The sequence below is a fragment of the Eleutherodactylus coqui genome, chromosome 7, assembly GCF_035609145.1.
Source record: "Eleutherodactylus coqui strain aEleCoq1 chromosome 7, aEleCoq1.hap1, whole genome shotgun sequence".
Lineage (NCBI taxonomy): Eukaryota > Metazoa > Chordata > Amphibia > Anura > Eleutherodactylidae > Eleutherodactylus > Eleutherodactylus coqui.
Window position 1 is genome coordinate 214,350,616 of NC_089843.1, and position 144,179 is coordinate 214,494,794.

The 144,179-nt window shown below is 44.3% G+C and overlaps 1 protein-coding gene across 1 annotated transcript; it reads right to left on the reverse strand.

Annotated features, from left to right (window-relative positions):
• Positions 1-18,403: 18,403 nt before the first annotated feature.
• On the reverse strand, positions 18,404-108,032 carry SHROOM3 (shroom family member 3). Its single transcript, XM_066574343.1, has 10 exons — positions 107,759-108,032; positions 82,126-82,245; positions 75,005-75,136; positions 59,364-62,463; positions 38,663-38,730; positions 35,709-36,545; positions 33,970-34,455; positions 27,302-27,455; positions 23,756-24,028; positions 18,404-20,462 (listed from the first exon to the last, which is right to left on the reverse strand). Exons 3-10 carry the CDS (start codon positions 75,061-75,063, stop codon positions 20,130-20,132), a joined length of 5,310 nt encoding a protein of 1,769 aa, XP_066430440.1. The 5' UTR covers positions 75,064-75,136; positions 82,126-82,245; positions 107,759-108,032; the 3' UTR covers positions 18,404-20,129.
• Positions 108,033-144,179: the final 36,147 nt, after the last annotated feature.

A 144,179-nucleotide genomic window follows, 5' to 3' on the forward strand; every position in this document is an offset into this window, starting at 1 on the left:
CGTTATGCGGTCCAGCGTGGAACGCGGATATGAATGTGTGATTAAAGTCAATTAATGATCGGGAAGCATTTACAACAATCGGCTGTAGAGGTGTGAATATCTAAACCTCCATCTACAGCCCCTGAGGACAATCTAACCACCAGCAAGTATATTTACTGAAGAAATAAACAGATGAGCCGGAATGGACCGCCCATAGTGCATCACACCGCCTGCCAGTGCCCCTAATAGGCCAGACTATGTAACACCTCCCCCAAAGGAGGAGTCATACCCCTTATAACCGCTGTCAGTAGCTCTAGCACTTCATAGCTGGCCGCTCACCCCCAGAGCCGCAGGCACCACTTCTCTCTCCCTGTCTCTGCTACATTCCCCCGTCTAATCCAACTTTGGACAGACACTAAGGGGACTCTGTCTTTCTCTGCCCTTAGGCATCTTTCACCAATAGGGGTTCCATCCCCGGATCTAACCCGGACAGGTGTACCTCTCTCTCCTGTCTTCCTTTGCCTTCAGGCATCTATCATCAACAGGGTTTTATCCACGGATCTAACCCGGACAGGTGTACCTCTCTCCCCTGTCTGTGACAGCCGCTACCTAATTGGGGCACCTATTGCCTAAGACCTCAGTCACATGCTATACGGGGCATTATCCCCTGATATACACAGTCTGACACTATTTCAATGTGTGTACCAGCAGACTGTGTATGACTGCAGGGAATTATTTGACATAGCAGCCACTAGGGGGTCGCATTTGATAGACCTGTATTCAGCCTAAACAAACGGGCGTACCAGATAGACCTATCTTCAGCTTAAAACAAACAGGTGCTATACTACTCGCGACTGGCTCTGAAATCTTCTAGACTTTGGGGAATAGTATATTTTGTAGCAGGGAGCCCCCCCGGGGGTCACCATTCTACATCAATTTATACACATCCTTGATGCAATAAGTGACCAACCAGAACCTGGGGATGTGGAAATAAGGAAGTGGTAACCATAATTTACGGAAAAAATTCTTTTAAGTAAGTGGCACCACCCAAAACTGGGTCCCACTATCCTAATGAAAGATCGAACTAACTTACTGAACCCTGGTGACTATTGTTCCCTTACAAGTACTTTACAGTAACTTACGGTGATATTCACCGTCGCTCCTGAGGAACTGTCCTATATCAGGATAGGGAAACGCGTCGAGCCTTTTAAAGCCTCTTTTATTCGGCACTATTGATGTGCGATGAGCCCTCTTGTCTAACACTATTGGTGTGCAATATAATAGTGTGTCACAACGGGGTACTCATACAAAGTTCTTGTTGAGCACCATCGATATGTAAAACAACATCGTGGTACAACTGGGTACTTATTCATCACTCACGCACCGCATAACCATCTAAATGATTAAAGACCCACCACTTTGGATGTGGGCACATCCTTGGTAGATTATGGGACTCAATTTTGGGCCCAACCATCGCATATAAAAATTGCGATCATTTATCCTTATTAGAGGTACTCCGAAGACGCGTATATATCTATTCACGACGTCTTAACTTTTTTTGTGAGTGAGCAAGAAAACTGCTATTCTACACGATCACCAACCAGGGTCGATCCTGAAACATCTTTTGTTATCTTTCTGTATTGTTTCTACGTTTGTGTGTTATATGTGAGCCCACGTTTTTGGAAATATTCAATAAAAGTTATTAAGTTTTAATATCTATATCTGTGAAGGGATAAAAAATGTAAAAACTGCCACTTTATACCATTGATAAAAGCTTTGACCAATAAAACTCTGCCTGCTAAAATTTCATTAATAACATCAATTAAAATGTTCCCCTTAAAAAGAATGGCGACCCCCGCCGATCTGGTCTCGTTAGAGTCGGACCAGACCGACGGTACATGTACCCAGTCATCTTGGTATTTTTTGTACTGGGCTCTATGCAAGATGCCGCACTCCTGCAGAAAAAGACGGAGGCAGCAAAAATAGTCAGGTAGTTGAAGAGGGCGACCCTCCTCACGTGGCTCTCGTTGCTCCCGACGTTAAACGTGAGTCCCGATAGAGTAGCCATTGGGGACTAGGAAATATGTGGGTTTCTGCTCAGAAGTCCCCGGGAAAGCCAAAGACCTCGCTGGCACTCTCACCCCCCCCCCCCCCCCCCCCGCATCTGAATCTATCGTGAACGGCGATGCTGGGGAGGAACCTACTTCGCTTAGTGGACCCCCTACGGTGCCCGAGAGAGGGATTTGCGTAAGGTCCCACACAGACTCTATTCCTACTGGGAACTCCAAGGGGGCTAGCAGGCCAGCTCCAGTGCTCGTATCAGACCCCTCCGCCGGGGTGGGTACTCGGCTCGCATGTGTCTCTGCGCCCTCAGAGGTGGAACCCCGCGCCCCCTCCTGGCAGGGAGGGGAAGGGGCCTCCTGGGATGACGCCGCAGGGGGTACTTTCCCTGGGTCCTCCGACTTCGTCGGGATCTCCGGGGTTCCCCCCTGCACCACGTCCGAATAAAGCCTGCCTCCTGAGCCTTTCCGCCTTTTCTGTGATGCTGCCGCTGTGCCCCCGGGTCCTCCACCTCAGGCACCACTTGAGCGGGCAACTTGGGAGGGCTTGGACCGGCTTCCCCAGCTCTACCACCTCCACCGGTTTCCCGGGAGGGAGAGCCTGTCTGCCGGTCACTCACCCTGCTTTTGATGCTCCGCTGCTCCTTATCACTCTGGGGGGGTCCACTGGAGACCTCCATCTCCTCAGGTTCCTCTCCCTGGGGGGGTGCTTTTTGGTCCTCTGGCTGCCCTGGCTGCTCCTTGGGTCCGGGTCGCCCCTGCTGCTCTGTCTTCTGTGCTCTGTGGGGGAAAACATGTAGAGGTGACCAACACTGCCGCAAAAATAACATCCTTTCCCTTTCTGACATTGATTTGTTTTGTGATCCGTGCCCCCACACTTCTTACAAGTACTTGCACAGGAATCTTTTTGGTGACCGTATTGTGAACAAATCCTGCAGAAGTCGGGCATTCCCGCAAAGTACAGGTCGCCATTCACTTTGTCCAATTTAAAATGCGCTGGCGGCAAGATTACTCCCCCCGGCCGACTGGGGTCACTTACACACATGGTCTGGAAGCGCCACTTCGAGGTCCAAATGCCAAACTCGTTCATAAACTTTCCCATACATCTGACAAATTTAAAGTAACGTAGAAGGAAGTCCTCAACCTCTTTCACGTCAATGTAGGGTGAATACATCTTAATCACCACGAGTTTGGTGATGTCGAGGACGTGCTCGACCAGCAAGACCCCCTCAAGCTTTTGATCTTTTTTGCTTGGTATGGCTGCAACCAGGTCACGAAAGATGCCAGTCTCAGTTAGGGTAACGTCATAGATCCGTCGCTTGGGGTAGTCTTGGATTGCTAGAATCTCTCGTTTTTGCACATTAAACACTCCTTGCAGCACGTCCTCGACCACATACCTCAGGCCACGTGTATCCGCACTATTGGTAAAAGAGACACGTACAGTGTTATTTATCCGCGCATAAGCCGGTATTTCAGTTGGGTTTTCACCCGTTTTGTAAGTTTGGTGTCACAAAACCGCTTTGTGACACTTACTTTAAGGCGCCCTCCTCTGGCCCGGAGACAGGAAAGGCAGGGGGATCGCGACTCGTTTAACCTGGGACTAATCCCTCTCCCTGATGGCAGCAGGCGGGTGAAGCCCACTGGAGTGGGCGATCCCGCCAGGCAAAGGAGAGGGGTACCCGAGTTACCTTCTGACTAAGACTTCCTGTACAATGTAGACTTGGTCTTTGCCAAGAGGCCGAGAAGCGATGACCCGAAACAGGTTTCGCCGGCAGCCCGGCCCGCCCAGACCAACTTCCAAGGCTTGAGGCAACACGCTCAGCCAGCACTCCGGGTGCACCCACAATGCACCAAGGGAACTGGAAGATCTTTGTATAGCCCCACCCGCCTTCTCAGCCGCACCCTCTGTAACAGGCGATGACACTAGAAGCAAGCACTAGTTTGCCTCTGAAGGTGCGTCCGTTGGTCGGTTTGAGAGATCTCTTTTTGCTGGACACATTTCGAGTGGGGACAGAAGGAAACTTTTTCCCAAAAATGAGGAAAATTGGCTTCGACCCCATAGGGCTTTATTGGCTTCCCCTGGGCTGGCATTAGTAGACCCTAGTAAGAATAAGAATAGATCAGCATGGTCATCTGAAGAAGTTAAAATGTACAGCAGGCCTTTTTTTTTTCCCCGCCATACATAAATACCCCGTTTCTCCTCCGAGAAGCCACAGAACTGGATCCTTTTTATTTTTAGTGGAGTGCATTTTTAATGCAGCACACAAGGGGGAGACAGCGGCCTACCAAAATCCAGTTGGCTGCTGCTGTGGCCTATTTATTTATTTTTTTTAAAAGGTAGGTTCCGTTCTTCCATGGTGAGGAATAGGCAGGGACGTTCCGTTTTTGCCAGCTGGGGAATGCTTATAGGCAAGGCCCTATCCCTGCTGGTGCATGTAACGTCAGACCAAGTTACAGACATGCAGCGGCGGCACCAGCAGCATTCAGTCAGTCAGTGGCTGACAAACGAGCTCCGTGCAAGTTTACATTAAACAGACACATTTCTCTCTTTACTGTATTGACTGCGGTCTTTAGCGAGCGGTTGAACTGTTTCTGTGTCCATGCATTGAATAAAGCAATACATCCTTTTAAAGTAGACGTCCGTCCGTTGGAGTTCTTTGCTCCCAGAATGTCGCTCCATCTATAAGCGTTGGTTCTGAAGCACGCATCAGGGGCCAGCCTGCATGCTTGCCGCTTTTGAACTAGCAGCGACTGTAGGTCACTCACACAGGCTGGTTGGAATGGCCTAGCATTATCCTGATCCGGAGGTGTAACTTGAAGCTGCGGGGCCCCAGTACGAAGTCTGGAACTAGGCCCCCAACTATAAAGCTTCATTGATAGCATTGGTTTACAATGTGGGAAAGAGAGACTTTATGGGCCCCCTAGGGCTCCGGGCCCCAGGTGCGTCCGCACCCCCTGTACATACGCCCATGACCCGAATACGGGGAGCATACAGACGCAGGGTGTGTGTGTGTTTGTTCTTGTTTTGCTTCCAGTTGTAGCTGTGCTGCGCACACTCTGGCAGACTCGGCTGCTCAGTGGATACAATGTAGCGAGCTCCACGGCACAGCAGACGGGCTGAGTGTCAATCAAAGTGCTTGGTTAGCAGCAGCCACAGCTGCGCTGCACCTCTTGCTCGTCAAACCCAACTTCCTAGGCTTGAGGCAACACGCTCAGGCAGCACCCTGGGTGCACCCACAATGCACCGAGGGAGCTGGAAGATCTTTGCATAGCCCCACCCGCCTTCTCAGCTGCACCCTCTCCCCTCCCCCTCACATCCTCCTCAGTCCTTCCTCTTGCACCGTGCTCACGCATCTTAGGCTTGCAGAGCCTGCAGGACTCGTCACCTCCCTACGCAGGATGGTTAAGCCGGCGATGACACTAGAAGCAAGCACTAGTTTGCCTCTGAAGGTGCGTCCGTTGGTCGGTTTGAGAGATCTCTTTTTGCTGGACGCATTTCGAGTGGGGTCGGATGGAAACTTTTTCCCAAAAATGAGGAAAATTGGCTTCTACCCCATAGGGCTTTATTGGCTTCCCCTGGGCTGGCATTAGTAGACCCTAGTAAGAATAAGAATAGATCAGCATGGTCATCTGAAGAAGTTAAAATGTACAGCAGGCCTTTTTTTTTTTCCCCGCCATACATAAATAAATCCATCCATCCATCCATCCCTAACTATAGATTATATAGAGAAATAAATCTTGCTATTTGTATAGCGATAGATAGATAGATAGATAGATAGATAGATAGATAGATAGATAGATAGATAGATAGATAGATAGATAGATAGACATTGTGACAGCTTCCCGGCTGGTAATCACTTTGCGGCGCTGCTGCCGGATGCACTCACTGACGGCAGTGTGTGCATCCGGGATCTTCCTACCCTCCTTTCCTGACCTCTTCTACTTGGTTTCGCAGGAGAAGAGGAGAAGGCGCAGCTGTGGGTGCACATACTTCCGCCCACAACAGTGCTGAGAAGACCAGGAGGAGGTAAGTATATGGGTTTCAGAGGTGTTTTTATTAGTACTGGTGCTACTGTGGGGGTCCCTATTATTGCTGGGGCTGATATAGGGGACACTATTATTGATGGGGCTACTGTGGGGACACCATTATTGCTGGGGCTTGTATAGGAGAGCGCTATTACTACTGGGGCTACCGTGAGGGGACACTATTTCTATTGGGGCCACTGTGGGGGTCACTATTATTGTTTGGGCTGGTATAGGGAAGCACTCTTACTACTGGGGCTACTGTGAGGGGACACTATTATTGCTGGGTATAGGGGACACTATTACAAATACCATTAGTAATAGTGTCTCCTATATCGGCCCCAGTAGTAATAGTAATACCTCTAGCTGACCTAGGGTATGTTTAAAGATATCCCGATGTCCCCAATTCCAGAATCACCATCTAAGGAGTGAGAGAGAGAAGGAGTCCGCCGTGCAGTACTTAATCTACTAATCTCAAGTGAGTGTCTGCGGAGTGTTGTGTCCCCCTCCGGTGTTATTCTGCATCCCGGAGTGTGTGTGTCCAGGAGTGGAGTCATACAGAAAGCTCAACTGTAGACACAGTTTCATCCCGTGTTCTCCTTCCTTTCCGTCTTTTACACTGTCTTTCCTTCACTGGCGTGTAAAGCTGTTTCAGGCAAACAGGAAGTAAAGTTTCCAGTCACTGCTCGTTCCCAGTGATTAAGTTTACAATGTTAGAAGTGTGTGGACTTTATTATTTCTACCACCGGATAATTATCAGTGTGAAGGAACGGTGGCGTCACGAGTGACAACTTCTTCAGTCCATTACACATATACAGGTAACCGCTGTCCCAGCAGTGACTGGAAGAGGCCTAGCGGTGCCTTGGCCGAGGTTGCATGTGTCCGTCTGGTAGAGCCACTATGACAAGTGCCAGCTCTACCCCCGCCAGCTCCTCAGTGCGTGCCTCGTGTTTCAGTCACTGCATATCCTTATCAATTTTAAAATCCCAGAAAACCTCTTTTAAAGATGCTGTCCAGTTGTAAACTATAGGTTGTCAGTAGTAGATCAGCAGAGGTCTGCAGCCCAGCAGGTTTATTACCAGGCCAGTGTGCTCGAGCACTGAACTGATTTCTGCAGGAAGCAGACAGCTCCGTTCCCACTACAGTGTTCAGTCTTAGTATTACTAGCAAAGCTTTAAAGGGGTTGTCCCGCACAGAAACGTTTAGTTTTTTTTTTGTTCAGCGCAGGACAAACCCAAGGGATATGTTGAAATTAAAAAAAAAAATTTTACTTACCCGAATCCCCTCTCTGCAACTTCTTCCTTCTTTTCCTCCAAGATGGCCGCCGGGATCTTCACCCACGATGCACCGCAGGTCTTCTCCCATGGTGCACCATGGGCTCTGTTCAGTCCATTGCTGATTCCAGCTTCCTGATTGGCTGGAATCGGCACATGTGACGGGGCGGAGCTACGCGATGACGCGTAGAAGGAGCGGGGCCAGAACGCCGCTCGTGCCCGGACCAACCAAAAGGGAGAAGACCCTTCTGCGCAAGCGCGTCTAATCGGGCGATTAGACGCTGAAATTAGACGGCACCATGGAGACGGGGACGCCATCGCAGGGAAGGTGAGTGAATAACTTCTGTATGGCTCATATTTAATGCACGATGTATATTACAAAGTGCATTAATATGGCCATACAGAAGTGTATAACCCCACTTGCTTTCGCGGGACAACCCCTTTAATTTAAGTGAATGGGGAAGAACTGCAGTGCCAAGCCTGGAAAGCTGTCTGCTACCATCAGAAAGCAGCTCAGTACACAATAGTCCAGTGAACAGTTAATCGGCAGGAGTCCTAGATGGCGGACTCCCGCTGATCTACTATTGATGACCTATTCTGCGGACAGGTAATCAATAGTTTACAACAGAACTACCCCTTTAAAAGGAATCTCTTGGGTCCATTATTGTCCCCAGACTGTGGAACCTACAGTATATTGATAGGCATTGATTTCAGCGGTCTCTCATTTAGGGCTCAGTCACATGGGCGACGATGCACCTGTGTTTCTGCAGGATTCAGACCGCTGCACTGCATGTGCGGACGACTCTCCGCACCACCGGAAGAAAGAACACATGGCCCGCGATGGAGCCGGTTATGCAGAGAGCCGTCTGCACACAGTGCGGCCCTCTTATCGGGCAGGAACACGGGCAGGATCGCCGCCCGTGTGACTGAGCCCTTATACTGATTGGTTCAGCCATTTTGGAAAACTTGGGTTTGAAAGTGTGCCACATGGGCTGAGGAGAGTCCTCTGTGGTGAATTAAGTTTATATACAAACTGCTCTCTCCAACTTTCCCTACCATTGACTGACTGACTTACTGACTATGTATGCATAGTCATATGGAGAGACGTGTCAATAAGTGGCAGGAGAGACCAATGAATCTGGGGACAAAAGATGGAAGATGAGCGAATTTTGAGCAATAATCGTTGTGTCTAAGGGCCCATTTAGACACAATGATTATTGCTCAAAATTTGCAAATTTTCCATCTTTTGAGCGATGACATTGTATGCATTTACACGGCAAGATGATCGCTCACATTTCGCTCAAACGGCAGTTTGAGGGTGCATTCACACGAACGTATATCGGCTCGGTTTTCACGCCGAGCCGATATACGTTGTCCTCATGTGCAGGGGGGGGGGAGGCTGGAAGAGCCCAGGAGCAGGAACTGAGCTCCCGCCCCCTCTCTGCCTCCTCTCCGCCCCTCTGCACTATTTGCAATGAGAGGAGGCGGGACGGGGGCGAGGCTAAAGTCCCGGAATTAGCCCTGCCCCCGTCCCACCTCTCCCCATTGCAAATAGTGCAGAGGGGCGGAGAGGAGGCAGAGAGGGGGCGGGAGCTCAGTGCCTGGCCCTGGCTCTTCCATCCTCCCCCCTGCACCCGAGGACAACGTATATCGGCTCGGCGTGAAAACCGAGCCGATATACGTTCGTGTGAATGCACCCTGAGGGACAGTTTTGAGCATTCACTTTGCATAAGTTGTTAAGTAGCTAATTAACTACTTAACAGCTTATTAGTGTGTAAATAAAGCTCATGCTGCATACAGAAGACTAGCGGGACCGCTATCTTCTGTATACAGCTGTTCTCTTCTCGAACCGCACAGCTGGATGCAGCTGAGTGCTCTGAGATGCGGGTATACAGAAGACAAGCGGGACCGCTTGTCTTCTGTATACAGCTGTTTTCTCCTCGAACCGCACAGCTGGGATGCAGCTGAGTGCTCTGAGATGCGGGTATGCAGAAGACAAGCGGGAGCGCTTGTCTTCTGTATACAGCTGTTTTCTCCTCGGAGCGCACAGCTGATATGCAGCTGAGCGCTCCGAGCTGAGGGGTATACAGAAGACAAGTGGGACCGCTTGTCTTCTGTATACAACAGTTTTTTTCTCAGAGCGCTCAGCTGGTATACAGCTGAGTGCTCCCAGCGGGGTATGCAGAAGATAAGCTGGACCACTTGTCTTCAGCATACTTGTGATTTGTTCTCCAAGCGTGATACCAGCTGAAACAATAGTATCAGCTGTATCCCGCTGAGAACTCAGTGTGCGGTCCTGATAAGGCTGATCGTTGACTTTTAGCAAGTTCAATGTCAGCGATCAGAAAAAAGTGCACGACAGACGCGCGTTTAGACACAACGATTATCGCTCAAAAGATGGAAGATAGGCGAATTTTCAGCGATAATCATTGTGTCTAAATGGGCCGTAATACTGTGCTCATTATCCAAGTAGCTTTTCCTTATCAGTGGGGGGCAGCACTATCCTAGATAGGTTTCTGTGAGAAAGCTGCTTTGGAGTGAAGCACACATCCTGTCTGCACATGCCAATGTATAATATTGAGCTCATTAACCATTTAACTGCTAGTCATGGCCTATGAAGGTAGATATATAAATACACATATGTGTAACACATCTTTATTCTAAACTAAATAACCCCAATTTTGATGACCTCTCTGGGTATTGTAGTCCACCCATTCCTTTTATTACTTTAGTTGCCCCCTTTGTACCCGCTCAAGCTCTGATATGTCCTTCTTGAGTACCGCTGCCCAAAACTGTCCACAATGATCCATGTGTGGTCTGACCAGTGACTTGTAAAGAATAAGAACCATGTTCTCATTATGCGCCCCTAGTCCCCTTCTGATGCACCCCATGATACTATTTGCCTTGGCAGCAGCTGCCTGACACTGGTTGCTCCAGTGAAGCTTATCACTAACTAAAGCCCCAAGTCCTTCTCCATGTCAGGGTTCCCCAGTGGTTTCCCATTTAGTGTGTAATGGTGACATGTATTTCCCTGCCCATGTGCAGAACCTTACCTTTATCAGTGTTACACCTCATTTACTACTTTTTTGCCTCCGACCTATAAAGATCCATTTGCAACCACATTCTGTCCTTCCTTGTATTAATTTCTTTACATAGTTTTGTATTATCTACAAATATTGATATTTACTGTACAATCCTTCTACCAGGTCATTAATAAATTTATTAAAAGTAATAAAGCCCAACACTGCCCCCTGTGGTGCCCCACTAGTAACAGTGACCCAATCAAAGGATGTACCATTAATAACCCCCTCTGCTTTCTATTACTGGCAAGTTACTTACCCGCTTACATACATTCTCACCCAGACCAAGCATTCTCATTTTATATACCAACCTTTCATGCGGCACAGAAGCAAAGTGCAGCATGGACCAGCAAGGCCGAACAGAGGGAGCTGCCCCATTCTAGCACTAGAGCACTCCTGCTGGAATGCAGAGCACAGAAATAAGGCACCACTTGCTTGTGAATGGGAGTGAGCCTGAAGAAGGGACTTGTCAATATCTGTGTGCAATTGACATACGTTTCATGAACAAAACTTAGCCTGTGCCATAAGCTGCAGCCCAGCCTGTCACTAACCGGTTACAAATCCATTCAGCATTAGCCATTATGTTGATCAGGAAGATTCCTTGTGTTGGGGGATCTCTCCTAGGATCCCTCAACTGGTGCCAGCGGAAAAACCAACTTATGTTGCTGAGTGGATCAGGAATAGAGATGAGCGAACGTACTCGGTAAGGCCGATTTCGCAATCGAGCACCGCGATTTTCGAGTACTTCACTACTCGGGTGAAAAGATTCGGGCGTCACCGGGGGGGGGGGGCGGTGTGTGGTGTGGTGGAGCGGGGGGTAGCAGCGCGGAACAGGGGGGAGCTCTCTCTCTCTCTCTCCCTCTCCCCCCCACTCCCCTCTGCAACTCCCCGCTCACCCACGGCGCCCCCCGAATCTTTTCACCCGAGTAGTGAAGTACTCGAAAATCGCGGTACTCGATTGCGAAATCGGCATTACCGAGTACGTTCGCTCATCTCTAATCAGGAATCATGCTGAGCTTCTGACCATAGCTGGCTTGATCAGAGGCCTGGGATATCTTTCTTTCATTTTCTTCTCACTCAGCTTGGCTTGAGACATGTAGAACCACCTTCAGTGTTTATTTCTAGATCCAAAAATACCATATGGCTTGATCATATATTTGGTGTGAATGTGAGCCCCCAAGTATTGTTATTTAAACTATCAATTTGCAGCGCTCAAGTGGGACTCGCCAAAGTGGGGGACGGGGATTTCAAGATGGATGTCACGGGTGGCTTTGGAATCTCTCTCGACAATGGCGGCAGGGTGTCCCACTCAGTTGCAGCACAGGAGCACAAATAATAGATTTAGTTTTGATAATAACCGGTAGTTCTTGTCACGGGTGACGCCAGCACTTCACACAGAACTATAACGGGCAGATGGCGGTAAATAACTTGACACGAGCCCTGGTAGCTTTTAGTTGTAAATAGGAAGTGCTTGGTTTACTTCAGCTTTACCTTGATGAAGATGTGGTACAATAAACAGTAGCAGTCTTGCAGGATGACAGCAGATCAAACAGTTGTGCAATACAGATTATATCACTGATAAATAGAGATGAGAGAGTATACTCGCTAAGGCACACTACTTGACCGAGTAGTGCCTTAGCCGAGTATCCCCCTGCTCGTCTCTAAAGATTCGGGTGCCGGCGGGGAGGAACGGAGGGGAGGTCTCTCCCCCCCCCCCCCCCCCGCAACTTACCTGTCACCCGCGCCGGCCCCCGAATCTTTAGAGACGAGCGGGGGGATACTCGGCTAAGGCACTACTCAGTCAAGTAATGTGCCTTAGCGAGTATACTCGCTCATCTCTACTGATAAAATACAAGTCTCTTCTTTAACACTCTCTTCCAATTTGTATCTTAAGAACAATACTCAGTATGACTTCCCACAGGCTTAGTTATCTGTTGGGCTAAGGGAAGTGAATTATACAGGTGTTGGAGCTTCTAAGTAAGATGGACACTTTGCTACTCCTGGCTTTGAATTCAGTGGAACGGCTTCACTCTCACTCCTCCACCCCGCTAATAAGAACTGGGAGCTGGTAAGTCCTGGCTTCCCTGAAGGTATATGCTTGAATCTACTGCTCGCTCTGCGGACCTCCTCCCCACACATCCGCCCCCGACGACTCCCTCTGCAGACTGACCACTGAGAACTGCTCTGTCCCCTAACAGAATCTACAGGAGCCTCTGTCACATAGCACAGGAGCACAAGTTAAGCCTGAGCCTCGCTCTGCATGCCTGCCTTAACTATGACAGTGGCGGGACTAGTGGCAATGAACAGCAGCAGATTGAATCCTTCTGCTAGATCACACATCTCTGCATGTCCAACAAGTCGTTTTAAGTAAGTTCAGATTTTAACTTAGGTAGTTCTAAAACATTAATTTATAATTGATAGCTCTTGATCATATGGAGTTTGTCTCCAGTATGGAAGTGTAGTGCACGGGGTAACAAACAGATATTTCCTCAAGTATCATATGGGGATGGGTTAAAGGTATCTAGTAGAGATGAGCGAGTATACTCGCTAAGGCACATTACTCAAGCGAGTAGTGCCTTAGCCGAGTATCTTCCTGTTCGTCTCTAAAGATTCGGGGGCCAGCACGGGTGACAGGTGAGTTGCGATGGGGAGTGGGGGGGGGGGAGAGAGATCTCCCCTCCGTTCCTCCCTGCTCGTCTCTAAAGATTCGGGGCTGGCGGTGGGCGGGGAGCAGCGGAGGAGAGCGGGGAGGAACGGAGGGGAGATTCTCTCCCTCTTTCCCCCCGCAACTCACCTATCACCCGTGCCGGCCCCCGATTCTTTAGAGACGAGTGGGGAGATACTCGGCTAAGGCACTACTCGCTCGAGTAATGTGCCTTAGTGAGTATACTCGCTCATCTCTAGTATCTACCTTGTCCCCTAGCAGTTTTGTCTATATATGGGATTTGCTTGCATGCACTGATGGAGAGAATATTTCAACCTGAAATCAAAAGGCGTAGTATGAGTTATTGGTACTCAACCTGATTCCTGAGCTGTACCACAACAAAAGCTGGCTTTTCCATTCAATTGTCAACTGTTGCTCTATGATGTATGTAGACTCACGCATGTCATGGCTTCGATTCATAGTAAAAGCCATATAATATTATAATGGATGCAAATGGTGACCAACCAACCTAATTTACATAATTGGGCCGATTATAGTTGCGTTGAGGTTTTCATCATTTTTTCCATCAAGAATAACCCTGAAAACAAGGGGGTTTTTTTCCGTCAAAAGGGACAGAAATCCCAGTGCAGCCCAAACTGAGGCTTACAGTGAAAATGTCAACAGAGTCTCATAAAGTAAGTTATAGGGCTATTCTTACCCTATAAGGTGATGGTATATCACTAGGATATGTTTAACCCGTTGGGGTCTGACCTCTTGGATCCCCAGTTTATAAAATGAGAAAATCCCTTTAAGAAAGTCATATTGATGGACTAGAAGTTGAGTAGATGCGCATACATTTTTACATAATTGGTGGCAATCTCTCATCTAGCTGTAGCTTCGCATGTCATTGGGTTTAATGCTATGCATGGCACACCATGATTCTTCATCAACAATAGGCCTGTGTTTGTTCATTATCTCAACGCCTATTAGTCACAGGGCACGCAGAGCGAAGGATACTTGGCAGTAATTATCCGAAATGTTCCTGGAAAAACTCTGGCACTGCGCATCCTTTTTATCATCAAGAGGATAGTCAAGCATTTTTTGTGTGCTACGGCTCATTAACATTAGTTATTTTGTATCCATGTATCTGACACACATTTATAGCTGTACCAGAGTTTTCAGGCAACTGACTTATGTAGGTAAACATTCAACTGTCCAAAAACTAAATACATGTGCCTTCATTTCAAATGTACAGCCAAGGACTATGGCCGCCTGCACAAGGGGCGGGTCGATTCCATATGCAGAATACAGCCCTGGCAGCGGCGGCGTCCGCGTGTACCTTCCTTTCTTCTCTTCATCAGTACTGCAGATGGTCCGCACGGCTCGCCATTGGACATGCGCAGTACAAATTTAAAAAAAAACAACTTCTGCATTTCCCACGTTCTTGACATTGCGGAAGGGCAGCGGATCGAATGGCTTCCATTAACTTCCATGAAGCTGTCCGTGCGGAATCCGCGCAAAAATGGGGCAAACTGCGATTTTTCCACCACTCTTAGGGTGAAGTCACACGAACGTATATCGGCTCGGTTTTCACGCCGGGCCGATATACGTTGTCCTCGTGTGCAGGGGGGGGGGGGGAGGATGGAAGAGCCAAGTGCAGGAACTGAGCTCCCGCCCCCCTCTCTGCCTCCTCTCCGCCCCTCTGCACTATTTGTAATGGGGAGAGGCGGGGCGGGGCTAATTCTCGGAACTTAGCCCCGCCCCCACCTTACCTCTTCCCATTACAAATAGGGCAGAGGGGCGGAGAGGGGGCCGGGAGCTTAGTTCCTGCTCCTGGCTCTTCCATCCTCCCCCCCTGCACACGAGGACAACGTATATCGGCTCGGCGTAAAAACCGAGCCGATATACGTTCGTGTGACTTCACCCTTAGTTTCCACTGCGGCCTATGATTGCCTACAGCTCTATATACTTACTGGCATTTTTAGTCCATTGAGTCACCCAGCTTGTGAGTAAGGGAGCTTTTAGATGGAACGATTGTCGTTCAAATGAGCAAAAGTGAACGGGAGCCAATGACCGAAAGACGAACAAGAAGCCTTTGGTTTTCTTTCGTTGTTCACCTCCTGCAGGCATAAAAACCATAGTTGGCTCGTTCGCTTATCGTTCGGTTTAAACAGCAATTGTTCAGTCCCTCTTAGTCAGTTATACAGCGGATGAACAATTCATGTTAGAACGAGCCAACGATGAATCTGCCTGTATAAACAGGCTGATCGAGAATGAAGGAACTATTGGTGGCGTCAGTCCCTCGTTCAAATAAGAATCGACTTATCTAAAAGGACCCTATATAGTTCTGTATAGATTTCTCTTCTGACCCCTTGGTTAGTGTGGAGCTACTCAGGGATGACAGCTAAGAAAATGTTATCAGCGCTCCCCGCGGAGAACACAGCGCAAAGTCCCTGCTATCAGCTCTTCTGCTGAATAATGGATTTTATGCCAAACACAAAATCATCGTTCGGCAGAAAAGTGTAAGATGGACACATTTACATCCAACGATTATCGTTCAAAAGATGGCTTTTGAGCAAAGTTTGAGCAATAATTGTTACGTGTAAAAGGGCCTTTAGCTCTTATTTTGCAATAATGACAACTTTCAGTCTTGATGCATGCTGCCCTGAGGAACATATCATTCTGTAGTCGAAATGTGTTGCCTGCAAAAACTAAAATAATACAATTCTTTACTCTATCGGATATCATCTCCTTTCCTCACCCTAGAACCATTGCTTCTTATTCTTAAGAGCCTTTTACACTGAATACCATTAAAAAAATCGTTCCAACAAGCGAAAGTGAATGATCATTCCATGTGAATGTGCCAGCCAGCCGTTCTCAGTCGCTAAAGGTCCGTTTACATTAAAAGAGTTCTCATTTGAATGAATGATGTCGGAGCTCAGGCAGATATATCGTTGGCTCGTTCAAACACGAAATCCTTCGATCTTTCAATGAACGAGCCAACGATGATTTTTATGCCCGCATAAAATGAACAACAAAAGGAAAAGTGAAACATTATAGTTTTTATCACTGGCCGCGTTTAGACTGAATTATCGTTGATTTTCGCTCAGTTGAACGATTTTTTGAATTATAATCGTTACGTGTAAAAAGGCCCCAATGCAGTGAATGTGAGCGACTGAATAATTTCTTGTTTGAACGAGCCAATGATGTATCTGCTGTATAAACAGGCTGCACAAGAGCGAACCCTGATATCATTCCCTTGTTCAAATGATAAATCTGTACTTGTAAATGGACCCTTAGGCTTCCTTCACACGAGCGCGTTTTTATGGCCTGCCGATATACGCTACGTTGGGGGTGAAAAACCTGGTGAACAGGCGCACAAATCAAACATTTGTGCGCCCGTTCATATGGCCTGATGAGGCCAGAGCAAATGCACCGACCTCACCAGGCCATCTCCCATTTCCCCTCCCTCCCCATCGCAGGCTCACCTGTCTTCCTCCCCACTTGGTCTGTGCAATGGTGGGAAGGGGGGGGGGCAGAGCTAAGCACCAATCCACCCCGCCTCCTCCCATTGATGGCTATGGACAAAGGGTGGGGAGAGGGCGGGCGCTTAACTCCACCCATGTCCCACCCCTTGTCCATAGCCATCAATGGGAGGAGGCGGGGTGGATCACCGCTTAGCTCCTCCCCTCTCCCGCCCACTCTCATTGCACCGAACAAGCGAGGAGGAAGACAAGTGAGCCTGCACGGGGAAGAGGAGGAGAATAGACCACCTACGGCAGCTGCCATGGGCTCCCATAAGAGCCCAAGCAGCGGCCGAGGTATTGCAGCCCAAACCTAGTTCCAGAACTATGTTTTAGGCCCAACGTAAAAACGCCCCGCTCTATATTGGCTTGGCCGGGCGTTTTTAAGTCTCGCAAATACGCCCATGTGATTTGATACATTGGAATCTAATGCATCAGATCACAGCGCATATCGGCCGGCCGTGAAAAAGGCTGGTTGATATACACTTGTGTGAAAGAAGCCTTAAAGGGGTTGTCCCGCGGCAGCAAGTGGGGTTAAGCACTTCTGTATGGCCATATTAATGCACTTTGTTATATACATCGTGCATTAATTATGAGCCATACAGAAGTTATATACTTACCCCCTCCCGGTGTTGGTGTCCCCGTCTCCATGACGACGAACAAACTTCTTCTCTGGTCGCAGGAACAGTCGATTCTTTGCATGGATGGTCCGGGCTCATGAGCTGCATCCTGGCTCCTCCCCCTTCTCAGCGTTATCGTGTAGCTCCGCCCCTGTCACATGGTGCCGATCAGCCAATGGGGTGGCTGTAATCGGCAGTGGAACGCAGACAGCAGAAGAACATCCACAGTGCACCATGGGAGAAGACCCGCGGTGCACTGTGGGAGAAGACCAGTGGCAGCCATCTTGGACAGAAGATAAGTAGCTGAATGGGGATTCAGGTAAGGGAATTTTTGTTTTTACTAACACATGGCAGCGTTTTTCCTTTACAGGTACTGGGGGACTGGGCAAAAAAAAAATTTTAGCTTTCGGCGCGAGACAACCCCTTTAAGGACCATTTACATGGGATAATTATTGCTCAAATCTAGCACAATCAAATGATAATGCAAAGAATTCAAAGAAATTGTTTACCATTCCTTCACTTTTTGTTAACTTTTTTCCTCATAAAAAACATTGCAGGTTCACGGGCTTATCGCTGCGTGTAAAAGAAGCCCGTGATCCAGCGGTGAAGTCTGCCTGTCTAAATGCTCTGCACAATCACTAACGACCCTAGTGGTGAGGTCAGCGCTGGTGCAGTCGTTTACCCGACCATCACCCCGTCTAAATGGGACTTTACTCTTTGTATCAACATCCAAAGTTTTCTCACTGCGATCGAGGGACACTTGATAGAGGAAGAAGGGAAGACATGGGATGTGACTTGACTGTCCTTACGCCTCTCACAGCATTAACCCTTTCCAATCCAATTTGTATCCTGGTTTTCCTAGGGGGCTTACTCTTTTTCTGCTGTTATACAATGGCGCTATCTGCTGGCTAAAGCCAGTACTGCATGAGGTGACACGTTGGATAGGCTCCGACAGCAGAGAGGCTGGCAATATACAGTAAGAGAACCCTGACGGACGTCTTCCAACATCGTACAGCCTTAAATCATAATGTCTTCTGACGTCAGACAGTGGATTGGAAAAAGTTCAAAACTACTAGTTTATCTCAATCAATCAGGATTGGATGGAAAGATATTTACATTTTAAAAAAAACTCTATTTCCAACTTTTCTTAAATTTAGAGAAACTTTTAAATCACACGTAGAAAACAAAAAGTAAGAAAGTAAATTACAAAGTATATTTTATTGTCCAGAGTTGTGTTTTCAATCCTTGAAGTCAAAAGTTTATATATATACGGTGAAGCTTGGTGTATAGAAAACAAGAGTAAATCGCCACTTTGGACAACACAGAAGTGACATAAGTTACGTCTTTGCTGGCAAGTGCTTCCTTCACGAGGACATGTATGAGCAGTAAACCTTGTAGCGCCAGCAAACAGGGTGTTTTAGGCACTTCGTAATACGGTGAGCCTGGCATGCAGTTGACACAACATAAAAACATGGCTGTGCAGGCTTCCTATTGGCACGCTCTTTGCAGAGGTTTGGCTATATTTACTATAGTGCTTCAGCCAGAGGCTTCTTTCCAAATGAATAGCAATTTGTCAATCTCAAATGAGTCACTTGGCATAAACAAAAAAAAATAAAAAAATCCATAAAATATGTCATCTTACTGGAGACTTCAGATTTAGTTATATTTCTTTACAACATACAAAAAAAGGAATTTTCTACAGCAAAATAAAGGTTAGGATATATATATACAAAACTTACAGAATTCATTTACAAGAATGAATTTTATAAATAGCAATAATTTGAAGGCAGAGTCATTAAGGCATTCGTCAGATGTTGCTTCAGACAATAAGTTAGGAGTCATATATTGTCTTCCCGTTCCATCCAATAGTGACTTACGGAGGTCCATTGTTCCCGGTAGGCCCAACACTTGTATGGGAAGGGTGAGGCACTGAAACAAAGTACAAAGTGTGGGATGTCCTTCACCACAATGATGATATCTTCACCAAAAGCTTTCTTACTTTGTGCTTCCGTCATGAAAGTTGCCAGTAGTTGGTCTGTAACACCTTAGGAAGGTCACTTCTACTGGTACCGACTGGAGTAACACCATAGGAAGGTCCCTTCTACTGGTACCGACTGGAGTAACACCTTAGGAAGGTCACTTCTACTGGTACCGACTGGAGTAACACCATAGGAAGGTCACTTCTACCGTTACCAACTGGAGTAACACCTTAGGAAGGTCACTTCTACTGGTACTGACTGGAGTAACACCATAGGAAGGTCCCTTCTACTGGTACCGACTGGAGTAACACCATAGGAAGGTCACTTCTACCGTTACCAACTGGAGTAACACCATAGGAAGGTCACTTCTACCGTTACCGACTGGAGTAACACCATAGGGAGGTCACTTCTACCGATACCGACTGGAGTAACCCCATAGGAAGGTCACTTCTACCGTTACCGACTGGAGCAACACCATAGGGAGGTCACTTCTACCGTTACCAACTGGAATAACACGATAGGAAGGTCACTTCTACCATTACCGACTGGAGTAACACCATAGGGAGGTCACTTCTACCAGTACCGACTGGAGTAACACCATAGGGAGGTCACTTCTACCGGTACCGACTGGAGTAACACCATAGGTAGGTCACTTCCACCGTTACCGACTAGAGTAGCACCTTAGGAAGGTCACTTCTACTGGTACCGACTGGAGTAACACAATACGAAGGTCACTTCTACTGGTACCGACTGGAGTAACACAATACGAAGGTCACTTCTACCGTTACCGATTGGAGTAACACCATAGGAAGGTCACCTCTACCGTTACCGACTGGAGTAACACCATAGGGAGATCACTTCTACCGTTACCGACTGGAGTAACACCATAGGAAGGTCACTTCTACCGGTACCGACTGGAGCTTCCTGCCTGAGTGTTAAGGTACCATTAAAGGGATGTGATCAGCGGTGGAAGCATTTTCACATTCCTTGAAGATGCTGAAGGCACTTTTCTACTGACTACAAAATCTCTAGGTAAACTTTCTAACAGGCTGGTCAGCTGCTCGTGACCAAGTTTAATCTTATCATCCAACTCCCTCTGTTCTATAAGAAGGGCTGATTTCATCTTCACGAAGTGCTGGTAGTCCTGATATTGTTCGCAGGTGAGGTAGTTCCCTAAGATGTCTGTCACCAATTTCTCGCGTCGATCCAAGTTTTCCTTAAGTTCTCGGGCATCTTCATGCTGTCCACAAAGTTGCTTTTTCTTTTCATTCCAGGTATTCTGCAATGAGTTACAAAAATTGAATTAGAATGACTGAAATAAGAATGTCAGCTATTTTACAGGAAATGGTCTTGGAAATAAAAATGTATAAGTTGGGCAAAATGGAAAAAACGCTATTTGCCATTTTTCTGTCATTGTACTTTAACGGGCGTTTACTGTGTAGTACAAATTACTTGTTGTCTTTATTCTTTGGGTCAGTAAGATTATGGGGACGTTAAATTTGGGTATTTTTCTACATAATACTACTTAAAAAACAGGCGTTTAAAAAAAATTGCTTTCTTTTGACACCCATAACGTTATTTTTCCTTTGATACAGCTGTAGGAGGGCTTGTTTTTTTGCAAGGTGACCTGTAGTGTTTTTATTGGTACCATTTTGGGGCACATATGACTTTTTAATTGTTTTTTATTCACTTTTCTTTTGGAGCCGGGGCGGCTTTGCAGTTTTTTCTGAGGTGTTCACCAAGTGAGATTAATCAGCAATATTTCAATAAACTGGATTTTTATGAATATTTTTGCATTGGGCTCAATTTTTACATTTTCTTATGTCGACGTGATGACTAGGAAAAGGCTCTTTTCAAACTTCTAGTATTTTTTCAGTCGTTTGAGGGGGAAGGTAGCGAGGCGTTTCGAAAAATATCAGCCTGATTGTGACATTTAAATGTCAGAATTGACAGCAGCAATCCCACATATTTAGTATCATCATATCCGTAACGACCAGTGCAATAAATTAAACACACTATTTATGAGCAAAGGCTGTAAAAAAACGAAACTAAAAACTAAAACTAAACTCCCAAAAATGCAATAAAAGTAATTGAAAAAGTTGTATGTACTCCAAAATGATACCAATAAAAACTACAGCTCATCGCGCAAATAACAGACCCTCATAGAGCTCCGTCCATAGAAAAATAAAAAAGTTATGGGACTTTGAATGCAGCGATGTAGAAAAAAATATTTTTATAAAAAAAAGGGTTTTTATTGTGCAAAAGTGAAAAAACCTAAAATAATAATTTTGGCTTCGTCGTAATTGTACTGATCCGCTGAAAAAAATTTATCATGTGATTTAGGGCAAAGTCAGACAGGGTTTTTTTTGTGTGCACCTATGAGCGCAAAAAAAAAGCACGTCTGGTAGCACCATTGGTTTCCTATGTTGTGTTCACATGTCTGTCTCTTGCAAAGTACTTACACCTGCAAGAGATAGGACATCCGTGCAACAGGAAGGTCTGTGCTGCGCGTAAAAATTCCCCGTGGGGGGTCCACTCATCACTGAACACTGTGACATCACTGTCACAGTGTTAAGTAACAAGGGGACTCTTGCAGGGATGAAGGAACCCCCTGCCACAGCTGTGACATGGCTGAGCACTGCCTGTGATAGGCTGAGCGCTGTGACCAATCACAGGCAGCGGTCAACTATCATTTAATGAATAGCTGAGCTCTGCCTGTGATTGGCTGAGCGCTCAGCCAACCAGACCACCGTTTTCAAGAGGCAGAGATTTTTAAATCCCCGCCTCTTGAAAGTGCCATAGATCAGTGCCGGAATAACAGAGAGAAGATGTGTCGGAGCCCGGACAGCGCTACTAGGTGAGTACTGTTTTTTTTTTTTCTACACCTAGGGATGATTTTTCAGGGAAGGGCTTATATTTAAAGCCCTTCCCTGAAAAATCACTGCAGAGGTTGCCTGCACCCCATTGTTTTCAATGTGGCCGGTGGCAGCAGTGCAGGTGAGTATGATTTTTTTTTTTTTACACAATCTTGGGTTGTTTTTCAGGGAAGGGTTTATATTTACAGAGAGTCATCTGTGACAGCTCCGATAGGGAATTCTTTATTTCCCGTGGGGATGAAGAACTCCTTTGCTGCATCTGTCACATCTGTGACAGCTGCAAAAGGGAATTTTTTATTCCCCGTGGGGATGACGAAAACATCTGCCGCATGTGGCAGATGTGTTCTTCATCCCCGCGGGGGACACGGCAGCGGCGGAAGGTAAGTATATATATGTTTTTATTTATTTATTTACACTAAAATGGATGATTTTTCAGGGAAGAGCTTATATTTAAAGCTCTTCCCTGAAAATCACTTCAGGGGTGCTGGCAGACCATTGCCTTCAATGAAGTTGCCAGCAGCAGCCATGTCTCCATTGAAGGCACTGCATGCATTCCACATGGTGCACACATGTCCTATCTTTACAGGCGCACGCCTGTAAAGCACAGACATGTGAACACACCATAGGGAATTCAGTGGTTGTAATAGACGCGTGCCTATGCATGCACTTAAACACGCTTGCGTGAAGGCTACCTTATGCTTTAAAAAAAACAAAAAAATGACAGAATTGATGTCTTCTCACCCAGCTCTAAAAAATTTTTTAAAGAGTTTTACAATACATTATATGTAACCAATAAAAAACTGCATCTCACCATACAAAGAACAAGCCCTCATAGGGCCATGTCGAGGGAAAAATACAAAGCTATGGCTTTTGAAATGCCAAGATAAAAATCCTAAAAAAATTGCTGCGTCCCTTTGGGCCACAATAGGCCGTTTCCTTAAGGGGGTAAATGTATACATCTCAGGATTTAAAGGGGTTGTCCCGCGCCGAAACGTTTTTTTTTTTTTTTTCAACCCCCCCCCCCCCCCCCCCCCGGTCGGCGCGAGACAACCCCGATGCAGGGAGGTAAAGAAAGCTTACCGGAGCGCTTACCTTAATCCCCGCGCTCCGGTGACTTCAATACTTACCGCTGAAGATGGCCGCCGGGATCCTCTGTCTCCGTGGACCGCAGCTCTTCTGTGCGGTCCATTGCCGATTCCAGCCTCCTGATTGGCTGGAATCGGCACGTGACGGGGCGGAGCTACACGGAGCCTGCATTCTGCACGAGCGGCTCCATAGAAGACAGGAGAAGACCCGGACTGCGCAAGCGCGGCTAATTTGGCCATCGGAGGGCGAAAATTAGTCGGCACCATGGAGACGAGGACGCCAGCAACGGAGCAGGTAAGTATAAAACTTTTTATAACTTCTGTATGGCTCATAATTAATGCACAATGTATATTACAAAGTGCATTATTATGGCCATGCAGAAGTGTATAGACCCACTTGCTGCCGCGGGACAACCCCTTTAATCAGGAAATCATCCTGATGAAAATCTCAAATGGCAGCTGTAGCATGAAGGGAGCCTTAATGGGTAGGAGCCCAGGAGTTTTTAGTAGAGAATCTGGCATAGAACTAAATCACAGTGAAGGCGTTCCATAGCCTAGGGCGGGGGGGGGGGGGGGGGGGTCAATAAAATAATGTATAATAGAAGGATTACCCATTCTTCGGCATTCTCATGGTCTCCCAGTGTGCTGAGTACATTTTCCACTTTGGCCAAACGTCCTGAGATTGATAGCAGAAGATTTACCACTTTATCCAGATCTCCAATGAACATCTTATACTTGTCAAACTCATTGGGTTTGCAGAGATTCTCCACAAGGGCCTCCATCTCTTCTCCTAGGCTGTTATTGAACTTTATGTCAGTGAGAAGACTTTCTTTGGCATGCTTCAAAATCTCAAGTTTATGGTTAAGGCTGTTAATTAATTCCGCCTGTGAACAAAGCAGAGAGATATCACACGTCAAGATGCTTTCCATGACCTACAAGCCTACAAAAAGGTCCAAGAAATATTCCCTGCGTGATCCATAAAGTCATCAGATGATAAAACAAGTGATTTTGGTGGTACGACTTGTGGTGGTATCTGACTAGACATGTTAGATATGGTTCCTTATGCCACCTCATATATATCAATACGGTGCACCCCCCAAAAATGGTATACAGGGCTGTAGATTTGCCCCTCAGCTTTTTAACCCCTTAAATTGGGCCTAGCACCTGAAAAGGGTCTCTCTTATATATGAAAAATTAATGGCTCCTTAAAGGGGTTGTCTGAGTTGTAGGTTCTGCGTAAAACCCCATCCCCAAGCAATAGCATAGCAAATAGGCTTATACTTACCTCTCCCGGCTCCTGCTGCTGCTCATTGTCAGACCTTTTAACAAGCCTTGTAACAATGACTGGAAATTATGAGCCAAAGCCAACCATGCTCTTTTGGGGTAACTGCCCCTTTTCAATGGGCAGTATGTTTCTGGCTTGGCTAGTGATAGCTCTATAGACATTGACTTGCAGGAATGCTGCCTTCCAATAACTGGCGCTGTAGAGGTATTGTTCCATTTTACGATTTGCATATTTCCCAGAGGAGCATGGTTGGCCTTATAAGTCTCCTCACACCGTATAGGTGCTTTCCTTAATGATCCCCTTCCTTACTCACGTCTGCAGGCCTCTCACTAGCCAAGCCAGAAACCTCCTGCACACTAATGAGGGTTAATCACCCCGAAACAGCTGTCTATGTATGGTTGACTTTGGCTCATAATTCTCAGTCATTGTTACAAGGCTTGTTAAAAGGTCTGACATTGACTTGCAGGAATGCTGCCTTCCAATAGGTGGCACTACAGATGCATTGTTCAATCTTTGCATTTGCATATTTCCCAGAAGAGCATGCATGGCCTTATAAGCCTCCTCACACCTTCTAGGTAGTCTCCTTAAGGAGAAACAATACTCTTCCCGACCCATGAAACATTTCAGTCACTTACAAGTGAGTGTCAAGTCAGGGCAAGGAACAACATGAACTATGTCAGAGCCGCATAATATGAGGCAGCACATCATTAACTGTGAGACCTGGATCTTTGCCACATCCAGAAAAAGACGTCAATCAATCTCTGCCCTCCAGTGTATGCAGGGTCCGTAGTGCAAGCACTGCCTGTTGTATCCATCAGACGACAGTGTGCCACATACCTGACCTACAAGGCCTTCTTTTGTTTTAATTAATACGTTTTGGGGGGATTCCAAAAAGCCAGCAGATATAATGCTATTGTGCACAAAACAAGTGGGCTTTGATGACCTCTCCTATTGGCTCCGCTCGTCATGACTATGCCAACGTCCTTCATACACAGCAGAAGAACTATGCCCATGGAATTAACAGCATGGCACTAATCACTTAGATCGCTTTCTCTTCCTCCACTCACATGGGGACGGGCTTCATGATTGAGTTACAGGGGCGGTTTGTAAATTCTCTTCTCTTGTAAAGTTGGTGTTTATGACGCGGGCAGAAAACGTGCAGCTTAACACTTTTTACAACAAAGGAAGGTAACCGCTCATGCTTGCAATATATTTAAAGTTGACCGCACCAACAGATTTCATCAGGGTCAATTAAAGGGGTTTCCAGCTTTAAACTAATTACTCAGGACCTGAGATGAAATGTAGTCAAGCATGAAATCTAAAAGCACCTCAATCATACAGCATTAGAGATGAGTGAACCTACTCGGCCACGCCCCTTTTTCGCCCGAGCGCCGCAATTTTCGAGTACTTCCGTACTCAGGCGAAAAGATTCGGGGGGGCACCGTGGGTGAGTGGGGAGTGGGGGGGAGAGGAAGAGAGAGAGGGCTCCCCCCTGTTCCCCGCTGCTACCCCCCGCTCCGCCACACCTCCGCCCCCCGGCGCCCCCCGAATCTTTTCACCCGAGTACGGAAGTACTCGAAAATCGCGGTGCTCAATCGAGTAATTACTCGAAACGAGTACGTTCGCTCATCTCTATACAGCATCATATAAGTTCAGTTGTAGCAGAGCCGAACTTGTCAATTTAGTCCTTGTGTCTAAAAACTTAATCCATATTATCTATTACATTTTATTAGAATTCAGTCTTTAACCCCTTGATGACACGGCCCCTTTTTCTTTTTCCATTTTCGTTTTGTTCCTCCCCCCCCTTCAAAAAATGTATTTATCCATCGACGTCGCTGTATGAGGGCTTGTTTTTTGCGGGACGAGTTGTAGTTTTCAATGGTGCTATTTAATGTACCATATAATGTACTGTAAAAATGTAAAAAAATTCTAAGTGGAGTAAAATAATTAAAAAAAAAAAGAATTCCACCTCTGCGTCTTGTTTCTTCGGCGCACAAAGTGCAACGAAAGCGGCATGATAGCTTTATTCTATGGGTCGGTACGATTGCTACGATACCAAACTTGTATAGTTTTTTTTTTTACTATACTATTCTTTTTTTTCAAAGACATTTAATTTTTTTCAATTATTTTCTGCGGTCATTTTGTGAGCGCAATAACTTTTTTATTTTTGCGTCGACGTAGTTGAGCAAGAGCTCATTTTTTGCGGGATGTCCTGTAATTTCTGATAGTACCAATTCGGAATACATACGACTTTTTGATCGCTTTTTATTGCGTTTTTTTCTGGGAGACAGGGTAACTAAAAAAGTTTAGATTTTTTAATAATAGATATGGCAAAAGGGGGGTGATTTAAACTTTTATAACTTTTTTTTAATTTTTACAATTAATAAAACTTTATTGATTTTTTTTTTTACTTTACTTTAATGTCCCCATGGGGGACTACAACCAGCGATGCTTTGATCACTCCTGCACTATGACGTAATGCTATAGCATTACGTCATACTGCCATTTGACAGGCAGTCTATCAAGCCACCCCACGGAGATGGCTTGATAGGCAGTCTCCCAAGGCAGCCTTGGGGCCTTTCAGAAGGACCCCGGCTGCCATGACACCTGCACGGCTCCCCTGATCTCACCGCGGGGGGCGTACGGGACTTCTGAACATAGATCAGGGGATTTAAATGCCGCTGTCAGAATTGACAGCGCCATTCAAATGGTTAATAGCCGCGATCGGCCGAACGGCTGGTCGCGGTTATTGCCCGCGGTTGTCAGCTGTAATAAACAGCTGACGCCCCGTGCTGTGTGAAGAGAGGTCACCCCGCTTTACATTATTAATTGCAAAATCTAACTTTACTGATTGTCATAAACAATTTTTTACCTTCTTTTCATTCACATCAAGGTGCTCCGCTCCTCCGGCTCCCTCTGTATGTATGTTTGTGAGCCTCTTCAGAAGCTCAGCTTCAGGGGCAGACATTGAATAGTACCCAGGTGATCTTACTCCATTCTCCGCTGGAATCGTCTTGTTGTCTGGCCTATAGATAGATAAAAACAAGCACTCATGTAGCTGATGACAAGGAAGCAATGGGGCAAACATATGAAGTGTAACTAAAGAGAATATAAGAAATGTATATGGAATATATCTTTTTACAGAAAAATGCCTCTTTCTCCACTTAGGGTCATTTCAGACGAGCCGATTCTCGTTTGAATGAATGAACGAATGAGTGACGTCACTGCTGGTTCGCCGGCTTTCACGCTGCCTGTCTTACCGGCAGATACGTTGTTGGTAGCAAGAATCGTTCAGCCTTTCCCATTCGCTGTATGAGTGACTGAGAGGGATGGAACGAGCGCTGGGTGACCCGAAAGGTAAATGAATGAGCCAATGATGATTTTTATGTTGGCATAAAATGAATAATGAGTGAAAAGCGAACGATTCTTATTCATTGTCCAGTTGTTGGTTCACGTTTAGACCGAACGCATCGTTCACTTTTGCTCTTTTGAATGAGAATTGTTCTATCTAGAAGCATCTTACCAGCACTTCTTCTTCTCTTTCTCTCCTGGCCTTCTGCACTGATCACACTCTGAATGTACTGATAAACTCTGTACACAAAAGGTTGACTACCAAAAGATTAAGTTACAGCTGTGGAGCATTAATCCCTTAAGACCAGGCTGTTCTGGTTTCAGGACCAGAAACTTTTTAGGTATTTTACCCATGTGGTGGTTTAACTGTCCTATTTTTTTTCCTTCAGCTACCAAAATTATTTTTGCAACTTTTTTTTTGCCGTTACTTATAGGGCTATTTTTTAAAAATCTTTTTTACTGACTTTTTTTCCCAGTTTTTTAGCTTATTGGGCGTAAAAAAAAATATACTTTTACATTTATAGTTATTTTTTTCAAATTAGTAAATTTTGGCTAATATGAAGTATGGGAACGGGTTCCTCATTTTGTTTTGGACGTTTTGATATATAATATATATAGTCTGGGATTACAGGGTGCATATGGCTACAGGATTAAAGCCTCTGCTCCTGAAATCAAGCAGGAGCAGGTTGGGTTGTCAGCTGTTAGTCTCAGCTGAGAACCCGGAGGAGAAGTGAAAAGCGCTTTTTAACTACTTCTGCCAGCTCTTTTCCCAAATACATAGCGCTCAATGAGCGCTATGCACTAAAGAGTAAAAGTGGAAGTCCACTACGGGAGCCAGGATCCCCTGGCACAGCAGAGCTGCATAGTCCTAGCATGCCCTGATCAGCTCTGCTAGTGACTATTGTCACTACAGGGGGATGTTTTCCCCTGTAATTGGGACTTCTATGGATGGGGCTCCTATGGATGCCCCAGAGACAGTGAAAAAAGTGTGTAAAAAAAAAAGTTCATTTGAATGACCCCCAGAGGTCATGGGTCTCATGGATGCAAAAAAAAAAAAAAATAGTTACAGGAATAAGTAGAAAAAAAATTACAGAAAAAAATAAAAATATACACATAAAAAAGAAAATGACCCGATGCCGACGCCCATTGCTGTATGCGCCATGCAATCCAAAACCATAGATATTATATATCAAAATGTCCGAAACAAAATTAGGAACCCGTTCCAAAACTTTATTTTAGCGTAAATATACAAATTTTAAAAAAACCTTTTTTTTTTTAGCTTTTTACCCACAATAAAACTAAAGAATGGGGAAAAAAGTCAGTGAAAAAGATATTAAAAATAGCCCTATATGTGACAGAAAAAAAGTCAGCCAAAATAATTTTGGTGGCTAAAGGAATAAAAAAATAGAGCAGTAAAACCGCCACATGGGTAAAATTCCTAAAAAGTGTCTGCTCCATAATGGGTTAAAAATGAATCATTGAGAAGTTGATGGCAGCAACACATCTCACAAAAGTTGGGCTGGAGTCATGTCTACCGTTGTGTAGCATCCTCCCTTCTTTTTACAACAGTCCGTAAACATCTGGGAAGTGAGGAGACCAGTTACTGAATATTTGGGAGAGGAATGTTGTTCCATTCTTGTCTGATGGAGGATTCTGCCAGCAATTTCTAAATGAGTCATTATTTTAAAAATGAAATAGAAAAACATCTAATTTCGCCTTCTGACATGTTTCTATGGTCTGTTGTGAATAAATAAAATGAAATAAGGTTTGTTTTCTGCAATGTATACATACTGCTGTCATATCACTCTCTACCACAAGATGGCACCATACTCAAAATGTCTGAAAAAAAAAAATGATGCAAAATTTTGGTACTGTGTCAGCCAGTTGAAATGAGTGTTATTGCTGTGTTATGGGTCGTTTTTTATTGCATATACTCCAGTTTGTACATCAGCTAAGGGGCATGTAATGCAGGAACAAACATGACTGCTGCCTTGTGATGTTCTTCAAATCAGGAAATGCAGAATAGTATGTAAGCTCTGGTTCTCAGAATTATTTCCTAAAGCTGTCTGATAAATAAGGCATTGGAATTAAAAGTTGCGCACTTTCTAATATTCCTTGTCTTTTCATACATCAACATTTTCAAGATCTGTCATTAAGTTAGAAAGTTTCTGCTTTGTGTGAAAAGTTGTCCCGGCCTTCTGATGTTACAATTGTATCGTGTCTAAGCAACCCTCTGTGAGCTAAATACATGAACCGTACAAATCTCTCTCCTGCCATGATAATTTGCTACAATATATTAGTGCAGGTATAACATAGGCTTGTCCAAATGTTCAAACACTAAGGCCCCCTTTACACAAGCCTATGAGTATTCGCGCACGCATGAGCGCCGTGTTTTTGCAGAACGAATGTTGCATTTGTGTATCGGCCTGATGCTCCCAGCATTGAGATGGCTAATTAGTCTAATGAGTTCCAGATGTGTTCGTTTTCCTGCGCAATTATGCAGTGCTTTAAACATCTCCTTGTATATTGCGCATCCACATAGACTTCAATGGGGACTTGTGATGGGTAAATGCGCAAACAGATAGTTGTGTGCAGACGCTCCTCTATGGTCCCCCGTCACATGCAGTTCCCTATGGATGGTTTTGGTGCCAATGGATGTTCCAATAGCCTGTGAGACCTCCTGACGAGGGCAGACGATGTGTGTGATGTCTTCACAGGTCATACAAGGCTTCGTTGTCCACGATTGTCAGTATTTGAGGTCTCCCTGAACATGGCCAACTGTGGACTTTGGAAGGTCTAAAAGTGCTGCGATGCCCTGTACTTTTTGGTTCCTCAGGTGACACCCCACCACCAAACCCCATTGTCAACTCTACATCTGGTGGCATTCTAATGGCTTCTGTACTGGCATATACCTGTGTGATCCTCTCCTTTATACCTAATACTCACACATCCGATTTGCATATCTCCTTCGACTGACAACACAGGATTGGTGGGGGTCCAATACCTTTGTCAACATTGAGTACATGTAACCCATTAGTTATAGTAATATAGTGTGTTTGGCTGAAAAAATACATCCCCCCGTTACCCTACCACCACAATGTTGATCCAGAGGAAAGCAAAAAAGACCGATAAAGTTCCATAGTCTCACTGCTCTTACAGTAAAGAACCCCCTTCTATGTTAGTGTAGAGACATTCTTTCCTCTAGATGTAGAGGGCGCCCCCTTGTTACAGTCCTGGGTATAAATAGATGATGGGAGAGATCTCTGTACTGTTCCCTGATATATTTATAGACGGTTATCAGGTCGCCCCATAGCCTTCCTTTCTCTAAAGTAAATAACCCCAATTTTAATAGCCTCCCTGGGTATTGTAGTCCGCCTATTTATTACTTTAGTTGCCCGTCTTTGAACCTATGAAGCCTTAATATTACAGATATCAAAATATTTTAGCAATTGAGAAAGAACATTGACCTCCTATCTCACAAAGTAGATTGCCATAGCCGGTCTGTGTTCTTTCCTCCCTTATCAAATCCCCTGTCACATACAAGTAACTGGCCTGCCATCACTAGATGGAAATGCTGTAATTGGCAGTGACACTTGCACAATGTCATCCGAGGTACATAGAGGCCTGACATGTTACTCTTCCAGAGGCTCCGCACACCTCGTCCTCCATCTATGTGACAGGCTGTCAATGCGTCTAGTTTTTCCATATTCTAATAATTAGTCCTGATTTGCCAGGTGACAGGCCATCACCCTAGGGTCACTTTATCATATTGGAAGAATAGACTCATAGAATGGTAGAGTTGGAAGGGACCTCAAGGGTCATCGGGTCCAACCCCCTGCTCAGTGCAGGATCACTAAATCATCCCAGACAGATATCTGTCCAGCCTCTGTATGAAGACTTAAATTGAAGGAGGACTCACCACCTCCCATGGCAACCTGTTCTACTCCTTGATCACCCTCTCTTTCTAATATCTAAAAGCTGGAAGACGACCAGCCCTTGTTATCAGGCAGTCGTTCATCTACAAAATACTGCCTGTTTACTGTGAATAGTGAATGGAGACAGGCAGACCAGAATGATTGCTGGCCCACTTCACCTTCATTCACTAGCTATGATCATTCCTGTGTAAAAGCGCCCAACGGTTCGGTTCACACCACAATTGTGTTTTTTTTACCCCAAAATAAAAGTATACTACCAAAAAGGGAAGCGGCTGTCATCTGTTTGACGGATACATTATTTTTCCAAGTCTGTCCTTACATTGGTGTTATCCCCGCTGTCCCACTTGTGTTGTTCTGTTACAGAAGCAAAACATTGTAGACGACAGGGACGGATCAGTCATGTGCCGGACACTAGTGGCGCCATGATGGATCCCACTTACTATTCTGGGGTCAATAAGCTGCTGTTTTTGACAGTATTGTTTGTGGAATCTGTGATGGAGGCTCTAAAAAGAACCAATGGGTTGATTCTCTTGAACGTTTTTTGCGCGCATTTATAGTGCATACACAAAAAAATAGGACCTGCTCTACCTTTTGGCATATTTGTGCAGCAAACATCCCATAGAAGTTTATGGGAGGGGCGCAAATGCACTCAATACACTACAGAACACATTCGGACCTCATAGCCTTTTAAATCATGGCACGTGGGAGGATGATGAGAGGGTCCCGCAAATGTGAACAGGCCCCGCAAGCGCAAAAAGTATAGTATTATGCACCGATGCATGTGCAAATCTACCTTGTTCGTGGCTCAAATGCATTGCGTTGAAGTGTGCGCAATTGTGCCTACAGACGTCTGAATAAGCCCTAGGGAACAAGTCCCAGTGTTCCAGGGGTTGAAGTAATAAAGGCAGTGTGTGGTAAGATAAGATCCACAGCGGTAGGTCAACGCCATTTTTATTTAGGACAGCTAAGAAGGAGGAGGGTAATAAGACCTCCTTTATCTGGTGCGTATGTGAATCCAAGAAGAGAAGAGGAGGGTGGAGCAACTTCTATTAAGAATATGATGAATGATGAAGAAAGCAAAGTTTTCTGAAAAAGTATATATAAGTTGCTGCCGGTCCAAGCCTTGCCGCCGTATATAACAGTAATGTGACTTTCAGAAAATGAAAGCCCATTGACCTCAAGCGCAACCCGTTTGAACAGAAAAATCATTGAGACAAGGGAATTAACACAATTTTTTGTTATTAGTTATTAAGGCCTCATGTCCACGGGGAAAATCAGGCCCGCCGCGGATTCTTCATGTAGAATCCGTAGCGGGTCCCTCCTGCCCCGCGGACATGAGAGCTGAAAATAAGAATAAACTCACCTGCTCCGGACAATGCGGATCTTCCTTCCTTCGCGGCCGGATCTTCTTTCTTTGGCCTGGCGGATGTGCTCAGCACGCCGGCGGTGCGCCGGGCACATCCGCCGGGCCGAAGAAAGAAGATCCGGCCACGAAGAAGGGAAGAACCGCATCGTCCGGAGCAGGTGAGTTTAATTTTGGTATGGGTCTCCCGCGGATCCGGACGGCTTCCATAGGCTTCAATAGAAGCCTGAGGGAGTCGTCCCCGCGGGAGACCCGCACTAAAATTGAGCATGTCCATTTTTTTTCCTGGCACGCAGATCCTCGCCTGACGGGAAAAATGACATCCGCAGGTATTTAACTACCTGCGGGTGTCCAATGCATCACTATGGGGTGCGGAAACGCTGTGGATTTTAAGCCCGTGGACATGAGGCCTTAAACAGACAATATTAACACGTTTTGAGGACGCAGACCCTTCCTCAGAAGTTGGGTGAATTGAGTAACTATCATTCTTCTCTTCCTGAGTACAGAAACCATCAGATCTTATATCCAGCACACTTAATGCAGCCAACCTCTGAGGAAGGGGCTGAGCACCCGAAACACGTTGATATTGGCTATTTGAATATCTAATAAAAAGGAAACAAATATCTTAGGAAAATGTAACAAAAAATGATGGCCCATAAGTTGAATAGCACTGAATGTGGTTGGGAGGTAAATACCCCAGTAGTGAAGATGTTAGTGATCCCCATAAGAGGACGTCCCCTTAGTTATCACTTACCGGATATTTTCTCATTGTTTAATATTTAAATGCGCCAAAAGAGTGAGTCCAATAGTAGCGCCCTCTAATGTTACAAGGTATAAAGATCCTACGGCAGTCCTAATTAGAAATAATGTACAATTTTATGAGCCACTTACATTTCATTTTCTGCTGAATGAAGCTCGTCGGGGAATTTCCTCTCCTTGATCCACCTCCTATTATTTTCCCTTAGTGCACAGGTACTTTTCATGAAAAGCCCCCCCATTAGATCCATAGTGGTTTTCATCTTGAGCTCTGGATCTAAAATGTCGGCAAGAGACGTGTCTATGTTTATTATCTCCTTGGCCAACTCCTGAGATTTCACATCTTCTGGAGTCATCACCTTCGTGTTGGCATGACTTAAGGTGCTTTCATAGGTTGGGATTTTGTGGTCGGCAATTGCAAGTGCTTTGGAGGAGGTTGCCCCATCTTCAATGTAAGGATATTGGAAACAACCTTGACTTGGTCCCAGTGAACTTGTTGTTAGTTGAGGTATTTGAGTCTGACAAACTTCTGAATTGTTCACAGGTAGATTGGAATTCGACAGGTCCAAAGTTCTGTCTTCCTGGTCTCTTTTCTCCGCCCCTTCTACTAGGATTGGGTGCCTGTAATGTTAAAATAGAGAAAGTAAGAGCAAAGTTTTGGATGACTTATTCATAACTTGTGATATCCTTAAAGCGGTTGTCCTGCAATCGACATTTATTGCCTTTCCACAGGATGCATGATAAATGTCCGATGGCTTGGGACTCCACCACTTGTACCACCACCGATCACTAGAATGGCGGTGATCAGCCAGGAATAGGGGGGGGAATTTGAATGGAGTTGCAGGTGAGCATATCCTTTACTGCTCTAGTTAAAGTCTATGGGACTGAAGGGAAATAGTCGAAGTCTGTACTGGATAGGTGATAAATATGATAAAATTACCTTAACCTGTAAACTTTAAAGACGTATGCAAAATTAGAAAAAACGGCTGATTTTCTCCAAAACTAGTGCCAGCTCTGCCAACAGTTTATATAGCGTGTGGTGATGTAGCTCATTCCCAGTCACTGGTGCAGGAAAAGAATACATCTTGAACTCATTAGATGAATTATCAATTTCAATTGCTGGGAGCGTTGGTATTTTTTTGCGCGTGCGAAAAAACAGCAAAATATGCGCCAATTCACACATAAAAAAGCAACTTGCATTCAACTAATATGCAACACTCTTGCACGAGCAAATATGCATACGGTTGTGTTAAACCGGCCTAAGACATGCAGATTTGGGGTGTATTTTAATTCCCCGTGTGAAAGTGCCTTTTACTACCATATTACCAGGAATTAAATCATTTCCAAATAAATTAAGGCCGGATTTACATCTGCATTGGAAGAACCGGCTGGAGGTTCCCCCACAGATCCGGCTCCAAATTTCGGAAGAAAAAGCGTTGTATGCGTCACTTTTTCTTCTGTTTCGAAGCCGGGTAGCTGAGCGGAAACCAAATGGACCCCATTGCAATCAACGGAATGGAGCTGTTCGGCCACGGGTATTCCCCTTTCCTGCTTCCCGGACGGAGCAGGAAAACGGACCCCCAATGTAGGTGTGAAACCACCCTAATCTACGCAACTGATACACCCAGTTCACAGCTAGGCTTGTTGCAGAAATTTCTTGGAAGTCATTTTCTGTCAAAGCCCCCATAGCGCTGAATGGGGCAGCCGCAGAAATCTCTGCAACAAATCCACCACGTATGAACAATCAGCGAATGTCCCAAAGTAGTTACTGTAAAAAAGTTGGTAAATGCTAAAGCAAGTTGGACCGAAATACTAAAAACGTAATATTGTGACAACGTGTCACTGTGAATTCATCTTCTCCTTCCAGCACGTACCTGTCATCTAATGTCTTCTTGAAGGAGGCTGCAGAAAGATGTTGTATATTCTCTTGATTTTCCCTGAGAAGAGCATCTTCCAAGGAAGGCGGTGGGAATGGAGGGGGAGAAGGTGGAACAAATGGCTTTTCAGGAAATGTCTCCGACTCTTGCTCCTTGACAAACACTTCATCATCCTCCTCATCATGTACAATCGCGGGGGAGGATGACTGGAGGCAAGACTCGGATATACGGAGGGATATTTTTCCATGGTGGCACGGGGTTTCTGGCTCGGATGAACTTGTACTCCACATTGTATTGCTTTGCCAGGGAACAGAAGGACTAAGCTCAATGACAGAGCCTGAATTGCTGGTGGGAGGTAAGTTTCCGGAATCTATGCATTTCGTTTTCAGAAGTCGTGGCCTCTGTGGCGGAGAAGACTTGGTTTTTAATTTCTCGTTGTTGTTGTTGACTAAATTATTGGCGTTTGAACTTAAATCCATGGGCGTTCTATTCTTATCTGGAGATATATCCATATTCTTAGGAGGACATAAAATATCTTCAGGAGCAATAAAGTCTTTTGCATTATGACTGTAGGAAATTGGTGTCATTTTGGAAGCGTTTGGGTTAATAGAAGTGACAGTGTTCATCCTTCCACCACGTAGGTGATTGTATAATCCAGACATCGCAGTGAGACTTTGGGCTCTGGTATGGCTTTGAATACCCATCGGTAGAGTGTGGGTTGAAGGATGAGCTTGTTTCTCTCCTCCGGGGCTAGGATGGTGAGCGGTATATATACTAAATGCTGGCTCATGTTTTGCCTTTTCCAATGCGTCTTCACTTTTGCCTCTAGAAGACCTAAAGAGAAAAGTTATTACTATATATATATTTTACACTGCTTTCTAACACATATGTATATAAAGGTAGTAACAATCACTACTTCGTTAAATGTAACCACACATGATAATCTTGACGACAGTCATTATGCAAAAGCCGGCTGACCAAAGCAATATTATGTGCTGAAACAAGACAAAATGAACAAAAAGGGACAAAGAAAAAGCAAAACCACGATTATGACACACTTCACAAAATTGTCCAAGTTACACATATTTATGGTATGCATCATTTTTATTGTTACTCGATTTAAACTCAAAAAGGACCAAAAAAACCCTAAATTTTTTAGTTTAAGAGGGGACTAGATGCTTTTCTAGAGCGCTATGATATTAGAGGATATAGATATTAAATAACCAGCGGGGTTGTTGATCCGGGTCTTGGAGTCAGGTAGGAACTTTCAAATGTTGATCCAAGGATTATTCTGACTGCCATTATGGAGTCGAGAAGGATTTTTCCCCCCCAAATGGGTTAAATATAGGGATGAGCGAGCACGCTCGGTAAGGTCAGTTACGCGAGGGAGCCTCGCTCTTCTCGAGTAACTGCCTTCTCGTCCGAGCGTGCTCGGGGAGGGGGGGGGGGTAGAGAAAGAGATCTCTCTCACTCTCGCCCCTGCTCCCCTCCGCCCGCCCAAGCATGCTCTGACGAGAAGGTAGTTACTCGAGAAGAGCGAGGCTCACTCGAGTAACTGACCTTACCGAGCATGCTTGCTCATCTCTAGTTAATTGGCTTCTGCCTCATTGAGTTTGTTTTTGCCTTCCTCTGGATCAACAAGGGGAGGTTGAAACAGGCTAAACTAGATGGACATTGTCTCCCTTCAGCCCAACATACTATGTTACTATGTAAATTGAAGGGATGAAAAAATATGTGTAGACACAGAAGTATTTTCCATGAAAAAAGGAGAGCCCCACCTAAAAAGCATCAAGATGACGCATGTATAAAAAGACATGCTACGGTGCACAGGTCTACAAAAAGATAAATATGGCGCTATGTGCGCCTATCAGCACACTTTACAACAGTAGAGCCCTCTCTAACTTTGCTCTTCTCATTTTTGAACTTCGTATTGTTCGTGAAGTTTTTCCATTTGCGGAGTGTACTTTTTGCACTCTAGTCTATTAAGCTCTGTTGATGCCATATTCTCTAAACTATTTCTATATATGCAAATATGTATGTACAGTTATTGTTTGGAGGTGTATAAGGCGGTAGTGTTTCCCAATATGTACCCTTATCATGAGTGGTCCTTCTAGGTTCATATAAATTTTTTTATATTTTTGAAATTCAGGTTTTTTGTGCTTTATTGGTTTAAAATACTGAGTAACAATAACTTTATATATACAGTATGCATAGCTTAACTTGGTGTACCCTTCTTTGGAGCGTGTGATAATAGTGGGTAGATTTGTTTATCAGAGTCTTGTTTCCACTCGCAGATAGCGTTTCTGTATTGAATTTACTTTTTTCAAGTCAAAAACGGTCCCCATTCAATAATTGTGGGTTGAACCTGATATTTTGTTAGGTTAGAACAATGATCCATCGTGATTGGTCGGGCAATAAAGTGGGCCCATTTTTGCTGAGTCAGATCATCCTGAACCAATTCTGCTAAAATATTGGCTCTCTACTTTGAGCAGAAAGGACAGGTGAGTTGGCTTAGCACTGATGCTTTGTAGTGCTGGAGTTCTAGGTTTGACTCTGACCTTAATGGAAATTTGAACCTGGGACCCCACCACTGCAAGGCAGCAGAGCTAACCACGGGGCCACCACCACGACCACCTCTACTGTTGTTCAAGGAGGCCAAATTAGAGAACCTGATCTTTATTCCTATTGATTTTAATGGAAGTCGGATTCGGGATTCCCGATTTACAATTATTTTGTAAAATCAGGTCGGTCAATCCCGACCCAATTATTTCAATAATCACTCAAAACTAGTGGCCAGTATATTCCATGTTTATGTAAATGGTGGTTTGTATTCTCTTTTGAAATGTACATCCACGCCAAATATTGGAATACAATTGCCTGTACTTTGCCAATACATCAAGTTTCAATGGAGTTCTGGCAGTCCCGGCATTATCAGTGAATTGGCAACTCACCGGAATCCTGTACTAGCAGATGTATGTGATATGTTCTTGACAAACATCTCATGTTTCACACCAAAATCCTGAAATAAATGAAACAGCACATTACACAGCAGTCGTTATGTAGCAATTAATGATGTAATGTCTCACTAAGATTAAAGTTCACTCAAGTTCTGAACAATATGCGTGTTTCTAAGTTTGCCATTTACTGTATTTATCCACTTTGCGGTTGACACATCCAACATATAATCATGATATAGCACTGCAGTGAAATAAAAAAAGTACTGCTGCCCACCTTTCATTCTTATTAACACAAAAATAACTTTAGACCAAAATATATGTAAAGCTTTTAAGTACAAAAAATATAACAAAAAGAAACTCATATATAAAGAAAATATATTACACACTCATTGTTGCTTTACAGTAAAGGCAGGATTGAGGTGCTCACTCCTAGGTCTTCAGATATGAGCAGTGCCCAAACCAAAAATGTATTAGCTGCTGAAGACAACCCGGTTTCCCTCCGTAGCAGTCCAGTTTCGTGGTTCAAAACACCACTGCAAACGGAGGCGACGGTGGGTGTCAAAGGCTGTACACGTAGAGGGCTCCATCAGACCAAATCTCCTTCAGCCATGTGTCTGGAAATGGTTCTAGGAGACACAGGGACCTGTAATGATGGTGCTCCTGTCTCTGGATGGCGGACAATGAAACAGTTGAAGCCACTCATACTTGTCGGACATCAGACGATCCTCATTACTGGTGGTCTGTTGAGGACGTCCTGGGCCCAGTTGCCTTTTGTGTGTGCCCTCACACATCCACTGGTCTCAACATCTCCAGAGTCTGGTTAGAATGGCTCAGGTAGCAGACAATTTGTTGATACGGCCATCCAGCTTCTCGGATTCCAATAAAGCCCCTGTCTCAAAGTGGGCAAAATCTCTCTGATTGCATCATAGAGGTATCTAGTGGTCAACAAGCTCTACACAACCGGAAAAAGAGGTCCACTACACACAAGGAGACTCTGAGAGCCTTTTTGTAAGCCAAGGGTTAAACCACTTTTAGCAAGACCGTTCATCTAATTACGCCACAACTCTAGTCATTTGTATATCTGCCCGAGATCAAGCTGCACGCCGATGTGAAATGACAACTCCCGTATATATAACACTCAAAATACTTGATTGATCCCAGCTACCATGTTGTCTTACAGTCACCCAACAAGACTCAATGTTTTATATACAGTTACCCATAGATTAAGCTCACCAAAATATCAAGGGTTCTCCTGTCATGGCCGCGAATGTGGATCTACTGTGCATCTAAACCAATTTGGCTTAGGGCTATATATTAGGTTTGCAACTGGGGATCCCCATTTTTCACCCTTTAATTCCACTAGTCGGGATCTAGTCTTCGCTGCAGGGAACCTCAGCCCGCTACTCCAGAAATAGTCTTGGTTAAGAGACAGCTGACGCAACTTGGTCAGGAATACTGTAAAGGGGTAAGGAAAGGTGTAGACAGAATCATAGTTGAAGAACAGAGCCGAGGTCATGACAGGTGGATTTCTTCTATCGCAGACAAAAAGGCTGAAAGTTATGGCAGGCAGCAGGCCGACGAATTATGGTCAATAAACAAGCTGAAGTCAAGACATAAGAATCCAAGAAAGCCAAGTGAGACAGGCATGGGTCAAAAACCATTGAGATCAGATGCAAACACTTTCGTACCTTTGCACAGTGAGAGACAAATTACTCAGACACCCTCCAGTGGGGAATCGAGACTTGAGTAGACTGTAGCCTATAAACATACTAGTAGAAACCAGTATGGGATTTCATTTGGCATGTAACATCACCTTCTGTTTGCCGAGGGTTGCTTGGTGCACTTGAATGAGTCTCTAAAAGAGCAGCGGTTCAACTATTTCACCGAATGAAGTCTGGACAAAGTGTCATGGGGATCAAACAATGAAGTAACTTAGTCTAGTCTTGTAAGAGGGAGACTTGCAGTACTCTGTGTAAGTAGCTCCTGAAGTGGCATTCGTTGAGTGTTTTATCAGCCTAAGTTGGGTTAGCTATGGGGAATTTGCTCTGGTTGTGCAGTGGAGAATCAGTCTGGTAGGAACCAGGGAGGAGTGAGTGGAGCTTGGCTCATATTTGGTGGAGGCTATAGTTAAGCCCTTTTGGGGCTTGTAGAAGATTCCAATCCAAAAGCTAATAGTATAGTCCCGTCAGGTGAGTCCCGAAGAGCAGTAGACTGAACTTAGTTCTTAATAGGGGGCTTAGTATAATGGGGGCTCTTGTGAACATGGTCTAAGAAGTAGAGCCTTCTACTCTTCAGTGCTGTAGTGAAAAGTGTATTCTAAGTGGAGGCCTGTATGAAGTAACACGGTAATGGGGAAGGGCTCCGGTGAAGTTAACAAGGCCCGAGATAGACAGTGGCACATTTATTCAGTGTTATATTTTATTTAGTTTGTGTTCTGGAATGTGAGGAAACAGCACAACCTTGTTTGGACTGTAACCATTTTGTGTTTGTGTTTCAACTAAGCGTTAAAACCATTAAAGGGGTTGTCCCGCGAAACAAAGTTGGGGTATACACTTCTGTATGGCCATATTAATGCACTTTGTAATATACATCGTGCATTAAATATGAGCCATACAGAAGTTATTCACTTACCTGTTCCGTTGCTGGCGTCCCCGTCTCCATGGTGCCGTCTAATTTCAGCGTCTAATCGCCCGATTAGACGCGCTTGCGCAGTTCGGTCTTCTCCCTTCTGAATGGGGCCGCTCGTGCCGGAGAGCGGCTCCTCGTAGCTCCGCCCCGTCACGTGTGCCGATTGCAGCCAATCAGGAGGCTGGAATCGGCAATGGACCGCACAGAAGACCTGCGGTCCACCGAGGGTGAAGATCCCGGCGGCCATCTTCACAAGGTAAGTCAGAAGTCGCCGGAGCGCGGGGATTCGGGTAAGTACTGGACGGTTTGTTTTTTTTATGCCTGCATCGGGTTTGTCTCGCGCCGAACAGGGGGGCTATTGAAAAAAAAAAAAAAAAAACGTTTCGGCGCGGGACAACCCCTTTAAGCTTTTTGTGGAGAAGAGTCAAGCTAAAAAAAATATCTTGCAATTGTCTTCTTTTTAAAGAGGAAGCGCATGGGAACCCTACAATACAGGCTGATCCTGCTGATTACGGTGAGTCTGGGCAACTCAGTCCTAATCTTTGTGGCCAGCTTTAGTGCATTGAGGGAATGTAGCATGAAGCTGCTTACAGTGTGGCCAACTAAGGACAGGGCCCACACGAACGTGAACCAGGGGAGTGGGTTTAGGTGGCAACTGACCCTATGCTGCAGGGAAGATGATAAGGCCCTACCTACTATGCAGGGCAATCGCCTCTATAAAGACAGCCACACGCTGGAACCTCGGCCCTGCTCTCCCTGTCAGGGGAATACTCACAACCAGGCAGAACTGACACAATGCACCAGCTCACCACACAACCTCGCACTCCACAGCAGATGGTAAAGCTGGACATAAAAGCGAGGTGTTAGTTCGTACATTGGCCAATGAACTTAAGCTGCAAGCCCCGGCAAGGCCCCTTGTGTCTTGCAGTCCCTACTCTAGAAAGACACTAAACACGCAGCACAGGACACCATTCACACCGCAACACACTAGGGTTAGTATGCCAGACACCCACCCACATAGAACAGGACAATTCACTCCTCATGTCTAGCCGCTTGCTCAGACATACAGAACTTGACACTGTTCCTACAGGGCTATCCACACCTAATGTCTGGCCACCTGCCACTGGACACCAGTCACACAGCAAGCTGCAACACAGAAGTAACGTGACTGCTCACCCTGGACACCAGACAGACACTGACAAGAGCTGGGTTTATATGTGAGCAAAGACACGGGGGATTGGCTAGCAGGAGATCACCACACCCAGCTAGCACAATCATTCACCACCTGTAGGGCTGTGCTGCTAGTAGCCATAGTACTACAGGTCTCAGCAGCACAACCTAACAGTTTACAGCAATCAAGAAAACCTTGTGAAACAGCACCAAGGGATATGAACAATAGGGATGTATGGTGACCTGTTTGGTGTGTGGTATCTGATAATGCCACACCAAATCTAATCAAGCTTTGATATTAGATGAGCCTTTCGCACTATAAGACATACCTAACAACAGGACGCAAACAGATTTTAGACAACAGAAAAGAAATATTTCATGCTAATTAAAATTTTCTTAGTTTAAAGAAGTGGAGGGATTAACATCACTAACTTTGATCTAATAGTCCAAATTTAGAGTCCTATGCAATGGCGAGCAGTGGGTTTTCATGGGATTCTTAAGGACAAGACACTTCAAACAGAGAAGTTAGTATGATAAATTATTATATATTTTTACTAGAAAGAAAGAAAAAGGAACCTTGGAGGAATCTTAAGGGGAGGACTGCTAATGAAAACTCTGAAAAGTTATAAAATACATAAATAACCTATGTAGCCCAGGCAGACCTCCTAGGTAGGCAAGTGTAGGGGAGCCTGCATGCCTTTGTATTGCTCCATAGTATGCTATAGGGTGATGGGTCATTCACTGCTGGTTGCATGAGAGCAGAAGGCTTACCTATCTGGCAACCGTTTGAAAGAGCAGCTCCTTGGGTTCTCTGCTCCTGCTTAAGGAGAATTGTAGGCAGAATGTGCTGTTCAAGTCCAGGAAGAAGAATCAGATGGTACACTGAGGGCTCGCCCAAGAAAGGCAGCGGGCAGCTTCCGATGGAGTAAGTAATTCCAGGGGATGCTTCTTTGCAGGTTGCCAGTGACAGGAAGTTTGCATAGTATTTAAGTAAATTGAGTGAGCGTCTATAGAGAAAGATGGCATTTCCGGGCAGTCAGGTGCAAGCTATGGAGGCAGTTATTGTTTCCTGTGCCAGGCAAAATGCTCTATGAACGCAGAGCCCAAACAATAAGAAAGTGGTCAGGGGGGTCTGGCACTGTCGCACCCCTCAACTCTGGAGGAACTTTTCATCAAGATTTTTAATTATATTCTCCTGTGAAAAGAGACCTGAGTTCTTGAAACACGCTGAGTGTCATCTGTATCAATTCAGTAGTGAATTGACTTACCCTTTTGAAACATTTGAAGGCTCTGGATACAGCGGGTGGTAGGAGCTTATCAGTCCCATATTTGTAAGTAACTACTCCTCTGGGAATTTATGATGATATATCTTTTTCCTAGCGCCTTTCTAAGTGGTGTTATCTTTTTTTTCCTCTTTGCAGATGTGTCATTTTCATGTACATAGAGCTACAGCTTTTTGTGGTTAAGTGCCTCCCTCATGCCTGACTCTAACCTTGGCATTCAGCAAGTAGGCTCCATATTAGGGGAAAGCTCTGAAAAGCCCCAGCAGTAGAGTGATCTCAGTGGAGAAGAGTGCAAATACCACCGTGGATCAATCAATAATGGGTTTTGTTATACACCATGTCCCAGCATTTATCAAAGTATTCTTAAGTCACTAACTAAACAGACAAATGGATTGGTTGGGGGGGGGGGGGGGTAGAAAAATGTATGTATGCTTCCTAAGAAAAACAATAATGTTCTAGAGACCCTTATGAGAATAAAGGAAATGTTCTAATATATTGTAGATTTACTTATAGCAAGATCTAAAGTTATCCCCTATTCACACAATGACTTTATGATCTGTGTGTGTCTGACTGCTGGGACCTCCACCTATCTCGGGAACAAGGGTCCCAATGGTTCCCACATGAATGGAGCGGAGGACGCACATAACTTTACAACTTGGTACCCCTGGCAACAGCTTCTCTCTTGTGAGAACAAAAAGATGGGAAATGTAAGACTGAACATGTCCGATACTTCATTCTCCCAACATCCACTGCCAGGAAAGAGTCGAAAGGCTACCCTAAACATAAAAGAGTTGGCTGGTCCCACTGATAAAGCTGGAGATGACCAACGTTTCTCGTATGGGGGGTGTTTAGCTGCACTCCTATAATACAGAGGAGCTTAGTTTTCCTTCATATGACTCTAAAGCGTCTTGTATAAAGATGATACTTCCCAGAATGCAAAATCATTAGAGTAAGGTTTAGCAAGGAATGCTAAGAGATTTCAGTCTGCCAAATTCTGAATGTGGCTCTTGGCTATAGCAGAGGTGAAAGTAGAAGATAAGTAATGCAAGTGTAACTGGCTGGTGGCTTGTGCCCAGGTTCAGGACGGAGCAGCAAGACACGTGATGTTCCTCATATTTTATCACGTCTTTTGTTACTTCTCACTACTGCGGTGTAACCGCTACATAACATTATCGCTATGGCCGTAAGCCCTGACCTCAAATGGCCCATAGGAGCAGCATCCTCTACGCAGAACACTTAAAGCATCGTAGATGTCTTCCATATTTCCAGAGGTCGTATATACATAACATAACTACACCACCTACATAGCTACATCAACTACATAACCCTTGCAAGGCCTTGCTTGACTACCAACTGTGGCGCCATTATTACAGTCCCGTGCGTCCATTTTCTTCCCACCCTGGCCAGAGATTTTACCTCAAGCAATACTGAGGGTCATAGTCCGCTCATGCTTGTATGAACCATCTTTTTGCAGCTTTCTCTCACTTCTTTCATTAGCAACGTCCATGGCGAATCTTCTGCACTGCCGCCATGGTGTCAGGCAATGTGAGGAGAGAGTCTCCCACTCCTCTCTCGCTCTGTGGAGTTCTTCATCCCAGGAATGCAGCTCGTCTTCCATTTTTGGCCCTCAGAAAATCAATGCACTTCTGGCAATCTCTCCAATGCTGCTCCCTTCCCAGCATAGCGACAACACTGTTATATTGGTGGCGGCACTTTCAGGGACAAGTCTCTGCTGCTGCAGCCTCTGCTTGGGGCTGTGATGCAGATTCCAGATTAGCCTAGCCCTGTTTACCTTTCCCTGACAAAGTGTCTGGATCTTCTGGCGGTGAAGCGCTAACCACATCCCTGCCATGGCATCACTAGGGGTGGAGCCCCCCTTCTTGAAGCCTCTAAGAGGTCATGGGAGTATGGCGCCATCCAGCGCCCTTCAACATGGCACCGTCTAGCTCTTGAACTCTTCCTTCCGCAGCTGTGTCACTGGGGCCACAAGAGAGGAGCAAATACAATGCCTATCAGCGTTCTTTAGACCGACACTGGCAGCTTGTCGTCTTCCCGGTTGATTACGAACCGGATAAGGTGGGGATTGAATTAGCGGCCAATGGCCGCTCTCACAGCAGCTGCATGCCGCTCCTCATTGCAAGCATTACCCTTTACACAAGTTTGCTCATCATTTTATGAAGTTCCATTCTATATTTGAGGTTTAAGAAGTTGCATCTGGGGATGCAAGTTTTGGACGCCAAGGGCATTGAGCCTAGTGGCATCCCCTTTACATGCTCTGTATAATCGTACAGGTTGCGCACCCCTAAGCGGAACTTTGAGCACCACAATTCCCTTTCTATATATAACCTAAATGCTTATCACACTTTGAGACACCTTGTATTAATATGATAGCCAATGTGATAACTGCAAAACGGAAAATCACTTTATTTACCTAAAATGACATATTTTGTGCTAAAAAAAAAATCACTCTAAAGTGCTGGCCCCTAGGGGCGGTCACACTTCCTTATAATTTGTTATGCACTGCCTGTTGTCAAGTGAAGTCTGTCTCTAGTAACACAGACACCAAGACATAACAAAAGTGGAGGTGGGAGTTGTCTCACACTGCCCATAGAAGTGTGTGAAGAGCACAGAGGCAGGAGGAAGATGTTGCAGAAGGACAGACAGGCTCACAGAGGCATGTTGTTTCAGCCAATATTGACTAATGTATTCTGTTATAGCTACTGAAATCACATTTACACTGTTCAGTACTGCTGAACACTGTTCTTCATGACGCTGTTATTTCTCTGTTTGTGTTATAGAGAGTTAAGAAGTAGAATCTGATTTTTCTCCATGCGCAGTGTATAGAAGACAACATAATAGCAGTCTCCACTTAGCTGCTCAGAGAAAACTGAAAATTAGATATATGACCTGCACAGGTCAAAACTGGTGATAAATGCAGGATACAAGTCATACAATAGCCAGACATAGTGTTATGCCTTGTGTACCCACATCACAGCTTATTTTGCAAAGTCAACTGAAAGTGCGGGTACACTTTTAAGAATCGATGAGTCTTCAAAGCAATAATATCTGAAGTGAATCACAACTCAACATTACCAAAGTTTATTGCATTCCATATCTTTCACCGCTTGTTTACAGGCCATACTTATTTAGGGGTCAAGGCTACAACATACACGTTTCCTCTAAGACATATCTATACAGATAAAAGGTTGATTAAAGCAGTATTTACTAAAGTAATCAGAAATCGGAAAGATTTCGGTCTGCTTAGAAATCAAGTTGCTACCAATTACACTGGAAAACGATTAAGGTTTTTTTTTTCCACTGAGCCAGCAAACATCAGAAAGGCCAAGAGGAAGTTTCATTCTCAGTAAATAGCTCTAATTATAAGCTATTCCAAACTGACACACAATGGCAATGTCTCAGGAGAAGAAAATGGGAGGAGTGCCCCCAAAGGCACATGGGAGAAATAGGACAAAAGTGCTACAGAGTGTTATTCAACCGAGAATCCAAGGAAGAGTAGGAAAGTGGCCCGCTTTATACCGAAGCAGCATTATGTCCTGTAAAAGTCAAAATTTATCAATGTTTATGGGATCTGCTCAAAAATTGGTGATGGATGGATGGATGGCTGGATGGATGGATGGATGGATGGATGGATAGATAGATAGATAGATAGATAGATAGATAGATAGATAGATAGATAGATAGATAGATATGAGATATATAGATAGATAGATAGATATGAGATAGATAGATAGATAGATAGATAGATATGAGATAGATAGATAGATAGATATGAGATAGATAGGAGATAGATAGATAGATAGATAGATAGATAGATAGATAGATAGATAGATAGATAGATAGATAGATAGATAGATAGATATGAGATAGATAGATAGATATGAGATAGATAGATAGATAGATAGATAGATAGGAGATAGATAGATAGATAGGAGATAGATAGATAGATATGAGATAGATAGACAGATAGATATTAGATTAATTGATTCATGGATTGATAGATACTAGTACCAGTGTTTCTGGTAGTGCAATGCGACACTTACTAATATAATATAGTGAAAGGGATTGGAGTTGGTCAAAATATTTCCGTGAGCAGCACGTAATTTCTGAACTTCAGCAGCTCGCTGAGGAGACATGTTCGCTCGTTGCTTTCACATATCTGCTGCACAAGATTTATGAACTTTTGCTGGTGGCTGAGGTGAAATCGTAGCTTGTCGCTGTGTCATGTAAGCTGCATTAGCTTGACGACGGCATTGTACTCTCTGTGGTGACATGTTTGTGCGACAGCGACTGTTTCAACACTGGACAACGGTTGACGATTAGATGAAGGCTGGACTGGTGTTGGCGGCATCAGCACTTGAGATGACATGATATCACGTTTAGCAGGTGTGAAGATAATGGGGAAGGACTGTGCTTCAATGTTGTTGGTCAATATGCACCGCCAGCTATGTATGTGGATATTTGTGAGGTGTCTTTTATTGGAGTCTCCACACAGGTGTGCAGCTGTCTAACAAAAAAAACCTGCAAACTGCCAGACTGAGTACTGTTGTATACATAGCAACTGAGGCCACGGATGTAGTCTGCCCGTAATCCCTCATTCAGTGCACAGGGATGAAGGACATGTGATGACATCACTATCATGTGATCATGGGTGGAGCTCAGAGCCCTTGTGACTGATCACATGATGGTGACATCATCACATATAACTCACACAATCACTTAGTTACTCATCGCGTACAGACAGGTGGTCATTAGTATTTTGATTAGTATTTATTAGGAAATTATAGTAACAGTGTTTCTTGTGGCGCAATGTGCCACACAGCTGTGCTACATACACGTCACACACAGAGCACTGCTATATACATTGTTCATCCCATACAACAGGGATCAAAAGCAGCACAGCACTGGAGATGAAGGACCTGTGATGATGTCACCTCCATGCTACACCCCTGATCATATGATGGTGATGCTCATCCCGAGTGAATGACTTACATGCTCCGCCACTGATCCAATGACGGTGATGTCATCAAAGGTCCTTTATCGCCAATGAATGAGTTACATGTTTCGCCCCTTATCACATAGCGGTGACTTCATCACAGGTCCTGCATCCTTGTGCAGATTACGGCCGAACCACAAACCCCCTGCGGCCTCAGTTGCTATGGAATACTAACGAATTCCTAGCCAAACCGCAGCCGTATGCGTACAGGACCTGTGATGATATCACCGTCATGTGATCAGGGGCGGGGAATGTAACTCTCTTACTGGGGATGAAGGACCTTTGATGACATCACTGTCATGTGATCAAGGGTGGAGCATGTAAGTCACTCACAAACCCACTTACTCATTCACGGACGGACAGGTCGTCATTAGTAATTTGATGAGATAGATAGATACGGTATGAGATAGATAGATAGATAGATAGATAGATAGATAGATAGATAGATAGATAGATAGATAGATAGATAGATAGTGATTCCAGGTAGTCAAACACATTAGTTAACTGTCAGTCAAAACTGGCTCATGTGGCCAGCTATGTAATGTTATGGGAAGTCTCTACTTTCCCTGACAGTACATGAAAAAACATATACAGACCTATGCCATGTTAACCCCTAAGTGATAAATAGATAGATAGATAGATAGATAGATAGATAGATAGATATGATGTTGATAGATTTGAGATAGATAGATAGATAGATAGATATGAGATAGATAGATAGATAGATAGATAGATATGAGATAGATAGATAGATAGATAGATAGATAGATAGATATGAGATAGATAGATATGAGATAGATAGATAGATATGAGATAGATAGATATGAGATAGATAGATATGAGATAGATAGATAGATAGATATGAGATAGATAGATATGAGATAGATAGATAGATATGAGATAGATAGATAGATAGATAGATAGATAGATATGAGATAGATAGATATGAGATAGATAGATAGATAGATATGAGAGATAGATAGATAGATAGATATGAGATAGATAGATAGATAGATAGATAGATAGATAGATAGATAGATATGAGATAGATAGATAGAGAGATAGATAGATAGATAGATAGATATGAGATAGATAGATAGATAGATATTATAGATAGATGATAGATAGATGGATAGATAGATAGATAGATAGATAGATAGATAGATAGATAGATAGATAGATAGATATGAGAAAGATAGATATGAGATAGATAGATAGATAGATAGATATGAGAAAGATAGATATGAGATAGATATGAGATAGATATGAGATAGATATGAGATAGATAGATAGATAGATAGATAGATAGATAGATAGATAGATAGATAGATAGATAGATAGATAGATAGATAGATAGATAGATAGTGATTCCAGGTAGTCAAACACATTAGTTAACTGTCAGTCAAAACTGGCTCATGTGGCCAGCTATGTAATGTTATGGGAAGTCTCTACTTTCCCTGACAGTAGATGAAATGCAACAAGCTGGATCCCTTGTTCTCACAGGAGATAAGCATCTGGCAGTGGTTTATTCCCCTCTGCCCACTGAGAGAACACACTCATGCTTAGGCGAGTGTGCATGTGTATGGGGGTGAGGAGAAAGAACTAAGAGGCTATTCACATTAGGATTTTAGTATCCATGAATTGCATATATTTTTATACAAACAGTCTATAAAACCACGAAGCTTCATGTACCCATAGATTAGTATGGGTCAAACGTAGTTCAAAAATGTATACTTCAGACTATGCTTTACCACCCATACATTTGTGAATGTTTTCTTTGTGGGATGGAAAATCATAGTCTACTACACTTTTATTTCCCACATAAAAAAGTATGAAAACGTATACTTTTTTTTAATATTACAGTCAATGGAAAAATGTATGGAAACATATAGCTGTACATTTCCATATGCTTAACCCTTTCCAATCCAATTTGTATCCTGGTTTTCCTAGGGGCTTGCTCTTTCTCTATCGTTATATAACGGCGCTATCTGCTGGCTAAAGCCAGTACTGCATGAGGTGACACGTTGGATAGGCTCTGACAGCAGAGAGGCTGGCAATATACAGTAAGAGAACCCCGACGGACGTCTTCCAACATCGGAGCTGTACAGCCTTAAATCATAATGTCTTCAGATGTCAGACAGTGGACTGGAAAGGGTTAAAGGGCTTTTCCCATGACTTACAATTGATTCAGAATCACTTTGTCCTTCCAGGTTGCTGCTGACCAGAAAAAAGCTGTAACTATCTAATAATCCGTGGCCCCCTAGCCATAGTCCCTTGGGCTCTGTCCTAATAGTCAGTCTATCCTGGAGTGATGAATATACTAACATCAAAGCACACAGTGCTATCCAGAGACTCATTAGCACGCTGGCCAGTGCAAGCTTCTGATAGATATTAAAAATGCCTTGAAGAAAAAAAAAAAGTGTTCAAATGCAAAACAGGTATGCTTAACCAATTACGACCGCCCATACATCTTTTGAAGGTGGCCGTTAATGGACTTTATTCTGATGCAATCTCCTGTTTATGGTGCCATAGGGAGTAGTCGTTCCCAAACAGCCTGGCACTTGCTCAAACAGCGCAGACCAAAGAAACTTTCGATCCCCATTGTTTAACCTTTAACATGCCACAGTCAGTGCAAACACAGCATGTAAAAGACTGACAGAGGGAGGGGGCTCCCACTATCACTTATTGGATCCCCACAATGTGATTGTGGGGTCCTGAACGAGTGCTATGCCACCCGGACACTTGAATATGGCCATCTGATCTGCCAGCTACTGTGCCCTATGAGGCTCAGCCACTGGCTGAGCTTCAAAAGCTTTATAATACACTGCAATACTGAAATATGGTAATGTATTATAAGAGTGGACGAAAACAAAAAGTAAAAAAAAGTATTAAAAAAAAGTAAAAAAAAGTAAAAACGTCAAAACCCCTCTTTACTATGTAAAAAAAAAGAAAACCACAAATCTTGGGTAGCCAGAGAAAAAAGTTAATACACTATTTACCTGGGGCATACCGCATCCTTGTCGTCCTAGGCTTATGCTCTAGTCAATAAGTTTTCCCAGTTTTTTTGTGATAAAATTAGATGCCTCGGCTTATATTCGGGTCGGCTTATACTCTAGTATAGACGGTATCTATCTATCTATCTATCTATCTCATATCTATCTATCTCATCTCATCTCATATCTATCTCCTATCTATCTATCTATCTATCTATCTCATATCTATCTATCTCATATCTATCTCATCTCATCTCATATCTATCTCATCTCATCTCATCTCTATCTATCTATCTATCTATCTATCTATCTATCTATCTATCTATCTATCTATCTATCTATCTATCTATCTATCCATCCATCCATCCATCCATCCATCCATCCATCCATCCATCCATCCATCCATCCATCCATCCATCCATCCATCCATCCATCCATCCATCCATCCATCCATCCATCCATCCATCCATCCATCTATCTATCTATCTATCTATCTATCTATCTATCTATCTATCTATCTCATATCTATCTCATATCTATCTCTCTATCTATCTACCTCATATCTATCTATCTATCTATCTATCTATCTCAAATCTATCAACCTCATATCTATCTATTTATCTATCTATCTATCTCATATATATCTATCTCATATCTATCTATCTTTCTATCTCATATCTATCTATCTCATATCTATCTATCTATCTATCTATCTATCTATCTATCTATCTATCTATCTATCTCCTATCTATCTATCTCCTATCTATCTATCTATCTATCTATCTATCTATCTATCTATCTATCTATCTATCTATCTATCTATCTATCTATCTCATATCTATCTATCTATCTATCTATCTATCTATCACGTAGGGGTTAACATGGCATAGGTCTGTATATGTTTTTTCATGTACATTTAACATATATGTTAAACATACATGCGAATCCTAATGTGAACAGCCCCTTCAGTACATCGCCAGCTTAAGGTCATCGATGTCTTGCCAACTACTACAGTCATAATTTCCTTGGGGTGTGTCTGATATCTTAGGGGGATGTCATAAACAGAAGTTTTTGGCACAGGAGAGCTGTAACTATCTAATAATCCGTGGCCCCCTAGCCATAGTCCCTTGGGCTCTGCCCTAATAGTCAGTCTACCCTGGAGTGATGAATATACTAACATCAAAGCACACGGTGCTATCCAGAGACTCATTAGCACGCTGGCCAGTGCAAGCTTCTGATTATAAGTGGCTTAAATAATGTGTCCAAAGTCTAAATTTAGTAAAACTTTGGTACTTAATTATTTGAAAAATGCTTAGGAGGAAATAACATAACATATTGTAATAATAGTAGAAAGCGGAATTAAGTATTTCCTAAAATACAATATTATGTATTATGTAATTCGAGAGGAGGAAAACAATTATTAACTGCAAGAAGCAGACCAAAAAAGGTCAGCAAGTCTTCGGTGGAAGACAGTGGGCTTGGGAACAGAATCTCAGTTTTGCTCTGACCTAGTTAAAAGGCATTTTTGTCTATTACCCGTGGAGCAGACGCAATTAAGTGACAAGGACATTCTAATCCCACATGTTCAGCTGCATTCCCACATACTTCCTAAGCTCCAGTGCGTAATCGACAGCGGCCGCAGCGCTGACAGGATGAGTTTAGTTATACACACAGTACGCTATTATGCCAACTCATAAGAAGTGCTTTCTTTTAGGTAATCCAATAGACACGTATCTGCGTGCATGTGTATATATATGTATATATATATATATATATATATATATATATATATACACACTATACATGTATATCTATACATCGGCCTTCATATACTTTATATTATAATAGTTACTTAGTGTGTAAGGCCTCATTCAGACGAGCGTGTTTATGTGCCTACATAGGTGCGCACAAACCCGCGCGCCCATGTACATGCAAAAACACGCAGGAATAAAGCGCTGTGTACTATTGCTTTCAATGGGGCAGCCGCTTCTGCAGATGACCCCATTGAAAGTAATAGGTTGCCGGTAACCCCTGCAGTGATTTTCGAGTAAGGGCTTTAAATATAAGCCCTTCCCTGGAAATCATCCCTAGCATGTGTAAAAAATAAAAAAATATATACTCACCATGAATTCAATGAGTGGCCGAGCACTGCCTGTGATTGGCTGAGCGCTGTGACCAATCACAGGCAGCACTCAGCTGTCATTCAATGATTGGCTGAGCGCAGTCTGTGATTGGCTGAGCGCTCAGCCAATCAGACACAGCCCTTCCAGCAGGCGGAGATTTAAAATCCCTGCCTGCTGAAAGAGCTTCATAGCAGTGCAGGGAGACAAATAGCTGGACACACCTGAGCACCATAGCAGTGAGGAGGGGAGTATATATATTTTTTCTTTTTTACATATGCTGGGGATGATTTTCAGGGAAGAGCATATCGAAAGCAATGGGAAAACATTGCGATCCTCTGCCACAGCTGTGACAGCTGTGGCAGAGGATTCTTCACTCCCCGTGGGGAGTTCCCTTGTCATAGAACACTGTGACAGTGCTGTCAAAGTGTTCAGTGACAAGGGGACTCCCCATGGGGAATATTTACACGCACAATGGAACTATGGTGCATGCATGTCCTATGTTTTGCAGGTGCGCGCGTTTGAACGCCTGTAAAACACGGACATGTGAACACACCATAGGAAGATACAGGGTTCAAATACACGTGCGATTTTGTGTGCACCTATGTACGCATCTAAACACGCTCGTCTCTATGAGCCTTAAAGGGGTTGTCCCGCGCCGAAACGTTTTTTTTTTTTTTTTTCAATAGCCCCCCCGTTCGGCGCGAGACAAACCCGATGCAGGGGTTAAAAAAAAAAAATGGACAGTGCTTACCTGAATCCCCGCGCTCCGGTGACTTCTTACTTACCTTGTGAAGATGGCCGCCGGGATCTTCTCCCTCGGTGGACCGCAGGTCTTCTGTGCGGTCCATTGCCGATTCCAGCCTCCTGATTGGCTGGAATCGGCACACGTGACGGGGCGGAGCTACAAGGAGCCGCTCTCCGGCACGAGCGGCCCCATTCAGAAAAGAAGAAGACCGGACTGCGCAAGCGCGTCTAATCGGGCGATTAGACGCTGAAAATTAGACGGCACCATGGAGACGGGGACGCTAGCAACGGAACAGGTAAGTGAATAACTTCTGTTTGGCTCATAATTAATGCACAATGTACATTACAAAGTGCATTAATATGGCCATACAGAAGTGTATAACCCCACTTGCTGTCGCGGGACAACCCCTTTAAGGCTGAAAAGAGACATATGTTCATCCAGTGCAGCCTATTACCCCCCACCCCTTGCCAATGTTTATCCAGAGAAAGGCACCCCCCATGAGGTGGAAGCCAATTTTCCTCACTTTTGGAAAAACATAATTCCTTCCTGACTCCAAACTGGCAATCAGAATACTCCCTGGATCACCGACCCCTCTGAAGTAATCAGTGACTATAATGTAATATTGTAACGCTCGAGAAAGGCATCCAGGCCACTCTTGTACTCTTTTATTGAATTCGCCATCACCACGTCCTCAGGCAGAAAGTTCCACAGTCTCACTGCTCTTACAGTAAAAAAAACCCCTTCTAGGTCGGTTTAGAAACCTTCTTTGCGCTAGACGTAGAGGGCGCCCCCTTGTCACAGTCCTGGGTATAAGTAGAGGAGAGATCTCTGTACTAACCTTTGATATATATATTTTACAGAGTTATTAGGTCGCCCCAATTTTGATAGCCTCTCTGGGTATTGTAGTCAGCCTATTCTAGGTAGGCTTACACTGAAGGGTGACTCCTACATTTAGATAACACAGGATCCACCAATCACAATAGGTGATCAGCTGTGACTACCTACTCCCCTCCCTTCAAAATTACCCCTGCACAGGTCACAGATCATGTCTAGAACAGTCTCCCATACAAGTCAATGGGTGGCCTCTTGTCCATTGTGTGAATGGCCCATGAGACTGCCGTCATGTATAGAGAACACAAAACATTCTACAATCAGAAAATGAGAACAGATTAGAAAAATGGAAAGTGTTTCTCCATCTGGTTTTAATTAATAGAAATATCACTTTTTTGGTGATACATCCCCTTTTAACCCCTTACCGCTGCAGGGCGAAAGTTTACGTCCTGGGAGCCTGGTACTTCCCGCAACACGACGTAAACTTACGTCCTGGAGATAGCGCAGGATCACATATGATCGAGCGCTATCCCGCAGCGGGAGCCGGCTGTCAGTCACAGCTGGCGTCCCGCTGCAACAGCGGGGGGGGCATCGGAGATGCGCCCCCCGCTGTTAACCCCTTCCCTGCCGCGATCTAAGTAGATCACGGCTGAGAAAGAGTTCACAGAGGGATCGCGCTCCCTCTGTGTCTCCGGCCGGAACTCGCGATGTCATCGCGAGAGCCCGGCCTGTCACCATGGCAACAGGACGCCAGACACTGGCGTCCTGTATTGCCAATGCCTATGCTCGCTGTATAAGCGATAAGGCATGGCAGAGCAGTAGCTCTGCCATGCCTTATGACAGCGATCATCGGTACAGTGATGTAAGTCCCTCAGAGGGACTCAAATTATGTAAAAAAAATAAAAGAAAAATGTAAAAAAAAGAAAAATGTAAAAAAAAAATGTAAAAAACCCCCCCTTTTTTATGCTTTTTCTCAGATTAGCATAAAAAAAGGTAAAAAAAAAATTAAACCCCACATATTTGGTATTGTTGCGTCCGTAACGACGCGTACAATAAATTGCACATGCTTTTGACTGTGCACGCAAAAAAACGCTAAAAAAAACGCTAAAAAACTGAGGCAAAATAGCATTTTGCCTCACTAAAAACGCAATAAAAGTGATCAAAAAAGCCGTATGTACCCCAAGATGGTACCAGTAAAAACTACAGCTCGTCTCGCAAAAAATAAGCCCTCATAGAGCTCCATACATCGAAAAATAAAAAAGTTATAGGACTTTGAATGCAGCAATTTAGAATAGAAAAAAGATTTCCAAAAAAAAGGGTTTTTATTGCAGAAAAGTGGGAAAACCTAAAAAAAATGTAAGAATTTTGGTATCGTTGTAACCGTACCGGTCCGCAGAAAAAATGGAATGTCTCATTTATGCTGCATGATAAATGCTGTAAAAAAAAAAATTAAAAAATCTATGGCAGAATTGATGCGTTTTCTCTCCCTGCTATCATAAAAAAAAAAAAAAAAAAAAAGTTTTACAATATAGTCTATGTACCCAAAAGTGGCACCGATAAAAACTACAGTTCGCCACGCAAAAAACAAGAGCCCTCATACGGCCGCGTCGACGGAAAAATAAAAAAGTTATGACTTTTGATAAACGGAGAAGAAAATCCGCCAAAAATTGTTGCGTCTTTAATCCCAAAATAGGCCGTGTCATGAAGGGGTTAAAGCATCCATGTAGTCTATTAAGCTATCATATATAGACTTTATAATGAGTCAGGTGACCGTTATATCAAAAACACGCTTCTGATATAAAATATGGATGTATAATTGTTGTTAGTTGATTTGTGTATTGTGAATGTGCTTGATGTTAGAATGATAGCATTTCTATGTGAAGACAAGTGGATGGAATATAAATGAGTAGAGGCCCTTAATGAATAAACAGAGACCTGTATATCGAGGATGGGTAGCACTAGTAAAAGAGACTGTTACGTGATGAATTCTTTCCTGCAGAATGCCATCTATTCAGAGATGGAATCTCCAGAGAGACAGCAGCACAAAGTGAGGGAGGAGCTTGTCTGGCAGCTCGGGACAGCGAGTCAGACGGGGCCATCATCCACAATGAGTGAAGCTACAGCAGAAGTGGACCATGCAAATCACTGTGGCTCAGACGCAGTAGTTATTGTAGCAGAACAGTAGTAGTAGCAGAAGTTATTTGATACAATGTTATACACTTTTATCAACCCGGCGACCTATCATCTCAAACGACCCATACAATATTGTTACTTTTCGAAGAAGAATAGCCAAAAACAGTGAATTGTAAAGGAAATCTACCAGTCCAGACAAAAGACTATACAGATCTAGTAGAAGCATCGTTATCTATAAATTACAGCATAAGTAGGGGCGATGGAAAAATAACCGTCCCATTTCTCTAAATGCAACTTTCATGACCCAGAAATCTAGAACTATAATGATTCGATATGAGTGCTATACGGTTGTCATACATACTGAACTTCCCGTGGGCAGGGTTGCCAATCTGACGTTTCATTTTCCCGGCACAACATATCCAAAAATCACACAGTCAACTGTTTTTACGGAAAAACCTTAATGAACCATAAATATTATACAAGTAAGTCGTGTCTATAGCTCGTAGTAATGATCTATATATATTCTCAGACTTTACTGTGGCCTAGGAAATGATGATTACCACCTATTACGTGCAGAAGAGCCCCCATCTTCCAAAAAATCCTTGACACATTATTTTTTTTTACAGGCTCCAGAAAAAAAGTGCCCTTTTATAGGCTGTCCGGGAATTTATAGACAGTTGGCAACCCTGCTTATGGGGGGAATTCTGACTGTAGTGGTGATGGTGAACGCAATAAAAGTTTAAGAGGGGCTTGGACGCCTTTCTCGAATGTTACAGTATTACATCTTATATTACTGATTACTCAGAAGGGTCGGTGACCCAGGGATTATTCCAATTGCCAAATTGGAGTTGGGAAGGATTTTTTTTTTTTTTTTTAATCGAGAAAATTGGCTTGTACTTCACTGTTCTTTTTGCCTTTCTCTGGATCAACATTAGGGGGACATAGGCTGAAATGGATGAATATATATATTTTTTTCGACCTCACATATAAGGGTCCAATTCCAGACATAGCTGTCAGGAGATCTCGCTACATAAGACAGTGTGATGCTATTTGTGGGAAGTGACAGTTTTACGGCTCTATAGCGATACATCTAAATAATAAAATACAATATTAATATATATATATAAAATTAAATGAATACATAAGAAACATATTATAAATGTAAGAAATCTAAATGTATAAGACCATAAAACAAAAATGTAACGTATGACATGCCGGTAGTTGAAATGTACTTATGCCTTCCAATACAATGGCAGCAGGAGTGCAAACTATATATCTTACAATGCTAGGGGACCAAAGGGTCTACATTAGAGATGAGCGAACTTACTCGGTTCGGGTGTTTTTGGACCCGAGCACCGCTTTTTCCGAGTAACTGACTACTAGGACGAAAAGATTCGGGGGGCGTCGGGGGGAGGGGCTCTGCGTGGTGGAGCGGGGGGTAGCAGTGGGGAACAGAGGGGAGCTCTCTCTCTCCCACCCCCACCCCCCACTCCCCTCTGCAACCCCCCGCACACCACCGGCGCCCCCCGAATCTTTTCGTCCGAGTAGTCAGTTACTCAGAAAAAGCCGGCTTGGGTCCAAAAACACCCGAACCGAGTAAGTTCGCTTATCTCTAGTCTACATTAATTTGTATCGATATGTCAGCTAATATAATCTACTCTAAAATCACTTAATAAAAAAAAAGTAAACATGGATATGAAAAGTCTCATGCAGACCATTGTACATGATTAAAAACAACAACTTCGATATATTTTACAAGGCATGAACGTACGTACCTGACTTCTGTTTTCCCCGGCAGGAGAGGATCTTGATCTCACATGTAGAGAAGTAGGCTGTGGCGATTTCTCAACCAAATATTGAGCTGAAGTTGCTTTATCAGATGTTGCCTCTCTTGAAACCTCTAAGAATTCTGTTGGTTTTGAAGATGTCACTTCTCTTGATGTGTTTGTTTGGATGGTTTTCAGCTCATTTTTGGACCTACTTTCAAGCCAAAGTTGTTGATGGACAAAAGAACTGGCACGACCCCTACTCTCTGGATAATCACTCTTCTTCTCCAAATTTACTAAGTCAAACAATCCTGTTAGACCAGGGGGGAGTGTTGAGGAGATGCGCCCTATTTTCGATAGATTTTCCCTTGAATCCATTGTACGAAATACGTTGTGCTCCTGAAGGGAGTTCATGCTAGAAGTAGAGGAAATGCTTTGACTGTCCATTAAACTTCCTGAAAAGTAGGTACTCTGGGACCTTTCTTTTAAGAATTCCGGTTCCTGGGATGAAGGCCTCCGACCAGTTTTACGCTCTATATAGTCTGCAAGGGCATTTTGCTGAAGCTGCTTAAGCTCTGGTCTAGACAGGTTAACAGTGGAACTGGCTTTGCCTTCCCTCTCAAACATCTTCCGTCTGTCTGCCACTGTTTGTTCCAAGAAGCTGATATTTTGTCCCCTTTTTTGAGTGCTTGTAGTTGATAACTCATTGTCAGACGCTCCCACCTCATTCATCTTCTCTGGCTCTGAGTAGGAACGTTTTTTCTGCTCAGTCGTCAAACGCCTTCTTGCCCCAATTCGAGCTACTTGGAGTGGCACACCTGTTCCTTCTTGACTCTGAGATTCTTGATTCTTTATAAAGTTGTCTGTGGGTGTAATACTGTGTCTTTCTTTTGGGGCATGTGGGGACACAGGAGATCTACTGTAGACAATAGCTGATGTAGGTCTTTGTACGCTTCTCCCTTGCTTCTTGTATTGTGGTGGACTTATCTCTAAATCTTTCCTTCTATACGATGTTGCTTCTAGGACTTTGGACTGTGCATCTTTGATACTGTTCCTGTAAGCTGTGTTAAAACCAAGAGTGTCCTGCGAAGCACTCTGCCAGTGGTCTTCTTTATTTGGCATTGTTTGAGAATCAACTGTTCTTTTATCACTGTCTGGCAAGGTTTGCAAAACACACTGCTCATTATTAGTCTCCTGCGTTTTGTCTGCTTGACTCTCTACTTTTGTCTTCTGCGCATCCCCTAATTTTGTACTTCCGGCTCTTTTTAACTGCTGAGTTCCAGTCGATTGCTCGTCAGTTTGGGAAGGTCTACGGGATTCTACTCCTTGGACATGATCCTGTGAATTAAACCTATTCCTTATGTCTTCAATGCTGTTCACTGATGCTCTATTTGCTCTTCGTGAACTTGGTGCAGAATGCAGGCCATATATGCTTCCGATTGAGGCCTGAGATTTTTGACTTTCATGTTCTCGTTGCTCAATTTTGCTGATCTTTTCTAAAACTGAAGTCCGTTGTTTAACTTCTGCTCTTCCATGTATTGGGTTATTGCCACTTTGGTTGCTACCTGAATGTAATCTCCTTCTGGTATAGTCAACAGAGTTCCTTTGAGAAGGTGATGGAGGCTCATCGGATTGTTGGAGGCTGGTATAAGGCATCACTATGCTGTCAACATTTTCAAAGTGCTTTGTAAAGCTTTTATGGCTGGTTATAGGTGAAGATGGTCTTTCATCCAGTTTATCGTTAAACGAACTGCCAGTATTGTATAAGTACCCGCAATCTTTATCTGTATCTGCATCAGTGTTGTTACTAGTTCTGCATGGCTCCATACTTGTAATAGCACTAAACGTCTCTGATGTATTTTGGCTCTCGCTCCACTCATTCTGAAGTGCAGGCCCAGAATGTCTCTTATTTTCGGTATAGGTAAGTTCCTGTGCATTTTTTCTACAATTAATTTTCAGTTCTTTCTCCTTTTTAGTGGCTGATTGACTTTTCCCGGAAAATGGTATTTTATTATCATTGCTTTGTGGAGGACCAGTTTGATGCTCCGGACTAACTGAGAAGTGGAGTTTGTACTGAGCAAAATCTGCAGGCCCATCTTCAGCTTTTTTATCAATTCTATTGGAGTGGTCTGCTGACAAGGTAGAACTGTTATGGACGTTCTGATTACTTTTTACATTGCTTTCAGAATGTGAATAAGAAATTCCTTTACCTGCAGAGGATGCCCCTTCTTTGGCCAGTGCTGGGTAAAGTCTTCCATTATTATTCTTAAGTGGTTGTGGAGCATGTGCAAAATGTGGTTCTGGAGATGGAACAGGATATATTCCTGCAGGAAGCATTGGTTGTCCAGGCTGTAGAATCTGTGAATACATTTGCTTAGGCTTCATTACTGGGCTACATTCGGGACTCTTTTCCATCACAGTATGCAATTGTCCTTCGACATACATTGGTTTCTGCTGTTGACTTGTGCTAAAAGCCATAGGTGGTCCTGGTCCTTTGGAATGTGTTCGAAAAGACTTATGCTGGTCCAAACTAGACCAAGAACTTGGTCGCTCATGATGCTTTGTTACTGCGTAGCTGTCGCTCCGGGTAGGTGGCATCGGAGGGCTCCTTTCACTTATTTCGCTCTCAGACAAAAATCTGTTGTGATCCAACCTACCAACGTGGCTGCCATTGTTCCTAGAGCATCCGCCTGGAAATCTAGCTCGATGTTTGACTAGTGATGAGTTGACCTCATACTCTTCTGACACGCCACGTTGAGAATCATAGACTGTCTTGATATACTTTATATCTGCATGCTTTATTCCATCATGCAAGTTTCCTCGAGAAAGCATATTTTCCATAGAGTAGGATCTCTCCTTGCAGAACATAATGGGTTGGTATTCTGGAATACTGGAATTAGTGGAAAACGAGCTGTAAGCAGAGTCTCTTTTGTTGTGCAGATGACTCAGTTGATCTATGGAGTTGGTAGACTTGGCTGGAGAAAGATGACAAGGGTGGTATGAAGATGATGTGTGCTCCAGGCTTTCCATGCTACCTCTTGAACTGTACTGGTCAGGGCTCCGTCTTAAGTACCCATGTTCGTAGTTGGAGAGATCACTTGCAGATGAACTGCAGGAAAAAGAACACAGAGAAAACTCTTACTGTTTGCAAGAAACATTCGAATGAGCTTATAAATAAACTTGCAGATGAAATGTTTAGGTTTTGGGAGGAACGGAAGAGAAACCCTATTTGGACCTTGCTCTATTCACTGCCAGCTGTCATCGCAGCATATTATTAAGTAATTGCTTGTGGCTGCTGAGTTCGTTCTGCTAATCGCACAGCGCTGTCAGGATTACACAGATACGCGCAGGCATTGTCAGAATCGTTCACATTTCATAAACAAGCGCTTTATTGATATGGTTCAAACCTATCACGTACGTTTAACACTAGAGGAGAACTGTGAGAACATGAAAGACTTCAAGCAAAGAAAACACCGTATGTCTATGTTTTACTTCTTCTCTTTTTATGGAGTTGAAAGTTTTCCCTGGCAATCTTCCTGGAAAGTAGAAGCATTAGAGACATTTGTTTGCTATGAGAAATCTAAACAGACAAGACGGAAAGGCAGGAAGAAAAAAAATAACACTCAAGACGTTCAGAGATGACTGTGAAAATGCCATGCATGGCTCCAAAAGTGAAGGGACAACCTTCTTAATTGTAGGTGACATAAAGGATCTGTTGGAAGACACAGCATTAAAGGATTTTAAACATAGTGTTGAATTGTTGTTTCAGCTTATCTTAGCTTAGGGTAGTTAATAGAGATGAGCGAGCATTGCCCTTAGCGAGTACCTGCCCGCTCGAGACAAAAAGTTCGGGTGCCAGAGCTTGGGAGCGGTGAGTAGCGGCAGCCAGCAGGGTGGAGAGAGGGAGAGAGAGATCTCCCCTCCGTTCCTCCCAGCTCTCCCCCGCAGTTCCCTGCCCGCCGCCGGCACCCGAACCTTTTGTCTCGAGCGGGCAGGTACTCGCTAAGGGCAATGCTCGCTCAAGCAATTGCCCTTAGCGAGTATGCTCACTCATCACAAGTAGTTAACCCAATGCAAAAATGCATCGAAAGTTAATATGTTCCTACATCACATACTGATCAATATTCTACCAAACAGATACATTTAAAGGGATTCTATTATCAGAAAATAACTTACTATTTAAACCAAGGTTATGTCTTCTGTACTCTTTGTAAAAAAAAATCCGACCCCCAGAAAAAATTGTCATTTTGCTACAAAACTCGGCATGCAGTTCCATCTCAGGCAGATGTATAAGTGATGGGAGTTGTGGTGATTAGATGATTGGTCTTGTCACCAGAGGCCCTAAAATGGTTCCGCCCTTTGCCTATAAAAGGCTCTCAGAGCCGCTTGAGTGTAGTGACCTCTTCTTCCACTTCTGTAGAGCTTGTTGACCACTAGACATGTATTGTAACACATCCATAATAAGGGCATGTTATAGATGACATTACAAATGTGTGTCATAAGTATTTTATCTGTATTTGCCTCCACATTTGCGATCATTGGCTTTATTTTCTACTGGGCAAATACCTTTTCCAGGCAGCTCTTATAGGCTCATGTATGAGTCTATGGGACCGGTCGGTGTATACCGCCAAAAGATAGGTCCAGACTAGAGATGAGCGAACGTACTCGTTTCGAGTAATTACTCGATCGAGCACCGCGATTTTTGAGTACTTCCGTACTCGGGTGAAAAGATTCGGGGGGCGGCGTGGCAGAGCGGGGGGTAGCAGCGGGGAACAGGGGGGAGCCCTCTCTCTCCCTCTCCCCCCCCCCCACTCCCCGCTGCAACTCCCCACTCACCCACGGCGCCCCCCGAATCTTTTCGCCCGAGTACGGAAGTACTCGAAAATCGCGGTGCTCGATCGAGTAATTACTCGAAACGAGTACGTTCGCTCATCTCTAGTCCAGACCTATCTTTTCCTGTCAGCATAAAAGTGGCTGTCTGGAATGTGTACCATCTTTTCTGGCCAGCCGATTTTACGTACCAAAAAAAAACCGCCCATCTGAACAAGTGCATTAAAATCCATTGCTTCAAATGGTCACGATTTTTGGCTAGCGATAAAACTCTCATGTGAATCCAGCCTGAAGGTGTGCACTACACTTGGTGTGAACAAGGTCCTGTTCAGTGTATGTCTGAAGATGTGGACTAAACTAGGTATGAACAAGGTCCTGTTCAGTGTATGTCTAATGGTGTGGACCACACTAGATGTGAACAAGCTCCTGTTCAGTGTATGTCTGAAGGTGTGGACTACACTAGGTGTGAACAAGGTCCTGTGTGGTGTATGTCTGAAGGTGTGGACTACACTTGGTGTGAACAAGGTCCTGTTCAGTGCATGTCTGAAGGTGTGGACTACACTTGGTGTGAACAAGGTCCTGTGTGGTGTATGTCTGAAGGTGTGCACTACACTTGGTGTGAACAAGGTCCTGTTCAGTGTATGTCTGAAGGTGTGGACTACAGTAAGGTATGAACAAGGTCCTGTGTGGTGTATGTCTGAAGGTGTGGACTGCACTAGGTGTGAACAAGGTCCTGTTCAGTGTATGTCTGAAGGTGTGGACTACACTTGGTGTAAACAAGGTCCTGTTCAGTGTATGTCTGAAGGTGTGGACTACACTAGGTATGAACAAGGTCCTGTGTGGTGTATGTCTGAAGGTGTGGACTGCACTAGGTGTGAACAAGGTCCTGTTCAGTGTATGTCTGAAGGTGTGCACTACACTTGGTGTGAACAAGTTCTTGTTCAGTGTATGCCTGAAGGTGTGCACTACACTAGGTATGAACAAGGTCCTGTTCAGTGTATGTCTAATGGTGTGGACTACACTAGGTATGAACAAGGTCCTGTTCAGTGTATGTCTGAAGGTGTCGACTACACTTGGTATGAACAAGGTCCTGTGCGGTGTATGTCTGATGGTGTGGACTACACTAGGTATGAACAAGGTCCTGTTCAGTGTATGTCTAATGGTGTGGACTACACTAGGTGTGAACAAGGTCCTGTGTGGTGTATATCTGAAGGTGTGGACTGCACTAGGTATGAACAAGGTCCTGTGTGGTGTATGTCTGAAGGTGTGGACTGCACTAGGTGTGAACAAGGTCCTGTTCAGTGTATGTCTGAAGGTGTGGACTACACTTGGTGTAAACAAGGTCCTGTTCAGTGTATGTCTGAAGGTGTGGACTACACTAGGTATGAACAAGGTCCTGTGTGGTGTATGTCTGAAGGTGTGGACTGCACTAGGTGTGAACAAGGTCCTGTTCAGTGTATGTCTGAAGGTGTGCACTACACTTGGTGTGAACAAGTTCTTGTTCAGTGCATGTCTGAAGGTGTGGACTACACTAGGTATGAACAAGGTCCTGTTCAGTGTATGTCTAATGGTGTGGACTACACTAGGTATGAACAAGGTCCTGTTCAGTGTATGTCTGAAGGTGTCGACTACACTTGGTATGAACAAGGTCCTGTGCGGTGTATGTCTGATGGTGTGGACTACACTAGGTATGAACAAGGTCCTGTTCAGTGTATGTCTAATGGTGTGGACTACACTAGGTGTGAACAAGGTCCTGTGTGGTGTATATCTGAAGGTGTGGACTGCACTAGGTATGAACAAGGTCCTGTGTGGTGTATGTCTGAAGGTGTGGACTACACTAGGTATGAACAAGGTCCTGTTCAGTGTATGTCTAATGGTGTGGACTACACTTGGTGTGAACAAGGTCCTGTTCAGTGTATGTCTGAAGATGTGGACTACACTTGGTATGAACAAGGTCCTGTGCGGTGTATGTCTGAAGGTGTGGACTACACTAGGTGTGAACAAGGTTCTGTTCAGTGTATGTCTGAAGGTGTGGACTACACTAGGTGTGAACAAGGTCCTGTTCAGTGTATGTCTGAAGGTGTGGACAATACGTGATGTGAACAAGGTTCTGTTCAGAGTATGTCTGAAGCTGTAAACACTAGGTGTGAACAAGGTCCTGTTCAGTGTATGTCTGAAGGTGTGCACTACACTAGCTGTGAACAAGATCCTGTTCAGTGTATGTCTGAAGGTGTGGACTACACTAGCTGTGAACAAGGTCCTGTTCAGTGTATGTCTGAAGGTGTGGACTACACTAGCTGTGAACAAGGTCCTGTTCAGTGTGTATTATGTTGTATCTCCCTTGTCTGGTGCTCCTACTCATTACTATCTGGGTTGATACAGGTAGTGCCTAGGTTCCAGCGTGGGGCCATCCCTATCAGGATGGTTGTCCTGCTTGTAAGCAGGGTCCCCCATTCCTGTGTTGTAGTTGTCTAGCTGAAGTAGGGACACATAAGACAACGAGGACCCTTGGTGTGGGCTTGTGAGCTTATGTGTTTAGGCCAAAATACAAACCAGTATTTCGTATTTACTTACAGACATTTCCATCTGTCTGGTTGTTTCCTGCATTGGCAAGTATTTGGCCGCCTGGTTATGATGTAGGCTACATGTCCTGGTTCTCCCTGTGGGTGTTTGTACACACGTCTGATTTATGCTCGTTTGTTGTTAGTGTCCGGTTGTGTATGCACAACCCAACTCCCCTTTACCCTCTCCAGTCATAAAAATGCCTAGCGTCTGTGCTGGGCATGGTGCTTTAATGCTCAGCGTGGATTTTACAATGATATGCCACATGCACAGAGGAAGGGAGGACAGTACACCTCATTTCACTGTGATGATGTACTTGCCTTATGTTATGCACTGCACAGATGTATTGCAGTATATTCTATCAGTGATCAGAAGATCGCAGGTTCAAGTCCCCTATTAGAGCAAAGCAAAGATGCCTATTTCTGTCCTGTTACCCCATTTTTTATAAAATAAAATAAAAATATTACCTCTGTATTGGTATTATTTTCTTTTGGGCAAATAGGGATCACTTGGGAACCACTTTTGGACAAAACAAAAACTGCACCAGATTGCGCCGTGTGAACGGACTCATACTGCTCTGTGCACATTATGATCCAATTAGAAATACTTCAATATTTCCTTCTATACAACAAATGGCCTGCATGTGAGACCCATGCCTAAGCTCCATTCAACAAGGAGCATCATGACCTCCGAAGGTCGTTCTCACACATTCAAAAAATGCCACTCAGACCAGCGGCGATTTACCACGATTTCGAGCTGCGTTTTTGCACACATGGTACAGATTTTGAAAGTGCTTTTTAACGCAGCCAATCATTATGATGGGTGATGAAGTGCGTTAAAAAAGACAAAAACGCACAAAAATAAAGCAGACAGCGCTCGAATATTACAGCGTTAGAAATGTTGTGTTCAAGCCCTGGTCTGTGAGGCCCCATTGATTTAAATGGGTTTGTGCATAATGTCGTATTTTGGGTGCGCGTTTTGGCACGTTTTTTTAATTTTTTTGCATGTTTGCGCACCAAAGGTCCCTGTAGAAGTTAATGGGGGGGTCACAAATGCACACACAATACGGAAGGAGATATGTGAAATACAAATTCTGCTGTAAGAAGAACACATTTGGACCTCATTAGACAAATTAGCCATTTCAATTGTCTTAGTGTCCCGCCGTATGCAGATGTACAAGCCCTGCGAAGTACAGCAAGATACCTCAATATGCAAACAAAAATGCCTTCTTCATAGCGCAAAAACGTTGCACTAAGGCGCGCGAATTGCACATAGGTCCGTGTGAAGCTCACCCCAGACCGCGTGATTTCAATGGGTTTGTCCACATGCACATATTTGGCATGCGCAATTCCGTCTTACAGAAAAACATGCAGCATGCTCTATTTTCCTGCACTTTTGCAATATAGGCTAATTAGCCACGTCAATGGATGAGATGTTAGCCGCGTGTTTTCTTGTATGCACGATTTCTGCATGCAAAAAGTACAGCAGAAAAGTGCGCAAAAGTACAACGCGTGGTGCGCAAAAACACGGCAGAAGTGCACATACGCTCGTGTGACACAGGCCTTAAATGGCATGTCTGCATCATTTGTTTCCTCTTCCATCACTTCTTACAAGAAAACATGGTTTAAGAGAACTAAATGTCACCATTGTCGCATTCGCTCAGCACACTTACTCTTTGTTCCTGAAAGTCAAGTCATAAAGTGTCCGTATCCTCTACACATATCCAGAGTACGGAAGTAATAAAGTGCAGCAAACTATCTGCTGCAGAAGATCAGAAGATACGGAAGCATCAGACAATCACTGACGCCGCTACATAGAGAAGGTGGAACTGATGGACTGGTGATGGTTCTTCTGCGCCTTGTGTTGAGGTCTTCAGATTTCTTGAGTACCTCTTGCACATGTCCCAGTACGGACTCCATCCAGAATCCCAAGCAGGCCTTCCTCTGCCTCTAAAACAGCATGTGCTGTGAATTCATGAACAGTTACAGACGTTTGGAAATCCCAGGCTGAACTCCTCACCCTTCGAGGATTGAAAATGATGTAAGCTCTCTGGCATGGCTCATTCATTGCACTGTCTTCTGGGTAGGACTTGCTCACTCATTCGTACTCATTTTTGCATAATTTCTATTTTGATTGTATTGGTCTTCTATTGTTTCTTGATGGGTTACAATGAATCCATTTTATACAATATTCCTAAACAGGGCAGGGGGAATTGTGAGATAACAAAGAACCTCCCCCTCCCATTTCCATATGTATGCATACACGCCTTTACAGATAGGCCTCTCATAATTAGGGGCCAAGTATTACGGATACAACGAAGAGGACTTGAATACCTAATTCGAAGAGTCAAGGAAGAAAGTGAACCCTTGGGACTGTATCTGAATATTAGGAAAACAAAGCTGCTGACAACAGCAAGCAATGTTGTACCAGGCATAACAATCGATAAGGAAGAAATTGAATCAATCCAAGATTTCACTTTTCTTGGGTGCAAGATTGAGCACAGTGGTGAATCGGGGCCAGAAATCAAATGAAGACTCAGCCTTGGCCATAGTGCAATGCAAGTAATGGTGAAGATATGGAAGAACAAAGATATCAGTATTACAACATAGATCCGAATATCAATGCAATCATTTTCCCAATAACTACATATGCAGCGAAAGCTGGACACTCAAGAAAGTAGCCAGAAGAAGGATGGAGGCCTTTGAGCGGTGGTGCTGGCGGCATATGCTGCGCATTCCATGGTCAGAGATGGTCACAAATACGGCGATCCTAGACTGTGTCAGACCAAAGGTATCACAAGAAAGCAAAATCACCAAACAACGGCTTCCATACTTTGGTCACATCATACAAGCCAATACTCTGGAAACAACATTAACCCCTTCCCGCTGCAGGGCGTAACTTTACGTCCTGGCTGCCTGGTACTTCCCGCAACTGGACGTAAACTTACGTCCTGGAGATAGCGCGGAATCACATATGATCCCGCACTATCCCGCAGCGGGAGCCGGCTGTCAGTCACAGCCGGCGTACCGCTGCAACAGCGGGGGGGCATCGGAGATGCGCCCCCCGCTGTTAACCCCTTCCCTGCCTAGATCGCGGCAGGGAAAGAGTTCACAGAGGGATCGCGCTCCCTCTGTGTCTCCGGCTGGCTCTCGCGATGTCATCGCGAGAGCCCGGCCTGTCACCATGGCAACAGGACGCCAGACACTGGCGTCCTGTATTGCCTATGCCTATGCTCGCTGTATAAGCGATAAGGCATGGCAGAGCAGTAGCTCTGCCATGCCTTATGACAGCGATCATCGGTACAGTGATGTAAGTCCCTCAGAGGGACTCGAATAGTGTAAAAAAAAAAAAAAAGTAAAAAAAAGAAAAATGTAAAAAAAAAATGTAAAAAAACCCCTTTTTTATGCTTTTTCTAATATTAACATAAAAAAGGGGAAAAAAATTAAAACCCCACATATTGGGTATTGACGCGTCCGTAATGGCGTGTACAAAAAGTTGAACACACATTTTATTTTGTACGACAAAAAGCGTAAAATAAAACGCTAAAAAACAGAGGCAAAATGCTAATTTTTAGCATTTTGCCTCCAAAAAAAATGCAATAAAAGTGATCAAAAAAGCCGTACATTCCCCAAAATGGTACCAATAAAAACTACAGCTCGTCTCACAAAAAATAAGCCCTCATAGAGCTCCGTACATAGAAAAATAAAAAAGTTACAGGACTTTGAATGCAGCTATAGAGAAAAAAAAGATTTCCAAAAAAAAAGGGGGTTTTATTGCAAAAAAGTGTAAAAACCTAAAAAAAATATAACAATTTTGGTATCGTTGTTACCGTACCGACCCGCAGAAAAATTGTAGTGTGTCATTTATGCTGCATGATTAACGCTGTAAAAAAATAAAAAATAAATCTATGGCAGAATTGATGCGTTTTCTCTCCCTGCTATCATAAAAAAAAAAATAAACGTTTTACAATATCGTCTATGTACCCAAAAGTGGCACCGAAAAACAAGCCCTTACACGGCCGCGTCCATGGAAAAATAAAAAAGTTATGGCTTTTGAAAAATGGAGATGGAAAAATACCAAAAAATCACTTGGTCCTCAACGTCAAAATAGGCCGTGTCATTAAGGGGTTAATGCTCGGCACAGTCCGTGGGTCCAGAAGAAGAGGACGCCAAAGAACGTGCTGGCTAGACACAATCAAGGTTGGCACGAACATGACTGTGGAAAATCTGAAGGAAACGGGCAAAGATAGGGAAGCATGGCGTATGCTGATAAACAAGGTGACCGAAAGTCGGCAACGACTGAACGGATAAATCATCATCGTTATGGAAAACCTAATACTTTTCATTTTATGATGGATTTCTTGTATTTATTTTTGACTCCGTAATGAAATCTGAAATGAAGTAATCATATCTACTGGGATCCAGTATTTCCACAGCATACATAAAGCCTTCGGTCGTTTGCAATGCCTTTTTTTTTTAACTTTACGCTACTATCCAAGGTCGAAAAAAGACATATGTTCATCCAGTTCAGCATATTACCCCTCAATGTTGATCCATAGGAAGGCAACCCCCCCCCCCCCTTCCCCAATGACGTAGAAGGCAATTTTCCCTATTTAACCCTTTCCAGTTCAATTTGTATCCTAGTTTTCCTGGGGGGGCTTTCTCTTATTCTGCTGTCATACAACGGCGCTATCTGCTGGCTAGAGCCAGTACTGCATGAGGTAACACATTGGATAGGCTCCGACAGCATAGAATCTGGCAATATACAGTAAGAGAACCCTGACGGGCATCTTCCACCATCGGAGCTGTACAGCCTTAAATCCTAATGTCTTTAGACGTCGGACAGTGGATTGAAAAAGGTTAAAAGGGAAAAATTCCTTTCTGACCCCAAATCTGGCAATAGAATTATGAAACTAAGTGTCGGGACCAGGAAGCCACGAAGTGAACTATAATCCCCTTATTGCATTTTACATTTTTAAGGCAAACAATAAGTTATCTAGCAACGTGATTCTCTGCCAAAGACCGGCGGCTTCATCAAGTCAATCCAATTTGTATTCTAGACTTTGACCAGATGACATACTGCATGTACAGCACTGTGGTAGTTAATATTTTGCCATAACGTGAAGAAAGAAGATTGAAAGTAGAAAGAAGCTTACATAAATGAGGTCAACAACAAACAGAACAAATTTTTAAGGAATCCAAAAAGTTGACAGAATTTAAGGTGCCACACTCCCTTTTTGTCCAATGCATTCCTACAAATAAAGTAAGGTAATTACCACCACGAGACCACTGGGTCGGGAATATTATATCCTAGTCCATGAGCATGGGAAACTTTTTTCTACCTTTATCCCATGGATGATACTTTTGGGCCACCGGCTCCATTCTCCCAGTCGCTCATCCGGCCTTCTTGGATTCAGGACAAGGATTATCTTGATATGCAGCCCCAGACACTAGGTGCCGGTGGATTCCCAAGGACATATGGGAATTCCATCAAGCACCAGTGAGTGCATTGCATTTCCATCTACTAATAACTGTGGGATATTTACGAGGCACTGATATATGTTCTATTATTCTCACACTCCTTTTTGGGGATGCCCTGAGAAAAGTGTCAGAAAATGTTCAGGTATTTTCTCTGAAACCCCCTTTAAGAAATAGTTGCAAAAGTGTACACACTCTTCAAACCATATGTCCACTAAAATCTGTAGGCTGGTGGTCCTCCAGTGGAAAGATGTTCCTGATGTGGTTTTCGCTCTATATAAAAGAGGGCTGTGTTACTTAGTAAACCCCCCTTGTTACCCCAACAGGGGCGTAACTATAGAGGGGGCAGGGGATGCGGTTGCACCCAGGCCCAGGAGCCTTAGGGGGCCCATAAGGCCTCTCTTCTCCATATAGGGAGCCCAGTACTATGAATAAAGCATTATAGTTGGGGGCCCTGTTACAGGTTTTGCATTGGGGCCCAGGAGCTTCAAGTTATGTCTCTGTGCAGCATGGTTTAGGTATGGGTACGGGTACAGATACAGATATAGGGAGGCCCCAGCTCTCGTTTTGCATCAGGGCCCCTGAGCCTTTAGTTACACCCCTTTACCCCAACATGCCCTAATAGGGCAATTAAAATGGGCATTCTATAACAGAAAGTCCCCTTATTCAGTTCAGATGTTTTCTTTCTGATTTCAGTTTATCAGAAAAGTCACTGGTCAGACCACACATGGAATATTGTGGACAGCTTTGGGCACCGGTACTCAAGAAGGACATCTCAGAGCTTGAGCGGATACAAAGGGGGCAACTAAAGTAATAAATGGAATGGGTGGACTACAATACCCAGAGAGGCTATCAAATTTAGGGTTATTTCGTTTAGAAGAAAGCTAGCCGAGGGGCGACCTAATAACTACGGTATGTATAATATATCAGAGGACAATACAGAGATCCCTTCCATCATCTATTTTTACCCAGGACTGTGAGTGCAACAAGGGGGCGCTCTAAGGCCCCCTGCACACGGGCGGAAATTCCGTGGCCGGATTTCCACGCAGAATTTTCACCCGTGGAAGCTGCCATAGGATTGCGTTAGAAAATACCATCCTAGGCAGACAGCCGCGATTTGTCTGTGTGAAATCATGCGCAAAAAACAAATCGCGGCATGTTCTATTTCTGTGCGGGGCTCATAGAAATGTCACTCTCGGCCGGCGGCTTCGGTCTGCGCATGCGCCGGGTCGGGTCGCGCTGCGAGAATTCTGCAGGCCTTATACTTATGTATAAATGTATTGGGACAATACAGAAATCCCTCCCATCATCTGTTTATGCCCAGGACTATGCTTGTAACAAAGGGGTGCCCTCTATGTCAAGAGGAAAGAAGCTTTCTACACCGACATAGAAGGGGGTTCTTCACTGTAAGAGCAGTGAGACTATGGAACTCTTTGCCTGAGGACTTTGTGATGACGAATTTGATAAAAGGGTTTAACGCTTTCCAATCCACTGTCTGATCTCTGAAGACATTATGATTTAAGGCTGTACAGCTCCGATGTTGGAAGACGTCCGTCGGGGTTCTCTTAGTGTATATTGCCAGCCTTTCTGCTGTCGGAGCCTATCCAACGTGTCACCTCATGCAGTACTGGCTTTAGCCAGCAGATAGCGCTGTTGTATAACAGCAGGAAAAGAGTATAAGCCCCCTAGGAAAACCAGGATACAAATTGGATTGGAAAGGGTTAATAGTGGCCTGGACGCCTTTCTTGAGTGATACAATATCACATGTTATAGCCACTGATTGCTTCCCGGTGATCCGGGGATTATTCCTATTTTCTGATTGGAGTCGGGAAGGAATTTCTTTTCTCTTAAATGGAGAAAATTGGCTTCTACCTCGTTGGGGGGTGTTGCTTTCCTCTGGGTCAACATTGGGGGGGGGGGGGGGGAAGGCTGAACTAGGCAAATATATATCTTTGTTTTGGCCTAACATCCAACATTACTATGTTACTATATCCAGTAGTATTGCTTGGGCTGCAGTTATGCAGATTCTCAGCCTACATATTGTGGGAGGACACTATTACATACTGTATATATGTATTTTCCGGCTATAGCTTTTTGTCCTGTATGTCACACATGCTTTGCACATTGCAGTAAAAAAAAAAAAAAAGACTAAAGTATAATTATAACCTCCTAATTGCTAGACATAATTATAATAATTATAGAGCTCTCTTTCTAAAAAACAGTCCTCAAGCAAAATCACTTTCGAAAATTGCTAATTTCATCGCCTTAGCTGACACGACACACGGTGATTCTCGAAGACAGGTTTTGGAAATATACATTCCTTTTCTTAGGATCTCTGTGCCTTGTACTGACCGCTGCTGCAGCCAGATCCTACGCACGGGAATAGAGCAGAGCTGCAATATCAGGGGCGGGCCATGGACAAAAACAGGGCTGTTTTTGAGGAAAAGATCCTTTTTCCAATCTCAGACAAAGCTTTTCATGCAAAGTAAATATCAAGGGATTAAATGAATAGCTATGAGAATGGCTGGGGAACACTTCCTATTAATATTGCCAGCATGGACTTTTTAGCTATTTTTATAGTCCGCCTACTGCCATTATATATATATATATATATATATATATATATATGTATATATATATATATATATATATATATATATATATATATATAAAAAAAACCACTAATTTAAGAAAAGAACTGTTTTGATGAGCAATGAAATAATACGCTGGATTTGCCCGGTGTGGGTCGTGACATAGAAGATCTTGAGCACTTTTTCTCACCTTGAATGGTAAGCCTGGAGCCATGGAGATCCTATCGTCCCCTGAGATATTTGCATCATGCTGGGATTCGGTTGGTTCTCCAGTAACTTGGATGAGTGCCAGGAATGGGGACGAGGAATAGACACACTTGGCCTACGGAGACATTAAAAATAGAGTAAATCATGAATACTGTCCAAGTTTCTATTAGTGGATTTATGGGTTTTCATTTGATAATTCTAGCCAAATAATACAACAAATATATGGAAGGGCAAAAAAAAAAATTGCTAACGTTCCAGAGCAGAAAACATGAAACCAGCGATCTAAGTGATTGTCAGTTCCTGCTACAGACATTGTAGCTTCTTGTTTAGGCAGTATTTACACGGCTCTCGGGCACAACTCGCATTGCGCAGCACATGGACACTCTGTCCGTGTTCGGTACATTGTCCAAGACACCGCACATTACAAGTCCTATTCTCACATGAAAGTAGGACTTGCTTCCACTTATTTGAGTCACTATTGGTGCACGAGAAAAAATGGCCGTGTTAATGAAACCATTGGAAATAATAAGTTATCGCAATGCGCAAGTTCTGTGCATTGCATGTGTTTTTCTGCTGCAACCAATCACAGAGTCCAGTGCTTGGCTGCAGCAGCCTGTGATGTCCCATACATAGGCTGCTGCAGTCTGTAAACAGTACATCTCGGGGGGACCCTTATCTGCCAGCAAGGGACGTATGGGGGGCTGGGAGTTGCAAGCATAAGCTTGTTTATTATTTTCTATCTTGGGGGACCTGTTTTTTTTTAATTATCTCAGATAACCCCCTTAACGCTTCCTCATTTATCAATGCTGTTTTTATTAAGTCCACAGGATAGGGAATAACTTGCCAATTGGTGGCGGTCTGAACGCTGGACATTCACTGATCCTGAAAGGTCCTGAAACTTTGACAGCAGTGGCGACACCATTCATTTTAACGAGCACTGCCAGCTATAGCCAAGTTCAAGTGCTCAGCAATCTCCAGCAGTCCCACTGAAATGAATGGGACCACCGAAGATTGCTGAGCGCTGGAACTCGGCTATCTCCAGCAGTCCAATAAAGTGAATGGCGCAGTAGTGCAAATGCGTGATCACTGCGGTCAACTTTTTGGGACCTGTTGGAAACGGGACCTGTCGGTAGAGCTCTGTCCATGACATCTCCAAACTGCTTTCTTACTTGCTGTCATCCACTCCACGTGGCTACATTAAAAAAAAGCTGCTTTATCTGCACTTTATAGTATGTACATATCTACATCTATCTATTTATCTATATATAACACACACACATACATGTGGTCCAATGAGGCACATATCATTAATCCCAGCAATGTAAGCTTTGCCGCATTACAACTTTACTGGCATCAACTGCTATACAATACTAGCAGACAAAAGGCTAATGAGAAACAACCTTAACACAAAATGTGTCTGGGAAATACACTCATGGTCAAAAATAATCAATCCCCTAGAAGAAGTTGTCAGAATCAAACAAGACTTTCCGTGTGATTGTAACGTTGATATAAGTAGCAGATTACAATATCAGAGCAAAAGGAGAATTTATTGCAGAAAACTGACCCCTTGAAAGGAGGCTCTAGTACCCGGTTGTATCGCCTCTAGCTTGGATACAAGATGTGATACGGGCAGACATGGAGGCTCTAGTACCCTGTTGTACTGCCTCTAGCTTGGATACAAGATGTGATACGGGCGGGCATGGAGGCTCTAGTACCCTGCTGTACCGCCTCTAGCTTGGATACAAGATGTGATACAGGCAGGCATGGAGGCTCTAGTACGCTATTGTACCGCCTCTAGCTTGGATACAAGATGTGATAAGGGCAGTCATGGAGGCTCTAGTAACCTGTTGTACAGCTTCTAGCTTGGATATAAGATGTGATACGGATGGTCATGGAGGCTCTAGTACCCTGTTGTACCACCTCTAGCTTGCATACAAGATGTGATAGTGGAGGGCATGGAGGGTCTAGTATACTGTTGTACCGCCTCTAGCTTGGATACAAGATGTCATACAGGTGGGCATGGAGGCTCTAATACACTGTTGTACCGTTTCTAGCTTGGATGCAAGATGTGATACGGATGGTCATGGATGCTCTAGTACACTATTGTACCGCCTCTAGCTTCTATACAAGATGTGATAGTGGAGGGCATGGAGACTCTAGTACCCTCTTGTACCACCTCTAGCTTGGATACAAGATGTGATACAGGTGGGCATGGAGGCACTAGTACCCTGTTGTACCTCTTCTAGCTTGGATACAAGATGTGATACGGAAGGTCATGGAGGCTCTAGTACCCTGTTGTACCACCTCTAGCTTGTATACAAGATGTAATACAGACAGGCATGGAGGCTCTAGTACCCTGTTGTACCGCCTCTAGCTTGTATACAAGATGTGATACTGGAGGCAGAATTGAGATGCTCACCCTAGGTATCCAAATATGAACACGGCCGTCATCAGTGCCTAAACTTAACCTGGATTGGTCGTTGCAGACAACCCCGTTCCACTCCGTAGCAGTCCAGTTCTGTCATTCACAACACCACTGAAAACATTAGCCAAGCATCTGTAAATGGTCCTGACAGACACAGAGGCCTGCAATAATGGTGCCACTTGTCTCTGGATGGTGGACAACAAAATAATTGGAGCTGCTTGTGCTTGTCAGATGATCATCTCTACTGGTAGTCTGTTGAGGATGTCCCAAGTCCAGTCACCTTGTGTGCCCTCACGCATCCACTCGTCCCAACACCTTCAATAGTCTTGTCAGAACGGCCTAGGTGGCGGGCTAGTCATTGATACGACCATCTAGCTTCTCACTTTCCAAAAATGCACCCCCTCTTAAATTTTGTTACATAGGCAAAATCTCTGTGTCGTAGAGGCGTCTAGTGGTCAACAAGCTCCACGGAAGAGGTCACTACATACAAGGAGCTCCGAGACCCTTTTATAGGCCAAGGGGGGAACCACTTTTAGGGCCTCCGGTGACAAGACCGTCCATCTAACCCATGCAGTACAGTAACACAGTGTAATTTACTTACCGTTTTCTGTGTCAGAAATTGTGTAATTTTTACTGGACACCAAATCTACAAAAAATCTTCAAAGGACATCCTGTATTTGAAGCCTGTACAACTAATCGATACTAAAAGCAACCCGTAAATTTGCTTGGAACATCCAAAGTATATCCTCTATGTGTGAACATACCTTACATTTCATCTACTCCATAGGCCTGGTCTGACCTGGTATTGTCTATCCCAATAATCTTTTTGCAATTTGTATGTACAGAATATATAGTTGTATATATGTAGTTGTGATGCACATATAAAGTATCAACTATGAGAAAAAATAGGGAGAATCACTATATATATATTCCTGGTTGGTTGATATCATTAAAGTAGCCATTAGTGATATAACTATAACTGCACAAGCAGTAAAACGTGTAACCAATGAAGATGTAAGAAGAGACAGTCGAGGTTTAAAACTTTCATAGTTAGTGACTTCCCCTTTATTCGGGCCCACAAGTGCTAAAGCTTGATACAGCTTGTATTTAGGCTAATCTGCTTTTATTTCAACACTACAACCCAAGAGGGCTATACACTGAAGAGACAAAGACATTCCTTCCTATGTGCGTGAATTTTTGGGTAGCAGCACCATGGTTTGTTCTTAAAGCCGTGCCCGGCTCACATCTATGCTAAGCTCATGAATGTAAAGCACCGTAAAGAAGAGGAAGCACAGAAGACACTGATAGGCTGGGTTTGCATCTATGCTGGAACCCCCATTAGGAGGTTCTGTTGCAAATCCGGCACAAAATACCGCAAAAAGTGCTCCTTTTTTTTGGTAAAATCCAAGGCAGCTGAGTGGAAACCAAACAAATCCCATTATAGTCAATGCGGTCCGTTCGGCGCTGTCCTGTTGTATCATACAACATAGCCGATTGGCCACGTGATCTCCCTTTCCTGTTCTCAGAACAGTGCAGGAAAACGGAACCCGCAAGCGCAGATATGAAAGCGGCCATAGGGCCTCGTTCGCACGGGCAATGCGGCATCGCTGTGAGAAAATCACAGCAATATTGCATCGCTCGTTCATGTGACACCGCCGCGGTTTCTCACGGTAATACCGCAATTCTGTAGCGCTACAAAGTCGCATGTGGTGCTTCAAAGTTGCGCGACTTTGTAGCACCACATGCAAAGATTTTTTTGGGGGAGTGGCTTAAAATATAAACCCTACCCCCAAAATAAGCCCTAGCTGTCGAAAAAAATAAATGAAAAAGTATACATCACCTTAGAAGCAATGTCCGTGGCTCCACTTCAGCTTCTTCCTGATCCCTGGCACTGGTCTTCATCTTTTTTGGCCGGGAATTTAAAAAATCCCCGCCTCCTGGAAGCACTGGCTGTGATTGACTGACGCTTAGCCAATCAGAGCCAGCGTTCGATGAATGGCTGTGATTCGTTTATCGAGTGTCAGCCAATCAGAGGCGGTACTTTCAGGAGGCGGGGATTTTTCAATCCCCAGCCAGAAGAGATGAAGAAAAATAGTGCCAGGGACCCGGGGAGAAGATGCGGCCGGGCTTCTAAGGTGATGTATACTTTTTTTTTTTTTTTTCCTGCAGCTAGGGCTTAGTTTAGGGCTTTGATAGTAGGATTTCCTACTGTCATAGTTGCATCGCACCGCCTGGAAATCGCGTTTTGGTGCGGTGTGATGCAACAGAGAGGAAGGCTCCATAGGGAAACATGGGCATATAGCGGTACAAGCGAGGTTTATGTGTCGGGTTGTTGCATGCTACAAAACATCGCATGTGTAAAGGAACCCATAGGAAAGCATGAGCTTCTCATACATGCGATTTGTAGCATTGTAGCAACACGACAAAATCATGCGACTTTGTCGCTCGCGTGAACGAGGCCTAATCAGTATTCAATAAGAGGGTCTTTGTATGCTTCCTTGCAGGCAGGATAAGTACCCCATGTACTTAATGAGTGGGCTAGCCTACTGTGAAAAAACAAACACTAACCCCAATTTAACCCCTTATATTACAATTGCCTATACTATTTAGTTAGTATATCACCTCAAAATCCACAACAATGGTGTAATGTGGAATTTAACATGGATTTTGGTGTGGATGAACTGCCATGGAAAATCCGCACCAATTCCACTACTTGTGCCCTTACATTCACTTATTACATTAATTAGGTATTACATCAATTGATTTAATCATCAGTACCATGTATATAAATTACAAATTAAATATAAATTAAATTTGAAAACAATATACATCAACATTTTAAAAATTAATCTTAAATGACTTAAGTTTTATAAATTGCTTAGAAACATGCAATATTTTTCAAATGTGCTTCCAAAATAAAGTAAGCAAGTGGAAATATATAAAAAATATACCATATATACTCGAGTATTAGCCCACCCGAGTATAAGCCAAGACAATAAGTTACACCACAAAAAACTGGGAAAACTTATTGACTCGAGTATAAGCCGAGCTATACTCGAGTATATACTAAGTAAAGAAAAAAAACCCTCCATACTCGCCTCTCAGCCGGCGCCTGTGTCTGTGCGACAAGCTGCTTGAATTTTCCCCGCTGTCCTCTCTGCTTTGCTCTGTCAGTGCTGTGTAAGTAAGCGCTGTGATTGGATTGAGCGCCAGCCAGTCACAGCTGGTGCTCGATCTAATTACAGTGCTAACTTACATAGCACTGATGGCTGGGATTTGAAAGCCGAGCAGGGAGATGACAGCGGGGAGAATTCTAAAGCAGCTTGATTGGCTGTGAATGATCGAGCACCGGCTGTGATTGGCTGACGCTCGATCCAATCACAGCTCTTACTTACACAGTGTTGATGGTGGGGGATGACAGAGCCGAGCAAAGAGGATGGCGGGGGATGACAGCCGAGACAATTCAAGCAGCCTGACGCATGAGTGCCGGAGACACAGATGCCGGCTGGGAGGTGAGTATGGAGGTTTTTTTTAAGCTTTGCCTGACTCGAGTATAAGCGGAGGGGGGCTTTTTCAGCACCAAAAAATGTGCTGGAAAACTAGGCTTATGCTCGAGTATATACAGTATATACATATTTGATATACTGCAGTCAAAAAAACAAAAAAAGCGACGATATTTAAATATTTTCCTTAATTTTGGCGTTTTTAATACATATATGCAAATTGTATCACTCTACTTTTACCACCTATATAAAGTACAATATGTGACAAAAAACAATGTCAGCATTACTTGAATGTGTAATCCCTTTACAGAATTATTTTCTGATATAGTGACACATACCGGATTTCCAAAATTTGGCCAAGTCATTAAGGCATAAACAAGCTTAGTTTTGAAGGGGTTGAAGTGGTTGTGTCACCAGGATAAAACTTGTCTATATACCCTGTTATGGCATATGAATGTCATAGAGCAGGGGTGTCAAACTCATCTTCACCTGGGGGCCACATCATTCTTATGGTTGCCTTCAAATGGCAGATTGTAATTGTAAGACTGCATAGTAATAGTGACCCCCACAGTAGTAACAGTGCCCCCATAGTGGCCTCAGTAATAATAATGTCCCCCATAGTGGTGCCAGTAGTAATAGTGGCTTACATAGTAAGTGTCCCCTATATTGGTGGCCCTAGTAATAACAGAGAGCCCCACAGGGGCCCCAGTAGTAATAGTAACTACACATAGTGGCCCCAGTAGTAATAATGACCCCCATTCTGGCTCCAGTAGTAATAGTGACCCCATAGTGGCCCCAGTTAAAAGTGTCCGTAACAATAATAGTGCCCCCCATTACTGGCCCCAGTAGAAATAGTGTTCCCTATATTGGCCCCAGTAGTAATAAGTGACCCCCATTATGTCTGCAGGAGTAATAATGACACATCTATTTGCCTCTGGCCGGACAGCATCCCTACAGGCTTTCCAGTGACCCAGCCTGGAGCTCCGGTCCAGTGGCGTCAGCCGCTGCTGAGTCTGTGACTCCTGGCCTCTTCCCTCGGTATCTGGTACAGGATGGCACATACAGACATCAAAGAGGTAAAAGGTAAGCAGTCAATGTCCTGCCACCACTGGCCCCCTGCTGTAGGCTGGGTGAGTGGAATGTCTGTTAGGTTTATGAATTAACATTTGCTCTCACCTGTTTCTAAGGCTTAGTTTAAGTTCTTCTCCTGGGCATACTCCAAAGCTGATGGATGGTTTGTCTAATGTTGTACCCAAGCAAGTGTCCGGACATTCAGGCTTTTCAATAAATAAACTTCTGTAGATGAACAGAATAACAAAATGTTAGTTTAAAATAAAAATAAAATAAATCTTACTATTTGTATAGCGCCAACTTATTACACAGCGCTTTCAGGTAATTTTTAAAAAATTTATTACCCCCCCCCCCCCACCAGCAGGGTGCTCATTTTACCGACCTCGGAAGAATGGAAGGCTGAGTCAACCTTGAGCAGGCTACCTGAACCAGGTGTGGATTGAACTCACAACCTTCAGGTCATGAGCGAGAGCTTACACTCTGCACCACACAAGGCTCTAAAGGACAAAGCATCATTTCGACCAGGCAACTTCAAGTCATTTATTCATGCTAATAACCTCCAAAAGCCTTAAAGGGGTTGTCCCGCGCCGAAATGGGTTTGTTTTTTTTTTTCAATAGCCCCCCCCGTTCGGCGCGAGACAAACCCGATGCAGGGGTTAAAAAAAAAAAACGGATAGTGCTTACCTGAATCCCCGCGCTCCGGTGACTTCTTACTTGCCTTGTGAAGATGGCCAACGGGATCTTCACCCTCGGTGGACCGCAGGTCTTCTGTGCGGTCCATTGCCGATTCCAGCCTCCTGATTGGCTGGAATCGGCACGTGACGGGGCGGAGCTACGAGGAGCCACTCTCCGGCACGAGCGGCCCCATTCAGAAAAGAAGAAGACCGGACTGCGCAAGCGCGTCTAATCGGGCGATTAGACGCTGAAAATTAGACGGCACCATGGAGACGAGGACGCTAGCAACGGAACAGGTAAGTGAATAACTTCTGTATGGCTCATAATTAATGCACAATGTGCATTACAAAGTGCATTAATATGGCCATACAGAAGTGTATACCCCCACTTTGTTTCGCGGGACAACCCCTTTAAAGACTAAATGATGCCAAGTAAAAATACATACATGTCACATACATACATACATACATGTCACATACATACATACATACATAGGAACAAAATGAACTCTAATTTATAGCAAATATAGAGACATGTATTCTGGGAATACTACTTCATGTCTTGATGACCTTCATTGAAACCTTCCATACAACGAGTCTTTCTGAATTCATGTAGGGTTCCCAACTGGTACAGTCTACAGTTGACACACTCAAGACCCTGCCTGACATGGTAGGGCTGGATTTACAAGACGCAAGGCATGAGCTAAGCTTGCATAGTTGAAATATTTTGCATTCCGTATGCATAAGCCATTCAAATCTCATGCAGATGTCTACCAGCACATTCACCTTTAATACGTACAAGAACAACGTCTTTCAACTTACAATTAGGATACACTTGAGCTCAACACAAGCTGTGTTTCATTTGACCGAACCGAACCGTACCAAATGGACCCCATTGACTATAATGGGATCCGTTCAGTTTCCGCTCAGCCCGTTACCGGATGAAAAGTTCTGCATACAGCGCTATTTCTTTTGGAGTTTTGTGCTGGATCTGCGACATAACCTCTGAGCGGAGGTCATAGTGCACATCTGAGAGCAGCCTAACTCTATTAGCATTAGTAATACAAGGATTGTATTACTGTTACATACGGGCTCTGAGAGAGGGAGTGATACTAGTAGGGATCATCCCCATTCTGTTTGAATCAATAAGCTATGTCAACCTTAATTAACTAGTCACAGCAAGTAATAAACCTCACTTCATCAACTGGACGCGGCTTCTATGCATATACTATCAAATTATAATATGCCATATCCTCCATATTCTTCTTATTATCAGCAGTACACTATATTCTATATGTCAGATACCGCTTGTCTCTTGGGTTGCTCGTTATCCTTAGAAACCTGATATAAATCATCTTTTTCTCTGTAGGTAATTTTCTATACTTCTCCAGTAAATTCCTTTGCTTGTTTAATTAAAGGGGTTGCCCCGCGCTGAAACGAGTTTTTTTTTTTTTCAATAGCCCCCCCGTTCGGCGCGAGACAAACCCGATGCAGGGGTTTAAAAAAAAAACCGGATAGTGCTTACCTGAATCCCTGCGCTCCGGTGACTTCTTACTTACCTTGCGAAGATGGCCGCCGGGATCTTCACCCACGGTGCACCGTGCGGTCCATTGCCGATTCCAGCCTCCTGATTGGCTGGAATCGGCACACGTGACGGGGCGGAGCTACAAGGACCAGCTCTCTGGCACGAGCGGCCCCATTAACCAGGGAGAAGACCGGACTGCGCAAGCGCGTCTAATCGGGCGATTAGACGCTGAAATTAGACGGATCCATGGAGACGGGGACGCTAGCAACGGAGCAGGAAAGTGAATAACTTCTGTATGGCTCATAATTAATGCACGATGTACATTACAAAGTGCATTAATATGGCCATACAGAAGTGTATACCCCAACTTTGTTTCGCGGGACAACCCCTTTTTAATGCTAATATTCCAATACCCTGGTGCTCTCCGGATATAACGGGGTGCAGCTGATATCAGGCGCTGCCCGCCCAAACACCAAACATAAGTAACCAAGTGAATAGTGTAAGATATGTTTTTATGTAAAGGCTGTGAGTAATTTAATTGGTTAAGGGCTCCCACCCACTGGCAAGGGCAATAGTGCGTTTTTAAAATCGTTGCGATATCGCAGTTGCCAATGCGCGATTTTGTGCAATTGCGCTGCAATTTTTCTCCCACTAAACTCGCATCGCAAAGCTCTATGTATTGTGACTGTCCTGCGATTTTTTTATCGCGGCGTTTTTGACACTTTAAACTTAACCATAGAGCAAAGCATCGCAACGCAGTCGCGCATGCAATTTCTGCGATGTGCGATGCGATTTTTCGCCAACCATTGACTTGCATGGGCGAGGGAAAAAATCGGACATCGCACAAATATAGGGCAGTCGCAATCGATAAAACAAAAAATCACACCCGCGCTGCAACAAAAAAAATCGCAAATGCGCATAGCCACATTGCAACTCATTTGTTTCAAACTAGAAAGTTTTAGCGCTCAATCGCAGCGCTAAGAAAAACGCAAATCGCTAACGCAAGTGGGTGGGAGCCCTTAGTCCACAGGTATCTTTGCAGTGTGTTGCCTCTGACCAAACTGTACGCGCAGTTTGGCCACAAGCCGATGACATCACAATAGGTATGGACAAAACACCTCCAACACATTTCGGAGAACACATTCTCCATATATATATATATATATATATATATATATATATATATATATATATATATATATACATATACACACACACATATACATGTGTGCATATTCAAGCTTTATATATATATATTTATATATATATATATATATATATATATATATATATATATACACACATCCCCGATAGTTACGCCAGTGGGTGGTGGGGTCGTACCCATCGCTCCAGTGTGCCTCAGTATTTGCATATTTGCTGATTTTCTGCAGTGTCCAAATACATTTGTCCATATAGCGTATATACATACATATATATACATTCACATATATATGTGCACATTATTGAAGCCTCTATGCAATGCTGGCGTAATTCTGCCTCCATATCATTTTTTTTTACATGAGCAACTAATGCAGTGGATTCTGCGCTTTATACGCCAAGTAATGCGGTCCCGTATAACTGATACTCCCATCTATCGTTTGGACACTGGATCTAGATCTTGCTTTACAGCAGCTTGACATTTCTCGTGAGGAAAAAAGCCCGGAAGATTATTCTTTCATCAATGCATTTGTCCTAAATATTCCAGAGAGTTGAAACAAAGAGTTTATTTTGTGAGCCGCGCAGTCCAACGGGACATCTGGACTAACGGCGCTCACTGTAATGTAACTGCTTGCTTCACAGTTGAGAAACCAGTTTTACCGCTTGGCAGCATAAGGGTCATTCTCTCTCCAGCCATAAATCATAATAGAAGTTTATCTCATGTTTTCCCAGGATGTTGATGCGTTTTATTCAGTCGTGTCAAACAAAGTATTTTACTTCTAACAGAAACAGATCTTCTGGCTACTATTTAGGAGGCCTAATATAAATCTTTCATGTTTGTTCCTCCTTGGTCTCCATTGTAACGTCAGATGAGAAACAGATAACAGGTTGGTCTATATAGATTAAAGGTACCTTTATACACAACGACTGTCGAGTACATAAGTGCCCCAGAGCCGTTCCAGTTACTATTGCTAATAGCAGTTTCGCATAGAAGTGATAGTCATCTAAAGAATGGAGGTGGAGTGGGCGGGAGATCTCTTCCGGTTGTCCGGAACGGGTAGTTACTCAAGAGGTTGAGCGACAACTCTTTAACCTTACCGAGAAGTCACTTAGAAGTCATTCTATTTCACTAGCGACTACTGACTTCTTGCTCATTGACCTATGGAGGCCATCTGTAGATGGGCCAAAAGTCGCCCATAATTACTCGTGTGAGTGATAATTTGGGCAACGATTGGCCCGTGTAGAGGCACCTTAAGTGTGAATAAAGGAGCAGATAAAATTAATGTAAATATTGCAAGGAAAAGTGGTACCAACTACGGGATGTGAATTTCTCTTTGGGCCTGTTCACAACTTGCCTTTTACTCTATCCAGGGGTTTTGTCTAAATTCCCCAAAACGGCATCCATGGACAGAACCTGAAAGACCATTGACCACCACTGAAGAAACCTGGAGAAATGAGGAGGATCAATAAATCTCCTTTTTGGAAGCTTTCTGTTCACTTTCGTCATTTTGAGCTAATAGAATAATTGGTCCATCAGATAATGGGCCGGCTTAGTTTTAGAAATGAGCCAACCAGCCAGCTCAATGCAATGACATCACCAACAACAAGAGGGGAGGAAGAATTCATGCCATGTAATGGAAGTAGAGATGAAACTGGACCCAGACTTGATCGGGTAATCCCCAGACAACCCTCAATGATTCAGTCTGTCTCCCACACAGTCAGCTTTTGGTTCTTCCCAATTTGATTGGCTTGCCTATCACACTCAAGTGATGTCACTGCTGAAAACTGTTTACATCACTTGTCTCAGCCCAGCTACCTTAAGCATTCCTAAAATGATTGTATCTTCCTTTCCAATAACAGCAGTACTTTTATCTATGGGCTGTATCTACTATTGCAGGTCAGCCCCATTCACTTGAGCATGTGCTGCTATACCAGAAACATCCCATGGACAAGAGTGGCACTGTTTCTAAAAAAGTAAGCAGCATACTATCACACTGAAGTACGAGGAGTACTATGGCCAACTCGCTGTAGGTCACTGATGGACAAATTGCTGTACGCTTTAGAAACCAGATGAGGAAATTCAAGAGACAGTATCACATTTTATATGGCTTGAAACTAAGAATTTTCATAGACAAATGTTTAATTGTATTGGCTCCTGAAATTTGTCTAGAATGCCTGTAGGTCATGCAGGAAACTGTGTATCAGGCCGGTTTCACATCTGGTTGAAGGTCCCGTTGCAGATCCGGCTCAGAATGCAAGCGCTACATGCTGCACTGTTTCTAATGTCCAAAAGCTGGGCAGCTGAGTGGAAATCGAATGGACCCCATTATGGTCAATGGGGTCCATTCGGCACTCCTCGGTTCCGTCTGAGCGGAGCAGGAAAGCAACACCCCAGATGTAGGTGTAAAACCACCTTAATTTGTTGGATTCTTGGCTCTCCAGCTAAATTATTATTATTTCTCAATCTACTTTCTGAATGCAGGATACCGGATTTTGAGCAAATAAACAGATTTAGCGCAGAAGGCTTGACTTTAAAAAGTTGCAGACATTTCCACTTTTCCTTCCTCCCTGAACTAATGATACTTTGCATTAAAAAAAACTCATTCTTTATACCTTCCATGGGAAAACGACTTGTCAAAGTGTACGGACCAGAAGTCTACTTGGTTATTTACGAGGCGTTATCTACCCAGTCCATAGAGGTGCTTTGTAAACAGAAACCAAGGAATTTCTTAGTGCCCCAAATAAACGATGGCCTTCTTGTCCATTTGAGAAGTTTATGCCTTCTTTTGACTGGTGGTAGTTTTCTGGGATCATTCATTATAATGAATTGCATGTAATCCGTTGTCTTTAATACAATGGAAACAAGCATCAATAGCTCTACAGGAGTCAGGAAAACCAGACCGGTGGCCATATTACTGTATTCTTAGATGTAGCCTGATAAACTTTGGATTTTTCGCAACTTGTTGATGTAAATGTGTGTAATACCTGGTGTATGATTAGGTTGAGACCGCTGTGACATTTAAGTAAAATGGCTAGTTCAACATATTATGTCATTGGCTGATTAGCTGCTTTATATGGTTACATTCTCATAGTACTGGTACACATCACTGCTATTATGGATTATAGCTCCTCTTATGAATTTAGGGCTTCTCCTCTAAAGGCCCCATGAAAAATTAAAAGTAGTCCGAACCTACTGATTCTGGTGGGACCTCAGAACCCTCATACGAGTATGGAGGCCACTCAACCTTCCCCGCAACATATGATTTCAGGGAAAAGGAAGATTGGAAAAGTTACATTTCTACGCATAATCCTTTTGTTTTGCCTAGAAATAAGGGTTCTTTTAGACGGGCTAATTATCATTTGAACGAGCAAGTGATGACTGATGAGTTATTGCTAACTCGTTCGCTCTCGTGTAGCCTGTTTAGATACGACAAGAAACATTCAGAATCTTTCAGTCTTTCACATCCATTGTAGAAGCGAATAAGAGGGACCGACAAGCGAATGATAAGTGAACGAGCCAACGATGATTTTTATGTTAGCATAAAATGGATGATGAACCAAAAGTGAACAATCATCTTTCATTGTTCAGTCATTGGCTCGCGTCTAGACCGAACGAATATCCTTCACTTTCGTTAGTTTGAACGAATTGTTCCATCTAAACGCACTTTAAGCCACCGCTATAGCTGTCTGGCTGCAGTTGTTTCCACTCTCAATATGGAAAGCGTATGCTTGGGCAAACCAAGTGTTTGGTTGAGCTGGGAGAAATAGGTGTTGGTTGAAGGAGCGTTCGACAAATAACGATTAAGGATGTATGGGCACCTTAACCCTTTCCAATCCAATTTGTATCCTGGTTTTCCTAGGGGGCTTACTCTTTTCCTGCTGTTATACAACAGCGCTATATGCTGGATAAAGCCAGTACTGCATGAGGTGACACGTAGGATAGGCTCCGACAGCAGAGAGGCTGGCAATATACAGTAAGAGAACCTCGACGGGCATCTTCCAACATCGGAGCTGTACAGCCTTAAATCATAATGTCTTTAGACGTCAGACAGTGGATTGGAAAGGGTTAAGACAAAGTGCTTGCAGGGCCTTATGGCTTTTATCATTGTGGGAATGCCTTATAACTACATAAGCCTGAAAAAATGTGTGCAGTCCAGAACCATTGAGAAGTAGACTGGATGCAACTCTCAATCTTGCCTAATACAAAGGACCCCCTTTCTTAATAACTTAGGATACTGTAAAAAAATATGGTTGTTATAAGAATTTGGGGGATTTTTAAATTCATTTCCTACATTAAAGGGGTTGTCCAGCGGCGAAATGCAATTTTTTTTCTCTTCAACCTACCCCCGCATTCTGCCCCGTTAAAATCAATACCGTTTGTAATTTAAAAAAAAATCGCTTACCTCCTTCCCAGTTTGCGCAGCATCTTCTTTTCTTCTTTTAAAGATGGCCGCCGGTCCTTACCCAATGATGCACCGCGGTTTTCTCCCATGGTGCGCCGCGGGTCTTCTCCCATGGTGCACCATGGGCTCTGTGCGGACCATTGCCGATTCCAGCCTCCTGATTGGCTGAAATCGGCACACGTGACGGGGCGGAGCTACGCGATGATGCGTAAAAGGGGGTGGAGCCAGAACGCCGCTCGTGCCCGGACCGACCAGAAAGGGGAAGACCCTTCTGCACAAGCGCGTCTAATCAGGCGATTAGACGCTGAAATTAGACGGAGCCATGGCGACGGGGACGCCAGCAACGGAGCGGGTAAGTGAATAACTTCTGTATGGCTCATATTTAATGCACGTTGTATATTACAAAGTGCATTAATATGGCCATACAGAAGTGTATACCCCCACTTTGTTTCGCGGGACAACCCCTTTAAGGACTCGGTCAGAAGAGCGATTTGTTTTAGCGCATGAATAGCTGCACTAAAAAAGTGGCTCTATTAGAACCAATGCTTTCCAATGAAAGCGTTTACATGTACGGTTCTTAGAAACTAATCGAGCTCTTAGTGTTTCCTTCAATTATGGTATAAGAGAAAAAAGAAATAGTGAAAATGATACAATTTTGGCAGTGATTCAGCAACTCTGTAAGATAGGGCTGTTGGAATGCTTCTTATAGGAAATGGCAAATAACTATTAACATACTGCCATAAATTCTTAGATTAACCCTGTGGGTCAATATTAAGGTTATCTTCGCTTGTTAAGTCGACACACACACCTCTAGTAACACAGTAGTTGCCTCTTAACAAATCTTTTTTGGCACCCGTCCTGCCTGAGCTCAACTCTTCAGCGGTCTAGGACAAGTTCCTAACTGAAACCTGTCAGATAGGACCTGGCGTGACTGAAGAGCAACAGACTTTAGAAACGGTCCTGACAAATTAATCAGCAGGGAACATACAAAGCAGGGATGGGAAAATGTATTCCTCTTGGGTTTATGCGTTCCTCACATTTTGAATGCAACTGAACCATTTATTTCAACATTACAAGCTAAAAATGGAATTCTGTCTCTCTCTGTATGAGGCTTAAAGTCTGTCAAGGCACCCCGTAATGTGCCCATATACTGCCATATTACAGAGGCTTCATTCCTTAGAGGCATTATAGAGAATGATGTTCAATGGAACAAAGAATTAGAGGCAAGCAGATGTACAGTAAGCTGCATAGACTTCAAGGGAGCCATATTACAGCTCTGTATAACCCAGAGGTTACATCCGAGCTGGACGCCAAAAACTTCATCTGGATTGGAAGTCATTTATTGCCCCAACAGGACGGCTATACATGTAATATATTAACATAGCGCATACAACAAACTAATATCAAAGTAAAAGTGAGAAATGGGAGGTCTAACCCGAACTCACTGATGCGAGGAGACTCTACCTAAAAGTGGAGCACTCGCTCTGATGAGGGCGATCCCAAGTCATAAACCGAGGGTGACCTTCACTCTTCCTAGTTAGAAAAAAGGATAATGGTAGCTACAACTGATAATACCATGTCTCCCTGAAAATAAGACCTACCCCAATAATAAGCTCTACCATGATTTTTAGGGGGGGGGGCTTGAAATATAAACCCTCCACTGAAAATAAGCCCTAGCTACACTAGATCTAAAAAAGAAAAAACACCTATCGGCGGTATCCAGGTGCCTCGCGCTGGTCCCTGTGCTGTGGCATGCTGCCGTGTCCTTTGTGCTGACAGTATTCTCTTCCTAGTAAAGGGGCTTTGAATACCCCACTACCAGCAAGCGAGTGCTGTGATTGGGTCACGAGTGCCGCGAGCTCAACCAATTAGAGCCGACACTCAATCATTCACAGCCATTCAGTGAATGACATCACTGAATGCCTCTGATTGGTTCAGTGAGCGCCAGCTCTGATTGACTGAGCCAGCGGCGCTTGTGATCCAATCACAGTAACCTGTAACAGGGCCCCCAATTATAATGCTTTATTCATAGTACCAGGCTCCCTATAGAGACAAGAGCGGCCCTCTCGACCCCCTAAGGCTCCTGGGCCCGGGTGTAACCGCATCCCCTATAGTTATGCTCCTGCATTAAGACCCCAGCAGAGAAGTATTCATGTCAGCGTCCAATGTTGGAATGACACTGAGCATGCACCATGTGAGTTGGAGCTGTGATGTCACCCATGTTCCTATCCGATATGCCCGGCGAGCTGTGACATCACCATATTTAACAATACTGTTTCAGCTGATCAGCCTATACATTGAATACCTACCTAGAGTTAGGATAATCATGCATTTCTAGAATTGAAGTGTGCAAAGGTGTCTTTATGCTGTCCAATAATTGACCCAACAGGACATATACACGGCCAATCCGAAAGGCGCGGTTACTTGGAATAAACATGGAGGTTTAGGAGATGCCTGGCTGGGGCTCGTTCAGATATCCTTCTGTGCATGGCTGGATTAATAAGCATTTTCCTGATAAAATGGTGATATTTTCTTTCCACCTTGACTGTTTACTTATAAATCCTACGGGCTGATAGAGAAGACATCTTAGAATGAGAATGAATGGCTCTCATTCCATTCAGGACATCTCAAACATGCCCTAATACCGTTGTAAAGCAGACTGAGGTCCTATTAGAATACAGTCATGTCAATCAATTCCACCATTCATAAAAGGTTGGGTCTAAACAAAGCAATTAATGCTTTAATTAGACAGTCTGCTAGATAGTTCATTGTTGGGATGGATGTCTGAGTCGGCGTTTATATACATTTCTATGCATAAATCCGTTAGTAGGAAGGTTCATAACTACAGTCAAAGCATGATGGACCAAAAACTTTTCTTTTTTTATGAAGCACAATGAGACGAGGAATGAAATTGCTCAAAATATATAAAATAGTTAAGATAAAGATAACTAAATACACAATTGTACATCGCTTAGAATCCAACCAATAGAATCAAGCACATTGTTATACTACCAACCAGCGCTCCACCCACATATTCAGACTCGTCACTTTACAGACTGCTGTGACCGTTCCAGATTATCAACATACAATTGGATAATAATTGTATAGAACAGCAATGAGAGGCCATTAAAAGGACATGATGTGATGGTCTTTTGACTGAAAAAAACACAAATACGGTGTAGACCACACACACGCTCACACGCAACGGCAGATGCCTACTCTGAACTCGGCAAAAAAATGTATAGACATACAGAGACGTTAGTGCAAGCATTGAGAAAGTCATGTCTTTGGTTGACGTACCATACTTAAAACTTTTAATTTATAATTACCGTATATACTCGAGTATAAGCCTAGTTTTTTAGCACATTTTTTTGTGCTGAAAAAGCCCCCCTCCGCTTATACTCGAGTCAGGGAAGGCTTAAAAAAAATCCTCCATACTCCCCTCCCAGCCGGAGTCTGTGTCTCCGGCGGCGGTGCGGCAGGCTGCGTGAATTCTCTCCGCTGTCATCCCCCGCCGTCCTCTTTGCTTAGCTCTGTCATCCCCCGCCGTCAGCGCTGTGTAAGTAAGAGCTGTGATTGGATCGAGCATCAGCCAATCACACCCGTTGCTCGATTATACACTCCTACTCAAGCTGCTTTAGAGTTCTCCCCGCTGTCATCTCCCTGCTCAGCTTTCAAATCCCCAGTCGTCAGTGTTGTGTAAGTAAGCACTGTGATTGGATTGAGCGCCAGCTGTGATTGGCTGGCGCTCAATCCAATCACAGCACTTACTTACACAGCACTGACAGAGCGAAGCAGAGAGGACGGTGGGGGATGACAGCGGGGAGAATTCAAGCAGCTTGTCGCACAGACACAGATGCCGGCTGCAAGGTGAGTATAGAGCTTTTTTTAACCTAGTATATACTGGAGTATAGCTCGGCTTATACTCGAGTCAATAAGTTTTCCGAGTTTTTTGTGGTGAAACTTATTGTCTCGGCTAATACTCGAGTATATACGTTAATATACCTCCTGTCTAAGGGAATATCTCAAGTATTGAATGCTAGTTTTACTAATTAGACATATGTCTATAGAAGACAAATTATATGTAATTTTTTAAAAATGTTTTTGATTTTTAAAAACTTTCTTAGGAACGGCCATATTGGGAGGCGGGGGCACTCTCTTCCTGTATTGCTTTTATAATGGCATGCTTTATGGCAGCTGCAATAAATGGAAATTAATTGACAGAGAATTGTCATAGAATTATTACAGGAAGTGACGGAGAAAAAAACTCCTTTTCCTATAGAGCATTGATAGGGGTGTGCATCTAGAGCCTCATCTGTATGTATAGTGTTGCTATCCTGCATTGTCTAGGCTCCCAACAGTACAATAGAAATCCATCTCTGTGAAGCTGCGTTTAGACGTAAAGATTATCGTTCACAAAATCATTAAAAAGAACGACGGTGAAGGAAAATTGTTCAGTTGACTGAATGGCGAACGAGAATCGGGAGGTTCTCATTCATCGTTTTGTCTCAGCTGGCATGAAAACCAACGCCGGATAGGGCAGTTTAAACACGGATCGGTCAGGGTTTCACATAGGAATGTGAAACACTGAATGAGAAGTGAACAAGAATCGTGCAGTCTAAACAGGCTGCATGAGTGCGGACGAGATGGTGATGATGTAGACAGCTTGTTCGCTCGGGCAAATGGGAATCGGGCAGTTATGTCTTAACAAGCGCCTACTAACTATGTCCAAAGTTTGCAGCAACTGCGCAGACTCTCATCTCCTGTCATACATCATCTATCAGCTGTTTCCAACATTGGAGCTCCCTTTAGTGGGTGATGTACCACCAAAGCTCTCTCGATTGACTAGTACACGTTACTACAAAATTAGAACTACCTCTAAATTTGAAGACCTCCCTCTGATGTCACATGACACCCAGGTTAGTTTAATAGGATTGCCCTTATAAAGCGTATTCTGAACACCATCAGGTGCCAGAGTATTAGGTCTTATTTCGATTCCAGCGCTCTTGCAGTGTGTTTGTGACCATCAACTAGACTTTGTTTGACTACTCTTTTGCGTCCCAATTTGGCATAGCCTCTTCTATCAGTCTCTAGCTAGTTATGGTAAGGGGCATATAGTGGGCTGCTACCTGCTAGTCTCCAGGATCTATGTCCATAATGCCTTGCAGTGGTCCCTGGTGTACACTGGAGGAAGGAAGGGGTCTGTTAGACTCCATGCTTCAATGCTGCCAACGCTAACCCTAAACTGGTGATAAGATATCCAATATACCCTGCCAGGTTCATGACACTCTCACTCTGCTAACTTTGCCCCAGTCTATGCAGCAAAGCTGGCAAGTGGGCTGCTGAAAAACTCTAATTGAATGATGTATCACCAATTCGAGCGATATGTGCATTTTGGAGGGATTAAATCAATGAGCTATCAGTTGTGAGGAAGGGTATTCATGAAAGATAGGAGTAGATGTTTAGTTGATTAGTAGGTAAAAAGGAGGTACCAACTTTGAGTAAGAACCGGTTTCGTACGATTAGACACCACTACCTACGCGTTTTGAGTACACCTGCTTGCAATTTTTTGCTTAACACCAAGTCAACCAAACCACTGGAAAAGAAGGAGATACGTTTCGAAAAAAAATATAGAAAAAATGAAGGCTGGTGCCATTTTAACAGAAGTCAATCTTTCGAGCAGTCTAACAAAAGTAGCTTGTTGGTACCCCAATGGAATAAAGCACCTGGGGCACATGCCCAGTAGCCCCTTGGATATGCCCTGAGTCTAACAACAATCTCTGTCTCTATGTTGAAGCTTTATGCTTGTGTGGAATAATGTGTTCTATCTACATTTACGTATGTGTTTCCTCAGGCTCTGTTCACATCTGTGTTGTCATTTCCAGTTGTCCGTTATGACAGAATCAGAAACAATAGAGTGCTAGATTCGTCACAGGATGGACACCAATGGCGCCTGATGGACCATATTGACGAGATTCATCATTTTCCATCATGGTGTCTGTTATTTGGCCAGAAAAATGGTGCTAAATGTTGCAATATTTTTTTCGGCAGCTCCGAGTCTCTGAACGGAGCCTCCGTCACATGTGAACAGAGCCTTAGTTGATATTATTCACACCATAGCGCACAATGAAGCAACCTGGTAACCAATGTATTGTGAACGGCTCATTGACGGCTGAACTTTGATATGAGAAAAGATTCTTCTAAACTGGTCTGTGGACAAGCAGTGATTTGTGAAGTTCTATAAAGAGACTATAGAAGAGAAAGGTAGTTCTTTGTTGAGAAGCAAAAGGAAACACTTCCGCACAAGATATTCAAGGTTTGACTTTTCAATGCTCTTGACAAAGTGGCTTCCTTCTCCTACAGCAATGCTTGTCTAGGGGTGGGAGGAAAAATGTGTGGTCTATTGTTTATAGGATGCCATACCCAAGAGGTACATACTACAGCATTTTGGGTCACAATGCTTAGATTTACAAGACACTGATAATGTCAGGACAGAGAAATCTTAGAACCATAAATTATCAGGTCTCTTTATCTTCCACTCATCCTTAAAGTATTTCAAGAATTCGACAAGGAGGTCTTGTAGACTCCGTAAGAATCGTTAAATGAAAGTTTTTAGAATGTGGTTCTGATTAAAATGTTAGTGATGCTATAGATACATAGAAGCAGCTTTATTGTAATGGCAGGGATCCCGCACTTTGTGTAGGGATCCATATGGGAGTATGTAGATCCTTTGTGGATCCTTTCCTTCAGTTTTGGTGGGTGTTTTCCAGACACTTTGAGGCATCTCAAGGCAGTTTTTCTGCCCTTGGAGATGCTTGATTGATTGGTCAATGCTTTGACCTATCAGGTCTAGTTGTCGAGCACAGGGGATAAAAAAGTTGGTTATGGGGTGGATGAGCTGTTAGCTCACCCATCTCTGGAACGGTCGCTGAAGTCACCTGCCCCTCCCCCTTATTGTTTTTGTTTAGAAAATGAATTGCTTATGTTGGCCCCGATCTTTCTTGTTAAGAGCGGGGTAAAAGTCATTCATTAATTGATTGGACTTGTCTTTCTGATAGTGTTGGTGGAGTTTGAACCTATAGGCCGGTGGTGGCGAACCTATGGCACGCGTGCCAGAGGCGGCACTCAGAGCCTTCCCAGCTGGCACTCACCGCCGTTGGACGCTCACCACATTAGTAAATACCGGCAGGGTGCCACAGCTCCCCTGCTGGTATTCACTCGACAGCGCTGCTAGAGGCGCTGATCCCGGCGCACACTGTGATGTCAGTGTGCAGCCGGGATTCTCCTCCCCCCTCCTCTGGCATCTCCTACTTGGTTCCGCAAGAGCAGGGAAGGGAGGAGGTGTCTGGCAGCACGTCACAGTGTGCTCCTGGGATCAGTGGCAGCAACAGCGCCAAACAGAGGAGGTATGGCGGGTGGGAATTTGGGTCTCAGAGGGGAGGGAGGAGTGCTATTACTACAGGAGCCACTGTGGGATGTCGCTATTACTACTGAGGGCCACTGTGGGATGTCACTACTACTATTGGCTACTTTGGGATGTCAGTATAACTACTGGGGACGCTGTGAAGTGTCACTATTACTACTGGGGACCACTGTGGGGTGTCACTATTACCGCTGGGGCCGCTGTGGGATGTCACTATTACTACTGGGGGCTGCTATGGGATGTCACTATTACTACTGGGGACCACTGTGGGGTGTCACTATTACCGCTGGAGCCGCTGTGGGATGTCACTATTACTACTGGGGGCTGCTGTGGGATGTCACTATTACTACTGGGCTGATGTGGGATGTCACTATTACTACTAGGGCCACTGTTGGATGTCACTATTACCACTGAGACCACTGTGTGGTGTCACTATTACTACTGGGGGGGCCACTGTGGGATTACGACTGGGGCCACGGTGCGGGGTCACTATAACCACTAAAGCCGCTCTGAGGGGGTCACAATTAGGGCTGGGGCTGCTGTGGGGGGTGTCACCCTTACTGCTGGGGCCGCTCTGGAGGGGGGGTCAATATCACTGCTGGGAAATGTTTACACGAGGTGAAAATGCTGCAGAATGACCTCAGCGGAAATTTCTGTGGCAAATTCCACAGCATTTCCGCATCCAAAAGAAGTCAAAATCTGCACGCTGTCTATTTTGAAACAGCCTTGTCCTTTTAAGAACGACTGAGGTAAAAATCATACGTCGTGATAAGCCCCGCCCCCTGACATGTTGGCACTTTGCCATAAATAAGTGGGTTTTGGGTTGCAGTTTGGGCACTCGGTCTCTAAAACGTTCGCCATCACTGCTATAGGCCCTTTTACATTGGACTCAAACGAGTAAAAATAAACGTTAATCGTTCAGTGTCAACGCAGCCAACGATCGGACGAACGATAAAACGTTTTGTTCCCCATCGTTGGCTCATTCATGAATCATTCGACTTAAATACCGATCTTTCAGTCATTCTCAGTCCTTTATGCAGCGTTATGTGAACGACTGAACGAGTCCTTGTTTGAACAAGCCAACGATGTATCTGCCTGTATAAACTGGCTGCCCCAGTGAACTTTGACATTGTTGGCAGGTCTAGACGGACCCTACAGCCAAACCCATTCTTTTTGTCTGTCTTGAAATTTCAGTGTTAATAAAAGTTGAGCAGATGGGCTCTCATTTTGATCAAAATATGAGAGCCCATCTGCCATGACAGCAAGTGGATAGGAGATAACTTGCTGATCAGTTGAGGTCCCACCAGTTGGGGACTATTTAGAATGCAGCCCATGACAAAGTGTGGGCAGTGGGAGCCATGCATGCGCACCTCCGCTCCATTCCCTTCAATGGGACCGCCAGTTGCTCAGCTTTTAAATATAATGAAGGTGACACTAATAGAAAGTCAGACACAAAGTAAAATGTAAAGTATTTCAATTTGGTCTTTAGAGATTACGATTCCCCAGTAAGCCATGACATATTAACCCTCGCAATGCGCTCTCTATTACAGCCCATTTCCACAACTGTCCCATGTAAACTTATTCATCTGTCACCCACACACAACTCATTGGGTGTCTCTTAATGTCTTTAGAAACCAAATTCTTGGGAGCCGTTCAAAGAATTTAGAACAAAAAGATACCACCTGCGACACTTTCTGGTTGCCTTTAGTTTCGTCTCTTTGTCGGGGCAAATGGAATTCCTTTTTAGAGTATGTACAGTGTGATCCTGCCCGCATTGCAGGGGATTTTCTACATTGAAAGGCTTAAAATCTTTCATCTAAAGACCTTCTAAAATAAACTGATAATATGACCTCCCTGGCGAAAACGCTTCTGGTATTACAGGGCTGACAGCTGGATAGTCACATATACTTAACCCTATACGGAAAAGTAAAAGTTCATCCAGACTTTTTTTTCTAGAAGGCATGCAATGTGTCATTATAACGTTTCTTGTGCCCCAAAGAGTAACAGCGATTTAATTGGAGACATAGTATAGAATCGGTGCTAACACTTCATTATGCATCACTATGCATTGCCCGTGGCAGGAGTTAATGCCTCACTAAATAGTCAAGAGCACGTTGGCAGGACATAGCTCCGGTTAGCAGAGGAAGTTGTAAAACACACAGTGTGCAGCGTACCGTATACAAGAGTTAGGCCGGTATCACATCTGCGCTGGAACCTCGGTTCGGAGTCCGCAGATCTGGCACAAAAGACTTCTACTGGTAAAATGCCAGGCTGCTTAGCGGAAAGCGAACAGATGCCAATATAGTCAATGGGGTCTATTTGGCACTGTTCGGCTCCATCATAAGATGGGCCGGTTTTGCCAGGGGATTCTTCTATCCTACTCCCCGCCACAGATGTGAAAGTAGCCATAAGGCCCTTTTACACGCAAAAATGATCGCTCAAAATTAATTCAAAAGATAGGGAGAATGACAGTTTGAGTGATCATTTTGCATAAACTGCTAATAGGCACTAATGCTTACAAGCAGCTTATTACCTTCATCTGCATGTAAATTAGCTACCGGAGCTGTATGCTGACAACAGCAGGTGATCTGTTACCTGCATACAGTTCCATTGTTCTGCTGCTGGGCTGCAAGCTGAATATAATGTAATCAGCGCTCCCTGTGGAGAACACAGCATGCAGTCCCTGCTATCAGCTCTCTGGCCGAATGTAGATTTTAAGCTCGCCCAAAAATCATCGTTCAGCCGAAGAGTGAAAGATCGAAGCATTTACAGACAACGATTATTGCTCAAACAATGGCTTTTGAGCGATAATCGTTGCATGTAAATGGGGCTTTAGTTATGTGACTGCATGCAAATAAGTGTTTTGTGTGATTCGTGTTCTGCCATGCCGTAACTTAGTTATCAAACATCATTTTCTAGGTAGAAATCCTATAGAAATACACGAGTCAGGCACTAAACTGCCAAATTATCAATCTCATTAAGCAGAGTAAGGGCTCACTCACACAGACATGAGCGCATGTCAGGTGCATAAATATGCAGCGTATGTACGCGTCTCAGAATAAGCTTCCGCCTGGATACTTGGTGCGTGCAAATACCCCTTGTAGAAGAGCCCATGATATGCAGTGAATGTGCAGGTTTCTTGCATATGTTCTACATACTTGTGCCGGCCCATTCTCTTCAATGGCCTATTGTGGTGTGTAAGGGTGGCGTAAGATGAGCATGTTTCACAATACGCTCGCTCCCGCGCAATTTTATTGTGCAGGAAACAAGTATATTTTGCATGCCTGTCTGCACTGCAAATTCACACAGCAGGGGGATCACCCCGCCCCCTGGTTTAAATGGCTAATTAGCCTAACGAGATGTCAGTGAACTCAGGTATGTGCAGCATTTAGCATATATACCCGTGTGTGCAGATGTGCGTGTTTGCACGGCTCCTATACATCTCTATTGGGCTCTTTGATAGAGCAGGTCCTACCTTTTTTCATGGGCCCAAAAAAAGAAGTGAGAATGAACCCAGTGAAATCAATGGGTTCTGTTCTTCGTGTTTTGCATGCAGGATTCTCCATGTGTGCAAAAAAGAGCAAAAACACACTCATCTGAAGTAGCCATACGGGCTTAAACAGATAGCCGTGATTTCAGAATGCTTAGTCACATGTTTGTATATCGGCCGGGTTTTCACGCCCAGCCGATGTATGGTGTGCCTTTCTGCAGAGGGAGGAGGCGTTCTGAGTGTACTGAGCTCCCGCCCCCTCTCCTCTCTTTGCCACTATTTGCAATGGGAGGGGGTGGGACTTAGCTCCGTCCCATCCCGCCCCTCCCATTGTAAACAGTGGCGAGGGGCGGAGAGGGGGTGGGATCTCAGTGCACTGCTCCCAGCTCTTCCAGCCTCCTCCCCCTGCAGAGAGAGACGCCGTATATCGGCTGGGCGTGAAAACCCGGCCGATATACAAACAAGTGACTAAGCCCTCATGGTTGTGTTTCTCGCACGATATTACTATACACGAGTAAAAATAGGCCTCGCCTTACCTTTCTGGCACGTAGTTTTTATACGTTCAAGGAAAGGTAGGGCGCAACCTATCTTTCTGTTTTTTTGTTTTTTTTTTACTTTGGACCGGTTCATGCAAATGCTGGTGAATTACGCTCTTTCGAATGAGCCTTACATGGTTATGACAGCGCTACCGGAGTGATCCCAACATGGGGTTAATGTATTATAAGTTGTGTTACTGTAAACTGTTCACGCCTACATAGAGACGCAGTACTGAGTCAATGGGTTACTGGGTATAAGAGAGGAACATACTGTACACCACTGGGATGGTACCAGCACCAATGCGTGTTTCGGCAGGACTTCATCTGGGACGTCATCCCAGCGAGGTTCACATTTTAAAGCGTGCTCCACAAATGACAGAAAATGTCCACGGAATACGAGAAACGGGTGAACCCCCTAAGGACCAGGGTGTTTTAGTCCAAAAGGACCAGACGCTTTTAAGGGATTTTACCCATGTGATGATCCTATTTTTTTTTTCAGCTACCAAAATAGTTTTTGCTGGTTTTCTCGACGTGACATATAGGGCTATTATTTACATCTTTTTTTCACAGATTTTTTTTTTTTTACAGTTACTTTAGTTTTATTAAGGGCAAAAAGCTAACCAAGTAGGAACCAAGTAGGAGACGTCGGGGGACGAGGGAGGAGGAGGATCCCGGCTGCACACTGACGTCACAGTGTGCATCGGGATCAGCGCAGCACTGATGAGTGAATGCCGACAGGGGAGCCGCGGCCCCTGCAGGTATTCACTAATGTGGTGAGCGGCCGATGGTGGCGTGTTTTTTTATTTTATAGTTCTTTTTTTTTTAAATTAATATAGTTACGCTAAAATAAAGTACAAGAATGGGTTCCTCATTTTGTTTCAGAAGTTCTGATATATAGTTTGGCTCAGATTACAGGGTGCACACGGTGACGGTTTTGGTTGGCTTCAGCGGTGGGCTGTTTTATTTTTCATACATATTTTTTTATTTTATTCTGTAATTTTTTTTCTAAACTTATTTTTGGAACTATTTTTTTCAACATCTTGTCCCCCATGACATCATATAAGACCCCCGGGGGTCATTCACATTGTCTTTTTTTTCTATTTCACACTTTTCTACTGTAGCTTGTGCATCCCATAGGAGCCTCAGTTACAAGATAAAACATCCCCCTATAGCAGTGCTGGCGAACCTTTTAGAGACCGAGTGCCCGAAGTGCAAACCCAAAACCCACTTATTTACTGCAAAGTGCCAACACGTCAGGGGGCGGGGCTTATCACGATGTATGATTTTACCCCAATCGTTCTAAAGAAGGACAGGGCCGCTTCAAAATAGGCAGGGTGCAGATTTTAATTGTTTTTTGGATGTGGAAATACTGCAGAATGTCCTCAGCGGAAATTTCTGTGGAAAATTCTGCAGCATTTCCGCATCCAAAAAACAGTCAGAATCTGCACGCTGTCTATTTTGAAACAGCCCTGCCCATTTTCGCCACATGTAAACGTATGCTAGCGATAGTAGCGACACCCCCCAGCGGTAATAGTGACCCCCCCAGCAGTAATAATAGTAAAAAAAACCAGAGCGGCCCCCCAGCAGTAATATTAATGACACCCCCCAGAGCGGCCCCCAGGCAGTAATAATAGTGAAACCCCCCAGCGGTCCCTAGTAGTAATAATAGTGACACCCCCCCAGCAGTAATAATAGTGACACCCCCCCTGCGACCCCCAGCAGTAATAATAGTGACATCCCTCCAGCAGTAATAGTGACACCCCCCAGCGACCCCCAGCAGTAATAATAGTGACATCCCTCCAGCAGTAATAATAGTGACATCCCTCCAGCAGTAATAGTGACACCCCCCAGCAGTAATAATAGTGACACCCCCCCAGCGACCCCCAGCAGTAATAATAGTGACATCCCTCCAGCAGTAATAATAGTGACATCCCCAAGCAGTAATAATAGTGACACCCCCAGAGCGGCCCCCCAGCAGTAATATTAGTGACACCCCCCCAGCGACCCCCAGCAGTAATAATAGTGACATCCCTCCAGCAGTAATAATAGTGACATCCCCAAGCAGTAATAATAGTGACACCCCCAGAGCGGCCCCCCAGCAGTAATATTAGTGACACCCCCAGAGCGGGCCCCCAGCAGTACTAATAGTGACATCCCTCCAGCAGTAATAATGGTGACACCCCCCAGCGGCCTTCAGTAGTAGTAATAGTGACAACCCCCCAGCAGTAATAATAGTGACATCCCTCCAGCAGTAATAATAGTGACACCCCCCAGCAGTAATAATGGTGACACCCCCCAGCTACCCCCAGCAGAAATAATAGTGACATCCCTCCAGCAGTAATAATAGTGACACCCCCCAGCGGCCCCTAGCAGTAATAATAGTGACACCCCCCTGCAGTAATAATAGTGATACCCCCAGAGCGGGCCCCCAGCAGTAATATTAGTGACACCCCCCAGAGCGGCCCCCCAGCAGTAATAATAGTGACACCCCCCAGCAGTAATAATGGTGACACCCCCCAGCGGCCTTCAGCAGTAGTAATAGTGACAACCCACCAGCAGTAATAATAGTGACACCCCCAAGCAGCCCCCAGCAGTAATAATAGTGACACCCCGCCAGCAGTAATAATAGAGACAGCTCCCAGCAGTAATAATGCCCCCCAGCGCTCTCTCAGCAGTGATAATGCTTCCCCACCCCAGTGGTCCCCCAGCAGTGATAATGCCCCCCTCCCCCAGCGGTCCCCCAGCAGACCCCCAGCAGTGATAATGCCTGCCCCCAGGACCCATATACTTACCCGTCCTCCTCGTTGTAGTGCCGCTCCTCTTCTGCCCGATCGCTGGTGCACACTGACGTCAGTGTGCTTCCGGATGCCTCCTTCCCCTGCTCTCGCGGAACCAAGTAGGAGACGTCGGGGGACGAGGGAGGAGGAGGATCCCGGCTGCACACTGACGTCACAGTGTGCACCGGGATCAGCGCAGCACTGATGAGTGAATGCCGACAGGGGAGCCGTGGCCCCTGCAGGCATTCACTAATGTGGTGAGCGGCCGATGGTGGCGCGTGCCAGCAGGGAAGGCTCACGCGTGCCATAGGTTCGCCACCCCTGCCCTATAGTGACATTAACACTAACAGAGCTGATCAGGGTCTGCGAAAGACCCTGCAGCTCTGCCTTAGCAGGGGGCAGCTGGCAGTCATGTGATCTCTGGGTCAAATAGCAGAAGTGACACTTCGGCTTTCTCTCTTCACTACATAGCGCTCACTGAGCACTATGTAGTCTTCAAGAGAAAAGGCAGAAGCCGTAAAAATGGCTTCTGCCTTCTCCTCTGCGTCCTTGGCTGTGACTAAGGACGAATGCACACAGCAGGTCCGGATTCCGACAGCGGAATCCCACAGTGGAATCCAGCCCTGATCGCGGCTGGTGACCCCGCCTACCTGTCTTCTTTCTTTTTCTGTACTGCAGATGGTCCAGCCATCGTACATGCACAGTATAGAATTTCCCACTCGGTTGCTAGGTGATGACGCGGGTACCTGCAGCCAATCCGAAATTGCCATTACGGATAAACTGCGGGTTGAATGGCTTCCATTGACTTCAGTAGAAGCCGTCCATGCAAAGCCCGCACAGAAATGGAGTATACCGCGATTTTTTTTCATCCGCAATCGGAATCCGCAATTGGTTTCCCGCTCGTGTGCATGAGGAATCACTTTTGCTTTGCATGCTATGGGCGTTAATTGCTGTGGTCACCTGCTCCGTATTCCTCAATTCACATCCGCCCATGTGCATTCACCCTAACAGCAGAGGACCCGACCTGCTACATTGCAGGAGAAGGAGCTTTAATCCCACGCCTGTATTTTTACCATCTGCCGTGATTAAAGCCCAGGACCAAGCAGTGTAAATTTACAGTGCTTGATCCCTTAATGGGTTAAATAAATTATCCAACGTGCCCTAACTGAAGAATGTCGCAATATATTAAAAGTAACATGTTGGTATTAACGACAGGTGATGAAGAACCCCATAAGGATTATCCCCATTGCCTGCAAACTCTGGAACAGACTGAATGAATAGCCTAGTATCACCTCGACCTACGCTGGCTATACAAATACAATCGTTTGCTGACCCCGTGTTGATTTAAAGCACACAGTAAGAATACCCTTCAAATTGCTATTACTTGTCTTCTACTAATCCGGAGTTACACCCTGGTTTACATTGCAGAGCAGCATTCATAATCTCCTGGTTTCAATTGGAAACAGTCCTCAAACTTGTCGACAGACGCATCCGCTAGGAGATACTGCAGTGCAGTTGGACAGTTCGGCCGCTCTGCCGCGATTTTACTTTAGTTTTCGTCCGACCGTGGGGTTTAGCACATATCATCCTTGATGAGGCGCGCTAAACGCAAAAAATAGAACAGACTCCGCTTGAAAATCGCGGCACTGGAAAGCACCGTCCAGTGTCGCACTCGAGTGCATGTCTGTGAGGCTCCATCGGTTGCTAATGGAAGTGGTGTACCACGATTTACGCGCCATTTAAAACGCTGAATTAATCGTGGTAAAAAGCCCCTGTGTGAGACCTATATCGGATCGTTGTACACTTCCGGGTGGAAAACTACAATTATCAGAATCTGAATCACTAGTTGATGTTCTGAGCAGGGATTGAGCCTCTGAGGCATGCTGGGAGATTTCAGCTTTGAAGCCTGCAGAATGGTGAATGCAGTTCCACCCTATAAGGCCTTATTCACACGAGCGTTTTATCGTGACCATTTTGCCGCAATCAAACGTTGGCTGAAAATCGCGACCATCTAAAGTAATGGATTCCAAAGCATTCATTCAGATGGCCTCTTTTTAGCCACATCGAAACATCATGGCCAAATACACCATGTCTTGACCGGCCGGAAAAGATAGGTCTTGCCCTATCTTTCGGCCGCGATCAGCTGGTGGGTCCCATAGGCTTCTATGGGAGCTGCCGGCAAAGGGAGAGTATAGCAGTGGCTAGCGCTGCTAAACTATGTCAACTGGCTCTATTGAGCCATTGGAAGTATTTCTGCCGGCCGAAGGAATTCTGCCATGTGAATGAGCGAGAAATCACGAGATTAAGCCGTTCATGCCTTTTTCGGACGCAATGCGGCTAGATGAAAAACGCATTGCTAGTGTGAATGAGGCCTAAGACAGGCTGACATCTAGGCCTGAAAAGAGAGGAACGCAACGTTCCTTCAACACTCAGTTTATTTTTATTCCTCTCTGGTCATTTAACAGATTACAATGTTCTTCATAGATTAGTGACGCAAGTGTCACCTCTGAATTGTTACACTGTAAAGACGATGGTCACATCATAGCACTGGAAGAGGGCCTGCCATTGGTCTAAAGTCAAAAAGTCCGTGGGCTTGGTTGACTGGCTCTACAGCGGTGGTCCTGCTCACTCTACCCCCATTTTTTTCTTTCCATACTCACCTCCCTTGTCAGTTTTAGCTATAGTAACACATGGTTACAGTGTATCACTTTACATTCTTCTGTTCCATCATCAGAAGAGAAAAATGGAAAGCTGGACCTGTCCTACAATGGAATCAAATGGCACCAGAAGGACCCCAATTCATTATAAGGGTCTGGCTTCTGTTATGGCGTCCAACATTTTCTGGATGAAACAGCGCAGCATGCTGGGATTTTTGGATGGATCTGTGCCAGAGGACCGAACTGCTGTCATTCCGAGAGTAGAGAAGAAAAACTAATCGAATAACAAAGTGACCATTTTCTAGCGTTCAAGTGTCACCAGCCTTTGGTTGCTTTCACATTTACGTTAGGAACTTCCGTTAGAAAGTTCCACCATAGATCTAACACAAAATGCCAGAAGAAAAGTCCGGTATGAAGGACTTTTTCATCCGGTTAAATTCCAGGAACATCTCATTGGAGACCAATTGGACACCATTAAAGTCAATAGGGTCCGTTCGGTTCATCATAAGACGGATCCATTCGGCAAGGGGATTCCCCTTTCCTACCGGAGCAGGAAATGGAACCCCGAACGCAGATGTGAAAGCAGACTTTGACATGTAGTACCCTTGATTCTGTATCCGTTCCAAGGAAAGATCATAAGTCCCTGCCCTGGTAATACAGACATTTCAGTCTCTCGACCTAATATTCATTTGCAGCGTAAATTAATTTTGGCAATTTCTGGTTGGGTATGGTATACACTTTTCATTCTTGATACTTCTCTATCTTCTTTTGGGCTGGACACTAGCGGGAATATTGCCGACATATAAACCAACAATAATAAGAGAAGCCACAACATTATAAGAAAGACCGTGCAAGGACTTACATGCGTTGTACGGATTATCATTCAAGCATCTTAGTAGGACCGTCTATCTCACTATTCTGCAACATATTCTATAGATTCGGTAACGGTGGTACGGCTTAGTATTAGCTTACTGTCAGATTGCTTCTATGAAATATGCAGAAGTCAAGTTCTTTCACACATTAATTAACATCCCTCGTTATCAACAATACATGCATTTGTCTAATTCGGAAAAAAAAAAAAATAAGGACCCTTACCGTTTTTACATAATGTCCCGTGGGTAAATGTTTGAAGATGCCTTAGGCTGTGGGAAAAGACGAAGCAGGAGAAGCAACCTCCAAGCTATAGCAAGTAGCGAAAAAGAGACCTACTCAATAGTAAAAGTGCACAGACATCTCTTTCTGTACATGGCATGTGAAAAACACAGAGCAACAACCTCCGTTCCAATGTCTCTTCCAACATGGAGAAGCAGAAGGGAGCCTACAAGAGCTCAGAACATGCATCTTCTCTACCGAGAACTTGTGGCGAGGACTTTCTCCTCTCCTACATTGAGACTGCAAGCAGTAAAGCCCAGCACTTTGTCACAAGTGAATGATTTCCTCCACCTCCCCCTCTCGTCCACATCACTCTACCAAGACCAGGTAATCCCACAAGGAGGCTGGGCCTGATTGGCTGGGAGTCTTGGAGAACTGGATTTGCATTACAATAGAGATGAAGGCCCTTGTAAAGTTGGAAAATGGAATCTGGCACTCAAAAATCAGGAGCTTCCCTCCCCCTTCAGCTTCTTATTGCGTGCACGATTTTCATTCCACAGCAATAGTTATTGAAGGAAAGGTGGCATTGTTAGAAAAGAAGAAATCCCGTTTACGGGGCATATCGACCATTTATCTAATCAGTGCCTACGAATAGCAAAAAAAAGTTCACATCAAATCAAGATATTCAGCTGTGAAGGAAAAAATAAAGAATTCACTCCTAAGTTTCCCTAAATGATAAGGATCACATTTCACAGTATGTTTTCCATTACCGCAAACAGGGCGTAACTATAGGGGGTGTAGAGGTAGCAGTTGCTACCGGGCCCTGAAGCCTTAGGGGCCCAGCGGCCTCTCCATCACATAAGAAGACACCAGTATTATAAACAGCACATGGTAGGTAGGGGGTCCTATTACAGATCTTGCATCGGGGTCCAAGAGCTTCTGGTTACATCTATGACTGCAGAGTTGCAAACATCTAGAACTCAGGCTGAATCGGATTCCACATGCAGGATCCCGCACCGGAATTGGCCCTGTGCCCAACCAGTGACCCCTGCGTACTTGTCCGATGGTCTTCTAATCTGTACTGCGGATGGCCCGGCTGGTGCACATGCACAGTAGAGATTATGCCACGCCATCACTAAGCGATGACGTGGATTCAGCGGCCCATCCGCAGCTGACGCTGCAGACGGGCCGCGGATCAGATGGCTTCCATTGACTTCAATGGAAGCCGTCCGCGTGGAATCCGCGCTGAAATAGAACATGCTGCGATTTTCCCTCTGCGAGTGGAAATCCAGAGGCGGACGCCCACTCCGGATTCCACAATGCAAATATGCCCGTGTGCATTGGGCCTTATATGAAACAACCACATACACTGAATGGTCATTATATTAGAGACAACTGCCCTTTCATGATTGGAGCTTCCTTGTAGAGAAGTTGGATACATAACCCCAGAGTGAAGTATTGAATCACGTTGTCTGTGGAGCAGTTTCAGTGTGAATCCACATTAGAATGGGAAAAATTGAACAATCTGAGTGACTTCACACAAAGCATGGTCAGCAATGCAAGACTAGCCGAAGCCGGGATTTCAAAAACTCCCAACTTTGTGAGGTTTTTTCGTGCAGTGGTGATGAGAATGGTCTGACTGAAGAAAAACATCCATCCAATAAGGACCCAATGGGCATAAACAACTTTTTGACAAAAGGGTTCAAAGGACAATGCTGAGAGAAACACAAAAGCAAGACACCATGGCAAAAAAAAGGGTCACTTACAGCATGTGTGAAACTCAAGGTTCGCAGGCCCAATCCGGCCTTCCATGTAATTTTATGTGGCTCGCGATGAGGTCTGGATGCAGAAGGAACGGCTCTCCACTTTTCTTGAAGGACACAGCCAGCATTTGGCAGAGGGGTCAGCGCCAGCACAGGGAGCGGGCGCTATCTTAGATTCTGAGCTTCAGCACACCTCCACACCACTCTGTTCAGCAATTAACAGCTGGTGCCACTGCTCTGACAGCCCTACCTGGGCAACCTAGCCACCCTCCAAAAGTAGGAAGCTCAGTGCTAAAGAGGTGGAAGAGGAGAAACTTCATCATAGTGTATAGAGCTCCACAGCCTTGGTAAGGAGTGATTACATTTGGGCTCATTCACATGGGTGCATGCAGTTTTGGTCCGTGAAATATGCAGCATTTTTCAGGAGACGAATACTACACTGTGACTCCTTCCAGTCATCCCCAGAACTTGTTCATGTCACAACCTGGATTTGGTTTACTAATCCACTGGGTCTGTGCACTGCACCACTGTTACTGCTCCCTCCCCGCTCCCTACAGCTAGTGCAGACTTTCCCACCTGCGGTAATCCCACTCAGGCCAGTGATGCTCTTGGCCTACACTCCTTCAGCAGTGATTTGCCTAGTAGGCCTACAGACTTCCCTCCATCACCAGTAAACCTTCCTATTCCCTATCTGACGAGCAGTTGCTTTATTAGCTCACTGTCTTCTCCTGTGATGCCTAACTCTTGTTTGGTTGAACAATAGAACAGTTTCCCCTCATAGGTTCACCCTAAATATCTCAGGGAACCTTCTGTACAACTTTCCACAGACCCCAATAATTTGTCCGTCTGTTTCCACCTCCACCGCATTCTAGACCTCTTCAGGCCCCAGATACACAACACTCCTAAATGGTGGAACATGCCCCAAGCCCAATCAACCTGCAAGCCAAGAGCAGCTCCAATATGGACCATATATGATGACCATGCATGCTCTCTCCTACAGACAATAAACCCCTAATACTCCTCTCAACATGATGCCGCGGTACGCTACACACATCCTACCCATTGAACCAAATTTTTTCTGGGCCTACTCGCCTACCGAATGATTGGCACTATTATTGTCACCGTCAACCACTGCAGCCTATCAAAGCGACGCCACAGATCACCCCGACCTGCCATTTGGGCAAACTGCAAAACAAAAGCATACAAAGCAATATATGTACAGTATATACAGTTATATAAGCATAAGAAATAAGTAATAGAGAACGCCAACTATTAGTAAAGGATACAACTGCAGTCCATATGCTGCCCATGTGGATAGTATACAGTTAACCTTCCCCACCAATAAGCATATTCTGTGTCCGGGGTCCATACACTACTTTTCCATGGACATAAATGGCTAGCTCTTTGGGGATAATAGCCCTTTAAGTTGATAGGCAGCAGTCACTCAGCAGACAGTTTACCATAAACCAGACTATTAATTAGCATTTACCTCTGTCTGGACCACAGGAAAAGCAATTAGTGCACAATTCTGTACCTAGGGGATTTGCATTACAGTACGGTACAGACATCTAATTAGCTAACGATACACTTGTAGTTTAGAGCATGTCAAATCTCAGGTTATTTGTTGAGAAGCTATTATATATACTGTAGGGATACTCCAAAATATCAAATTCAGTAACAATACATGCCAAGTACAGTTAAAAGGTTGTATGAACTGGGTCAGGACTTCCTTACCTACAGTCGCTGCAAAACGGCCAAAAAAATGATGGGTAGTGGTCAGAGAAAAGACACCCTTTTCTCCTACAAGGGATAGCAATGGGTTGGGCAAGGCAGCAAACTGCAGGCCATATCTTGGTGGCTTGGTATTAAGTAAGCCAGAATCAGAAAGGGACTCCATTCAATGATGGATGGAGGCTCAGTCCAGTGTACCCCACTGTGGAACGCCATGTACACCTTAGAATTGGGCTTATGTTCACTGTGTCCATTCTACGCAAAAATATTGCTGTAGTGGGTTAATCATACCACAGTGGTGTCCCTGAAAACAAAAGGCTCACATAGGGTCCCCTAGATCAAAAATTGTGTAAAGGAAGGCAACATGCAATGTCATCAATTTTACAAGTACAAATTCTGCCAGGTGAATACTCCCCCTCCATGGAAAAGCAGTAGAGCTACCAAAAGATACGCCAAGGGGGGCAGCAGATGTGCTGGTGCCTTTAAAAGCAATGTCATCAATTTTACAAAGGACTAATTCTACTGGGTGAACAGAACGGCCAAGCACGGACCTTCTCCAAGGAACAGCTGTAGAGATAGAGCAGTTTCTTGTGCTTTAGAAAATGTTTGTTTTGGGAGAAGGAGAGCAGCAGCAGCAACAGCACCTTGTGGGCAGAGTGTGCTCCTCATGGAAACATGAGAGTTGTAGTTCCGTATTGACATATTTTTCAATTGAGGGGGGTAGTAGTAGGAGGAAACATGGCGGAAGCAGGAGAAGGAGAGCAGCAATTCCACCTCCACCAGTATCAACAGCAGAACTGCAATATTCTCTGTGCGAAAGCCTAATTTGTCTGTCTGTTTCGCTGTTATATACATTGACAGCAGCATAAATATACCCTCCTCCAATGTACAGACCACGTTTTGTATAGGCATTAGAGATGAGCGAGCGTACTCGCTAAGGCAAACTACTCGAGCGAGTAGTGCCTTAAGCGAGTACCTGCCCGCTCGTTTCTAAAGATTCGGGTGCCGGCGGGGGGCGGGGAGAGCGGGAGGAACGGGGAGAGATCTCTCTCTCACTCTCTCCACCCCCCCGCCCGGCTCACTCCCTCAACTCACCGCTCTCCCCCGCCGGCACCCGAATCTTTTGAGACGAGTGGGCAGGTACTCGCAAAAGGAAATACTCGCTCGAGTAGTTTGCCTTAGCGAGTACGCTCGCTATCTAATAGGCATGTAAATGGGATGCAGCTTATTTTTTCTTGTCCATCCAATACTGCCCCCGTATACAAGCTTTCACACAAGCAGCAATATATCCTCTGTAGAATATCCGGCCCTAGCAACGGACCACTTGTTATATAGGCATATGCAAGATGGAGGACATATTTGGTGACATCAGCAAGGCCACCTCTGGCAGTTGATTGGCTGCACGCTGATTTGTGCAGCAGGCATTATGGGAAATTCGATTTTCCGGCACATAGATAAGGCATACAAAGTATGCAGTCTGTCTTTAGATGTTGGCGGAGCCGGGGTTGTCGGTCCAGTATGGTTCACTTTAAAGTGCGCGGCAACCGACCAGCCAGCCATGGTGCACTACATGTATCAGTGGGACCAGCACCCTTTGTATGCCTTATCGATGTGCAAATATAATACTAAGCAGCCTCTCCCCCCAATATATGGTACATGCGTGAGAGCTTCATCAATATCTTGCACTCATGCAATGCCCCTCCATATAGCAATCTGCCTATGCAGTCTGTGCTGTTTGAACCGATGCTTGTATATCTTTGTATTAGTATATAGCTAAATATGGCTTCTGGCAGTGATATTTGAGTTGATTTTCCCCTTTGCAGTGATATGTTTTCCTGGAAGACACTGAGGCAGAGTTATTAAGGTTGTGTGATGCACAGCGTGAACTTAGTGAGGCGGTCTAAAGACGCGCCAAATCTCTCACACCATTGCATGCTGTTTGGTACATTGAGCATTTTACAATTCCATTACCTATGTTATACCGCCTATTGGGTGATACACTTTAGTCCAGTTCTTTGTGCCTTTCATCATTATTTTGCACCCGTGCTGCTTCCCCCATATGGCATTTTTGCCTTCTGCATGCTACTTGGAATTGGTGTTTGTACCTGCCCTTGTGCCTTTGTATCATTAAGTATGGCCACTTGCAGGGATTATAGCAAGACACTATTGGCACAAATCATTACTAAATTTGTTAAAAATGATTTCCGCCAAAAGTTTGCGCAACTGATTGCAGAGTTCTCGCGCAATCAAAAAACGTAACTCGAAATATTATCGTAGGATAGGCTGGTACTTATCTCTCCACATCCGGGCTCACATGAGCGGATTTGAATTGGTGTCCACACAGTGGGTACGTGGTAATACGTGGGCATTGAAAGGCATTGAACTTTCGCTGGTTTGCTCAAATGTGCGGGCAGGAATTGCAGATTCCACGAGCGGAAGAAAAATCGCAGCATGCTCTATTTTAGCGCAGATTACGTGCGGATGGCCTTCATTGAAGTCAATGGATGTGAGTGTTCCGTCGCCCTTACGCAATAAACATTGAGTATGAGCAGCGGAAACGCTTGCTACGTCATAGGAAAATAGATAGAAAAGCCGGAATGCCATCTGGAGAGCAGCGAGAGATCTCTCTTCCATGCAGGATACGCTGTGTATGGCCTACATCCACGGGGAAAAAGGATCGCGGGTCTTCCGCATACGGAATCCGACCCTTTCGTGTGAGTCCGGCCTACCATAATCTTTTAAACTATATTACTAGGTCTTCAGAAGGTCTTCAGCGTTAATGCCAATAGATGCCAAGGAAGAAGTTAAGGAAGTCATACATTGCAAACTCAAAGGGCAAGTCACAACATTGTCAAAGGATTTAGTGTCACATCAGGATAAGTACTTCAGGGTAAGAAAGGAGCTCTAGGCAGCCCTGGAGAAGCTCTGAGGACTCTCGGACCTGTATACAACCGCTTCAATGTCTATTACTGTCCCTTCCTCATACATCTCGTTAATGCCCATTTAGATTGGTCACAGCCGTAGCCACTGAAGAGATGGGGGCTGGCAAATACCCCAATAGCCTGCTGGTATGATTCACAGAGATAATTCAGCAAGGTTGCACAAAAAGCCTAGACAACCGGAGAAAGAGTGAAGTCAGATTCTCGTCTTCTCCAACGATGGCCGAAAGGAAATGTGCTACCAGTAAATTACATCATTGACTCCCCTGTCTGTAGCGCTGCCAGCCTATGTAAATTTATTTTACAGGAGTTGGCACTGTGCAACTAAATTCAATCTCAACACTAACCTAATAATACCGGTAATGAACATTTTGGCCAAGCATTCATGTCCGGGTTAACATATCAGTTTATTAATGTCACTCCTCATTGTGTAACTAGACAAATAATGCTATACTATGAGAAAATCAGAAATGTAACAATTCTACAATATTGTCTTTATATATTGCTATTAAAGTTGTTACTTTGCATCTGTCTATAAAATAGAGAAAAAATGGTGACCTTTAAGACAAAAACTTACACAAGGCTAAGGCTATGAGGTGACTATTGTCATGCATCACTATATTGTGTCCAGGTGGTATCTGTAGAGAAAATAGATATCTACAGACAATCTGCATTGCATAAGAGAGGCCTTCTAAAACTGCTGAAGCAGAATGTACTGCTGTGTATATAGTTTTTTACCCACCTTCAATGCAGTAATTACACTTTAGTAGCATTCTCTATAGGGGATGGCTACCTACTGTATCTACATAATAAGCATAGGTGGAAAACACATCTTAGTTAGGCCACTTTTACATCTACGCTGGAACCTCCTCATCTGGTAAAATGCCAGACAGCTGGGTGGAAACCAAACAGACCCCATTATAGTCAATGGGGTCCGTTCGGCATTGTCTGGTTCCATCATAAGACGGACCCGTATGGCCAAGGACTTCCACTTTGCTGCTTCCCGAACAGAGTAGGAAAATGGAACCGACAATGGAGATGTGAAAGCAGCCTAGTCTTGCATGGTTAGTCTGCCATAAACATGCTTTATCGATCCAGAGAAAGGCATTATATACTTCCTGTAAGGCTGTTACTAATTTGTCATGCATAGAAACATAGTTTGTTAGGCCAAAAAAAGACATGTGTCCATCCAGTTGAGCCTAATACCCCCCTCACCCCCACCTCACCTAGTGTTGATCCATAGGAAGTAGAGATGAGCGAGCGTACTCGCTAAGGCAAACTGCTTGAGAGAGTAGTGCCTTATGCGAGTACCTGCCTGCTTGTCTCTAAAGATTCGGGTGCCGGCGGGGGAGAGCAGGAAGGAACGGGGGGGGGGGGGGGAGATCTCTCTCTCTCACTCTCTCCCCCCTGCTCCTCCCTGCTCACTCCCGCAACTCACCGCTCTCCCCCGCCACACCCGAATCTTTAGAGATGAGCGGGCAGGTACTCGCTTAAGGCACTACTCGCTCCAGTAGTTTGCCTTAGCGAGTATGCTCACTCATCTCTAATAGGAAGGCAAAAAAAAACCTCAATGAGATAGAAGCCAATTTTCCCCATTTAAGGGGAAAAAATTACTTCCCGATTCCAATCTGGCAATCGGAATAATCCCCGATCCGTCTCAGTAATCAATGACTATAACATGTAATATTGCAATGCTCAAGAAATATTAGAACGGTCATTTACTATCTAACATTAATTTTTGATTTAGTTATTGGTATCAAATATATGTAACTATTTGCTAATGAGTTGGAGTAGAAATAGGTTCCATCTCTACAATGGCTGGAACCAGTCTGTGGGTGATAATTGGCGATATGGAAGTGAAGATCTGTAGTAGGTAGAGATGAGCGAGCATACTCGCTAAGGCAAACTACTCGAGCGAGTAGTGCCTTATTCGAGTACCTGCCCGCTCGTCTCTAAAGATTCGGCTGCCGGCGCGGGTGAGAGGTGAGTTGCGGCGGTGAACAGGGGGCAGCGGGGGGGAGAGAGGGAGAGAGAGATCTCCCCTCCGTTCCTCCCCGCTCTCCCGCGCTGCTCCCCGGCACCCAAATCTTTAGAGACGAGCGGGCAGGTACTCGAATAAGGCACTACTTGCTCGAGTAGTTTGCCTTAGCGAGTATGCTCGCTCATCTCTAGTAGTAGGCTTAGTAGCTACTGCTATTAGAAGGAATGTATAAGGGTGTGAAGCTGTGCTATAAGGATATAATGGTTGAACATCCCAACAAATGTCTCTTTATATACAGAAAAAGAAAAATTCCTCTGCCAAAATCCTTAGGGCTAACTGCCAATTTTGGTGCAGAATTGCAGCCTGAATTAAGCCATCTTCATTCCGCACCAAAATCCACACAGAGCCTTGCAGATTTCCGTGCGCAGAATTCTACCCATGTGAAAGGCCCTTATAGGGTGAATACAGGTCGCAAGATTTTTTCTTTACCTACCCAAGAAATATATAGTAATTTTACACTTTCCAGAGGGTTTTTATCTTAGATATTAGAGGAGGATAGGTAGGTAATACAACCCTAAGTATATTATAGAAGAGGTAGTGTGACTTGTTCTCTCTCTCTCTTGGTGTTTCGTATGTGCATTTGCACAGTATTTCTGAGCAGCGGGCCCTGTGAGTTAGGCCCCTCTTGAAGGGTTTTTGCTGGTATATATGAGCAACAGACCTTGGGGAATGAAATTGGAGCAATTCACACCCAGCCAGCTCAATGTAATACAACAGATTCCAGCAGCGAACCCCAACAGGTAGACTATTTAAGAGGAGAATTGAGTTAAAGGGGTTGTCCCGCGCCGAAACGGGTTTTTTTTTTTTCAATAGCTCCCCCGTTCGGCGCGAGACAAACCCGATGCAGGGGTTAAAAAAAACAAAAACGGATAGTGCTTACCTGAATCCCCGCGCTCCGGTGACTTCTTACTTACCTTGTGAAGATGGCCGCCAGGATCTTCACCCTCGGTGGACCGCAGGTCTTCTGTGCGGTCCATTGCCGATTCCAGCCTCCTGATTGGCTGGAATCGGCACACGTGACGGGGCGGAGCTACGAGGAGCCGCTCTCCGGCACGAGCGGCCCCATTCAGAAGAAAGAAGACCGGACTGCGCAAGCGCGTCTAATTGGGCGATTAGCCGCTGAAAATTAGACGGCACCATGGAGACGGGGACGCCAGCAACGGAACAGGTAAGTGAATAACTTCTGTATGGCTCATAATTAATGCACAATGTATATTACAAAGTGCATTAATATGGCCATACAGAAGTGTATACCCCCACTTTGTTTCGCTGGACAACCCCTTTAAGTTTCCTTACTTGTTGGGTGGGGACATGAGCATCCAATGCCTCAGACTTACTGTCACTTATTTAAAGTCTAAAATCTGGCCAAATATATCAAATATCTGTAATACTTTAGGGAGGGATTTCCCCCAGTTGGTAAGAATTTAAAGTAAATCATTGGCAAAAGTTGTGTGGAAAATGTTTCCTGCTTTAAAACCATGAATATTTAGGTCTTGTCTCTGGTGCTGTTGCTAATATCGAATGGCTTGGAAAAGCCATTAATGTAAATTTTGGCCAAGGGAGTAGTGTAACACGAAGATACAGATTGGATGAAGGAAATAGGAAGGCCAAATTTTTCTGTGTGAAAGCACAGAATTGATAGTCCCTGGGACAGATGTTGGGCGCTGGACAGTTGTCCCTAGTCAAGGGGCCTTAAGGGTGTTCAGTGCTTCTTTGCAAAATAAATAAGGGCTCCTGTAGACGGATGATCTTGCATTGCGTTATTCGCGGCGCAAAAACTCTGGACCTTTTGCTGGAGGTAATCCTCCTTTGGCTATCACACAATATTTTTTTTTACAAAAAACATGATTTGGCTGCATTTTTCATTCATTCATTGCTTAACTGCCGTGTTTCCTTGAAAATAAGATCTACCTTGAAAATTAGCCTTACCTTGATTTTTGGGGATTTTCGGGGAGGCTTGAAATGTAAGCCCTACCTCAACTATAAGCCTTAGCTAGATTACAAAAAAAAGCATCACATAGCAGGCTCGATCCGAGTCCTCTCGCTGCTCTCAAGGGCTTCAGCTCACTTGCTTCATTCCTCGGCCGCCGACAGAAGTTCGCTTCCAGGTTATGGGATTCATAAATCCCGCCTCCAGGCAGTGATGGCTCTGATTGGTTCTCGAGCGCTGCTCAGCCAATCAATCCAGTGCTCGATGAACAAATGGGATGGCTGTGATTGGTTCATCGAGCACTGCATTGATTGGTTCTCAAGCGCTGCTCAGCCAATCACAGTAATCGTGTTGTTTGAGGCAGGATTTATGAATTGGCCAACCAATAAATCCCACCACAATGGCTGTGATTGCTTCATCGAACGGTGCATTGATTGGCTGAACAGTGCATGACTAGGAAACGATCTTCTGTTGGCGGCTGAGGACTGAAGCAAGTGTGCTGGAGCTGTGGAGAGCAGCGGGAGGACCCGGACCAAGTCTGCTATGTAGGACAGTCCCCGAAAATAAAAACTAGTGCCTTTATTGGGGCAAAAATTAATATAAGACAGAGTCTTATTTTCGGAGAAGACAGTATCTCAGCAGTATACATAAATTGGCTAGTGTTACATTAGTTAGGTATTCTTTTCTATCTGAAACTCCTGAGCTCTTTCTTTTCAGATGGGTTACATGATCTCAATTCTGGCCAGCTCACATCTACTTGGGGTAATGTGTTCAGTTTCTAGTCAGTCCCTCAGTCTGTTTGAAAATATTACATGGGCCCTACCACAGAAACTGCCTAGAGGGGGACACAGACACTCCTATCACAGTTACTTATGATGTTACAGCTGCTGTCACACAGTTATAATAGAAAAGCTCACAGCTTATCCTCCTTTATACTTATGGTCTGTAGCTTATTTAGATAAATATAGAAGGCAATGATATTTAAACTGTTTCCCCAGCAGGTAGAAATGTCACAGCCTCTAGCTAATGCTGTGCTGATGCATCATGGGATAGATGTCATAGTGAAACCAAAAACTCTCACTATCAAGATGGTGTCTAATAGGCATCGGACAGGAGGCTGCACTGCATTGAAGTGGATGCAATATATAGAGACCTCCGCAGTGTGACAGGTAATCAGATAAGGGGGACAGGGAGAGAAAAATTTGTTTTTGACAGAGTGGCCCTTTAAGGCAAAATACATATACTATGCATACAGTATAATATTTCACTGCATGAGCAGAATCATACATATATTCTATTATAATTTCCTCTATGAATATTACATTCTGTAATAGGCCCATTTAGATCCAACGATTCTTGCTCAAAAATCGCTCAAAGCCGTCTTTTGAGCAAGAATCGTTGGGTCTAATTGCAGACATCGTGGAGTTTTTGTGAACTATTCGCTCATCGTTGTCTTTCAGCAAGCTGAAAAACAATGATGAGCCTTATTAGTGCCGTGCGCTGAGTTCTCAGCAGAATACCGCTGATACTATTGTTTCAGCTAGTATCCCGCGCAGAGAACACAGCCGGAGTATGAAGAAGACAGCGCTCCAGCTGTGTTCTGCATACCACGCTCGGAGCGCTCAGCTGTATACCAGCTGAGCACTCCGAGAAGACAACAGCTGTATGCAGAAGATAGCGGTCTCGTTGGCTTCTGCATACAGCGTGAGCCTTCATTTCCACATTTATGCAAAATGACCACTCAAAACTGTCACTCAAACTGCTGTTTGAACAAATTTTAAAGGGGTTGTCCCGCGAAACAAAGTGGGGTTATACACTTCTGTATGGCCATATTAATGCACTTTGTAATGTACATTGTGCATTAATTATGAGCCATACAGAAGTTATTCACTTACCTGTTCCGGTGCTAGCGTCCTCGTCTCCATGGTGCCGTCTAATTTTCAGCGTCTAATCGCCGGATTAGACGCGCTTGCGCAGTCCGGTCTTCTTCTTTTCTGAATAGGGCCGCTCGTGCCGGAGAGCGGCTCCTCGTAGCTCCGCCCCGTCACGTGCCGATTCCAGCCAATCAGGAGGCTGGAATCGGCAACGGACCACACAGAAGACCTGCGGTCCACCGAGGGTGAAGATCCAAGCGGCCATCTTCACCAGGTAAGTAAGAAGTCACCGGAGCACGGGGATTCAGGTAAGCACTATCCGGTTTTCTTTTTTAACCCCTGCATCGGGTTTGTCTCGCGCCGAACGGGGGGGCTATTGAAAAAAAAAACCCCGTTTCGGCGCGGGACAACCCGTTTAAGCGATCATATTGCTGCGTAAATGCACACAACGATTATCGCTCAAAAGATGTCTTTTTAGCTACTTTTGAGCGAGAATCGTTGTGTCTAAATGGGCCTTTATTTAGGTAAATATAGAAGTTAATGCTAATTAAACAATTCCCCAGCAGGTAGAAACGGTACAGCCTCTAGCCAATGCTGTTCTGATGCATCATAGGATAGATGTAATTCTTACGGCACACTGAAATGCTTTGCCCTGGGGGTAAAAAGTAACACCCAGTAAATCACTTACAAGTCATTGTGCATAGAAGTTACATGGTGCCAAAAAGAAACAGAAAAAGGGTGCAGTGATTATTCAGAACTGCTTTGAGTTGCGACACCTTAGGAATCCAAGAAGACTCCCATATCTATAGGACGCAGAACACAGCGGCCGGCCAGATACTAAAGCTGACAAGCAACACAGGGCTTTAATTCATTAACTAATAAATTTAATTTAGTGTAGCGGCAAGTCTTTGCGGCTGCTCTTTTTCATCAAAGCAAACAGTGGAAATAGTTGCTACAATTTATGTTTCCTCCGGGGTTTTGGGGGTTAGGGCAGCATTTAAACAAGAACTTAATGAAGCAGAAGAATTTGTGATGTGATAGATAGTTTCTCACCATCTTTAATTTGGTTTTAAATTTTCTTGCTCCTTTTTGACCCTTCTTTGAAATAGGCACCATTGCCTGAATAACAAGAAAATGTTTTCTGTTGGAGCATTGTGCTTGTCTGGCATGGGGTGGTGTGGTTCGAGGTCCTTCAGGCTTCATGGTTTTCTCCACCACTCGTTCCTCCTAAGGGGTTGCTGGCACACATCCATGTCTTCTTTCATTGGTAATGGTAGCTACCAGCAGGAAGACTGTGTTTATTCTAAGCTATTAAATAAGTATCATTAAAATAGGTTCAGCGTATTTAGAAAGTGGGATAGCTTCTAGAGACATTGATGTTAGTCAATAGCTGTAAGCCTTGTTAGGCTATTCACGATTCTAGTGTTTTGCTATACTGTAATTCCCTGCACAGTTGTTGGCCAAGAGGTAAAAACGTTAAAGCAACACTGAAGACATGGGGATCCAATGAGTCAAGCCCCAATCAATCCGAAAATTATATCTTAGCTATATGCCACCACCCTATGATATGAGAAAACCCCTTTAAAGGAGTTGTCCTACTAGGGACAGGTACTGGTGTACCTTGACGCCACCGGAAGTGGTTGGTGTACACCAGTGTTAGGCTGCTTGACAGCCAGGTGATGCCCCCACTTCTGATAGGCTGAAAACCTGGTGCTTTGCAAGGTCCCAGGAGCGTAGAAGAAGTTTTTTAATGGATGAAGGGTTAGGGGTTGTTTCACAGTGAGGCGTACATTACCTTAACCTAACCCTAACCCTCCACCCATTTCAAACTGCTTCCACGCTCTTAGGCCATGGTGGTCAGCCCTCTGTGAAGAAACACCCCCCCCCCCCACTCTCCCCGCCGCCACCGCTGCTCCCGATGCCGACCCGGGTGCTGCCGCGAGATTTCCGCGGCAGAGCTGCAGCTTCAAAACCCGCTGGTTGTGGAGCGGTTCGGCCGCCAGCATTTCATTGCGGCTTTCTCTCTCCATAGAGAGGAGTGAGGCCGCAACAGAAAAAAAAAAGAATTGACATGCTACAGCTGTCAATTCCGCGCCGCATCGCCGGTTCCGGCTGGCTTTGCCGCAACGGATTGGACGCCCCGTGTGGACAAGATTTTTGCAAAATCTCGTCCACATGGCTGGATAATCCCGGGATTAGGAGCCCCGGGCGGATTTGCCGCACAGAAATTCTGCACGGAATTTCCGCGACAAATCCGTCCCGTGTGAACCCAGCCGGTGTGAACCGGTAGTGGGTAGTCACCCTGAGAGGACAGATGTAGAAAATGCTTCTGAGCTTTGTGAACTGCTTGCAATTTCTTGAGATTTCTGGTCTTGATAGAAGTTGTGCTCTAATTACCACCCAAACGTTAGAGGCTTCTAGTCTTTGCTATTATTACACAGCGCACAAAAACCAGCTGAGCGTGTTTCTAGAAGGTATGAAATTGTGCAGAAAGGTTCATTCTTTCACGTTGTCAAAGCATTTCAGTAAAACTGCCAGCAGTGCTTTTGTAAGAGTGCATTAAGAGATATTTACAAGGGCTGACAATAAATCATAAGAACTTTGAAAGAACTTTCGGGGATTTGGCCACCTGAAAAGACTGCCTGATAAATTGAGATTCTTTCTAATACCGAATCACCAAGGTGAGGTGAACTCCTGTCCTCAAAAACTCCATTCAGTGATGATGAATGGGTTAATTTACCTGGGGTCATGATTTTCAGAAATTACAGGTCTTTGAATGCTTACCACAGCACTTCTGCTTTTATCACATGCACTGCCAGAAGTGGAGATTGCGTGACTGTCGCAAATACATTGCGGCGAACTATACTAACAGCTATTGTAAAAGGACATAGAATACGAACTGAGGAGACCCGAATATTAACCCTTTCCAATCCAATTTGTATCCTGATTTTCCTAGGAGGCTCACTCTTTTTCTGCTGTTATACAACGGTGCTATCTGCTGGCTAAAGCCAGTACTGCATGAGGTGACACATTGGATAGGCTCCGACAGCAGAGAAGCTGGTAATATTCAGTAAGAGAACCCCGACGGATGTCTTCCAACATTGGAGCTGTACAGCCTTAAATCATAATGTCTTCAGAGGTCAGACAGTGGATTGGAAATGGTTTATACGTTGTCTTCTGCATCCTTCGTTAAGAGCGCTCAGCTGTATAACAGCCGGGCGCTCCGAGCGGGGAACAGCTGGATGCAGAAGACAAGCAGCCCCCCACTTGTCCTCTGCATCCTCCGCTGGGAGCGCTCGGCTGTATGACACCCGGGCGCTCCCAGCGGGTAACAGCTGGATGCAGAGAACAAGCGCCCACCCGCTTGTTCTTTGCATCCTCCGGAGCACAAGGTGATCGCTCATCTTACAATGTAAATGACACAACGATTATCGCTCAAAAGTTGCTCAAAAGACATCTTTTAGCGATAAACGTTGTGTCTAAATGGGCCTTAACCTACCAGTCAAGTCAACTTATCATGATTTAATGGTTATATGCTGATTAATTTCTGAAATATATTGTACTGGTTTTAAAATCCCTACAAGGATATAAAAAATAAAATATTAGCTGCTTGTAGCCACCACTAGAGGGAGCTAAGAAGCTTACTGCGTAGTGTTTATAAATTGAACTGAAAGGGGTTGTCTGGGTTTTTAAAATTGATGGTGTATTTTTACGATAGGCCATCAATATCTTATTGGTGGGGATCTGAGTCTTAGGCCGGCTGCACACGGCCGTGATGGAATTCCGCGGTGGAGCCTGTCACAGCGCCCCCAGAGACCCCCAAACTTACCTGCGGATCCGGCGTCCTCGCTCCCGCATGACGCTTCGGCGTGACGCGCCGCAGCATCATGTGACATGCTGGCCACGTCACATGACACGCCCACCGCGTCACATGACACGGCCGGCCGTGTCATATGACACGGCGGCGGTAGTAGGCAGGGAAGCGGTTTCACGCTACCTTCCGCTGTGCTACAGCGGAAGATAGCGTGATGGATGGGCTTCCATTGACTGCAATGGAAGCCGTCCGCGCGTACACCCGCGGCAAATAGAGCATGCAGCGGGTGAGGACGGGAGATTTCATGGTGCGGAATTCCGCGGTGGAATTCTGCACCGTGAGCCCTGAGCTATTAGGTTCAATAGAACCTAATAGCCGCGGGCAACAAGGCGGATGTCCGCCGCGAATTACGCGGCGGAAATCCGTTCGTGGGAAGGAGCCCTTAGGACCTCTGCTGCTCCCTTGTAGGAGAGATGCGGATTCCTCAATGTTTTGCATCTGTCCAGGGAGCCATTAGTCAGAATGTTGTACTTTTAATAGCAGTTGCTATTGTGGAGTCATGCCATTGAAGTAAATGGGACAATGCTGCAATACTCAGAACGGACACTACTAAAAGCACAGACGGCATTCTGTGTAACAGCAGATATAAACATTGTGGTGGTTACAGCTCTTGATCAAGTGCTACAATCCCTTCAATCAGCTGATCACAGGGGGGGGGGGGGCTGATAGTCAAACTCCCACTGATCAACTAAAGCCTCATTTACACGCAAAGATGATTGCTCAGAATTCGTTTAAAAGATAGGATGATTGACAGTTTGAGCGATCATTTTGCATAGCTACTAATAGGCACTGATGCCCATTAGTAGCTTATTAGCTTCATTTGCATGTAAATGAGCCTCCCTGCGCTGTATGCAGATAACAGCAGGGGGTCTGTTATTTGCATACAGCCCCTTTGCTCTGCCACGGGACTGCAGCTGAATACAATGTTATAAGCGCTCCCATGGAGAATCACAGCTGCAATCCCTGCTATCAGCTGTCCAGCCGAACTATGGATTTTAAACTCAACTAAAAATCATCGTTCAGACGAAAAGCAAATGATGGTAGCATTTACACGCAATGAATATTACTCAAAGGACATTGTTTGAGTGAAATTTGAGCGATAATCGTTATGTGTAAATGGGGCTTAAGTTTGGCCTATTTTGAAGATAGGCTATCGATTTTTAAAAACCCAGAAAAACACTTGAGTAATCATAAAGTTTGCAGTAGAGCGCTCAGCTTTCTAGTGGTGTCAGCAGGCAACCACCATTATTATTTGTATGATATCCTATTGCTCTATCTTATTCCACAGCAGTTGCACCACACAAGGAGTACGTGCCAGTCATTTAATATCACATTATGGTTTTTGGGACATTGATCAACAAGGCATGTGCACCCGTCTTCAGTGTTAGGACTTATATATATACAGATGGTGGACACAAAGGAGTTAGGCCTCTTTCACACGGGCATTACGACCTTTGGGTCTCCCGCATCACGGCCAAAAGTAGCATCAACAAGAGAAAGCCGCGACCAAATCTCGGGTTTTCTCGCCCATTCAGACAGCCAGATGGGGCATATATACGCCGCAGCTCCGAATTCCGTCAGCTGGGAGGAGAGAGTTTAGCGATGCTAAACCCTATCCCCTTCACTCCCCCTCCCTTTGCTGACAGATCGCGGCAATAGGAGCTCCCATAGAAGCCTATCAGAGCTGCCAGCAAAGGGAGGGGGAGGTAGGTGGAAGAGAGTTTAGCAGTATGAGATGCCGCTAAAGTCACTCCCCGTCCCTCCCCTTGCCGGCAGCTCCCTTAGGCCTCTATGGGAGTTGCCGAATGATCGCGGCCAAAAGATTGAGCAAGACCAAACAAGACCAAAAGGTGCATCAGACTGAGCTGCTATTGCGCAGAGAGTCGCTCAGAAAAGTCACTGGAACACTTGATCAAAAGTCGTTCGTTTGCTTTACACAGAGCGATGACCCTTCATTAGTTGTTTGCTGACTGATTGTTAATAGAGGGATCTCCATGCAAATTAATTGTTACTTTACACTAGATGGCTTTTGATCAACCAGTGACTAATTTTTATGTGAGCTCAAACAAAATGATTAGCAACTAATGCGAATTATCGCTCGTCACCGTTAGTGGCTGAGATTACATGGAATGACGTTTTGCAGGATGTTTGTCATGCGGCATCTGTAGCGCAAACTATAGGGTGTCTTTCACCCACGCTACACTAATTGTGGCCGCTGCCATTCATAGTGAGTGGCAGCGGTGCTGCACAATTAGCGTAGCTGAGATCTGTACCATAATACAATATTTTACCTAATTAATGCCGCATGTGAAAGGCTCTTAATTAGTAGAGTTAGTGAAGTTGAAAATAACAGTTTTAATGTCTATGATATATTTGCTGTAAAACCTCGTCCTGCAGTTCCATCTCAGGCAGATATACAGGTGATGAGAGTTGTGGTGATTAGATGAACGGTCTTGCACCGGAGGCCCTAAAAGTGGTTCCCCCCTTGGTCTATAGAAGGCTCTCAGAGGCTCCTTGTGTGCAGTGACCTCTTCTTCCACTTGTGTAGAGCTTGTTGGCCACAACAGGGTACAACAGGCTACTAGACTCTCCATGCTCGCCCATATCACATCTTGTATCTAAGCTAGAGGCGGTACAACAGGGTAGTAGAGCCTCCATGCCCCCCGTATCACATCTTGTATCTAAGCTAGAGGCAGTACAACAGGGTACTGGAGCCTCCACGCCCACCTGTATCACATCTTGTATAAAAGCTAGAGGTGGTACAACAGGGTACTAGAGCCTCCATGCCTGCTCGTATCACATCTTGTATCCAAGCTAGAGGCGGTAATCGTTGTATGCATTTACATGGCAAGATGATCACTCAAAATTCGGTCAAACGTCAGTTTGAGTGACAGTTTTGAGCGTTCACTTTCCATAGGCTCTAAGTAGTTAATTAGCTACATAAGAGCTTTTAGTGTGTAAATGAAGGCTCCCGCTGTATACAGAAGACATTGGGAGCACTGTCTTCTCCATACGTCTGCTGTGTTCTTGGAGCGCTCAGCTGGTATACAGCTGAGTGCTTCGAGCAGGGTATACAGAAGACAGCTGGAGCGCTGTCTTCTTTATAAAGCTCCTTTCTTCTCGGAGCTTTCAGCTGGAATCTAGATACCAGCTGAGAGAGTGTTATCAGGGCCGCCCACTGAGAAAATCAGAGTACGGCACTGATAAGGCTCATCACTAATTTCTAGCTGGCTAGAAATCAGCGATGAACGAACAGTGCGCGATGGCAGCGCATTTAGACAGAACGAATTTCGCTCAAAAGACGGCTTTTGAGCGAATTTTGAGCAATAATCGTTGTGTCACAATAAATTCTCCTTTTGCTCTGATATTGTAATCACTTATATCAATGTTACAACCACACGGAGAAAGTTTCATTCCATTCTTATAACTCCTCCTAGGTGCTTGATTTTTTTTTGACAATGAGTGTAACATTGTGATGCTACATTTATAGGCAGTGAGAAGAAATTCTCATGCCCCTTTGCCCACCTTTAGTTACAACTTTAACAAAGCCAGTCTGAATGCTTTCTGAAATTGCTCAGGCAAGAGCAAATGTTGCCCGTGTTTTATCTCCCTAGAGACTCAAAAACCTTCCAAGAATGAAGTTCTAGGAGCGGATCTGGCACTGTGGTGAGCTGGGGATAGCAGTAATGTACTGTCTCATGCAGACAACAACGCCTCAATGTCAAAGATACAAGACCAAGGGCAGCTGACTGATTCAAGTACACAGAACACAGAAGAAAGGAAAACAATCTCTTGGCAAAAAACTTGACTCCTAAACAGAAGAATGAAGCAGCAGGAGAGCTAACTCGCACCATCATGTACAAATATACAGGCGAGCCCTGCCATTAACAATCATAATGCATTTGAGTACTCTGAAATCATGCATACTTGTAAAACACAGAACAAAGGACGTGTCTTCTCTGAGTCAATAATGTAATCCAAGAGCCAACATATAACATTGGGAGAATGAATTTATAGTATTAGCTCTCGGTAAAGATGTTTCACATGTAGCTTCCTCAACAAGACAATTTCTTGGAAGGGGTAGTTGCTAGCATTTTTTTTTTGGCCTATTCTTAAAGCCATGGTGCTTGTGGATATGTCCTATCAAGAATTCTCCTTTCTTCTCTGAACCAAAGAGTACAGGGTGGTCATGCTTATCTTAGAAGCTCCTAGAATGAACCAACATATCTTGACTCCCATAACTGCACCCATTTGCAATGAAAAAAAGCTAATGGAAACGCTAGCATTAGAGATGAGTGAGCATACTCGCTAAGGCCAATTATTTGATCGAGCATTGCCCTTAGCGAGTACCTGCCCGCTCGGAAGAAAAGGTTCGGCTACCGGCGCGGGTGAGAGGTGAGTTGCGGCGGTGAGCAGGGGGTAGCGGGGGGGAGAGAGGGAGGGAGAGATCTCCCCTCTGTTCCTTCCCGCTCTCCCCCGCCGCTCCCCGCCTGCCGCCGGCAGCCGAACCTTTTCTTCCGAGCGGGCAGGAACTCGCTAAGGGCAATGCTCGATCGGGTAATTGCCCTTAGCGAGTATGCTCGCTCATCTCTAGTTAGCATCTTTTCTCAAAATGCTACCAGAAACTGAAGCCATCCTCTCGGGATACAATTACAATAATGACCTGGCTACACCTGGTGTAGTGTTTCTTTAAGTCAGCCTATATTGCAAATGAATGCATATTTAAGGCAATGTTCTGGTAAGTTCATGTTGACCGATCAATGATTATACAGCATACAGGACTATAAGCCACCTTCAGATGTACTGAACAAGTGGGGGATTTTACATGTGTACAATACATACAAATGGAGTTTTCAAAACCTCATACATATGTAATAGTGGATTTTTCCATTGTAGATGCCCTACAAGACATTTTCTTCTTGGAATAATGGAACCACATGAGCACAAACCATAAGAAAAACAACCTCAATATTCAAAACAGAAACATCTGGCTTAAAGAACCTCTACGAGGATATGCCAAAGGAAGGGCAACGTCCAAAACAAGAAGAAATAATGACAAAAACAAAATATTGAGGACGTACTCGAAGACTTCCAAAACCCTCTGAATGCACCCATAACACTGCGGGAAGTAACAGAGAATCCCATCGGTAAGGTACAAAATTGCCTGTGGCCCAGATGGGATCCTAATGATACAATATAGCCCACCAGAAGTACAGGCCACAATAATAAAACTGTTCAACATTGTGCTGAGTGCTAGCTCTTTCCTTCAGATTTTGAACCAAGGCCTCATAATCCCCAATAGATAAGAGCCTGGACAGGTACAACTGCCGAAGTATATGTGTCAGCAGCAACTGGGTAGACTGCTCAACAGTATCCTGAGCAAGAGGATCTTCAGCTTCCTCAACAAGCACAACTTTTTCAGCAAAAGCCAAGTAGGATTCATGCCAAACCATGGCACCACTGACCAAATCTACACATTGCACAGCCTTACAGCAACCAACAGATACACTTACCTGAAATTAATCAATCGGAGAGCCTCAAATCAGCCATCCAGATTCTAAAAGACAGGGCTTACAAAACCTTCTATGCCATCGGAACATGACTTTACCATCCCAAACCACCAGTGACCGTTTGGCTCAAAATGTACAGCAGTGGAGTCTGAGGCCTGCACACATATTCAGACTAGTGAAAGTATTCCAGCCTGACAGTATTCCACCTGGAATTCTGTAATCACCTTCTTCAAGTCCATCAGAGCACCTCAAATAGTCCCAGTAGAGCTGAGCAAGGCAGATTCCCTTTACACCTTACAATACAGAAAAGGGTTCTATCATTTTGGGCCCACCTACAAAGTAGCAGTTCAAGGTTCTACCATCACAAAGTATTGCTACATCAATGGGCTCCAGATAAACCAGATACTTTGGATTCTGGAACAATCCAAACCCAGCCTGGCCAAACCACAACCAGCTCTTCTTCACAAAAGCCGAAATTAAGAAAACAATAACATAGAGGAATATATCAGTGACTGGAGGAATGACATAAGAACATCCCAGAAAGTAACAATATACTAGGATCTACAGAAGAACTACAAACTGGAAATACTTCCAAACTCCAAGAGAGCAACAGATCATAAGCCGGTATAAACTGAACATTCCCAGCCTGGCCATCAAATCTGGTCATTACAAACCCAACTATAAGTCCAGGGAGAGCAGACTGTGCCAACAGTGTGCAATGCCTCAGATAGCAGTGAGGGATACTCACCTCAGGAAATGTTCTGCTCAGAGGCGTAACCTGAAGCTTCTTGGCCCCAATGCAAAATCTGTAACAGGGTCCCCAACTATAATGCTTTTTTCATAGTACTGGGCTCCAAATATGGAGAAGAGAGGCCTTAGGGGCCCCCTAAGGCTCCTGGGCCCGGGTGCAACCGCATCCCCTGCACCCCCTATAGTTACGCCCCTGGTTCTCATCTCTTCCTGGACTTCAGCTCCATGAAATATGAAGAGAAACTCTACATCCTGCCGGGTAAAATGAAGAACACAGCACCAACAATATTACCAATAATAACTGTGAGAGCCAAATAATACCCTCAAACTGTGACTAAATAATACCTCCATAGTGTTATTGAAAGAAACAGTATACAAAGACCAAGATTACCCCAATACACTAACCAAACAGCGGTAGACACTAGTTCATAATACTAGTACATATGTCCTCTGCAGTCTATGTAAGTGATAACAGTACAGTTAGCTCTATTGATCACAGGTGACATCTCCTCTGACTGAGATTGTTCACTTTATCTTTTCTTCTCTATCCTGCCCAGACTGCAATTATGACTTCTCCCAGTCACAATCTGTATCTGCGCAATTTTACACATAAACATCTTTGACTTCTCAATTTTCCAGTAACCTGCCTTCATTTTCCCCACCATTACACAATCTTCCCATTCATAGTGCCACAAATAGTAATAATGCATAATAATATCCTCTTTTTGTGATCCCTGTAGGTCTCATACAGTAAATACCACTTTTAGTGCCTCATACATATTAATGGTGCCCCCTTTTATGCCCCCACTCAATGATAATTCACCTCATGGCCTCCTTTAACTGATAATGGCCCTCCTCGCCACATTTAGTAGTAATAATAATGCCCCTTCTGGCCCCCATTTAGCAATAATAATTCCCCTCCTGTACCCCGTTTACTGATAATAATGCCCCTCCTGGCTTGCCTTCATTAATAATGTTGCCTCAGGTCCCCCTTTCAGCAATAATGCACCTCAGTGTCCCCTTTTAGTAATTATGCCCATCCTGGCCCACATTTAATAATACCCCTCATAGTCCCTGTTTACTAATAATGTCCATCCTGGACTCCTTTTAGTAATAATTCCCCTCCTAGCCACCTTCTGGTATTAATAAGATCTAACTTGGTCCCCATTATGGTAATGCCCGTTATATGCATGATTAGCATAAAAAGCACATATACCCACCCGTGTCAATCCTCCCGGTTTCCAGCCTCTGCTGTTCACGCAGCATTGTCCCATGCTAAGGCTCATGTTGAGCAATTACATGATCGTTGCGCTCTGTCCTCGGCCTCAGCATTGGGCGTAGTGATCATGTGGTTGCGCAGTGTTGAAGTCAGAGTGGGACCAAAAGCATAAAGATTCGCCTGTGTTGATCCTCCAGTTTTCCAGAGGCTCGAAACTGGGAGGATCAACACTGGTGAGTATATAAACTTTTATTTTTTGTGGTGTCTACCCCAGCAGCGGCCCCAGGATCCCACCGGCCCACCAGGGTTATGCCCAGTGGGTTCAATGGACCGTCCACACCTTGAAGCTAAAAGTCTATAATCATACATAGCACACCCAGAATAAAAGTTGGTATTAAATTCAATGAAGAATGTCTTCAGCACACCTATAAAGTTGTCAGTTGCTAGGAACCAGCTGCTCTTACCAAGCCCAGAAATAAATGTGTGCAGACTGTTTATAACCGGTAATTACAATGTAGATTCCATCTGCTGCAGACTGTAAGCCATTCTAGAGCTCAGGTTATTCCACATCCATTTATATTATAAATGCTTGGAAATCCACCAGCCAATGCCAGCTATTCATTCTAATACTTTAGAGAAAACATGAACTATATTTCAAACCTATTATGTTTGGCCGTTACTTCTGCATACTTTGGTATGCAAATGGGAGATGGTAGAATCCACAGACATCTCACCCAGCCAGCCATAAAACCTTCTGTATATTGACGAGTGGACAAAAACACACCCCTTCTGCATACCACACCACCTTATCTACTAGAAGAACGAAAACAGTTTTTATGTGAAGCTGTGAACCAGGGATTGCGGTAAGAAGCAGTTCTATGAACCCACACGACACTAGCTCATGTCACTTCGCCTGTAGACAGACCTCAAACCAGTTCTTGCCTGCATTTAGACCCCACCGACCATCTGGTATACAGACTCCAGACTTGTCCCACTTGGTGTACAAACCAAAGACCTCGGCCATAGATATTTGGATGGAGAGAAGAGTGCTGTACCCACTGCCTCATTTATCTCACATCATCGACATTCTCTGGTGTGTAGAGGGCCAACCTAGCATACCATGCAGAACACATCAGGCTGGCTGTATGCAGAGAGTGAAAAGAAAATAAAGAGACATTATCAGCTCCATCGGTGGTAGTCTGCTTTATAGGAAAGTGCACTCTGTTCCGCTCTTCATTAAACAAAAAAAGGAATGCTGAGGAATACCATAGAATCATAGTAGAGTTGGAAGGGACCTCCAGGGTCATCGGGTCCAACCCCCTGCTCAACGTGGCATCACCAGACAGATATTTGTCCAGCCTTTGTTTGAACACTTCCATTGAAGGAGAACTCACCACCTCCCGTGGCAACCTGTGCCACTCATTGATCACCCTCACTGTCAGAAAGGTTTTTCTAATATCTAATCTGTGTTTCCTCCCGTTCAGTTTCATCCCATTGCTTCTAGTCTTTTCTTGTAGAAATGAGAATAGGGCTGATCCCTCTGAAGTGTGGCAGCCCTTCAGATATTTGTGGACCGCTATTAAGTCTCCTCTCAGCCTTCTTTTTTTAAGCTAAATATTCCCAGATCCTTTGACGGTTCCTCACTGGACATGGTTGCAGACCGCTCACCATCCTTGTAACTCTTATTTGAACTTGCTCCAGTTTGGCAAGGCCTTTTTTTATTGGGGTGTGCACAGTAATGGACACAGTTTTCCAGATGAGGTCTGACCAAGGAAAAGTAGAAGAAAATAGTTACCTCACTTGATCTAGACTCTATGCTTCTCTTAATACATCCCAGAATTGTGTTTGCTTTTTTTGCTGCTGCATCACACTGTTGACTCATGTTCAGTCTGTGATCTACTAGTATATGCATCCAAATTGAAGCTAAAAGGACACTCTTTTTGCCATAGGTCTCCACTCTTTTCAATGGAGACCTATGGCTATATTCAGTTCTATAATAGAATATTGCCATACTATTAGGATTTGTGAAATCATATTCAATGTTTAGTGAGTGACTAATATGTAATATTTTTCTAAATTCCGTTCTAAGCCCTCTCCTTTAAAACTTCTCCCTTAAGATTGTAGCTTGTTAAATGACCAAAGTCCAATTTTATTCTAAGAGTTATTTCCATACAGGCTCTGAAAATTATGTTTGTAGTTCTGCCAATTACTGCTGACGTCCGTAAAAACCCTTGATGAAAGGGTCTATTTAACATAAAGGTTGAGGTGGGATAAGGGTTAGAAATGATAGGCATATTTACAGGTGGACTTGTAAAATGAGAAGCTGCAACGCTTTATTGGTCAGCTGCTATTTTTTTCACAGTTCACAGGCAGTGAATTTTGCCATGTCGCTGTTACTGACTTTACAAAAGAAGGCGATATCACATTTCAATGAGTTGTACCAGAATATCATAGAAAAAAAAAATTCTGGTCTTTTCCAGAAACGGCGACCCTCTTGTTCATGCCCCGCATCGGGTATTGCAGCTCAGCTCAGCTGGGCGGGTTGAGCTGTAAAGCCAGATGACTAAAGTCCTAGAAACATCAATATCTGATTGACCATTGCCAGAACTAGAAGTTTTATGGCCGACGTTAACAATTACATATGTAGAAAAAAAAATCTAAAAATGTGGTAAATTACTCATTACTGGTTGATTTTCTATACAAAGTTGTCGGTCTTGTTAGACTTTGGCTTGGAGGTTTCTATAAGGGTTTTGGTTGTTTTTGACATCAAGAATAGTGCAGTCTGATGGACCTCTAATATAGTCGGTTTACTCCGTCATTGTCATAATCTGTTTGAAAACAGGTTTTTCACAGCATCTATTACACTAGTTTGAGCATAGCCAATTTTTCGATTTATGAGGTTTTCCAAGGCAGAATATCTCATTATTCAGGGCTCTCTCACCCAAGCACATTGCGCAGAGTATAGAACCCACTGTCTTCAATGGCTTCATTTGCATTTCTACTTTTGAACACGCTTTTCACGGCATGCTCTATTTTGGTGAGCATTTGCACAACAAAGGCACCATAGGAGTCTATGGGGGGGGGGGGGTTTGCGCACCGAAAACAGAAATGTAAAGGGAGTATGAGTTCACACTAGTATCATAGCTGTTGTTATTACTGGAGCTATGACAATCCTAACTGATCGATCCATTGTTTAACCCTTTCCAATCCAATTTGTCTCCTGGCTTTCCTAAGGGGCTTACTCTTTTTCTTCCGTTATACAATGGCACTATCTGCTGGCTAAAGCCAGTACTGCATGAGGTGACACGTTGGATAGGCTCCGACAGCAGAGAGGCTGGCAATATACAGTAAGAGAACCCCCTACGGACGTCTTCCAACATCGGAGCTGTACAGCCTTAAGTCATAATGTCTTCAGACGTCAGACAGTGGATTGGAAAGGGTTAATGGATACTCGGATTTTCTAAAAATGGCACATATAAGAACTACAGTTCGCCACGCAAAAAACAAACCCTTATACGGCCGCGTCGACGAAAAAATAAAAAAGTTATGGTTTTTGAAAAATGGAGATGAAAATCCGCCAAAAATCGTTGCGTTCCTTAAGCCCAAAATAGGCCATGTCTTTAAGGGGGTAATATTATGGCACCAACATATAATGCAGCGTTTTGCAATCAAGCAGGAATGGTACACGCAAAAAAAGTAATAAAGACAGTAAACATCAATAAACAAACAAAACAAAGAGGAGATTGCTTCTAGGAGCTTACAATCTATTTCATTCTCGTTTTGAGGCAGCATTTAATAAATGGACATATCATTCTACGGCACGGAATTAGGAACGGATGTGCTTATCTTGTGTACTTAAGTTGCCACTCCTTTTCCCAGCAAGGCAGTTTCTAGAACTCCTCCACTTCAGGCTTCCTCTTGTGCTCATGCTTAGTATAAATTCAGTACAGCAGAAGTTTTGTTGAGATTTGCGAGAAAGGAAATATATGAAGGGATTTGGATCACGAGGAGAAGGGGCATTCCTGATAGTGTTGCAGAATTAAAGAGGTACTTGATTATCCGCTCTGCAGTTACCCTATAATAAGAGTGTATGACCCTGGTATCTTATACATTACAGGGCTAAGTGGACATCTAAAGAGTAAGATCATGTCCCTTGTAATAGTGGCAGGTTGGGAAATGGGCTTGTTTATTGTCATAATTAGGAGACGTGTTTTCATAGTAAATAAGTGGGACGGCTATAACTATATTGAATTGGCGAAATACAAGGCAATGAAAATGAGTTATTATGAGTTAAATGAGACGCTGTAATATCAGATACGGCCTGAGGACAAGAGGGGAAAAAAAGTTTTCTAACCTATGAAAAACTCTTCTGGCATTAACCCTTTCCAATCCAATTTGTATCCTGGTTTTCCTAGGGGGTTACTCTTTTTCTGCCATTATACAACAGTGCTATCTGCTGGCTAAAGCCAGTACTGCATGAGCTGACACGTTGGATAGGCTCCGACAGCAGAGAGGCTGGCAATATACAGTAAGAGAACCCCGACGGACGTCTTCCAACATCGGAGCTGTACAGCCCTAAATCATAATGTCTTGCGACGTCAGACAGTGGATTGGAAAGAGTTAAGGGCCCCTTCACAGGGACGTATTTGCACACACAATATGCAGAGAATAGAATCCATTGGGTTCAGTGGATTCATGCTGATCACCCTCTTTTGTTTTGCGCATTTTGCATCCGTGGGGAAAAAAATGCAACATGCTCTATTTTTATGAACATCTGCACACCAAATGTCCCCATAGAAGTATAAAGGAGGTGTGCAAATGCACACACAATATGCGCACTATTGTGCAATACACTGCGCAATTTCACGGGAAAAAAAGCACATCTGGAACTCATTAAGCGAAATAATCATGGCAGGAGTGTGTCCCGCACCCATGTGAACTGGCCCTGCTAAAGACTCAAATGCGTTGCGCTTACGTAAACATTTTTGCACATACGCTCATGTGAAGGGGCCCTAAAGTTCACAAGAGTTTTTTTATGTGTCCCTACATTCAGAGAGTTGTAACTTTTTTATTTTTCCATTGAAGTAGCCGTCTGAGGGCTTGTTTTTTGAGGGATGAGTCGTATTTTGCAATAGCAGCATTTTGGGGTACATAATGTTCGTATAACTTATTTATTAATAATAAACTTAATTTATATAGCGCAAATGTATTCCACGGGGCTTTACAAATTGGGGGAAACATACAGAATGAGTCATAACACACAGAATTAAATAGATGCAAAGTGTGAACAATAGGAATGAGGGCCGTGTTCGTGAGAGCTTACAGACTACAAGGAAGTATACACATAGAGTACTATACATATATACATAAAGCTGTGTGAGTCTATCACCAGCCATATTTGTGTATACACAAGTAAGACATGCAATGGGGTATGTAGGGGATGTAGTCAGAAGAAGGGGCTCAGGTTTCCAAGGGGGAGTGTAGAAGTAGGTTAGATAGAGAAGAGTTTAAGTTAGGGAATATGGTAGGCATCCCGTAAAAAAAGTTGTCTGGCTTTCTGGCTCGCTCTGAGGGTCCGAAATTAACCTCATTGTCTGGGGTAGCCCATTCCATAGAACAGGTGCAGCTCAGGAAAAATCTTGAAGATAGGAGAGAAAGTTTCGGATTAGAGAAAAGAATAATGAGCAAGGGTAACGGGGGGGGGGGGGGTGCCCTAGAACCCTAGAACATCTACTTCTCCACCACCTCTGATCTCAGGTCTGGGAGTATGGGAGAAGTATAGACCATCATGAATTAGAGCAGTGAGGGAAGCGGTGTCTGGTGGTTACATTCATGTCTCTGTGAGAGCAAGCGGTTTCAGAGATGTTATAATTTAAGGCATCATGTATGGTAGGGAGTAGAGATGAGCAAGCGTACTCGTTAAGGCAAAATACTGGAGCGAGTATTGCCATTTTCGAGTACATGCCCGCTAGTGCCAAAAGATTCGGGAGCCGTCGGGGGAGAGTGGGGAGGAACGGGGGGGGGGGGGAGATCTCTCTCTCACTCTCCCCCCCGCTTCCCCCTGCTCACTCCCGCAACTCACCGCTCACCCCCGCCGGCCCTCAAATCTTTTCTCACGAGCGGGCATGTATTCGAAAATGGCAATACTCGCTCCAGTATTTTGCCTTAACGAGTACTCTCGCTCATCTCTAGTAGGAAGCTCCTTACAAGCTGACCAACAGGTCCAGAGCGCACATTTGAAGGAGACTGGAGTGGGTGTGCAGTGAATATTAACCATATTGGGAAGGTTCTTAGTGGGACAGATGGGAAGTTAAAGCTAGTGGAAATGGAAGGTGGGCCGGTGTTAGGAGAGATGCCCCCTGCAGTTAGTAGGAGGAGGCCAAAGGGTGGGTCAATGTTTGAGACATTTGCAGGAGCAGCTTTTATGTTTCACAGTGAAATTAGATGGGCAGAGGCGGTTCAGGAAAATGAAGAGCGAGTGCGAACTGTGAGGGGTGAGGGAGGAGAGAGGCTGATGTGGATGGGATAGGACTGGAGGTGGACATAGGTTGGTACTTGGGAAGCAAAGAGCTAACAGGAAAACAGAAGCAATAGCAGGAGTTAGGCTACATTCACAGGGGGAGCATGATAGTGGTCCAAGAAATTCGACCCAATATCGCGCTTGCCAATGTACAGTTTTTATGGTGATGCGAAGCGCTTTATATTTAAAAAAATCGCATTGCATCACTTCTGTAAAACTGCGATCCTCACGCACGTGTTTTACGCACGTGATAAGATCGCAAGTGTTTCCCATTGACTGCAACAGGAACCATCACATCACACTCTCATGCACATCACACGGCATGCAAGTGCCCTGCAATGTCTTTTAAGGTCCCATTGAAAAAATGGGCAAGGTGTTCCTCGGGAACGCCCAACATAGGACGCCTCAATGAACTCCTTCAAAAGAATGGATTTCATATTCATGCAAGTTTTGTGCGCATCGCATCACACAAAACCCGCGCAAAAATATCGCTCATGTGAATGAGTCCTAAAGGCTTGTTTTTTGCAGGACGAGATGTAGTTTTCATTGATACTATATTGAGGTGCGTAGAACTTATTTTTTCTTATTACCTTGTTTGCACTGTTCACATCTAGGGGGTTCATTGGTCATCACTGTGGGAGACTCGCTGTCAGTCAGCTCTGGACTCCCCCAGTGGTTGTGCATGCGCAGCTCCTGTGCCTGCATGATCACAATGACGTAAGCATCCATCATAGAAGCTTAATACAAGCCTTCCCATCATGTATGTTTACTTTATGGTGATGAAAGGGGTTAATGAATGCTTCTTCAAACCATGAACATTTTAATAGCGAAGTAAATAATGCGTTCTTTTGAAGCCATTGTGAGGAGCTATGGTCTACAAGAGTTTACCCAATGGGCGAATTTACCAGGGGCAGATTTTTAAGGCAGTTTTGTGTTGTTTGCGACAAATTTAGCAAAATGGGCACAGTGTATGATACATTTTTTGCAACTAACGCCAGGTTTGGGTAGCTGGGTAAAGTGGAGAATTTTTTTTTTTTTTTGCTACCCCTTCCCTGAAGAGAAATTGCACCAAATGTTGTGACTTTTTAAAAATTTGCAAAGGACAAATAAATGTATATACAAATCTCACATCAGTCAAATTTTGCTCTTTTCTAGACCCTTTTGATGTGTCTAGTGACTCCCAACATCTGTTCTTTGTGCCGGAAATTTGTCGAAATTAACTTGCTCCCGAAAGAAGGTGCTGGTTATGTCTGAATTCTGGTACAACACCAATGCTAAATGTGCTGCATTGTCCATCTGTCAATGAGCCTGCAGTGTAGCACCTTACAAAATCAACTTTTTTTGTCATCCAACATCATTGCCATACAGATCATGTAAGTTGATGGAAACAATGGCACAAATTCCAACCGATTTCCAGAGAAGGAGAACGTCTGTAAAAATGATTTGCATAAGAGACAGCAGGGGCGGCCGTGTAAGACCAGACTAGCATTGTACATGGCATGTCATAGTGGGGGGCTCTGCTACAGCTTCTGCAGCGGGGTCCAAGAGTATAACGGTTAATAACTATTATATACACAGATTTGTGGCTTGAATGAACCGATTTCACTTCTGAGATTTTTTGTATTCTTTTATGGAAAAAATGTGGAATTGCCATTTCTGCAGAAGCAAGCAAGCAATTACTCATAAGAAGAGTAAATGACTAAACCATAAAGTGAAGATGCTTCATTCTTTGCAGTATCGAAGTAGATAAGGAAAGGCACGAGCTAAGCAACTAATAAACAAGACTGTAAAAATAAGTGCTGATACAGAAAAACGTCCATTGATTGAGCTCATAAACGTGTTTGAACTTCTTATCAGTGGGACGCATATAAAAAGCTTTGTACGTTTTACTTCCTTTTTACTGTCCTATTTTCACATTCACCTATAATACCTACATTATTTGGGCTCTTTCACACGGGCACTGCGATTTTCGGCTGGCCGTGTCACAGCCACAGCGTGACCGGAAATCATATGAACGAGAGGCAGCCGTGGCCAACTCACGACTGCATCTCCCATTTATGCGCCTGTTCAGATGGTCGAGTGCTTCGTGTCTGCAATGGAAGGGGGCGGGAGCTATTTTTCTAAACTCCCAACCCCTCTCCGCCCCTTGCCGGCTTTTGGCAAAGAAAGGGGGCGGGAAACTAGCATACTAGCTACCACCCCCTCCCAAATTACCTGCCACCTCCCTTTTTCGGCAGAGGTCTATGAAGTGAGTCTGGAGGAGTATGGTTTCTCCTTAGGGAGAGCACCTAGTAGGTATTAGAAGACTTATAAGGCATTCATGCTCCTCTTGGAAATATACAAATGGAAGGACAGAAAAATGCCTCCATAGCACCACCTATTTGACTTGAAGGAATGCTGTCTTCTAATAGGTGGTGCTGTAGAGGTATTGTTCCATCTTTCTATTTGCATATTGCCCAGAGGAGCATGCATGGCATTATAAGTCTCCTCACACCTCCTAGGTGCTGTCATAGAATCATTGAATGGTAGAGTTGGAAGAGACCTCCGGGGTCATCAGGTCCTAAATCTTCCAAGACAGATGTCTGCCCAGCCTCTATTTTAAGACTTCCATTAAAGAACTCCCCACCTCCCGTGGTAACCTGTTCCACTCATTCATCACCCTCACTGTAAGAAGCTTTTTTTTCTAATATCTACAGAATCATAGAATAATCTCCCTAAGGAGAAACTGTACCCCTTCCAATTCAGTTTAGAAAGGCATAGCATAATAGACAGATAGAGTACACAAAATGTATACTATCCATAGTGCAGATGTCTAAACTGTAAGATCTAGCCGTATACAGAAACATTCTGTTTTGTGACCTGGTATGTGAGAGAAAATAGTAATACAACTAATGGAAGCTAATAGATCATAAAAGTGTTGCTTCAACTTGACAAGCCTTGTCTCTGTGCTCTATTACAATAGATGGACTTTATAAAGGTGGTTCCCCAAGTCACGACCTGCCAAAGTAGGGAGCTACAGTAGTGGAAGGTACTGCTTTGGTAGATTGGACACAACCAAGATCACTCATGGTCAGTTTTCACTCGAAGGAGTGCATTGTTATGGTACATCTCTTCTATGAGATACAATAGGATCAAAAGGAGGGAAAGATGTTGAGAGAATTTTTAAAACTTTTTGTGCATTTTCTGTGTTCCTTTGAAACACATACATACACATGTGGCTTATCCAGGAATGACGCTATGCTGTCCTTCACAAAGATTCCATTGGTGGCTTACAAATTACTACATACAGATTCCTCTATGTTGTATGGATTTGTAGTTCAGCAACCCAATTATCAGCCTTCACTCTTCTATATTGAGTCATCTGCTACAATAGTGTGTACAAGGGCATAGCTGTGTGGGTGGGCGGCTGAGATTGCAGTCCCATCTTGGCCCTGAGGTCCAAAGGTCCCTCTGCCACATAGCAAAACATAAGTATTATATATGGCCCATGGGAGGTGGAGGACCTGATACGGATTTTACATTTTCTCTGTATATTCCCATTATGAGTAAACCTTTCTAATTAACGTTTGTTTTCACAAAAATGAGAAAGGGATTAATATTCTGCCACAGAACAGGAAGGGGACATGGAGAAGTTCACGAACCTTGGGAGTGTTTGGTTCACCTTTCTGTATGGAATCCATGGTTCATCACAAAATTATTAATACTCCCTAGTCAAGGGATTACTTTCACCCCTCTATTTGATTTGGCCTTATCAATGTATTATTTTCTGTAATTTCTTCTGGTACTTAAAGGGGTTGTCCCGCGGCAGCAAGTGGGTCTATACACTTCTGTATGGCCATATTAATGCACTTTGTAATATACATTGTGCATTAAAGGGGTTGTCCCGCGCCGAAACGGGTTTTTTTTTTTTCAACCCCCCCCCCGTTCGGCGCGAGACAACCCCGATGCAGGGAAGTAAAGGAAGCTTACCGGAGCGCTTACCTTAATCCCCGCGCTCCGGTGACTTCAATACTTACCGCTGAAGATGGCCGCCGGGATCCTCTGTCTTCGTGGACCGCAGCTCTTCTGTGCGGTCCACTGCCGATTCCAGCCTCCTGATTGGCTGGAATCGGCACGTGACGGGGCGGAGCTACACGGAGCCGCTCTCTGGCACGAGCGGCTCCATAGAAGACTGCTGAAGACCCGGACTGCGCAAGCGCGGCTAATTTGGCCATCGGAGGCCAAAAATTAGTCGGCACCATGGAGACGAGGACGCTAGCAACGGAGCAGGTAAGTAAAAAACTTTTTATAACTTCTGTATGGCTCATAATTAATGCACAATGTATATTACAAAGTGCATTATTATGGCCATACAGAAGTGTATAGACCCACTTGCTGCCTCGGGACAACCCCTTTAATTATGAGCCATACAGAAGTTATAAAAAGTTTTTTACTTACCTGCTCCGTTGCTGGCGTCCTCGTCTCCATGGTGCCGACTAATTTTCGCCCTCCGATGGCCAAATTAGCCGCGCTTGCGCAGTCCAGGTCTTCTCCTGTTCTCTATGGGGCTCCGTGTAGCTCCGTGTAGCTCCGCCCCGTCACGTGCCGATTCCAGCCAATCAGGAGGCTGGAATCGGCAATGGACCGCACAGAAGAGCTGCGGTCCACGGAGGCAGAGGATCCCGGCGGCCATCTTCACAGGTAAGTATAGAAGTCACCGGAGCGCGGGGATTAAGGTAAGCGCTCCGGTAAGCTTTCTGTACGTCCCTGCATCGGGGCTGTCTCGCGCCGAACGGGGGGGGGGGTTGAAAAAAAAAAAAACCCGTTTCGGCGCGGGACAACCCCTTTAACCCTTTCCAATCCACTGTCTGACCTCTGAAGAAATTATGATTTAAGGCTGTAGAGCTCTGATGTTGGAAGACATCCGTCGGGGTTGTCTTACTGTATATTGTCAGCCTCTCTGCTGTCGGAGCCTATCCAACGTGTCACCTCATGCAGTACTGGCTTTAGCCAGCAGATAGCGCTGTTGTATAACAGCAGAAAAAGAGTGAGCCCCCTAGGAAAACCAGGATACAAATTGGATTGGAAAGGGTTAACATTGCAAATCTCATCAGAGCTCTCACTGTTTTATGTTTGCTGGTTGTTTGACTGATTTACCCTGGGATTACTCACCCCATGATCCTACTTTTCTTGTTTTTTCCCCTCCCCATATCCTTTCTGCCACAGCACCAGTTATAGGCACCTATAAGCAGATGGGTCACCTATAGAGATGTTGAATCCTGCCTCTGAAGTTAATACAGAAAACCAAAAGCGTAACTTGAAGCTTCTGGGCCCCAATGCAAAATCTGTACCAGGGCCCCCAACTATAATGCTTTATTCATAGTACTGGGCTCCCTTTATGGAGAAGAGAGGCCTTATGGGCTCCGGTGCAACAGCATCCCCTGCATCCCCCATAGTTACGCCAGTCAGAAAACCGTATATCGTAACAAGCAGGTACTAAATAAATGACAAGACTTACCCTTTTGTAATTCTTTTCCTGTAGCTGAAGTCCTCCTTCCCTAAATGAGAAATGTCTTCTAGCAAACCATTTTCAGGAACGATTCTGGAGGAAAACAAGAAGTAGTTAGAGGTGTGGCAGGGGCCTCTCCCTCGGGACGGGTCTCCCGAACAGGAGGAACTGCTAAAAATATTGAAGATAAAAATTAAACTTTTCAAACAAACTCGATAAGAATGTTGTTAATATCTGATAGCAACACCCAGCACTATCTTATTTCCCCAGGAGACAGACGGTACACAAGAAGGGCAAAGTCCAACCCTGAATTAGATGACGGCATATCTCTGTACTTCAATGTGCGCTGAATGTGAACGGTGCATTAGTTACAGTAATCCTCTGCATTCTTCTTCTTCATGGCCTATTAAATAGATTGAATGCCCTCACAGCATACAGAAGCTTAAACAAAAGCTACACCGTGCAAGTATGGCATGGTTATGTGTAGAGGGCAGAGTGGTGGAAGGAGTTCTAACCTTGCCGTGGGTGCTGTACCACCTTAGATTGCTACTTATGGCTGATGTACAAAGTGTTTCTCCTTTTCTGTTACATTGTAACATAGTATGTAAGGCCAAAAAAAGACATATGTCCATCCAGTAAAGCCTATTACCCCCAATGTTGATCCAGAGGAAGGCAAAAAAAAAAACCCAATATGGTGAAAGCCAACTTTCTTCGTTTAAGGGAAAAAAATTCCTTCCTGACTTCGAGTCCGTCAATCGTCCGCGTGAATCCGGTCTTGCTGTGAA

What these genes read in the sequence shown, in the direction of transcription:
- SHROOM3 (XM_066574343.1), bottom strand. Translation starts at nt 75,063, where the DNA reads ATGATGCAAATATCTCAGGGGACGATAGGATCTCCATGGCTCCAGGCT. An exon ending in TTGATGTGAATGAAAAGAAG is followed by an intron (nt 24,029 to 27,301) that starts GTAAAAAATTGT and finishes CTTTGTTCACAG; the next exon opens with GCGGAATTAATTAACAGCCT. An exon ending in ATGAGAATGCCGAAGAATGG is followed by an intron (nt 20,463 to 23,755) that starts GTAATCCTTCTA and finishes AACTCATTGCAG; the next exon opens with AATACCTGGAATGAAAAGAA.